A 142,384-nucleotide genomic window follows, 5' to 3' on the forward strand; every position below is an offset into this window, starting at 1 on the left:
AATAAAAAAGAACAATATTCACCTGGTCCCTTCAGAAAAAGCTGTGGAAATTTTCAAAAATTTTGCCTTTATTTCTTCCGTCCGTTTCACAAGGCTTTGCCATTTCTGAGGGAATAATAAGAAGAGATTAAGGAAAAGCCTATTAAACATTAAATTAGGTTATGATTTTACAAATTAAGCACCAAAACATCATGTTATACAACAAATTTGACAGAAAAAATAGTTCAATAGGCAGTAATACTATGTAGTAATTACTGTATTTAAGAATTTAGCACCAAAATATCACAATGCATTGAAAACATTGACTACAAAAATGCGTTGGATAATCCAGAACGTTGGATAAGCAAGTGTTGGATAAGTGAGACTCTACTGTATTTGTAAATATTTTTTCCGAATATTTTCCTTATTTTTGGCAAATATTTCCACAAATATTTCTATGATTTTTGGGTGAATATTTTGTGAATATTTTATTTCAATGTTTGTGAATGTTTTCATGATTGTTTTCTTCTGAATGTATTTGTGAATATTTTTATGAATATTTTTGTGAATATTTTTCCCCAAATACTTTGCTAATTTTTGGCAAATATTTCTGCAAATATTTTATTATTTCAATATTAATATTTTAATGATTTTGTAAATATTTCAGTGAACATTTTTTTCCCCTGAATATTTTACGGTACAGTAGAGTCTCGCTTATCCAAGTTTCTGGATTATCCAACCCATTTTTGTTTTCAATATATCGTGATATTTTGGTGCTAAATTCGTAAATACAGTAATTACAACATAACATTACTGCATATTGAACTACTTTTTCTGTCCAATTTGTTGTAAAACATGATGTTTTGGTGCTTAACTGGTAAAATCATAACCTAATTTGATATTTAATAGGCTTTTCCTTAATCCCTCCTTATTATCCAAGATATTCGATTATCCAAGCTTTAGCTTGGAGAAATGAGACTCTACTGTATTTTCTATTTCAAGGCTTTGTGACTTGAGGCGATTTGAGGAAAAAAATAATGAAATATTAATAAATGAAATAGTTTTCTTTCTTTCTGTTTCACAAAGCCTTTATGCAACCTTATCTTGTGCTATTTGAAGCCATTTTTGATAAAATTAAGATAAGACTAATATATAAAATAGGCATTTTCCTCTTTGTATTTCAATTTTGAGGAGATTCCTGAGGTAAAGAATCCCCAAAATAAAGCAACATAAAATGAAGTGGGATTGGAAGAGAAGCCTTTCCTGAGGTAAAAGTGATTCCCAAAAGGAAAGGCGTCTCTTTAAACTCCAGATTAATTTCAAATGAACCAGGTGAGCCTGTAAAAAGGGGCCCTTATTCACCTGCTTCAGAAACGGAGCCTGTCTCTTCGGGCCTTCTAGCCGCGGCTGCCCTTTCTTTCTTTCTTTCTTTCTTTCTTTCTTTCTTCCGACCCAGGCCTTCATAATGGCTCCCAGGCCAAGCTCCCTTCTCTCTCGGCGTCCCGAGATTGTCTGAGGCAAATTTTACAATTTACAGCCAAGAAGAAGACACGCCTCCAAAACGGCCGTTTTTTTTTAGCCTTGGTCCCACCCCTTTGCCATCTGTCGCCGCCCGATTGGACGATTCTCCTGCTCGCCAATTTGGGCGCGAAAACAGGGCGCTGCTTGACGCATGCGCACTCCGTTGTCATTTAAAATATGTTAGCCTCCCAGTCCGGCCGCCTTTTTGGCCTTGGTCCCACCCCTTCGCTATGTGTCGCCGCCCGATTGGACGATTCTCCAGCTCGCCAATTTGGGCGCGAAAACAGTGCGCTGCTCGACGCATGCGTACTCCGTTGTCATTTAAAATATATGTTAGCCTCCCAGTCCGGCCGCCTTTTTGGCCTTGGTCCCACCCCTTCGCCATATGTTGCCGCCCGATTGGACGATTTTCCTGCTCTGCAATTTGGGCGCGAAAACAGGGCGCTGCTTGACGCATGCGCACTCCGTTGTGATTTAAAATATATGTTAGCCTCCCAATCCGGCCGCCTTTTTTGGCCTTCGTCCCACCTCTTCGCCATGTGTCGCCGCCCGATTGGACAATTCTCCCGCACGTCACAGGCTGAGACAGGTCAAATTGGGCGGGAAAGAAATAATAATTGGTTTTCCAGAAGCATTCTCTCCTGACGTTTCGCCCACATCTCTTATGCAACTTATCATTTAGCACTGGTATGTGACAGAATACGAATAATATAACATGCTAGTGGTGTATTATAGATATTGTGGTATACGATTAACATAGTACAATCTAAGAAATAATAATGGGTTTTCCAGAAGCATTCTCTCCTGACGTTTCGCCCACATCTCTTACGCAACTTATCATTTAGCACTGGTATGTGACATAATACGAATAATATAACATGCTAGTGGTGTATTATAGATATTGTGGTATACGATTAACATAGTACAATCTAAGAAATAATAATTGGTTTTCCAGAAGCATTCTCTCCTGACGTTTCGCCCACATCTCTTACGCAACTTATCATTTAGCACTGGTATGTGACATAATACGAATAATATAACATGCTAGTGGTGTATTATACATATTGTGGTATATGATTAATATAGTACAATCTAAGAAATAATAATGGGTTTTCCAGAAGCATTCTCTCCTGACATTTCGCCCACATCTCTTACGCAACTTATCATTTAGCACTGGTATGTGACATAATACGAATAATATAACATGCTAGTGGTGTATTATACATATTGTGGTATATGATTAATATAGTACAATCTAAGAAATAATAATGGGTTTTCCAGAAGCATTCTCTCCTGACATTTCGCCCACATCTCTTACGCAACTTATCATTTAGCACTGGTATGTGACAGAATACGAATAATATAACATGCTAGTGGTGTATTATACATATTGTGGTATATGATTAACATAGTACAATCTAAGAAATAAAAATGGGTTTCCAGAAGCATTCTCTCCTGACATTTCGCCCACATCTCTTATGCAACTTATCATTTAGCACTGGTATGTGACATAATACGAATAATATAACATGCTAGTGGTGTATTATAGATATTGTGGTATATGATTAATATAGTACAATCTAAGAAATCATAATGGGTTTCCAGAAGCATTCTCTCCTGACATTTTGCCCACATCTCTTATGCAACTTATCATTTAGCACTGGTATGTGACATAATACGAATAATATAACATGCTAGTGGTGTATTATAGATATTGTGGTATATGATTAATATAGTACAATCTAAGAAATCATAATGGGTTTCCAGAAGCATTCTCTCCTGACATTTTGCCCACATCTCTTATGCAACTTATCATTTAGCACTGGTATGTGACATAATACGAATAATATAACATGCTAGTGGTGTATTATACATATTGTGGTATATGATTAATATAGTACAATCTAAGAAATAATAATTGGTTTTCCAGAAGCATTCTCTCCTGACATTTTGCCCACATCTCTTATGCAACTTATCATTTAGCACTGGTATGTGACATAATACGAATAATATAACATGCTAGTGGTGTATTATACATATTGTGGTATATGATTAATATAGTACAATCTAAGAAATAATAATGGGTTTTCCAGAAGCATTCTCTCCTGACGTTTCGCCCACATCTCTTACGCAACTTATCATTTAGCACTGGTATGTGACATAATACGAATAATATAACATGCTAGTGGTGTATTATAGATATTGTGGTATACGATTAACATAGTACAATCTAAGAAATAATAATTGGTTTTCCAGAAGCATTCTCTCCTGACGTTTCGCCCACATCTCTTACGCAACTTATCATTTAGCACTGGTATGTGACATAATACGAATAATATAACATGCTAGTGGTGTATTATACATATTGTGGTATACGATTAACATAGTACAATCTAAGAAATAATAATGGGTTTTCCAGAAGCATTCTCTCCTGACGTTTCGCCCACATCTCTTACGCAACTCATCATTTAGCACTGGTATGTGACATAATACGAATAATATAACATGCTAGTGGTGTATTACAGATATTGTGGTATATGATTAATATAGTACAATCTAAGAAATCATAATGGGTTTTCCAGAAGCATTCTCTCCTGACATTTCGCCCACATCTCTTATGCAACTTATCATTTAGCACCGGTATGTGACAGAATACGAATAATATAACAAGCTAGTGGTGTATTATAGACATTGTGGTATATGATTAACATAGTACAATCTAAGAAATAATAATGGGTTTCCAGAAGCATTCTCTCCTGACATTTCGCCCACATCTCTTATGCAACTCATCATTTAGCACTGGTATGTGACATAATACGAATAATATAACATGCTAGTGGTGTATTACAGATATTGTGGTATATGATTAATATAGTACAATCTAAGAAATCATAATGGGTTTCCAGAAGCATTCTCTCCTGACATTTTGCCCACATCTCTTATGCAACTTATCATTTAGCACTGGTATGTGACATAATACGAATAATATAACATGCTAGTGGTGTATTATACATATTGTGGTATATGATTAATATAGTACAATCTAAGAAATAATAATTAGTTTTCCAGAAGCATTCTCTCCTGACATTTTGCCCACATCTCTTATGCAACTTATCATTTAGCACTGGTATGTGACAGAATACGAATAATATAACATGCTAGTGGTGTATTATACATATTGTGGTATATGATTAATATAGTACAATCTAAGAAATAATAATTGGTTTTCCAGAAGCATTCTCTCCTGACGTTTCGCCCACATCTCTTATGCAACTTATCATTTAGCACTGGTATGTGACATAATACGAATAATATAACATGCTAGTGGTGTATTATACATATTGTGGTATATGATTAATATAGTACAATGTAAGAAATAATAATTGGTTTTCCAGAAGCATTCTCTCCTGACGTTTCGCCCACATCTCTTATGCAACTTATCATTTAGCACTGGTATGTGACATAATACGAATAATATAACATGCTAGTGGTGTATTATACATATTGTGGTATATGATTAATATAGTACAATGTAAGAAATAATAATGGGTTTTCCAGAAGCATTCTCTCCTGACATTTTGCCCACATCTCTTATGCAACTTATCATTTAGCACTGGTATGTGACATAATACGAATAATATAACATGCTAGTGGTGTATTATACATATTGTGGTATATGATTAATATAGTACAATGTAAGAAATAATAATTGGTTTTCCAGAAGCATTCTCTCCTGACGTTTCGCCCACATCTCTTATGCAACTTATCATTTAGCACTGGTATGTGACATAATACGAATAATATAACATGCTAGTGGTGTATTATACATATTGTGGTATATGATTAATATAGTACAATGTAAGAAATAATAATGGGTTTTCCAGAAGCATTCTCTCCTGACATTTTGCCCACATCTCTTATGCAACTTATCATTTAGCACTGGTATGTGACAGAATACGAATAATATAACATGCTAGTGGTGTATTATACATATTGTGGTATATGATTAATATAGTACAATGTAAGAAATAATAATTGGTTTTCCAGAAGCATTCTCTCCTGACGTTTCGCCCACATCTCTTATGCAACTTATCATTTAGCACTGGTATGTGACATAATACGAATAATATAACATGCTAGTGGTGTATTATACATATTGTGGTATATGATTAATATAGTACAATGTAAGAAATAATAATTGGTTTTCCAGAAGCATTCTCTCCTGACATTTTGCCCACATCTCTTATGCAACTTATCATTTAGCACTGGTATGTGACATAATACGAATAATATAACATGCTAGTGGTGTATTATACATATTGTGGTATATGATTAATATAGTACAATGTAAGAAATAATAATTGGTTTTCCAGAAGCATTCTCTCCTGACGTTTCGCCCACATCTCTTATGCAACTTATCATTTAGCACTAGTATGTGACATAATACGAATAATATAACATACTAGTGGTGCATTATAGATATTGTGGTATATGATTAATATAGTACAATCTAAGAAATAAAAATGGGTTTTCCAGAAGCATTCTCTCCTGACTTTTCGCCCACATCTCTTATGCAACTTATGATTTAGCACTAGTATGTGACATAATACTAATAATATAACATACTAGTGGTGTATTATAGATAGTGTGGTATATTATTAATATAGTACAATCTAAGAAATAATAATGTGTTTTCCAGAAGCATTCTCTCCTGACGTTTCGCCCACATCTCTTATGCAACTTATGATTTAGCACTCGTATGTTACATAATACTGATAATATAATATACTAGTGGTGTATTATAGATATTGTGGTATATGATTAATATAGTACAATGTTAGAAATAATAATTGGTTTCCAGAAGCATTCTCTCCTGACGTTTCGCCCACAATGTAATTTTATTGGTATCTATTTTTATTTCTGAAATTTCCCACTCTCAGCTTATACTGAAGTTAATGATTTCCCAGTTACTTGTGGTGAAATTAGGTGCCTCGGCTTATATTCGGGTCGGCTTATACTCGAGTGTATACGGTAATGTAATTTTATTGGTATCTATTTTTATTTTTGATATTACCCACCTTCTACTTATATTGGAGTCAATGATTTCCCAGTTTTTTTGTGGTAAAATTAGGTGCCTCGGTTCATATTCGGGTCGGCTTATATTCGAGTATATTGGGTATTTGAAGAATATTCCATGGAGAGGCCTTCCTCCTCCTCCTCCTCCTCCTCCTCCTCCTCCTCCTCCCTCTCCATTGAGCGCAATACGGGGAATTTTCCAGTCCGCCTGCAATGCGCGCCTTTCACCACTGGATGGAGACAAACACACACAGCGGCTTCTTCCCCATTCACTCTCTCTCTGCCTGCAATGCGCGCCTTTCACCACTGGATGGAGACAAACACACACAGCGGCTTCTTCCCCATTCACTCTCTCTCTGCCTGCAATGCGCGCCTTTCACCACTGGATGGAGACAAACACACACAGCGGCTTCTTCCCCATTCACTCTCTCTCTGCCTGCAATGCGCGCCTTTCACCACTGGATGGAGACAAACACACACAGCGGCTTCTTCCCCATTCACTCTCTCTCTGCCTGCAATGCGCGCCTTTCACCACTGGATGGAGACAAACACATACAGCTGCCTCCTGGCCATTCACTCTCTCTCCGCCCGCAATGCGCGCCTTTCACCACTGGATGGAGACAAACACACACAGCGGCTTCTTCCCCATTCACTCTCTCTGCCTGCAATGCGCGCCTTTCACCACTGGATGGAGACAAACACATACAGCTGCCTCCTGGCCATTCACTCTCTCTCCGCCCGCAATGCGCGCCTTTCACCACTGGATGGAGACAAACACACACAGCGGCTTCTTCCCCATTCACTTTCTCTCCGCCTGTAATGCGCTCATTTCACCACTGGATGGAGACAAACACACACAGCGGCCTCCTGGCTATTCACTCTCCCTCTGCCCGCAATGCGCGCCCTTCGCCACCGGAGGGAGACAAACGCATGGGCTGTGGCGCAGGCTGGAAAACAGCTGCTGCAATAAATCACTCTGACCATGAGGTCATGAGTTCGAGGCCAGCCCGTGGCGGGGTGAGCACCCGTCAATCTAATCTAATCTAATCTAATCTACATCTATCTAATCTAATCTAAATCTAAATCTAATCTAATCTAGTCTAATCTATATATATAAATGAGTGATGGCATCACGGCGACCAACAAAACAACAAAACTACAGGCCCCCCAACCTCAAAATTTGACAACACAACCCATCATCCACGCCTCTAGGTTGATTCAACAAAAAGAAAAGAAAAATAAAGTCCTACTTAGAGGGAGAGCAATAATTGTTTTTATCCAACTGCTGCCAGTTAGAGGACTAATCTCTGCCCACTTGGTCTCCTAGCAACCAACTCAGCTCAGGGGACAGGCAGATTTAGGCCTCGGCCTGTTCCACAGATTATCTAATTTGCACTGGATTATATGGCAGGGTAGACTCAAGGCCCTTCCACACAGCTATATAACCCAGTTTGGGGAGGATTCGGCCACGATTCTGGGAATTGTAGTCCACCCACTCCAAACAGAATGCATAACATTAAAAGACAAATCATACCATTATTCTCAAATGACCCAGGCATCGCTGGGTCCCCAAGCTAGTCAGACCTAAAAAGCAACTTCAGCCGTGGCAACTTATAATAATAATAATAATAATAATAATAATAATAATAATAATAAACTTTATTTATACCCCGCTACCATCTCCCCAACGGGGAGCATCATCACCACGTGGCCTTGGAGCTTTCCCCTTGGACACCACAGACCTCAGGAGAAGAAGAAATGTGAACAAATACCTTTATTTAGGAAAACATACAAAGTTAGCCCTAAACCTCTCCGGTTTGGCCTCAATGAACTCCAAGAAAGAAATGAAATATCATAAGCCCAAACCGTGGGTCCTCCTCCCTCTGTTCCGTGGCACAGAAGTCTATGTGGCAAAAATAAAATCTCAGTCTGTTCGGCAAACGAGAGGAAATGTCTCGCGTCTCCTTTTTTGCCCGCGGACGAGAACTCAAGGAACAGGAACAAAACGCCTCAGAACTGCAAAACAACGAGGAACCAGAGAGGACCGTGTGCTGCTGCTTCTTCTTCGGTCCTCAACGCTGACCTTCGCAGGAAGGAAAATGGGGCTGAACAATCTTCCCAAAGGGCACTGGCCACACTCACTCCACCGTCCTCCGTTAATCGATGCCGAGCTTCCTCATGGTCCGCCAGCGGTCCTTGATCTTCACCGGGGACCGGTCCGTGAAGGGGTAGCTGAGGAAGATGGCCTTCCACTTGCACTTGCCCTTCCCAAACTTCTTCACTCCCTCCCGGATCCACTGCGACTCCTCGTTCGTCCATTTCTGCCGGAAAAGGAAAAGAGAGGAGAGGAGGAGAGGCTTCCGTGAGTTGGGTTCTATAGCTGTGTGGAAGGGCCTTGAGTCTACACTGCCATATAATCCAGTGCAAATTAGATAATCTGTGGAACAGGCCGAGGCCTAAGTCTGCCTGTCCCCTGGGCTGAGTTGGTTGCTAGGAGACCAAGTGGGCGGAGCTTAGCCTTCTAACTGACAGCAATTGGATAAAAACAATTCTTCCTCTCCCTCTAATTAGGACTTTATTTTTCTTTTCTTTTTGTTGTACAAACGTAGAGGCATGGATGAGGGGTTGTGCTGCCAAGTTTAGTGTTTCTGGGACGTGTAGTTTTGTTGTTTTGTCCTAGGCCAAAACGTCACTACCCTTCTATATATATATACTAGCTGTGCCCAGCCATGCGTTGCTGTGGCAAAGTGGTGGTGGTATTGGTTAAAAGTTGATGTGGAATTTTTATTTGATGTTATTTGTATTTTTTTAAATTAATTTTATTGTAACTTATCTTTTTATTTATTATATTTTATTATTTTGTTGTATTATTTTTAGTTATATTGTTATAGTATTTTATTGTATTAATTTTTTTAGTGTTTTTAATTATTTTTATTGTATTATTTGTATTTATTTTATTTTTTATTCTTTTATTAACACTGGGCTGAGTGGGTTGCTAGGAGACCAAGTGGGCAGAGCTTAGCCTTCTAAGTGGCAGCAATTGGATAAAAACAATTATTGCTCTCCCTCTAAGTAGGACTTTATTTTTCTTTTCTTTTTGTTGTATCAACCTAGAGGCGTGGATGATGGGTTGTGTTGTCAAATTTCGAGGTTGGGGGGCCTGTAGTTTTGTTGTTTTGTGGGTCGCCGCGATGCCATCACTCATTTATATATATATAGATATACAGATTAACATTTCTGGATTGTTGTTTGCATTTCTAAAAAAATTAAGCCGCTGTGGGTCCCACGAGATATATATTAAAAAAAAGCAGGAAAAAATTAAGTTTTATTATTGTTCTTATTTTTATTAGGTCCAATTGAGAAAAGACAGGGAGAGTCCTGTTATTATTATTAATAATAATTATTAATAGTTATTATTATTATATTAATAAATATAATAAGTCATTATTATTAATGAATAAGCAACATTAATAACAGTAACAACTACGACTTGGAATTCTGTAACGATAACATTTAATAAATATGCCAAGTTTCTGTTGGGCCTCCCAGGGCGAAAAGCCTTACCTTCTTCTTGCTGGTGCCGGAAGCGTTGCCGTTGGCGCTGCTCCCGCCTTTCGGCCCTGAAAGAGAAGCCTGTCAATCAATCAATCATGCTTTGGGCATGAAGAAAGGGGCCGTGCCAAACCACGTGACCCAGCAGCCCTGGCGGCTGCTCTCTTGCGCCCCGAGCCCCCCTGGACCCCTGGACAGTTGACCGGCCATTGCCCTTGCGGTGGCTTCGCGGGGAGCCCACTCACCCGAGTCCACGGAGAGCTGCTCTTCCTCACGCCTGACCTCCTTCTCTCCCTCCTCTTCATTTGACCTGGACGCAGACAAAAAAAGATTCAAAGTCAGGGTGGATTACAATGAACACATACATGGCAAACATTCAATGCCAACAGACAAACAACATACAGTATAGACAGACACAGAGGCATTTTTAACATTTTCCCGGCTTCACGATTCCGGCCACAGGGGGAGCTGTTGCTTCACCATTCACTAGTCCCCCTGCTTCCTGATTATTATTATTATTATTATTATTATTATTATTATTATTACTGTAGAGTCTCATCACACAGTCCTAGACACTTGGGAAGTGTTCGACTTGTAATTTTGTGATACGAAATCCAGCCTATCTATCTTGTTTGCTGGGTCATAATATAATAATAATAATAATAATAATAATAATAATAATAATAATAATAAATCACACAGTCCTAGACACTTGGGAAGTGTTCGACTTGTGATTTTGTGATACGAAATCCAGCATATAGATCTTGTTTGCTGTGTCATAATAAAATAATAATAATAATAATAATAATAATAATAATAATAATAATAATAATAATAATAATAATAAATCACACAGTCCTAGACACTTGGGAAGTGTTCGACTTGTGATTTTGTGATACGAAATCCAGCATATAGATCTTGTTTGCTGTGTCATAATAAAATAATAATAATAATAATAATAATAATAATAATAATAATAAATCACACAGTCCTAGACACTTGGGAAGTGTTCGACTTGGGATTTTGTGATACGAAATCCAGCCTATCTATTTTGTTTGCTGTGTCATAATAATAATAATAATAATAATAATAATAATAAAACTTTATACCCCGTCTCCATCTCCCCGCAGGGACTTGGGCCGGCTTACAATGTTACAAAAGAACAACACAGATACATTAACACAATATGGTAATAAAAACAAAGTTAAAACAAAAGTTAATACAACAGTAATAGTATCAAACAGCCACCAATATAATTCAGTCAAATTCATAGGTAGGGGGGACTGTAGCAGCAATATAAATATAAAAATATAATCATTAGATTAAAATACCCAAATAAGAGGGACCTAGCAGAATTCCGAATAGAGTTATAGTGAGGTCTCTTCCAACTATGATTCTATGATTCTCTCATTGACTACAAAAATGTGTTGGATAATCCAGAACGTTGGATAAGTGAGACTCTACTGTAATAATAATAATAATAATAATAATAATAATAATAATTATTATTATTATTATTATTATTATTATTATTTTATTTTTATACCCCGCCTCCATCTCCCAGGGAGACTCAGGGCGGCTTCCAGATATAAAACAAGCACACAATGGTATCAAATACAGAAAAACACACAATAAAATTAAAAAGCATAAAATAAAATCACAATCATTATAAAACACAGGTTAAAACACAACGATGAACTGAGCAAAGTGCATTGAGTGAAACTTGTAAACATGAAGGAAGCTTAGGTGCGATATCACCTTAAACTGGGGTGATGGGTCGCGAGGCCACCTTTTTGACACGTCTCTCTCCCACATGACGTGACTCCACCAGACCACTGAATGTGGGGGCAGATAAAAAAAAAAAACCAGGACCCCTGACAACGCAAAGGCCAAAGACCCAACCGGCCACCGCCAGCCACCTACCTGGGAGGGGGCCTGGCATCTTCCCCGGGGGGTCCCTTCTGCTGCTGCCGGTCTTCTTCCGCCGGAAGGGCCACTGACGCAAGCTGCTGCTGGGCCGCCATGCGCTTGTCAGTCGCATCCGTCGCAGTGGGGTTTTCCTTCCCCATCAGGAAAGTGCTGAGAGTGACAGGGCGTTGGCCTGGCCTTGAGGGGGGCAGGGTCCCAGGGGGTGCCTCCCGGAGCCCCGGAGCCCCCTCCTCCTCCTCCTCTTCTTCTTCCTCTTCCTTCCTCTGGCGCTTGGCTCCGTCAGACGCCGGCCTCTGGGTCACCTGGGGACAAGTTATAATAATAATAATATAATCTATATATATAAAAGAGTGATGGCATCACGGCGACCCACAAAACAACAAAACTACAGGCCCCCCAACCTCGAAATTTGACAACACAACCCATCATCCACGCCTCTAGGTTGATACAACAAAAAGAAAAGAAAAATAAAGTCCTACTTAGAGGGAGAGGAATAATTGTTTTTATCCAATTGCTGCCAGTTAGAAGGCTAAGCTTCTCCAACTTGGTCTCCTAGCAACCCAATAATAAATAATAAAAAACACTAAAAAAAATTAAAAACACTAAAAGATTAATACAATAAAATACTATAATAACAAAAAATAACTAAAAATAATACAAGAAAATAATAAAATATAATAAATAAAAAAATAACTTACAACAAAATTAATTTAAAAATACAAATAACGTCAAATAAAAATTACACAACAATTTTTAACCAATGCCACCACCACTTTGCCACAGCAACGCGTGGCCGGGCACAGCTAGTAATAATAATAAAACTTTATTTATATACCGCCCTATCTCCCGGATGGGACTCAGGGCGGTTTACAGTCATAAAAGCAACACAAACATTACATAACAACATAATACGCATTATTAAACAAAGTGAAATAATACAATTATAACAATAAATCACACTTACATGACCAGATCAAGGGGACGGGAACCATAAACCCAACATATTAAAATGTATCATTTTAGGCTGGGGAAGTCTTGTGCAATGTATTCAGGCTCAGAAATCGGCAGTAGTCCAATGTAATTACTCAAAAACCTACCGACACCACCAGGTCTTCAGTTCTTTACGGAAATTGGATAATGTAGGGGATGGCCTGACCTCTTTTGGCAGGGCATTCCAGAGCCGGGATGGGGGCCACTGCGGAGGAGGCTCGTTCCCTCGTCCCCACCAGCCGCACTTGAGACGTGGTGGGAGCGCGAGAAGAGCCTCCCCGGAAGATCTCAAGGTCCGCACTGGCTCATTACAGGGAGCGGTCAACCCCCTATTCAAGCAGATCCACCGGCTGCCGATTATATTCCGGGCCCAATTCAAGGTGCAGGTTATCTATATCTATCTATATAAAAGAGTGATGGCATCAGGGCAGCGGACAAAACAACAAAACTACAGGCCCCCCAACCTCGAAATTTGACAACACAACCCATCCTCCACAGCTCTAGGTTGATACAACAAAAAGAAAAATAAAGTCCTAATTACAGGGAGAGGAATAATTGAATTTTTAACCCAATCACCCCATGTGATTATTGGTTTTATTGGTTTCTTGTCTTGTTTTTATTGTTCTATTTGGGCTTGGCCCCATGTAAGCCGCCCCGAGTCCCTTTGGGGAGATGGGGCGGGGTAGAAGAAAAAAATTATTATTATTATTATTATTATTATTATTATTATGGAATTCACTGCCCATTGAGATTAGGTGAGCTCCCACTCTATTAGCTTTTTAAAAAGATTTAAAAACATGGCTCTTCCGTTGTGCTTTTGGAGAGTAACTGCTATTTATTCCTTTTCTTGCTCCCCTCCAACATCTTTCCTCTAGACGCTTCCACTTTCGTATGTCCCTGCTCCCTGTGGTTTTTATTCCTTTATCTCTCTCACCCCGAGTTTTTTATCTTTGTATTCATGTGGCCTGCCCCTCTTTTTACTGTTTCTTTGACTTGTGCTGTAATGTATATTATTACTTATTGTATTGTTTAATTGCTCTATGATATGTTGTTTTTATATGCTGTTTATATTGTATTGTTCTGGGCATGGCCCCATGTAAGCCGCCCCGAGTCCCCGCTGGGGAGATGGTGGCGGGGTATAAATAAAGTTTTATTATTATTTTATTATGACACAGCAAACAAGATAGATATGCTGGATTTCGTATCACAAAATCACAAGTCGGACACTTCCCAAGTGTCTAGGACTGTGTGATGTATTATTATTATTATTATTATTATTATTATTATTATTATTATTATTATTATTATTATTGTATGACACAGCAAACAAGATAGACATGCTGGATTTCGTATCACAAAATCACAAGTCGGACACTTCCCAAGTGTCTAGGACTGTGTGATGTATTATTATTATTATTATTATTATTATTATTATTATTATTATGATTTTATTATGACACAGCAAACAAGATAGATATGCTGGATTTCGTTTCACAAAATCACAAGTCGAACACTTCCCAAGTGTCTAGGACTGTGTGATGTATTTTCGGATGATGCGTGCAGATCCCAGCAGGGTGGCCTTTTGCAGTTGGCAGATTGTAATTTTGTCAATGTCTATTGTTTCCAAATGCCGGCTGAGATCTTTTGGCACGGCACCCAGTGTGCCCATCACCAACGGACCACCTGCACTGGTTTCTGCCAGAGTCTTTGAAGTTCAATCTTGAGGTCGTGAGAGTGGCTGAGTTTTTCCTGTTGTTTTTCACCTGGGATGGCGACATCAATTATCCAAACCTTTCTCTTTTCCACAACTGTGATGTCTGGTGTGTTGTGTTCCAGAACTTTGTCAGTCTGGATTCGGAAGTCCCACAGTATCTTTGCGTGCTCATTTTCCAATACTTTTCCAGGTTTGTGATCCCACCAGTTCTTTGCTGCTGGGAGGTGGTACTTGAGGCATAAGTTCCAATGAATCACTTGGGCCACAGAGTTGTGCCTCTGTTTGTAGTCTGTGCGATTTTCTTACAGCAGCTGAGGATATGATCCATGGTTTCGTCGGTTTTCTTGTACAGTCTGCATTATTATTATTATTATTATTATTATTATTATTATTGTTGTCACAGGGCACTACTCCCTGCAAGTTTCGGGGGGGGAGGGGTTGCCCACCCGCTGATGCCAAAGTGAGGAGGCCCAGTGGGCTGGGGAGGGGGAGGCGGTGAGTGGGCAGCCGGCAGGCGTCTTGGCGAGCCAGGCAGCTGGCCACTCGTGTCCATGCCGCGGGGTCTGGGTCGAGGCCCTTGTGACTTGTCTTCTCCCCTTTCTTCCCTCCTTTCATCCCCACTTTCTCCCCTTCCTTCCTTTATTTATTTGCTACACTTATATCCTGCTCTTCTCACCCCGAAAGGGACTCAGAGCAGCTTACAAATCCAATTTACATACAATATATTATTAGGACAGCACGATATATGCATTAAACTACCATATTTTACTATTTATTATTTATTTATTTGTTTATTTGCTACACTTATATCCCGCTCTTCTCACCCCAAAAGGGACTCAGAGCAGCTTACAAATCCAATTTACATACAATATATTACTAGCATAGCACAATATAAGCATTAAATTACTATATTGTACTATATCATTATATGGTAATATTATTAGTAATATTGCATTTAATATATAATATATAATTAATATTCTAAAGAACCTGCTCCTGGTAGATGCTTTATGATACCTTTAATGCCAAATCCACCAGACTTTATAAACAGCATTGTTAATATGTTTCACTGTTGAACTTCTGTAACAATGAGAATAATATTTACGCTCTCTGCCAAGGCGCCTGTGGCTGACCGGTGGGAGAGGACGGAGCCTCCCGCCATTGCGCTTACCGCTTGAGCCGCCCCTGCCTGAGTCTCCTGGGGGCTGATGGGCAGGGAGATGAGCCCCGGGAGGGCGGCATCCGTGGAGGTCTCACGGGTGCCCTCCCGCCGGCCCGGTCCCTCTTCCGAAGCCTCGGTGGGAGTTTCCGGGCAGCCACAGAGCCACAGCCGACTCCAGCGGCGGGTGAAGTATTTGTGCGGCGGCGTCGTGGGCGGCGTGAGGTCCTCCGTGGGGTCCTCCTTCCTCTTCTTCCCCTTCCGCTCGGGAGGCCGGAAGCCCGGATCCCCCTGGACAAGGGTCAAGGGTCAGCATGTCAGGTTCGAATACTGGGAGCGGAGTGAGCACCCACTGTAAGCCCCAGCTTCTGCCAACCTAGCAGTTTGAAAACATGTCAATGTGTGAGTAGATCAATAGGTGCCGCTCCTCTGGGCGGGGAGGTAACATTGCCGCTCCATGCTCTTTGGTTTAGAAATGGAGATGAGCACCAACGCCCAGAGTCACGGGACGGGACGGGACTCCACGTCAGGAGAAACCTCGACCTCAGCCTCCTGCATTGAGGTCCCCACTTTCCACCTGAACTTGCTCTCAACAGGGTGTCCCAAAAAAGGTGTGCACACCTACACACCGATGCCTTAATTGAGGTCTGTTCCAAGCCTCCCTCCCTCCCTCCGCTCTGGTCCCAGGACTCTGCCTGCCTCAGTACCTCCTCCTGCGGGGCGCCTCCATGCAACAACAACAACGAGGACGATGACGGTCGCTCTCCAGCTCCCACGGCGGTGGCGACAGACATCCCTCCGGCACTCCTTCCTTCGGCCATCAATACTATTCTCAATCCTGTAATATATTAATATTTTAGTATTATTTTCAATATGGAATATCGTTATAATATATAATAATTTTGTACTATTACTGAATTGTATTTCTAATTTTGTTTTGACGCCCATTCAACAAGATCTCCAAGTTTATTTCCATTTTTATTAGAATTTATCATGTTTCAACAATATTCTTCCTCGTTTCCTGAGACAGGGAGTTCCTGGCCCCATGTAAGCCGCCCTGAGTCCCCTTGGGCCAATAGGAGCAGTACCTATTGATCTACTCACATTTGAATGTTCCCGAATTCCTAGCGCCACTGGGGCCTCTTATGTGCATATTTAGAAATATTGAGATTTAGAAATATACCTATATTATACCTATTATATATATAAGTGAGTCTCTACTGTACATCATGATACTATTAATATTGCATGTATATAAGTATATTATTTTATATATTATTATATATTATTATAAAATTATTTTATATTTTATAGTACAGTAGAGTCTCGCTTATCCAACATTCTGGATTATCCAACGCATTTTTGTAGTCAATGTTTTCGATACATCGTGATATTTTGGTGCTAAATTCGTTAATACAATAATTACTACATAGTATTACTGTGTAATGAGCTACTTTTTCTGTCAAATTTGTTGTCTAACATGATGTTTTGGTGCTTCATTTGTAAAATCATAACCTAATTTGATGTTTAATAGGCTTTTCCTTAATCCCTCCTTATTATCCAACATATTCGCTTATCCAACATTCTGCCAGCCTGTTTATGTTGGATAAGTGAGACTCTACTGTATATTGCAATATTATTAGTAATATTGCATGTAATATAAATATACAATTATAATAGTGAATTATTATAATTATTATTACATTGTATTACATCATAATATTATTAATATTGCATGTATATAAGTATATTATTTTATATATTATTATATATTATTATAAAATTATTTTATATTTTATAGTATATAATATTATTTATTTATTTATTTATTGCAATATTTATATCCCTCCCTTCTCACCCAATAGGGGACTCAGGGCGGCTTACAATAAAACATATATAAAATTGTACAATACATTGTGAATCAATTAAAAAATTATTAAACTACATCAGACATTCATAAAAACATGTATAAAATACAAATGGGCACGTTCCGAGTATTTATTTATATTATTATATCTTTAAATTGATACATTTGATTTGCAAGCCCTCCGGGGTGAGAAAGAAGAGCGGGATATAAATGTAATCAATAAAATACATATAAATAAGCTAAAGGAAAGCTGGTACAAATTTTTTTTCAGGTGGGACATCACACCGGAAAAATGGGCAAAAATCAATAAGAGTAAGAATGGGGATTGGGACAAATTAACTAAATATCTCAAGGAAAAAAAGAAATTTGGAAATACAGAGGAAGAAACTGTTTAAGTGAATAATAATAATAATAATAATAATTTTATTTTTGTACCCTGCCACCATCTCCCCAGAGGGACTCCGGGCGGCTTACAGATATAAAACCAGCATACAGTATACGGTTTTACAAAAACAATAGCTGCCCAATAGCAGGAACACCCCAGCAAGCAAGAGCCCAAAAGTGGCAGCCTACTAGGGAATCTAGTATCATGCGAAATTGTTGTTGTTGTTAAAAAAAACTTTGTGTTTTTAAATGCATCACAACTTGATAGCCCTCCGTTCGCTTCTGAGATGATAAATAAATAACAGGGTTCGATTTCTTATGTATATATAAATATATATATATTCTTTTCTTACTATTTTTCTTTATTATTATTATTATTATTATTATTATTATTATTATTATTCTTTTGTGATCACATGTGACTCCCTTTTTATTGTATCACTATAACCATAAATAAAAGTTATAAAAATAAAATAAAATACAGTGTGTATATATATATATATATATATACTTACTATTTTTATTATTATTTTCTTCTTGTGATCACATGTGACTCTCCCCTTTTATTGTATCACTAAGTTATAAAAATAAAATAATGCAGTATATATATATATATATATATATATTCTTTTCTTACTATTTTTCTTTATTATTATTATTATTTTCTTCTTTTGTGATCACATGTGACTCTCCCCTTTTATTGTAACACTATAACCATAAATAACAGTTATAAAAATAAAATAAAATACAGTATATATATATATATATTCTTTTCTTACTATTTTTCTTTATTATTATTATTATTTTCTTCTTTTGTGATCACATGTGACTCTCCCCTTTTATTGTATCACTATAACCATAAATAAAAGTTATAAAAATAAAATACAGTATATATATATATATATATATATATATATATCTTTTCTTACTATTTTTATTATTATTTTTCTTTTGTGATCACATGTGACTCTCCCCTTTTATTGTATCACTATAACCATAAATAAAAGTTATAAAAATAAAATAAAATACAGTATATATATATATATATATATATATATATCTTTTCTTACTATTTTTCTTTATTATTATTATTTTTCCTTCTTTTGTGATCACATGTGACTCTCCCCTTTTATAGTATCACTATAACCATAAATAAAAGCTATAAAAAAATAAAAATAAAATACATATAAATAAATAACAAAGCCCTAAGTGGAGGCGAAACGTCAGGGGAAAGTGCTGCAAGGGCCTACGCACTCCAGGGAAGCGGGAAACTCTCCCTCGGGCCTTGGGCCGGGACCCTCGCTCGCTCGCTCGCCCGCTCTTTCCGAGGCCGGCCGGCGTCCCCGGACTCACCTTCCGAGGAACTCCGTCCAGACACGGGCCTCGCCGCGGAACCACGTGGGTCGCGCGTGGAGGCGAGCGGACAAGATGGCGGAGTGGCGGCGAGGGGGCGTGGCCTGGCGAGGCGGGAAAGCGGCGCGCGCTCCCAGAAGCCCCGGGTGAAGGGGCGGGGCCGGCTGAGTTGAGTGGCAGCTTGGCTCCTCCCACCCCGGAAGAAGGGGCGGGGCCGGCTGGGTTGAGTGGCAGCTTGGCTCCTCCCACCCGGGGCCCCCAGAGGCCAGCCCGACCCACTTCTACCAGGAAGCAGGGAAGCCGCATTCAAAGCGTCCCAGACAGATGGCCGCCCAGCCTCCGCTTCAGAGCCTCCGCCTCACTATGCAGCAGGGAGTTCCACTGGTGAAGAGCTCTTTCTCACCACGGGGAAGTTTGAATGTTTATTAATATAATATAATATAATACAACAGTTGGCAATCCGCCCCACTCTGCAGCAGGGAGTTCCACTGGTGAACAGCTTTCTCACTGCGAGTAAGTTTGTTTGTTTATCTATAATATATACCCTAATATATATTACATGTAATATTACTAATAATATTACAATATAGTGGTACTGTATAGTAATATATAATGCTTATGTTGTGCTAGGCTGATGTACATGTAATTTGTAAGCCGCCCGGAGTCCCTTTTGGTTGCAAATAAATAGATATGTAATAAACTGTTACTTCAGTGATATTTCTCTTTATTATAATGTAGTGCAAATCCTATGTAAAATCATACGACGTGTATTTTTGACATTGATATTGAAATCTGAAATATATGCAGAAAGTCTTTTCCCCGGATTCTTCCGGCACCAATAAAATGTCAAGGGTCATTGGATAAAGATGGTTTGAGCGCAAGCCAAGCGTGTCCGTGTCCGTGGTGTGTGTGGCGTGTTTCCTATCGACCCACCGCAACAACACGAGTCGGGACCACGGAAGTCAGCAGGATAAAAATCTTTATTAGCCAACGGTTCCCTTCCGGCAACGGAGCCTCGCTGGGTGAGACCCGCTCGTCATCAACCCGGGTGGCGGCTACAGAGGCCGTGTGGATGGATCTGCCCCGGGACTGGGCCAACTACGGCCCTCCCTCCCTCCTCCCTCCCTCCCTCCCTTGTGGGTGTTCTGGACTGCAACTCCCACGGCCTCAGGCCCTTTCCCTTTCCCTCTCGGCCAACGGGAGGGCCTCACGGGCTCCTGGCAGGGCCTTGGCTGGCATTCATGGGACTGGAGAGGAAGCTCAGGTGGGAGTTGCAGTCCAGAACACAGGAAGGGAGGGAGGGAGGGAGTTGGGTGAGGGTCAGCTCCAGGCCACAAATGGTGGGAAAGGAGAGAGGAAGAGAAAGAGAGGGAAGGAAGGAAGGAAGGAAGGAAGGAAGGGAGGAAGGAAGGAAGGGAGGAAGGGAGGAAGAGAAGAAGGAAGGGAGGAAAAGAGAGGGAAGGAGGAAGAGAGGAATGAAGGAAAGAAGGGAGGGAGGGAGGAAGGAAAAGAGAGAGGGAGGAAGGAAGGAAGGAAGAAGGGAAAAAGGGAGGAAGGAAGGAAGGAAGGAAGGGAGGAAAAGAGAGAGGGAATGAGGAAGAGAAGAAGGAAGGAAAGAAGGGATGGATGGAAGGAAGGAAGGGAAGAAGGAAGGGAGGAAAAGAGAGGGAATGAGGAAGAGAAGAAGGAAGGAAAGAAGGGAGGGAGGGAGGGATGGATGGAAGGAAGGAAGGGAAGAAGGGAAGAAGATAGAGAGGAAGGAAGGAAAGAAGGGAGGGAGGGAGGGAGGAAAGGACGGATGGATGGAAGGAAGGGAAGAAGGAAGGAAGGAAATGCAATGGCACACAAAAGGAGAGGAAGGGGAAAGGCTACATCACCCACCCAGGTGGGAAGGAAATGCCTGGCGGAGGAGGAAGAGGAGGAGGAGAGGGAGACCCAGAGCGGCTCCCAAGGCGCAGAGGAGCCACTTGGCCTCAGTTTCCTTCCCTTCCTTCCTTCCTTCCTTCCTTCCTTCCTTCCTCCTTCCCTCCCGCCTTCCTTCCTTCCTTCCTTCCTCCCTCCCTTGAAGCACACCTTCCCTCTCCCTGAGATTTCCGAAACGCTCCCCTTCCCAACCAGCCCTTCTCATCATTATTCCACCAACGAAGCCCACGCCAGGAGGAGGAGGAGGAGGAGGAGGAGGGAGTCCCACTCGTGGTTCCCACACCCACACCCGCCCACCCAGAGTAAGGCAAGCCTCGGAGCGCAAGAGCCTCTCCCTCTCAGACAAACTCCAACGAGGCCATGTTTACAACGTGCAAAATAGTCGTGGTTTCGTTTCCAAACAAATAACACAAATATGGAACTGCTACAAAAAAAAAGTCATACAGAATTGCCAAGGACAGACGCAGGGACTACGATTCAAACAAGAACTATAAAAAAATAAGTTTCGAGCATCACACTCTTTTCCTCTCAAATAAATACAAAATAAATAGGCTTTAAGCAGTAAAAACAATGGAATGAATGAACAAACGCAGTCGGTCAAGAGAGTGGCTTCCCCACCACTCAGTTCCGCAGCTGACTCCCTATCCCATCCTTCATGCAAAGTCTAACATCCGTCTTAAAGATCAGAAGTGAAAGGCAGCGGCCAAGGCTTGGGGGTCCCAGGGGGCACCAGCTAGGATGCATTCAAAGCCCCATGCACACAGACCTCCCCAAAATGAGCGGCTTCCCCATCACTCAGTTCTGCAGCTGACTCCCTATCCCGTCCTTCTGCAAAGTCTAACATCCGTCTTAAAGATCAGAAGCGAAAGGCAGCGGCCAAGGCTCAGGGGTCCCAGGGGGCACCGGCTAGGATGCATTCAAAGCCCCATGCACACAGACCTCCCCAAAATGAGCGGCTTCCCCATCACTCAGTTCTGCAGCTGACTCCCTATCCCGTCCTTCTGCAAAGTCTAACATCCGTCTTAAAGATCAGAAGCGAAAGGCAGCGGCCAAGGCTCAGGGGTCCCAGGGGGTGCCGGCAAAGGATGCATTCGAAGCCCCGTGCACACAGACCTCCCCAAAATGCTACATGGGGAGCAATGCCGATGCAATTGTGGGCACAAAGAGGGCTGATGATAGTAAGTGCATCTTGTTAGCAGTTTTAGAAGGACGGACCCACACACACAACTCAGTCACACCTACAACAAACACCGAAAGGCCGTCAACAAGCCTCGGGTGGGCTTTGCCCTTCGAAACCTTGGCTCTGTCTTGCTTCGATAGCGTTACATTGCTGTGTCAGGATTGCAAATCCGAGCAAAGGAATGCATGTAAACAGAAACGTGGTTTTGGCCCCACGGGGGTCGGGAGCCAAGGATTTTCACGGCTCGGCCCGAGAGAGCAGCGTAGTGTCGATGCGCATATCCGCTCCGTCCGTCCATCCGTCCGTCCACCCGGTCACCGGGACTGGACGCCCAGAGTCATCTTGAGGTTCTCGTAGACCACGTAGCTGATGCTGACGGCCGGGATGACCTTCATGAAGTTGGGGGCCAGGCCGCGGTAGAGGCCGAAGGCGCCCTCGGTCCTCAGGATGTGCTTGAAGAGGCCCGTCATGCTCACCTCCGGGGCCCCCTCGATGGACGCTGCAAGGGACGACACGGCACATATGCTAGAGTCAGGCCTGGGCAAACTGCGGCCTTCCTCCCAGGTGTTTTGGACTCCAACTCCCACCATTCCGCTAAGCGGCGGAGGGGGAAAAGGAAGGGGCCTGAGGCCAGGAATGGTGGGAGTTGGAGTCCAAAACACCTGATAGGATGACGTTTGCACAGTCCTCGTACACTGCTGCTACAATCACCTGTTCTGCTAATTTAATAATTTTAGGCACTTTTAGGCATTATTTACTTACTTGTGTTCCTTCTACTTATAGCGGTTATTCCCTTACTGTTTTGATTTTGCTACTGTTGTGTTGTTTACACTGTTGCGAACCACCCCACCCACAACTAAAAACAGAGGCATTCCAGACACAAATTGATCGGGGGCAGCTAACACCTCCCAACAAAGGATTCCTCCAGGCAGGAATGAATCTGGCAAGGCCGTTAATGCTAACAAAGGTGATTAATCACTCTGCAGTTTGCCTGGGATCTACGACTTAATCTCCTGTTTTTAATACTGTATCCTGCTTGTTGATTTTAATGATTGTTTTTATTGATGCTGATGTTTTTTACTGGGATAATTGTTTTATTGCTTTGTTACTGTTATTTGTTTGTTTTATCGGGCCAGGCCCCATGTAAGATGCCCCGGGTCCCTTCGGGGAGATGGGGCGGGGTATAAAAATAAAGTTATTATTATTATTATTATTATTGATGTGATGTTTATTATTATCTATTGTATTACTTTTAATTATGCTATGATATGCTGTTTTTATATTTTATTATATTGTATTGCTCTGGGCATGGCCCCATGTTAGCCGCCCCGAGTCCCTTCGGGGTGATGGGGCGGGGTATAAAAATAAAGTTGTTGTTGTTGTTGTTGTTGTTGTTGTTATTATTATTATTATTATTATTATTTACAACATTCACACGGGCCTCTGACAGACAGGAGTCCTTTCTTTCTCCCACCCTGGACCTTCAAGAGATATATAAACCTTCCTTGCTTAGTTTTTGCAGTATACAGTAGAGTCTCACTTATCCAAGCTAAACGGGCCGGCAGAAACTTGGATAAGTGAATATCTTGGATAATAAGGAGAGATTAAGGAAAAGCCTATTAAACATCAAATTAGGTTATGGTTTTACAAATGAAGCACCAAAACATCATCTTATGCAACAAATTTGACATAAAAAGTAGTTAAATACATTCGAGTCTCACTTATCCAAGCCTCTGGATTATCCAAGCCATTTTTGTAGTCAATGTTTTCAATATATTGCGATATTTTGGCGCTAAATTCGTAAATACAGTAATTACAACATAACATTACTGCCTATTGAACTGCTTTTTCTGTCAAATTTGTTGTATAACATGACGTTTTGGTGCTTAATTTGTAAAATCATAATGTAATTTGATGTTTAATAGGCTTTCCCTTAATCCCTCCTTATTATCCAAGATATTCGCTTATCCAAGCTGCTGCCGGCCCGTTTAGCTTGGATAAGTGAGACTCTACTGTACTTGTAATTACTGTATTTACGAATCTAGCACCAAAATGTCATGATATATCGAAAACATTGACTACAAAAATGGCTTGGATAAGCGAGGCTTTGATAAGTGAGACTCTACTGTACCTCGCAACCTCTGAGGATACCTGCCACATATGTGGGAGAAACGTCAGGAGAGAGTGCTTCTGGGACCTGGCCAGACAGCCCGCCCAACAACCCAACCGCAACCCCATTCCCGCCTGCTACGAGGATTCAGGTGAATTATGGCTAAGAGGAGCTGCAACACGGCAGTGATCCACAGAAGCCATTGCACTTCTTGGTGTGCTCACCTTGGGCTTGCATCCGCGTCCGGACCAGGGCCAGGGGGTAGCTGGCCAGCTGACCGCAGGTGCTGGAGATGGTGCCGCAGGCCAGCAGGACAAAGACGCCCGGGTCGGCGCTGTTCACGGCGTAGCGCTGCAGCCAGCTGTTCTTCAAGGTCTGCGGAAAAGCCCAGAAACCCACCAAGGGTGAGTGGGAGGGATTCGCAGGCACCCCACCCGTGCCGGTGGACAGCGAGGCTGTCTGTCTGCGCAAGCAGCCCTCGGGCCCCTCACCTCGTAGACGGCCAGGTCGATCCCGGCGTAAGGAATGATTCCCAGCATGTTGGGGACGTAGCCCTTGTAGAAGGCGGCCATGCCTTCCTTGGCGAGGATGTTCCGGGCGCAGTCCAGCATCCCCTGGTACTGGCCCGTCTTGCGCAGCGCCATCCGCGTCTTCAGCACCTGGGGGGACGCCGGGAGGAAAGGCATCACGGATCCTCCGCCAGAGTTGACGTGGAGGGAGGGAGGGGGGGAGGCCCCAAGGAAACGGAGGGGGAGGGGAGAGCAGCCCCCTCCTCTTTGACTTGAAACATTATTTATTTATTTATTTGCAGTATTTATATCCCGCCCTTCTTTCTCACCCCGAAGGGGACTCAGGGCGGATTACAATGAACACATATATGGCAAACATTCAATGCCAACAGACAAACAACATACATTAGACCAGGGGTCTCCAAACTAAGGCCCGGGGGCCGGATGCGGCCCTCCAAGGTCATTGACCTGGCCCCCGCCCTCACTTTTAAACTTAGGCTCACCCAAAGTCCGAAATGACTTGAAGGCACACAACAACAACAATCTTACTTAACTTGACTATCTCATTGGGCAGAAGCAGGACCACACTTCCCATTGAAATCCTGATAGGTTTAGAGTATGATGGTTAAAATTGTTTTTATTTTTAAATATTGTATTGTTCTTTCATTTACCAATATTGTGCTATGGTAATAATATAATATATTGTGTATACATATTGATAATAATATTATAATGTAATACAACATAATATTTATTTATTTATTTATTTATTTATTACAGTATTCCTACCCCACCCTTCTCACCCAATAGGGGACTCAGGGTGGCTAATAATAATACAATATAATAATATTGTATAATATAATAATATTAATTATATGTTATATATTAAATGTAATATTACTAATAATATTATGAAATAGTGGTATAGTACAATATAGTAATATATAATGCTAATATTGTGCTATGCTAATAATATTATATTGTATGTACATACAACTTGTAAGTTGCTCTAAGTCCCCTTCGGGGTGAGAGAGGGTGGGGTATAAATGTAGCAAATAAATAAATAAATAAATAAATAATTGTTGTTGGGTTTTTTTTTCTGCACTACAAATAAGACATGTGCAGTGTGCATATGAATTTGTTCATGTATTTTTTTCAAATGATAATTCGGCCCCTCAACAATCTGAAGGACCATGAACCGGCCCTCCACTTAAAAAGTTTGAGGACCCCTGCATTAGACAGACTCAGAGGCATTTTTAAACATTTTTCCAGGTTCATGATTCCGGCCACAGGGGGAGCTGTTGCTTTACCGTCCAGTAGTGGCTGTACTTCCTCATTCCTTTCCTCGTGCTTTGCTGGCAGTTTTATGGTGTTGTAAATTAGCCTCCCCGCATAAAGCGTCCCTAAATTTCCCTAATTGACAGGTGCAACTGTCTTTCGGGGCTGCATAGGTCAACAGCAAGCCGGGGCTATTAATGGTCGGAGGCTTAACCCCACCCGGGCTTCGAACTCATGACCTCTCGGTCAGTAGTGATTTATAGCAGCTGGTTACTAGCCAGCTGCACCACAGCCCGGCCCCATTGCACTTTATTCCTCGGCCTCAAAGCATTTTAGAATATAACCTTGTATTTTAGTTCTAGCGGTCCCTCCAGGCCATAATAATAATAAAAATAATAATAATAATAAACTTTATTTATACCCCGCCACCATCTCCCCAATGGGGACTTGAGGCGGCTTACATGGGGCCATGCCCAGAGCAATACAATATAACAAAATATAATAGAACAACAAATCACAGGCCATCCTCTCCTCCATCCCAGTGGTCTTTTTTCTTTTCAGATTCATATGTTATTTGAGTGATTATATTCCTTCTGTTTATGTGATTGTTTTAGTCAATTGTTTTGTTTTTGTTTTTAATTCTTATATAGCGTTTTATAGTGTTTTCAAGTGTTTTATTGTACAATGTTTTATGCTGATTTTATATTGGAAACCGCCCTGAGTCCCTTTCGGGAGAGAGGGTGGTATACAAATAAACTTTTACTTACTTACTACTACTACTCCTCCCCCACCACCACCACCACCACCACCATCTCCCCCTCCCCCTCCACCACCACCACCACCTCCTCCTCCCCCCAAACCCACCTCCATGGGGTAGATGCTGCTCTGCGCGATGGCTCCCGCCAAGGACCCGGCCACCAGCCGCTCGTGGATCCTCAGCACCTCCTGGTCCGTCCCAATGAAGCGCTTGATCTGCCGGGAGAGGGGAGACGCCCGCCCTTAGACCCTCGTCCATCCGTCCACCCCCTCCCTCCCTCCCTCCCTCCCTTCGCCCCCGCCAAAGGCAAACACGACCGCCCCCCCCCCCCCACTCCGTGCATCTCATCCTACCTGCTCGTAGGCCATGAACTTGATGGCGGACTCGGGCGCGATCTTCAGGACGTTGATGCCGTTCCCGCGCCAGAGGGACCGCGGGCCGCCCTCGCGGATCATCTGCGTGAAGCCCCCCACGATGCACATGTTGTTACTGCGCGAAGCGTGGACCTGAGAGAGAGAGAGAGAGAAAGAAGGGCGCATGAGAATGGAGCTTTGGCTCAGACCAGGCCTGGGCCCACTTCACGTCAAAGTGTGTGCTGGGTGGGGTTTCTTCAAAACACCATCGATCATCTACTCCAGATCATCAGCACCCTGACGAATTGGTTGCAATCAACGGCCACACCAATGTCAGACTCAATGTCAGACTCAAATACATCCGTAGTCTGAAGTCCAAACATTTATTTCAAGATCTATCATACATATTTACAAAGCATAGCAAACGCCATTGCTCTGAGCTGGCATTTCTCTTATGCCTCTTTGCACGGCAAGCACAGCTCAACACACTGAGATAAGAAAGCACATTCCTCAGTCCGAAGGAAGTTCCCGACCTCCAAGGCCGGAAATCATGCCTGATAGGTCACAGCAGGCTGTCTGTCAAAACTAGCCTGCTGTTAACTGTTTCATTGCTGAAACACACACTCTTGCACAACAGCAGAAAACACTTGATTTACATTTCATACACATACAACCATAATCCAACACTTCAGTCCCCCATCCAGGTGTTTTGGACTCCCAACTATGAGGAAATTGTGGGGGTTGGAGTCCAAAACACCCAGAGGGAGGGACGAACTTTGCCCAGGCCTGGCTGACGTAACCCGATGATGCCACATGAAGATGGGCCAGGCCCTGACGACAGCTCTGCAAAGTCCAAATTCCCAAGGTCCAAACATCAGGCTCTCGGGACCTGCCAACTGGGCTCCACCGCCCTTTGACCCCTGAACAGGGAGAGCGGCCCGTAAGTCACAGGTGGCGTCATGCGCAGGGGAAACAAGCATGTTTTGCTCAGTGGACCTTCACTAAAGACATGTTGACATAACCTGATGTATTCGCTGGATTAATGTGAAGTTGAATACAGACTGGCTCTGACGTTTGGCCCAATGCTACTGGCCCTGTTGTAATGGTCACACAGTGGTTTACTGTCTTAATTGAGTGTGATATTGGTTTTTAAGTGTTGGTTTTAACTATATTTTGCATTATATGTGGCAGTAATCTTGCCATTATGTAAGACTGCTCTGGGTCCCCTTGGGGGAGAAATTAAGTAAATAAAATAAATAAATAAAATGTTCTACTCAATGGGCTCGTGGATCTTTCACTTTGAGTCTCCTTGTGGAGATAACTACACACAGTAACACAATAATATCATCTGCCAACTGCAAAGGGCTGCCCGACTGGGATCTGCACGCATCATCCGAAAATACATCACACAGTCCTAGACACTTGGGAAGTGTTCGACTTGTGGTTTTGTGATACAAAATCCAACATGTCTATCTTGTTTGCTGTGTCATACAATGTTGTTGTGTCAATAATAATAATACAGTAGAGTCTCACTTATCCAACATAAACAGGCCGGCAGGACGTTGGATAAGCGAATATGTTGGATAATAAGGAGGGATTAAGGAAAAGCCTATTAAATATCAAATTGGGTTATGATTTTACAAATTAATCACCAAAACATCATGTTATACAACAAATTTGACAGAAAAAGTAGTTCAATACGCAGTAATGCTATGTAGTAATTACTGTATTTACGAATTTAGCACCAAAATATCACAATGTATTGAAGATATTGACTACAAAAATGCGTTGGATAATCCAGAACGTTGGATAAGCGAGTGTTGGATAAGTGAGACTCTACTGTAATAATAATAATAATGATGGGATCTGCATGCTTCTTCTGAAAATACATCACACAGTCCTAAACGCTTGGGAAGTTATTATTATTAATAATAATAATAATTAATAATAATAATAATTTGACTTGTGATTTTGTGAAACGAAATCCAGCCTATCTATCTTGTTTGCTGTGTCATACAATGTTGTTGTGTCAATAATAATAATAATTTGACTTGTGATTTTGTGATACGAAATCCAGCCTATCTATCTTGTTTGCTGTGTCATACAATGTTGTTGTGTCAATAATAATAATAATAATTTGACTTGTGATTTTGTGATATGAAATCCAGCTTATCTATCTTGTTTGCTGTGTCATACAATGTTGTTGTGTCAATAATAATAATAATAATTTGACTTGTGATTTTGTGATATGAAATCCAGCTTATCTATCTTGTTTGCTGTGTCATACAACCTTGTATAATATTAATAACAATAATAACGGCAGCGCTACCTGCATGAGGACTTTGAGGCGGTCCAGGGGGGCGGTGCAGGTCCTGGAGACGGCCCCGGCGCCCCCTCCCGCCACCAGGTGGCGCCACCACATCCCCGTCTGCCGCTCTTCCACCGTGAACTCGTCGGGCACCGTCAGGTTCTCGCCCACGTCGAAGATCTGCAAGGCAACCAACCGGGCAAGGCATGGGCATTTCCCCCTCCGGCAGGTGTTTCCAGGGCTTCCTTATTAGTCTGGCAATGTTTACACTACATCAAGGAAGCAATTGGAGTTTTCTAAGAACTGAACTGGTGTTTGCAGGGCATAAATGGGTTCCGTTCCAGTACATTTGTGCCACGGGGAACACAACGAGTGGGCGTTTCGTGGCGGATCTCCGCATCAGCACAGGTGCTGCCCAGAAAGCGGGTCGCCTGCCAGTCCTGGCGTTCAAAATGACCGGCCAAGGGGAACAGAACAGGGAGAGAGGGAGGGAGCGCTGCTCATGTTCCCAGGCCGGCCTGGTCTCATTAATGTCAAAGAGATAACACACACTATAAAGGTTCAAAACATAAAAAGAGATGTGTATATTAGAGCAACTTGCAAAGGCCACAGAAATAGTCAGGCCTCTCTGAGTATAGAGCTATCTTCCTTCTATGTAAAAAGGATAAGCGAATACTATAAAGTTTCAAAACGTAAGTTGCATATGTAATTCAGAGCACCATATACATACAATACTACCTGAGAGTTAACAACAATAATAATAAGTACAGTCAACTGTTATATATATTTATTTATTACGGTCGATGACCAGCAACATAAAATGTACAAGCATCAGAATAGCATAGAAACATATGCAATTAGATATAAAGAAACACAGTGAAGAACAAGGTTAAAACACAGTATTGAATGTGGTAGTTAAAATGATATAAAACATTTATATGCTAAAATGGCAAAGGTAAATGCTGAAGTAAATATTAAAACCTACTAAAACCTTGGCAACATCTTGCACCGACAAGCTATAGCTGCTGCACAAAAGCTAGCAACTTTGGCAGTAATTTTGGGGTCTTGGTCTGCCAAAAGTCAACTGTTATTATTATTGTTGTTCACTCTCAGGTAATATTGTGTGTATATGGTGCTCTGAATTACACAGTAATTCGCTTATCCTTTTTACATAGAAGGAAGATAGCTCTATACTCAGAGAGGCCTGACTATTTCTGTGGCCTTTGCAAGTTGCTCTAATATACACATCTCTTTTTATGTTTTGAACCTTTATAGCAGGGGTCCTCAAACTTTTTAAGTGGAGGGCCGGTTCATGGTCCCTCAGATTGCTAAAGGGCCAAATTACCATTTGAAAAAAAATACGAACAAATCCTTATGCACATTGCACATGACTTATTTGTAATGCAAAAAACAAAACAAAAAACCCCAACATCATTTATTTATTTATTTACTACATTTATACCCCACCCTCTCTCACCCCAAAGGGGACTCAGAGCGGCTTACAAGTTGTATGTACATACAATATATTATGTTATTAACATAGCACAATATTAGCATTATATATTACTATCTGGTACTATACTATACATTTAATATATAATTAATATTATTATATTATACAATATTATTATATTGTATTATTATTATGAGCCGCCCTGAGTCCCCTATTGAGTGAGAAGGGCAGGATAGAAATACTGTAATAAATAAATAAATAAATATTCTATTGTATTATATTATAATATTATTATCAATATCATATGTATACACAATATATCATATTATTACCATAGCACAATGCTAGTAAATGAAAGAACACTATAATATTTTAAAATAAAAACAATTTTAACCAACATACTGTAAACCTATCAGGATTTCATTGGGAAGTGTGGGCCTGCTTCTGCCCAAAGAGATAGTCAAGTTAATTAGGATTGTTGGTATTTTGTGCCTTCAAGTCATTTCAGACTTTGGGTGAGCCTAAGTCTAAAACTGAGGGCGGGGGCCAGGTCAATGACCTTGGAGGGCCGCATCTGGCCCCCAGGCCTTAGTTTGGGGACCCCTGCTTTATAGTGTTTGTTATCTCTTTGACATTGTCTAGTATAGACATTTGTGTGTATTTATCATTATAACTGGTCTCATTAATGTCACACAAATTGGGTGCCGAGAGGACCCTCCTGGTCGCTCCCACGGCTGGCACGTGGCCTCCCGCGTGGACGGACGGACGGACGGACGGGCAGGGCGGGAGGGAGGGAGCGGGTCAGATCCAGTCGCTCAAGCGCACTGGGAACCTCGACTCTCTTTATCTCGATTCTCAGGTAACTTCTGCTGTGCCCGTTTTATGGGAGAGAGGAAAGGGACTGAAAACAAAGGCGGAGTGCCAGAAGCAGGAAGGAACCGGAGCCGGGCGGCAGGAGATTCCCGCCCCAGGATGTGGGGAGAAGGGCGCGCGCATGGTCTAGGACAGGGGTCCCCAAACTAAGGCCCGGGGGCCGGATGCGGCCCTCCAAGGTCATTTACCTGGCCCCCACCCTCATTTATAATATAATATTTTATATCAGTTTTAATAATACAATATATTGTATATACATATATTGATAATATTATCATTTTATACAATATAATATTAATAATAATACCATATAATAATATTAATTATATGTTATATATTACATATAATATTACAGTATAGTGGTATAGTTCAATATAGTAATATATAATGCTAATATTGTGCTATGCTAATAATATAATATATTGCATGCACATACAGCTGCTCTGAGTCCACTTCAGGGTGAGAAGGGTGGCATATAAATGTAGTAAATGAATAAATAAATAATTTTGGACTTAGGCTTGCCCAAAGTCTGAAATGACTTGAAGACACACAACAACAACAATCCTAATTAACCTGATCTCATTGGGCAGAAGCAGGCCCACACTTCCTATTGAAATCCTGATAGGTTTATGTTGGTTAAAATTATTTTCATTTTTAAATATTGTATTGGTCTTTCATTGTTATTGTTGTTGTTTTGCACTACAAATAAGATATATGCAGTGTGCATAGGAATGTTTTCGTTTTTTTTCCCAAATGATAATTTGGCCCCTCAACAGTCTGAAGGATGGTGGACTGGCCCTCTGCTTTAAAAGTTTGAGGACCCCTGGTCTAGGAAGCTGTGCCCAAGGAGGAGGCCTCCATGTCGCCATAGCCTGAATTACCGTGGAGTGCTTCCAGTAGAGGATAATCTCCGGAATGTTCTCCACCGGGTGCAGGAGGTGGTAGTCGCGCCACTCGTTCCAGTCTATGGTCATCGTGCCGTTCTTGTCCATGCTGCAGGAGGGGAGCCAACCGAGAAGGTGAGGTTGCCTGGAAAGAACGGCACCTGTGCATCCCACCCCCCCCCCCCCCACACACACACACACATAAATACACAACTGCAGAGCCCACTACACGCGTGTGACACGCTGACCCTCGTGGCCGGCGCATGGGAAGGACATGCACTTTGGTACTTACTGGGTGACGGGGCCCCAGAAGTGCCCCTTCCTGATCCTGACAGACAGGCAGGCAGAAGGGAAGAAAGAAAGAAGGGAAGAAAGGGGTGCAAAGAGGGAGAAAGGGACAAGTCAGTGCGGGTTGAGAGTCAGCAAAGGAAACCCTTTAGTGTGTTAAAGCGCACAAAGACATCAAAAGCATCACCATTATTTATTTACTTATTGTACAGTACAGTAGAGAGTCTCACTTATCCAACTCTCAGTTATCCAACGTTCTGGATTATCCAATGCATTTTTGTAGTCAAGGTTTTCAATACTTCGTGATATTTTGGTGCTAAATTCATATATACAGTAATTACAACATAGCATTAATGCACTTTGCCCAGCTCATTTTATGTTTTTATTGCTGTGTTTTTCATGTGTTTTATAATGATCGTGATTTTAATGCCTTTTAAATTTACTTGTGTGTTTTTGTAAAACCGTATGCTGGTTTTATATCTGTAAGCCGCCCCGAGTCCCTCTGGGGAGATGGTGGCGGGGTACAAAAATAAAATTATTATTATTATTAACTACTTTTTCTGTCAAATTTGTTGTATAACATGATGTTTTGGTGCTTAATTTGTAAAATGATAACCTATCTTGATGTTTAAGAGGCTTTTCCTTTATCCCTCCTTATTATCCAACATATTCGCTTATCCAACATTCTGTCAGCCCGTTTATGTTGGATAAGTGAGACTCTACTGTATTTATATTCTGCCCTCACCCCGAAGGGGACTCAGAGCAGATCACATTATATACATATAACGCAAACATTCAATGCCTTTAACATAGAACAAAGACAAGACAAACATAGGCTCAGAGCTGGCCTCGAACTCATGACCTCTTGGTCAGAGTGATTTGTTGCAGCTGGTTGCTCAACAGCCTGCGCCACAGCCCAGCCCATTACATTAAGGGGATTTCTATCAGCACTACTAGCAACAACTATAACCACCAACATCCCATGAACTACAAGACAGAGACAACCCAAGGCAAGTGGCATTGCGTCTTGGCTCACCTGCCCAACCCAGGTATAGGTTAGTTAGTAGCCAGCTGCAATAAATCACTATGAGTTTGAGGCCAACCATTGTCAGAGTGAGCACCCGACCATTAAAAAAAAAAGCCCTGCTCGTTGTTAACCTAAGCAACCGGAAAGATAGTTGCATCTTTACTCAGGCCTTTAGATAAAGATTGCTCATCCCCATAGCAATCTGTATCTGTGACCATTCTTGTACCGGTTTGCACTTCTTACCTTTGTCAACTTGATCTAGACACAGCAGGGTCTATTCCCATCCCAATTGGCACTTCCAAGAATTTGCAGCACTTTATCAGTCACCTCGTGTTTACAATATTTATAGGGTGCACCTTATCCAGTCTACTTTTACAACCTCTCCGTTTTAATCCATGTTTTTATTAGTTCTTGTCATTTGTTTTTATAATTGTGCATGTCTCTTGTCTATTGTTCTGTTTTATATTGCTATTGTTTTTATTCGGGCTTGGCCCCATGTAAGCCGCCCTGAGTCCCCTTTGGGGAGATAGAGGCGGGGTATAAAAATAAAGTTGTTTTTGTTGTTGTTATTATTATTATCTAATAAATAGGAAAATTTAGGTCCTGCTTATGCGGGGAGGCTAATTTAATTTATTTACAACACCATAAAAATGGTCCAGCAGTGTTTGGAATGAGGAAGTATTCCACCAAGGACTCGGGTGTCCCAGTGGATGATGAAGCCAAGAAGCCGCGAAGCAGGAAAGGAGCAAGAACAGAAACAGAGGGGAGAGCAGCATCACACTACTTCCCAGCCACGCTCACCTCTTGAGGATCTTCTCCGCCTGCTGTTCTGAGATCTTGACGCCCAGGTCGCGGAGGGACTGCATGATCTCCTGGGCATCGATGCAGCCTGCGAGAGAGGGCGAAACGTCAGCCACAGGCCTGACAAACTGAGGAAGGAAGGAAGCAAGGAAGAGGGGAGCGAGCACTCCCACTCCATCATCCCCTCCCGCTCACCGTCGTTCTTCTTGTCCAGGCTCTTGAACACCAGCCGCAGCTTCTTTTCATGGTCCTGGAGGTAGTGCACAAACTCCTCAAAGTCCAGCTGCCCGTCCAGGTCTTTGTCTCCGGCTTTCACAATTTTCTGCAGAAGAAGAAGAGGAGGAGAAAAACGACCACGTTAAGTGGGCACTGCACCTGCTTCTGCACCATCGCTGCCAAACAGGCTCCCAGGAATCTGACGACAGCATTCTCTTCTGACGTTTCGCCCACATCTGTAGCCGGCATCCTCAGAGCCTCGGGCCCTTTCCTTTTCCCCCTCAGCCGCTTAAGCGGCTGAGGGGGAAAAGGAAGGGGCCCGAGGCTCTGAGGATGCCGGCTACAGATGTGGGCGAAACGTCAGAAGAGAATGCTTCTGGAGCATGGCCATGCGGCCCGGAAACACACACAACGACCCTGCGATTCCAGCCATGAAATCCTTCAACAACAATTGCAATTATTATTATTAATAATAAACAACAACAATAATAGGAACAATAGCAAGTAGCAACATATGCCGAGAAGAGCCCAAGTGCAGCGATATAAGGATTTTTGGCCTGGAAAAAGAGATGTTCCAAAGGCCTCAGGGCCCAATTGCTCTTGGCCTTCACCTCAAGGGCACAACGGCTGTTTCTAAATTCAATTAGGAGGGAATATCAGCTTCTGGGGGGAAGAAGCAGGCATTCCTGAGAGATAACAGCGGCTTCAAGGCCAGCCTGAGCTGGTTTGGTCCCCATGCAAAATGCCGGGCCAAGCAGGTTTTTTAGCAGCGGAGCAGAGTGTATCTTTGCAAAATAGATTACCGGCAAGGTCAGGTTCTTAGCAAACAAGGAGGCCTCGCCCCCCACATTCCTCTCGGCACCTTCAGCCTCTGGCCGGGCTCAGGAGGGACTTGGCCGGCACCTGCTTTACCCGTTTTTAATGCATAAACATTAGGAAATGCGCCCCGGGAGATTCCGCGTTGCAAGCCACCCAGAAAAGGCCAAGTGGCTCTTGGTAGCCACTCAGCAGGGCGGCCCAGGGATCTCCACAGCAATAGCCTCAAAATAATAATAATAATAATTTAATTTATCACACAGTCCTAAAAACTTGGAAAGTGTTCAACTTGTGATTTTGTGATGTAAAATCCAGCATATAAATATACAGTAGAATCTCACTTATCCAAGCTAAACGGGCCGGCAGAAGCTTGGATAAGCGAATATGTTGGATAATAAGGAGGGATTAAGGAAAAGCCTATTAAACATCAAATTAGGTTATGACTTTACAAATTAAGCACCAAAATATCATCTTATACAACAAATTTGACAGAAAAAGTAGTTCAATACGCAGTAATGATATGTAGTAATTACTGTATTTACGAATTTAGCACCAAAATATCATGTTTTGAAAACATTGACTACAAAAATGCGTTGGATAATCCAGAACGTTGGATAAGCGAGACTCTACTGTATATCTCGTTTGCTGTGTCATACGCTGTCTTTGTGCCAATAATAATAACTTTATTTTTGCATCCCGCCTCCATCTCCCCAAAGGGACTCAGGGCGGCTCACATGGAGACAAGCACAACAACACAGAACAAACACAGAACAATCAATTAAAAACATTATAACTACACAAAACAACAACAACAACAACAACTTTATTCTTATATCCCGCCCCATCTCCCCAAGGGGACTCGGGGCGGCTTACATGGGGACCAGGCCCAACAATATACAATAAAATAACAATATTAAATACAATCCAATCACAACAAATTAATACATCAATATTATAAAAACACAACAACACATAAAAGCATAGCCAGTGGCCAAGGGCGACATGATAGCACTTCAATCTTTAGTCTTTGGGGAGAGGAATAAAATTATAGTTGTGCAAAATATTAGGAGTACTAATAACATGGGGCAGTGACAAAGTGCAGAAGGCTAGGATATAGGTGGAGGGGACTCAATCAACTATTCATCTTAATCAAAGGTGGCTTGAAAAAACCACATCACCAGAATTAAGACCAGGACAATGAAATAATAACTAAATGGGTGCAATCCCAGTTAATCTCCAAGGATGCCCAGCAAGAGAGCCCAAGGGCTGCCTGCGGAGTCACAGAATTGGCCCAAACCTGACTTTTCTTTCCAAACCGTTAAAGAAAAAGGCGCTCAAGGGAGTGGAATGAATACACTTGGCATTAAGAGCACCAAATACAGCACCGAGCATGGTTTGGAGCGTTCCTCCCTCCCTCCTGAAGCTAAACTTAGACCTGCCTTCATATAATTTAATACTTTGCCTAACTGAAGGTCTAAACCTTAATGAGGATGCCATTCCATTAAATGGAACGACCTTTCGTCCATCCAAGGAGGGTCTAATCCGGAGACAGTCATATGACAGGTCGTAAAAACCAGAGCATACTTTGGGGCTAAAGATAGAGAGAGACCTCTGGCCCATCTGCGGATTGAGCAAAGCCAGGGGTCGAGGGTTTCCCAACCGAGAGGGCCCTCTTGGGCAAGCGCCAATCATCTCTTTCTCCTCCAAAAACGAGTATGCGACGGCTATGCCGATTTAGCTGCTCCTGCCAAACTCACTTGGCTGGGGCGCAAACATAGCTTCTGAAATGATATGACATCCCACATGCCATGCGCGGCCCAGACATTCTTTTCTACACATGGCCGGCACATTCATCTTCCTGCAGCGAGGACATGACAGCGCAATCTCCAATGCAGATTTTAGGGTTAGTAAGTCAAGCGTGGCTTCATTACAATGAGACGCAAAAGGCCGTTTCCCTGGATCGGGGGCCGAGGAGGGGCACCCCATACATGACCCAAAACACGCAGCCGCCCGTTCCGACACCTAGATCAGAACCACGGGATATCACAATCCGCTTGCGTCATTCTGGGATGGTCAAATTCCGGGAAAAGAGTCAAGAAGACAACAAATAAACATTATTATAATATATATAATATATTACATTATATAATATCATATACAATATTATTTATAATATATAATATATATATAATATACAATAATTTATAAATATACAATATATTGTATGTACTTATTGATAATGATAGTATAATGTAATACAATATTATACTAATAATAAAATATAATATTAATTACATATTATATATTAAATGTAATATTACTAATAATATTACCATAAAATTATATAGTACAATATAGTAATTTAATTGCTTATATTGTGCTATGCTAGTAATATATTGTATGTACATTTGAATTGTAAGCCGCTCTGAGTCCCCTTCGGGGTGAGAAGAGCGGCATATAAATGTGGTAAATAAATAAATAAATAATTATTATTATTATTATTGTATGACACAGCAAACAAGATAGATATGCTGGATTTCGTTTCACAAAATCACAAGTCAAACACTTCCCAAGTGTCTAAGACTGTGTCATGTATTATTATTATTATTATTATTATATGACACAGCAAACAAGATAGTCATGCTGGATTTCGTATCACAAAATCAGAAGTCGAACACTTCCCAAGTGTCTAGGACTGTGTCATGTATTATTATTATTATTATTATTATTATTATTATTATTGTATGACACAGCAAAAAAGATAGATATGCTGGATTTCGTTTCACAAAATCACAAGTCAAACACTTCCCAAGTGTCTAGGACTGTGTGATGTATTATTATTATTATTATTATTATTATATGACACAGCAAACAAGATAGACATGCTGGATTTCGTATCACAAAATCACAAGTTGAACACTTCCCAAGTGTCTAGGACTGTGTGATGTAGTATTATTATTATTATCATTATTTTATTATGACACAGCAAACAAGATAGACATGCTGGATTTCGTATCACAAAATCACAAGTCGAACACTTCCCAAGCGTCTAATACTGTGTGATGTATATTATTATTATTATTATTATTATTATTATTATTATTATTATTTTATTATGACACAGCAAACAAGATAGATATGCTGGATTTCGTATCACAAAATCACAAGTCGAACACTTCCCAAGTGTCTAGGACTGTGTGATGTATTTTCGGATGATGCGTGCAGATCCCAGTAGGATTATTATTATAATTATTATTATTATTTCCACCGTTCAGAAAGGCCAAGAGCAGTGGCGAAAGGGAGAGGCTCCGAAGGAACTTTCCAAGAAAGTGGGGAAACTCCACGGCTAGCAACATCCTTCCTGGAATGAGGAAGGGCAGCATTGCACAACTACACACACACACACACACACACACACACACACACACAGGGCAGGGTAACATGGCCTGGTTCCATGGGAGTGAGACCGAAAGAAGGACAAAGCGGGTGGCCGGCCTTAGAAGGAAAGAGAAAGCTTAACAGTCCCGGCTATTTAGCCAACAGATCAGCTGTCCTTGTGCAAATCTGCCTGGAACCCCCTTCTCCTTCTTCTTAAATACAGTTTATATTTAATTCTACTTTAATGGTTGTATATTGTATGCTCCTGCTTTTATGCCAAGCCACTTAGAATCCCCTTTGGGGAGATAAAGCAGAATATAAACTAACATAATAATGTGTTGTCGAAGGCTTTCATGGCCGGGATCACAGGGTTGTTGTATGTCTTTCGAGCTGTGTGGCCATGTTCCAGAAGCATTCTCTCCTGACGTTTCGCCCACATCTATGGCAGGCATCCTCAGAGGTTGTGAGGTATCCATACCTCACAACCTCTGAGGATGCCTGCCATAGATGTGGGCGAAACGTCAGGAGAGAATGCTTCTGGAACATGGCCACACAGCCCGAAAGACATACAACAACCCTAACATAATAATAATAATAATTAAAAATACAATATATAGCAATATTAATAAAATACAATAATAACAATAATGTTTTAAATCAAATTCTGATGCTTTTATGGCAAGCTGCTTTGCATCCACTTTGGGAAGAGAAAGCAGAATATAAATCAACAAAATAATAATATCCGCCCTGAGTCCCCTCTTGGATGTAAGAGTGGGATACAAAAGCTGCAAGAAATAAATAAATAATATACAATATATATTAATATTAATAAAATAATACAATGATAAAATAATAATAATAATAATAATAATAATAATAATTTAAATTGTATGCTGATGCTTTTATGGCAAGCTGCTTTGTGTCCCCTTTGGGGGAAATAAGGCAGGATATAAATCAACATAATAATAATATATAATATATATTAATATTAATACAATAATAAAATGAGAAAATAAAAATATATTATTTTATTATAATATATTATTATTATTACTAATAATAATATTTTGGATTGTATGCTGATGCTTTTACGGTAAGCTGCTTTGTGTCCCCTTTGGGGAAGTAAGGCAGGATATAAATCAACATAAAAATAATATACAATATGTATTATTAATAATAAAATAATAATAATATTATTGTATTATATTCTAATATGATATTATTACTAATAATAATATTTTAAATTGTACGCGGATGCTTTTATGCCAAGTTGCTTTGAGTCCCCTTTGGGAAGATAAGGCAGAATATAAATCAAGGTAATAACAATAATATACTATATATATATATATTAAAATAATTATATAATAATAATAGTAATATTTTTAAATGGTATACAATATATATATATATATATATATATATATTAAAATAATTATATAATAATAATAATAATAATAGTAATATTTTTAAATGGTATACAATATATATATATATATATATATATATATATATATATTAATATTAAAATAATTATATAATAATAACAGTAATATTTTGAATGGTATGCGGATGTTTCCATGCCAAGCCCCATCCTCCTTCCCCGGCTACCTGCTTCCACTGTCGGTAGGTGGAGAACTCCCGGGAGGGGACGAGCAGGCTGAGGCGGAGGATGGGCCGCAGCTCGGCGGGGAGGCCCCGGGACTCGAAGTACTCGAACTCGGCCTGGGCCTCCCCGAAGGCCGGCACGTAGAGGCACAGGCACAGCATGGCCCAGGCAGGCGGCGGAGGAAATGCCGGCCGGCCCCGCGCCCGCGCGCCTATGAGGGCCGCCCGCCGCGCGCCCATTGGCCGCCCCGCCCCGCCGCCCCGCCCACCCGGCCGAGCCCCGCCTCGGATTGGCCGTCCCCGCGCGGGCCCCCGAGGGGAGGCCCCGCCCACCTTGGGCCCCGGCTCGGGGGAGCGCGTGACCCGGCCTCTCAGCCAGCGCCCGCCTACGTCACCAGGCGGCGCGCGCGCGTCACTCGCGGGTTAACCCTCGCGGGCCCGCGCCACTCTGCTTCCCCACAACGCAGCAAGCAAGAGCCCAAAAGTGGCAGGCCAAAACCCGGACGCCGGATGAGACACACAGAAGGCTGGGCGACAAGCAGCCGCAGGCTTTCAATGCCGGAAAGGGGCTAACCAGACAGAATGGATCAAATTTATTTATTTACTGTAGAGTCTCACTTATCCAAGCTAAACGTGCCGGCAGAAGCTTGGATAAGCGAATATCTTGGATAATAAAGCGGGATTAAGGAGAAGCCTATTAAACATCAAATTACATTATGATTTTACAAATTAAGCACCAAAACATCATCACCAAAACAACAAATTTGACAGAAAAAGTAGTTCAATGCGCAGTAATGCTATGTAGTAATTACCGTATTTACGAATTTAGCACCAAAATATCACGATATATTGAAAACATTGATTACAAAAATGCGTTGGATAATCCAGAACGTTGGATAAGCGAGGGTTGGATAAGTGAGACTCTACTGTATTATAAACACAACAAGATGAGTCCACAGCAGACATTCTGCTGGCTATTGATAATTTATTATTATTATTATTAAATTTATTATTATTGTTGTTGTTGTTTTTGCACCTAAACAGGGCAGCCAACAAATAATAATAATAATAATTATTATTATTATTATTATTATTTCTCCCTGCTCCCATCTCCCCGAAGGTACTCAGGGCAGCCAACAAATAATAATAATAATAATAATAATAATAATAATAATAATAATAATAATAATTTTTATTTCTCCCTGCTACCATCTCCCCGAAGGTACTCAGGGCAGCCAACAAATAATAATAATAATAATAATAATAATAATAATAATAATAATAATAATAATAATAATAATAATAATTTTTATTTCTCCCTGCTACCATCTCCCCGAAGGTACTCAGGGCAGCCAATAAATAATAATAATAATTATTATTATTATTTCTCCCTGCTACCATCTCCCTGAAGGTACTCAGGGCAGCCAACAAATAAATATAATAATAATAATAATAATAATAATAATAATAATAATAATAATGCAGGAAGGAAGCAGGGCTTGGGGAGTGGGGCAAGACGGGAGAGGCGGCGGCAGCGGCGTTTCAGATGGCACCGGGTTTTGCCAAGCCTGCAGAACAGAAAGCCAATGGCACCGGAAAGCACACACTCGCTAACTGATAGATTCACGCTTAATTACACCTCCACGGCGTGTGCACTCAGTCAGAAAGCGGTTTAATTGCAGGTGACAAATGGCAAGAAGGAAAGCCTTTCTGGCCCCCTGTGCGCAAAAGGAGGGAGAGACGCGGCCTTCAGAGATGCACGGACCCTGCTCAGAGCCCTCCCAAAGGGCAACGTAACACTTCACACCGACTCTCACATCCTCAATGAGAATAATAATAACAATAATACTTTATTTTTATATCCCGCCACCATCTCCCCAAAGGGACTCGGGGCGGCTTACATGGGGCCGAGCCCAAAGACAAAACATAAACAAGATTAAAAGCATATATAAGCAGTATCAACAAACAGATAAAATAAAGCAGATTAAAACACAATAAAGCAATATAACTCAGCCATAATAAAATAATATGATAAATTATTTTATCATATCGAGTCCCTTCGGGGAGATGGGGCAGGGTATAAGAATAAAGTTATTATTATTATTAAATGACACAAAGTACTGTTTAAGACAGACCAAACCAGATTATTATTATTATTATTATTATTATTATTATGACACAGCAAACAAGATAGATATGCTGGATTTCGTATCACAAAATCACAAGTCGAACACTTCCCAAGTGTCTGGGACTGTGTGATGTATTTTCGGATAATGCGTGCAGATCCCAGTAGGGTGGCCTTTTGCAGCTGGCAGATTATTATTATTATTATTTTATTGTACGACACAGTAAACAAGATAGTCATGCTGGATTTCATATCACAAAATCACAAGTCGAACACTTCCCAAGTGTCTAGGACTGTGTGATGTATTAGGGTGGCCTTTTGCAGCTGGCAGATTATTATTATTATTATTATTATTATTATCTGGTTTGGTACTTCACTGTATTTTGTTGGCCGTTGGTGGTGACGGTAAAAATGATGATGATGACGACGACGATTATTATTATTATTATTATTATTATTATTATTATTATTACCCCGCCACCATTTCCCCGAAGGGACTCGGGGCGGCCAACAAAATACAGCCAAGTCCCGCACATAGATAATACATAAATCTGAAATGATAAAAACCACACACATACATAATACAATGTATTATGGACCCCTGGAACCGGGTTCGCCATGTCTGCCTGCCTGTCGGCTTTTGTTGACAATACTTCTTCTACCTTCCAGAACCTTCCCAAACCGCCAGAGATTAAACCAGATCCCGGAATTTACTCCTGTGCCCGACTATAAGGCCTTAAGGGACTTGGCATCAATAGGAAATTGTATTTTTCCCCTAATCGTTTGCAGTGACAGCCAATGTGTTACACGGACCGGGGATACGCAACCTCCGGCTTTGGGGAAGGGTCACATGGCCACCAATGGAAGTGGCCAAGGAAGCTTTTGCGGATCCACCTTTGCCCCTTTTTCGTGGGGACAAAGGTCGACACAAACAAGTTATCACATGTTGAGACCTTGCTATGCAATGCCATGTCATGAGTGAGGGGATTTCGTCCATTGGAAATGTCACTTCCCTGGCACAAAGACACCTCATTTCGGCCATTCCAGAGCCCTCTTTAATTACCGTATATCGCCAGCCCTGCCCTATTATTCCTGTTACCTAACCAGGCTTAACCAGCCCCCAGCCCCGATGACGTCTGTCTCCGTAGAAAACAGGATCCTCTCTCAAAACCCAGATCCTCTTAGCGGCGGAGGCACCTGGGCTTTGGGCGCCTGCCCGGACCCTCCGGGGACGGAGGCGTCACTGTTCAGCCCACACGGCAGCCGGCTCAAGGTGTTTGTGGCAGCGATATAATCCTGGAAAAAGCCAGAAGAAGGAGCCTTTGCCCTTGCAACATCCCGTCAAGACTTCGCCCGGGAAAACATATTTGCAGCAGAGCCGTGGACTGGTGTCCAGCACATGAGTTGTGACCAACGGCCAGGCAGCAGCCTCACCCTTCGGGGAGATGGAGGCGGGTTATAAGAAATAAATTATTATTATATACATTGTTATATTATATAGTGTTGTTATTATTATATATTATCCATTATTATATTATAATATATTGTAGTATTATATATATTATTCATTATTATGTTATATATTATATTATTATATATTTTACTAGCTGTGCCCGGCCACGCGTTGCTGTGGCGAAGTATGGTGGTATGGGAAATAAAGTATTGAGGAATTGGTGGTAGTTAAGGTAAAGGTTTTACCCTGACATTAAGTCCATTATAAATGGATTATATAGCTGTGTGGAAGGGCCTTGAGTCTACACTGCCATATCATCCAGTTAAAATCAGATAATCTGTATTTTATAGGCAGTGTGGAAGAGGCCTAAGTGAAGCCTAACTCTGTCTGTGCCCTGGGCTGAGTGGGTTGCCAGGAGACCAAGGGGGTGGAGCTTAGCCTTCTAACTGGCAGCAATTGGATGAAAACAATTCTTCCTCTCCCTCTAATTAGGACTTTATTTTTCTTTTCTTTTTGTTGTATGAACGTAGAGGCATGGATGAGGGGTTGTGCTGCCAAGTTTAGTGTTTCTGGGATGTGTAGTTTGTTGTTTTGTCCTAGGCCAAAATTTCATTGCCCTTTTATATATATAGATTCATTATTATCTATATATATAAATGAGTGATGGCATCACGGCGACCCACAAAACAACAAAACTACAGGCCCCCCAACCTCGAAATTTGACAACACAACCCATCATCCACGCCTCTAGGTTGATACAACAAAAAGAAAAGAAAAATAAAGTCCTAATTAGAGGGAAAGGAATAATTGTTTTTATCCAATTACTGCCAGTTTAGAGGGCTAATGTCTGCCCACTTGGGCTCCTAGCAACCAACTCAGCCCAGGGACAGGCAGACTTAGGCCTCACTTAGGTCTCTTCCACAGATTATCTAATTTGCACTGGATTATATGGCAGTGTAGACTCAAGGCCCTTCCACACAGCTATATAACCCATTTATAATGGACTTAATGTCAGGGGAAAACCTTTACCCTTTACCTTAACTACCACCAATTCCTCAATACTTTATTTCCCATACCACCAGACTTCGCCACAGCAACGCGTGGCCGGGCACAGCTAGTATATATATATATATTATATTATTATTATATATTTTATTCATTATTATATTATATATTACATACCTTCTGGATGACCTTGAGCCATTTCTAGGAACCCGGCCTCAATGAATACCAGGTGCTGTGGGCTGCATTTCAGGGGAAGGGACCGGCAGAAACGCCTCTGCAGACTCCCGGACTAAGACAACCCTATGGCATTCATGGGGTCACCATGGGTGAACCCAAGATACAGACTACACACAGCGTTCTCCGGGCGCTGCTGAATCGCAAGTGCCAGCCTGCATAATAACAGCCGGTGAGGAAATGTCTCCTTTTTGTGTCCTCACGGGACATAGAAACACGCAAGAGAAGCACCAGGATGGCCGAAGTGGACACAAGGCATTCGATCACATCAAGCAATGGGGCTGGCTTGGCGGAGTCCCATTCCATCTCGGTCACATCAGGAGACCTTCCTTCCTTCCTTCCTTCGTTCCCAGGAATAGTCTGTTTCTAGCCTTCAACATTCAGCACTGCTAATCACTCCATGGCTCAAGTTATCTATATATATAAAAGAGCGATGGCATCACGGCGACCCACAAAACAACAAAACTACAGGCCCCCCAACCTCGAAATTGGACAACACAACCCATCATCCACGCCTCTAGGTTGATACAACAGAAAGAAAAGAAAAATAAAGTCCTAATTGGAGAGAGAGGAATAATTGCTTTTATCTAATTGCTGCCAGTTAGAAGGCTAAGCTCCTCCAACTTGGTCTTCTAGCAACCCAATAAAAAATAATTAAAAACACTAAAAAATTAATACAATAAAATACTATAATAACAGAAAATAACTAAAAAGAATACAAGAAAATAATAAAATATAATAAATAAAAAGATAACTTACAATAAAATTAATAAAAAAATACAAATGTCAAATAAAAATTACACAACAATTTTTAACCAATACCACCACCACTTTGCCACAGCAACGCGTGGCCAGGCACAGCTAGTCTATATATATAAAAGAGTGATGGCATCACGGCGACCCACGAAACAACAAAACTACAGGCCCCCCAACCTCGAAATTTGACAACACAACCCATCATCCACGCCTCTAGGTTAATACATCAAAAAGAAAAGAAAAATAAAGTCCTAATTGGAGAGAGAGGAATAATTGCTTTTATCCAATTGCTGCCAGTTAGAAGGCTAAGCTCCTCCAACTTGGTCTCCTAGCAACCCAATAAAAAATAATAATAAAAAACACTAAAAAATAATAAAAAACACAAAAAAATTAATACAATAAAATACTATAATAACAGAAATAACTAAAAATAATACAAGAAAATAATAAAATAAAATAAATAAAAAGATAACTTACAATAAAATTAATTAAAAAAATACAAATGTCAAATAAAAATTACACAACAATTTTTAACCAATACCACCACCACTTTGCCACAGCAGCGCGTGGCCGGGCACAGCTAGTTTAATTATTAAAGTAAGGAAGAGTACACAGTTATTAAATTTCAAAGCAGGCCCTGTCCATACCAGTTGCCTTCCTTCAGAAGGACTTGACCTTCTACCATCATAACGTTGATGCCTTTTCCAAAGATGTTTATCAGAAACACAAACAAATGTTGAAGTTGAGGGTGTTGACAGTCGCATTAACTACCCGTTCTGCTGCTTTTCCTTTTCCAGCCCAGTGCCGTGGAAGAAAACAGCGTGACTGCCGCCGGGTGCCTTCGTCCCAGCACAGGCTTCCAAGGCCATTCAGTCCACCCCCATTTCTGCCACACTGAAATACACAATCCAAGCCCTCCTAACAGATGGCCAACCCGCCTCTGCTCCAGAGAAGGAAGGAGACTCCACCACGTTCGGAAATACTGGGAAGACAGTGGAGGACAAACCAGAAATGGCCAAAGGTCCTTTTAAGAAAAGAAAAATCAACATTTTGGCCATAGCAAAAGGCTGCCTCTTTTGTCTGTGGAAGTGCCACTTTGTGTAAAGGGAGAGAAAGTAGCACATGGCTGGATGGCCATCTGTCAGGAGTGCTTTAATTGTTATATTTATAATTTTATTTATAATTTAAATGATATTATATTTATAATATTTCATTTTATATTGTACTAGCTGTGCTCGGCCACGCGTTGCTGTGGCGTTGTCTGGTGGTGTTGGTGAGAAATTGTTGAGGTAGTTAGTGGTGGTATTGAATGTCTGTTGTATGTTTAGTATGCACACTGAAGTGGATTATATGGCAGTGTGGAGTCAAAATAATCCAGTTCAAAGCAGATAATATAAGATTCTAAATGGGTTATATAGCTGTGTGGAAGGGCCTTGAGTCTACACTGTCATATAATCCAGTTAAAATCTGGTAATCTGTGGAAGAGGCCTAAGTGAGGCCTAACTGTGCCTGTCCCCTAGACTGAGTAGGTTGCTGTGAATGGTGTATTATGTTTTTGTCTATTATAATTGTGTTGTTGGGCTCAGCCCCATGTAAGCTGCCCCGAGTCCTCGCAGGGAGATGGTGGTGGGATACAAAAATGAAGTTATTATTATTATTATATTATTATTTCAGGCTGCAGCCAGCTCAATGCAGCATAAATCAAGGCTCCAGGTGGGGACAGAATGACCGCACGCATCAGCACGCAACACAAATGACGGGGACATCGGGACACTCTGAAGGCGAAGGCTATAGCGATACATCAGCAATTCCCCTCTTCCCAGAAGTCACCTCTACCGCGAAACCTGTCCAACCGAAAGGACAAACAAGACCGGCCTCTGGATCCAACCCTACTTAAAAACATTACCTGTGTTTGTTCTGGGCTCATCAAACGAAGGCTCTCCAAAGTATCCCAGCATGAGCCTCGCCATCCCATCCGGGTCAGTGATCGCACCTCGAGGAGAGCAAACAGAGGCAGACGCCGGAAGGGAACATGTGCTTGGGGATCGTACACAATCCCAGGACAGCACACGCTCTGTGCCCACGGCAAGCACACGTGACCCCTGGGCCTGGCAGGGTCAGGCATTTCTCGTGATTTGAGCAGAGAGAGTGGTTTCGAGGGCAAAGAGGCAGATGCTGGACTACGATCGTGGCCCAAGAGAGGAAGCCCAGTCACAACACAATGCTAAGCAAACCCAGGATGGAAGTTCTCTCAGCGGGAAGGGCCCACGGGAACTTATATCTGTAAGCCGCCCCGAGTCCCTCTGGGGAGATGGTGGCGGGGTACAAAAATAAAATTTATTATTATTATTATTATTATTATTATTATTATTATTATTATTATTAACAGGCTTCCTTCACAATGCACTGCCTTCCTTCCTTGTAATGATATATTCAGAAGAAACAGCACTGCCTTTCATGGACCCAGATTCGGTAGAAATGCCTCGAGTCCAACTCCTGCTTTGAAATAAGAACTTAGTAACACTGAAGACCCCGTTAGTGATCTATGTAATAATAATTATAATAACTTTATTTTTATACCCCGCCTCTATCTCCCCAAAGGAGACTCAGGGCGGCTGACATGGGGCCAAGCCCGAATAAAAACAATAGCAATATAATAATAATAATAATAATTATAATAACTTTATTTTTATACCCCGCCTCTATCTCCCCAAAGGGGACTCAGGGCGGATGACATGGGGCCAAGCCCGAATAAAAACAATAGCAATATAATAATAATAATAATAATAATGTTATTTTTATTCCCCGCCTCTATCTCCCCAAAGGAGACTCAGGGCGGCTGACATGGGGCCGAGCCCGAATAAAAACAATAGCAATATAATAATAATAATAATAATAATAATAATAATGTTATTTTTATTCCCCGCCTCTATCTCCCCAAAGGGGACTCAGGGCGGCTGACATGAGGCCGAGCCCGAATAAAAACAATCGCAATATAATAATAATAATAATAATAATAATGTTATTTTTATACCCCGCCTCTATCTCCCCAAAGGAGACTCAGGGCGGATGACATGGGGCCAAGCCCGAATAAAAACAATAGCAATATAATAATAATAATAATAATAATAATAATAATAATAATAATAATAATAATGTTATTTTTATACCCCGCCTCTATCTCCCCAAAGGGGACTCAGGGCGGCTGACATGAGGCCAAGCCTGAATAAAAACAATAGCAATATAATAATAATAATAATAACAATAATAATAATAACAATGTTATTTTTATACCCCGCCTCTATCTCCCCAAAGGGGACTCAGGGCGGCTGACATGAGGCCGAGCCCGAATAAAAACAATAGCAATATAATAATAATAATAATAATAATAATAACAATAATGTTATTTTTATACCCCGCCTCTATCTCCCCAAAGGGGACTCAGGGTGGCTGACATGGGGCCAAGCCCGAATAAAAACAATCGCAATATAAAACACAACAATAGACAAAAGACATGCACAATTATAAAAATTTAAACATTAGCCAGTAAAAACAAATGACAAGAGCTAATAAAAACATGGATTAAAATGGAGAGGTTATAAAAGTAGACTGGGTAAGGTGCACCCTATAAATATTGTAAACACGAGGTGACTGATAAAGTGCTGCAAATTCTTGGAAGTGCAAATTGGGATGGGAATAGACCCTGTGTCTTTATCAAGTTGACAAAGGTAAAAAGTGCAAACCGGTACAGGAATGGTCACAGATACAGATTGCTATGGGGATGAGCAATCTTTAACTAAAGGCCTGAGTAAAGAGCCAGGTTTTCAAGCTCTTTCTGAATGCTACCAGGGTGGTACTTTTATAGGAATTTAAGAAAGCCTTCTTTTATTTAGATACTATAATCATAAATGCCTGTTTGATATTCCAGCCATCAAACGGTTCACATGGTGGCAATGAACTGCCTTGCGGCACCATTTCATTGTGGCAAATTTGCTACGGCTAATTCATATCCACTTGCTGCTTGTGACTGCAAGCGAGGAGGCCAAAGCAGCCAAAGAGCATCGTGTATCCAAGGGAACCGGAGAAGCAGGCCTGGGCTTTTCAGCCCCGCTTGACACAGGATGCTTTCTTCCCTGCGCTCTTTAAATTTCCTCCAACACACCGATCTCCTTACACCCAGACAATCCAACACAGGCGGGGGTTAGGCGGCTTGAAACCCTTATTCTGTCTTTCTGCAAAAATATCATCCATCAACATGAATGTTAATGCAAATTAAATTGCACAATGCGTAAGAACAAGAACCTGATCGATCAGCCCAAAGCAAGCAACACAATAATTTGGTGCTCACTGGCTACAACGGTTACAGTAGAGTCTCACTTATCCAACATTCGCTTATCCAACGTTCTGGATTATCCAAGCTATTTTTGTAGTCAAGGTTTTCAATATATCGTGATATTTTGGTGCTAAATTCGTAAATACAGTAATTACTACATACCCTGTTTCCCCTAAAATAAGACATCCCCAGAAAATAAGACCTAGTAGAGGTTTTGCTGAATTGCTAAATATAAGGCCTCCCCTGAAAGTAAGACCTAGCAAAGTTTTTGTTTGGAAGCATGACCGCCAAACAGAACACCACAGCATGCAAGATCGGAAAATGTATGTACCAGAGTGTTGTAAATAGAAATAATGGTAGTAACAAGACATTCTTGATAGGATTCACAGTTTGTCTGGTTATGCTGGTTTGTGATGACAACTACTGTACAGTATATAATAAATGTTCATTTTTTTGTTCAACAATAAATGTGAATTCTTCTTCATGGAAAAATAAGACATCCCCTGAAAATAAGACCTAGAGCATCTTTGGGAGCAAAAATTAATATAAGACACTGTCTTATTTTCGGGGAAACACGGTAGCATTACTGCGTATTGAACTACTTTTTCTGTCAAATTTGTTGTATAACATGATGTTTTGGTGCTTAATTTGTAAAATCATAACCTAATTTGATGTTTAATAGGCTTCTCCTTAATCTCTCCTTATATTTGCTTATCCAATGTTCTGCCGGCCTGTTTATGTTGGATAAGTGAGACTCTTCTGTATTTCTTTTTTTCCCTTTCTGGAGACCCACCATGAACCGGCAGACTGTGGCTCAGGGGCCAGCAAGGGTCCAGGGACCGCACACTTTGAGATGCACTGCACCAAATAATAATAATAATAATAATAATAATAATAATAATAATAATAATAATAAAACTTTATTTATACCCCGCCACCATCTCCCCAACGGGGACTCAGGGCGGCTTACATGGGGCCATGCCCAGGACAATACAATGTAAACAGCATATAGAAGAACAGCACAACACAATACAATAAGCAATACAGTAAATAATATCCATTACAAAATAAAACAAGGAGACAATGAAAACAAGGGCAGACCACATGAACATTAAGTTAAAACTCGGGGTGAGAAAGACATAAAAATAAAAACCAAACCCCTCTCATAGCAAAAGCCACACACACACACACACACACACAACCTCGCTCTATGCAGACTGGAGCAAGGAGGAGGGGAGGTCACCTGTGTGAACTGGTCTGCCGGTCCCACGACCAGGAGGAGCGTCGGCCTCTTTTCGGAGGGAGCGGCCCCTTTGCTGGGCGGCTTCCCCGGCACGTGGGGGCCCCGGTCCGCAGAGCCGGTCCCCGGGGTGCCCTTGGCCTCATCCTCCTTTGCCTGGGCAGGGCCTTGGCACGCGGCCCTCGGGAACAACCAGGAGAAGAGACGCCAGGCCGACTGCGGCATCCCCTGTCCCTCCAGAGAGGAGCCTGGCGAGGGAGACGCGGGCGGTCGTGAGGACGCACAGGGTCAGCGCGACAGCAAGAACCTCAGGGCCCAGCCGTGCTCCACCGGCTCATGTTGTCGCAGCCCCCGCGCTGCCGTGTCCGGCCTGACAAGCGGATCACTCAAAGGAAGCCCCAGAGAGAGGCCAAGATGCTGGAGAGGAAGACAGGCACCCGGCTTGCAAGCAAGCGAGCGAGAGAGCGCATCCAAAGGAAGCACATCAAAGGCACGGGCGCCGGAGCATCCCGGCTGCGCTCTCACTGCAGCAGGGCCCAGCCAATCCCCACGCTCAACACTAGCAGGTTCATTATTCAAACCCAGCCATCTCGGGCCAATCAGGGGAGCCCGTGGCTGGACCACTTTGTGCATGCGGCCAGGCAGACAGGCCTGCAGACGAGGGCCGGCTGACACCCCTGCAAAGAGGTCGCACGGCCGGCTGGGTTGTCTGTCTATCCCTTGAGGGCAAGAAGAGCCCTTCAAACTAACAAAATGAAGTTCAACAGGGATAAATGCAAGATACTTCATTTCCGCAGAAAAAATGGAATGCAAAGATACAGAATGGGGGACGATGCCTGGCTAGACAGCAGTACGTGTGAAAAAGACCTTGGAGTCCTCGTGGGGAGGAAGATGAACATGAGCCAGCAATGTGATGCGGCTGCTAAGAAAGCCAATGGGATTCTGTCCTGCATCAATAGGGGATTAGCGTCTAGATCCAGGGAAGTCCTGCTCCCCCTTATTCTCTTCTGCCTTGGTCAGACCACGTTACCTGGAATCACACTGCGTCCAATTCTGGGCACCGCAGTTGAAGGGAGATGTTGACAAGTTGGAATGTGTCCACAGGAGGGCAACTAAAATGATTAAGGGTCTGGAGAACAAGCCCTATGAGGAGCGGCTTAAAGAGCTGGGCATGTTTAGCCTGCAGAAGAGAAGGCTGAGAGGAGACATGATAGCCATGTACAAATATGTGAGGGGAAGTCATAGGGAGGAGGGAGCAAGCTTCAAACTACACGGAAAAATGGCTTCAAACTACAGGAAAGGAAGGAGATTCCACCTGAACATCAGGAAGAACTTCCTCACTGTTCGGCAGTGGAACTCTCTCTCTCCCCCGGACTGTGGTGGAGGCTCCCTCCTTCCTTGGAGGCTTTTAAGCAGAGGCTGGGTGGCCATCTGTCGGGGGTGCTTTGAATGCGATTTCCTGCTTCTTGGCAGAATGGGGTTGACTGGATGGCCCATGAGGTCTCTTCCAACTCTACTGTTCTATGATCCGCCTAACTGAGCCCTGAGCCAGATCTGCGCCTTCACAAGAGAGTGCTGCTCTTTATTAAGACACAGATAACAGGCAGCCTTTGCAGGCTAAAATCTGGCAGGAATCTCGCAAAGCGACGCACTCCCATGGATATCCTAGCACAGGCATTAGCAAACTTAGACCTCTGGCAAGGGTCAACATGCCACGTTTGGACTACCATCAGGAAATGTATGCTTAACCAAGCCAAGGGAGAACGTATTTCGAAGATCTAAACCACTGTCAGAGTCAACGCAAGGCAGAAGGCTCCATACGGATGCTCACGAGAAATAGCAAGTTGCTCAGGCCACAAATATGCCAAGAATTTTCCCTTCCTGGGCATCACGTGGTGCTTATGGCAGAGCGCATTCCATCACCTTAGGGAAAAGTTCCATTTTTGGAGCGGAAGGGAAAGAGGCACAGATGGGCGGAATAAAGTAAACAGGAACACGCACCCCTTTCATGCGCTCCCACACACCGCACAATGGAACGAGTGAAAGGCAGGGCAAAGAGCGTCCGGTGTGGAACACGGTCCACGGTTCAGGGCCTGCCGATCTTTGTGACCGCATCTTCTCCTATGAACCGACAGGATCCCCAAGATCGGCTGGGGAGGCCCTCCTCTCGCTCCCGCCTCCGTCTCAGGCCCGGTTGGGGAGACAAGGGAGAGAGAGGGCCTTCTCGGTGGTGGACCCCCGGCTGTCTGTTGCCTATCTGTTATTATGAGGTTTTTTAAAATGAATTTTATGCTTTTATTTTAACTGTGTTGATGAGCCGCCCTTGGTCCCTTTGGAGGCAGGATACAAAAATAAATTATTATTACTAGCTGTGCCCAGCCACGCGTTGCTGTGGTGAAGTCTGGTGGTATGGGAAATAAAATATTGAGGAATTGGTGGTAGTTAAGGTCAGGGGTAAAGGTTTTCCCCTGACATTAAGTCCAGTCATGTCCGACTCTGGGAGTTGGTGCTCATCTCCATTTCTAAGCCGAAGAGCCGGCGTCATCCATAGACACCTCCAAGGTTATGTGGCCATTGGCATGACTGCATGGAGTGCCATTACCTTCCCGCCGGAGCCGTACCTATTGATCTACTCACACTGGCATGTTTTCGAACTGCTAGGTTGGCTAACAGTGAGCACTCACTCCACTCCCAGTATTTGAACCTGGGACCTTTCGGTCTGCAAGTTCAGCAGCTCAGTGCTTTAACACACTATGCCATCAGGGGCCCCTTTTATACTGCTATATAATCCAGTTCAAATCAGAGAATGTGTATTTTATAGGCAGTGTGGAAGAGGCCTAATTCTGCCTGTCCCCTGGGCTGAGTGGGTTGCTAGGAGACCAAGTGGGCGGAGCGTAGCCTTCTAACTGGCAGCAATTGGATAAAAACAGTTATTCCTCTCCCTCTAATTAGGATTTTATTTTTATTTTATTTTTGTTGCATGAACGTAGAGGCATGGATGAGGGGCTTTGCTGCCAAGTTTAGTGTGTCTGGGATGTGTAGTTTTGTTGTTTTGTCCTAGGCCGAAATTTTATTACCCTTTTATATATATAGATTATTATTAATGATAACATCTGTACAGACAAGATCCAAAACTCCTGCAGATCGTGCAGGTCTAGATGAGGCTCTTGTCTTCTGCTCCTCGACTCAGACAAGAGGGTGGTTCCTTTGTTGATGAGTGCTAAGGTGCCTTTCTGCACTGACCCAGGTTTTGCTAATATTTCTAAACTAATGCACGTATATATTCTGTGAGGATCTGACTGTGACTCAGAGGAAGAAAGGGTGACTCAGTGGAGGAAATTCCAACAACCAGAGCAGCATCTCCTCCTGCCTCTGCGGTGACTCATCAGGTTTCAATGCTCCTTCCAGAGACCCGGTCAAGGAGAGGAGATGTTCTATTGCCTGGCTCTGCATTACAGCCTCCTGGCTCAGTTTGCAAGAAGGCAGAGCTAGGGTAACCTTAAAATGCAAAGTGGCAGATGGATCTGAAGTGCTTTATAGGGGCTGAGAACACTGAGAGCGCTCCCTGCATTGCCACTGCATGTCCAATGCAAATTTACATGTGTGCGTGTCTTAATCTAGCCTGACGTAATGACAGGCAAAGAGGAGGCCAATTAATATAGGCGATCGCCATGCCACTCCTATCTATGCCCGTCTTCTAGAATGTCTCCTGCCCGGCCAGAGTGGGATCTCTGCTCAGATAACCCTCTTTCCACAGGTAACAGGAGACCCAAGGGACTCGTGCCCAAAAGAACTCGCTGGCCTTAATGCTCTAAATATAGCCGTCTAGTCACAGGGCAGAATGCCTGTCTTGTCAGATGGGCTCGACATGCCCTGACATGGGAAGATCATATGGTTCTAACGCTTATCTTGATGGGATGTTGAAATTCCATAGTTTCGGGATATTCAAAAAAAGTCAGAGTTCTAAACGAAGCATGCGCAAAGGCAAGGAGAGTGTTTTATTGCCATGGAAAGGGCAGTGCTACATTGCTAATGAATCTCTTCAGTGGTGATATTTACGTATTGACCTGGCAACAGGGAACCTTGAAGTGCAGGACGGCATTTGTTTGCATCTTATTATGTGCTTGGGCCAATGCAGGAAGTCCAAGAGGCTTCCACAGTAATATGCAAATATGCTTAGGTTGTTTGCGCAATGAAAATTAATTTGTGATTAGCCTCTGTACATATTGAACTTTACTTTAGAGCAGGGATGGGCACAAGGAAGCCCATCCCTTCAGGTGTTACTGGATAATAATAGTATATTCACCCAAAAATCACTCTTACTCTTTACATATAAAAGTTTACTCCATAAGCACGGCCTCAAGAAACTCACATAGAGACACAACAAAGAGACAAGTGTAAGGACTTGAAAGTGGAAAAATGCAAGGATAATTTAAAAGTCAATGGATATTAATATCCTCTAGAACAGGGGTCCCCAAACTAAGGCCCGGGGGCCAGATGCGGCCCTCCAAGGTCATTTACCTGGCCCCCGCCTTCAGTTTTATAATATAGTATTTTTATATCAGTTTTAATAATATAACATATTGTATATACATATAATATTGATAATAATCTTATGTTATACAATATAATACTAATAGTAATACCATATAATAATATTAATTATATGTTATATATTACATATTATATAATAGTATAGTGGTATAGTTCAATATAGTAATATATAATGCTAATATTGTGTTATGCTAATAATATAATATATTGTATGTACATACAGCTGCTCTGAGTCCCCTTCGGGGTGAGAAGGGTGGGATATAAATATAGTAAATAAATGCAGTAAATAAATACATAATTTTAGACTTAGGCTCGGCCAAAGTCTGACATGACTTGAAGGCACACAACAACAACAATCCTAATTAACTTGACTATCTCATTGGCCAGAAGCAGGCCCACACTTTCCATTGAAATCCTAATAGGTTTATGTTGGTTAAAATTGTTTTTTATTTTTAAATATTGTATTGTTCTTTCGTTGTTGTTGTTGCTGCACTACAAATAAGACATGTGCAGTATGCATAGGAATTTGTTTGTATTTTTTTTCCAAATGATAATTTGGCCCCTCAACAGTTTGAAGGATTGTGGTCCGGCCCTCTGCTTAAAAAGTTTGGGGACCCCTGCTCTAGAAGGCAGTTTACCGGCCCGAGAGCCATCGGCTGTTACAAACACACGTGTAATAAAACAGATAGTGTCCTTGTGGTGAACCGAAGACAATCACTGGGCATTTTTAACGCCGCTGAAAAGTTTCTGAACCGTCTTCCAAGAGACACCGATGGGAGTGAGTTGGTCGCACTCCTCTGAACCCGTGACACGTTGGGCAGCAGAGCTCGAGCGAAGGAATTTGGACAGCTGACACAGGAGAAGGGAAGGGAAAGAAGAGCGGCCAGACTCTGCGAGAGAAGAGATCAAAGTCCAGGTGAGAATTTTGCACAAGGGCAGGTGAAAGCGTGTCACACTGAAGAGGCGGGAAGGGGAAAAGGGGAGGCAAGCATGAAGCACAGAGACAGTTAACAGGCTCATAGCATGGTCACAGACAACAGAAGCACAGAGTGTTTCCACACACACACACACACACACACACACACACACACACACACACACAAGGCTGCTTTTGAACTGACATCAGTCTTGGATCGTTGTGAAAGAAAGGAAAACAACAGAAGTGTTTGTAATGCAAAGCACTAACCTGGCCAGTCTAAACACCATTCACGTTACAAATCAGCTGGAGCCTCATGTTTGGAAAGTATGGTTAAATGTCAAGTCGGTTTCACAATGTATTTGTCCAAATAGTCATACTTTTTTACAGTCCTACAAATCTTTGCATCCACCAATAAGCGCATTCAATGTCCAAGATGCAATTCCAAATTTATAGTGTACTTGAGACATAAAAAGAAACAACAGGCATGTCGGGCGAAGCGACAGAACCATCAGCAACCTCGATCAATTATTTACATTTCAACTTGAGGCAAATTTCTCAAAAAACTGAGCCGTTTGCAACCTGTCTAATAAATAATAATACAGTAGAGTCTCACTTATCCAACACTAGCTTATCCAACATTCTGGATTATCCAACGCATTTTTGTAGTCAATGTTTTCAATACATCGTGATATTTTGGTGCTAAATTCATAAATACAGTAATTACTACATAACATTACTGAGTATTGAACGACTTTTTCTGCCAAATTTGTTGTCTAACATGATGTTGTGGTGCTTCATTTGTAAAATCATAACCTAATTTGATGTTTAATAGGCTTTTCCTTAATGCCTACTTATTATCCAACATATTCGCTTATCCAACATTCTGCCAGCCCGTTTATGTTGGATAAGTGAGACTCTACTGTATTATATTTTTATACCCCGCCTCCATCTCCCCGAAGGGACTCGGGGTGGCTTACATAGGGCCAAGGTAATTACCATCGTCAGAAAAATAAAAATACATCATACAAAAACAATTAACATCACAGTTATACTCAGTAAACAATTTGGGCTGAAGTACCCTGTTTCCCCGAAAATAAGACAGTGTCTTATATTAATTTTTGCTCCCAAAGATGCACTAGGTCTTATTTTCAGGGGATGTTTTATTTTTCCACAAAGAAGAATTCACATTTATGGTTGGATTTTTTTTTAAAAAAATGAAAATTTATTATCTACTGTACAGACAAACCAACATTACCAAACTGTGAATCCTTTCAAGAATTTCTATATTATATTTTATTACTATACTGTTTTTAAATTACTGTTTTAAATTTCTGTTCGTATGTACATTTATGTTGTTGTTGGGCTTATCCCAGTGTAAGCTGCCCTGAGTCCCTTCTGGGAGATGGAGATGGAATACAAGAATAAAGTTATTATTATATTATTATTATTTCTTGTTACTACCTTTATTTCCCTGTACAACGATCTATGGTATGTACATTTACCGATCCTGCATGCTTCCAAAAAAAAACTTTGCTAGGTCTTACTTTCGGGGGAGGCCTTATATTTAGCAATTCAGCAAAACCTCTACTAGGTCTTATTTTCTGGGGATGTCTTATTTTCAGGGAAACAGGGTAGGTGTTGAAAATTGTTTCTAACTGATGGGATAGAATAAACCGGGAATAGCCCTCGCGGTGCAGTGTTAGCACCCACTGGTGTCCACAGCATAGCATGACAGCTAGCATTGCGGACACCCCAGTCCTCAAGTGAACAACATAATTGCTTTGCTATGAAATGTCCAAAGGCACTGCACTTACTTGACCGGAACCACAACCAAACATAAATATCAATTTTCTGTATTTTTCTTGCTTTCTATTGTTGTTATTTGCATCTTACTATTTTTATTCTACTATTTTTATTCACTACATATTGAACTTTAATTTTAGAGCAGGGATGGGCACAAGGAAGCCCCTTCCTCCAGATGTTGCTGGACTGCAATGCCCAGCCTCCCTCCTGATTGGGAACTCCTAAAAATTAACATGGGCTGACTCAGCTGCAAGGGGTCAGAGAGAGAAATTCCTTGTGACCATCAGGTGCTGCCGTGGTCATATGAGTCTACAGCCAAAAATAGAGCGCAGTGATAATATTGTCCTCCTATATGGAGTTCCTGAGAATACCTAAGATTAAGTATTCGTAACTTATGATATCGAGTCACTAAAAAGGCAGAAAGCCAAGTCTGATATTAATATTTACACACTACCACCGATGTGCGTGCATCTTCCAGCGAAATTACGTTATGAAAGACAATGGTCCCCGCCCAAGGAGCTCGCATTATTCTAACCACAAGGAAGGTAAGGCAAAAGGTGAGTTACGCGCACACAGGCACGTAATTCAGCTATGACAACTGGGAGGTGAGCACAAAGAGGTTCAAAACAACGCAGCGCTATATAAGCAGGTTCAATGTAAGATGTGTTATTATACTGTGATTTTATTGTGTTACTGTTTTTATTGATGTAATACTGTTTTGGGCTTGTCCCAGTGTAAACCGCTGTGAGCCCTTCAGCAGATGGAGAGGGGTATACATAAAGTATTATTATTATTATTATTATTATTATTATTATTATTATTATTATTATATTTTATGACACAGCAAACAAGATAGACCTGCTGGATTTCGTATCACAAAATCACAAGTCAAATTATTATTATTATTATTATTATTATTGACACAACAACATTGTATGACACAGCAAACAAGATAGATATGCTGGATTTCGTATCACAAAATCACAAGTCGAACACTTCCCAAGTGTCTAGGACTGTGTGATGTATTTTCGGATAATGCGTGCAGATCCCAGTAGGGTGGCCTTTTGCAGTTGGCAGATCATAATTTTGTCAATGCCTAATAATAATAATAATAATAATAATAATAATAATAATAATAATAACTTTATTTTTATACCCTGCCCCATCTCCCCGAAAGGGACTCAGGGCGGCTTACATGGGGCTTAGCCCGATAAAACAATCAAAAAGTCAATAACACAGCAATAAAACAATTAGAGTCTCACTTATCCAACACTCGCTTATCCAACGTTCTGGATTATCCAACACATTTTTGTAGTCAATGTTTTCAATACATCGTGATATTTTGGTGCTAAATTCGTAAATACAGAAATTACTACATAGCATTAATGCATATTGAACTACTTTCTGTCACATGTGTTGTATAACATGATGTTTTGGTGCTTAATTTGTGAAATCATAACCTAATTTGATGTTTAATAGGCTTTTCCTTAATCTCTCCTTATTATCCAACATATTCGCTTATCCAACTTTCTTCCGGCCCGTTTATGTTGGAGACTCTACTGTATACCAATAAAAACATCAATATCAGTAAAACAATCGTTAAAATCGACATGAAGCATACAAAATTAAAACAGGAGACTAATTCATAAAACCCATAAAATGCCTATTGTTTCCAAATGCCGGATGAGATCTTTTATTATTGTTGTTGTTGTTGTTGTCATTATTATAATTATTGTAGTGAAAAGCAGAAGACACTGAGAGATTTTTGGATGGCCAAAGATACAATGTTAATGCAGGCAGAATTTAGAACAAGCCGATGCAGAATTTAAAAATTGCAGATGCATTCTTAACAGGTGGAAAACGCATAGAAGCGCAGAAGGGGCATCAATGGGACTGAATGGTGACTGAGGCAGAAAAAATGAACAAGAGCCAATGTTGCAGCAATAAAAACCAGCCAGGACATGAACTGCTTAGTTAGAAAACTAAAAGGGCAGTGGGTGGTAGGGAGGACAGGGACATAATAAAATAATAATAATAACAACAACAACAACAACTTTATTTTTGTACCCCGCCTCCATCTCCCCGATGGGACTTGAGGTGGCTTACACAGGGCAGAGCCCAACAACACAGTTAAAATGTAATTACATAAAAATGCAATTCACAATTCATAAACAGAATAAAACAAAACATTATAACAGTAATAAAAGCATCCAACAAATTTCAGTTCCTATTGTCTTCATGGGTATATGGAGTAACTGGAGCAATAAAGGATAGACTGATAAATAAAGTGCATACAGGCATGTAATTCAGCTATGTCAGCTGGGCGGTAATTCATACACTGTATACATGATGTAATGATCTAGTAATACAGTAACACGGGAAGTTCCCAAGTGGAGAAAGAAGCCAAAAACTGAGGCAAGATGGATTGCTGGGTCACATGTGGGAGCCAGAAAGCTTCTAACAGATATAGAAAGGAAATGTGAAGTGAACAATGAGTTCTCTTAATCTCTCTCTCTCTCTCTCTATATATATATATATATATATAGCCACCTCTCTCTCTATATACGTATGTATGTGTATGTGTGTGTATATATGTATATTACACATACACACATACACACACATACTTAAAGTGAACATGTATATGTTAGGAATGGTGGGAGTTGCCGTCCAAAACACCTGGAGGGCAGAGGTGGGCCCAGGCCTGCTCTGGACACATCTTGTCTTTTATTATTATTATTATTATTATTATTATTATTATTATTATTATGCTATTATTATTATTATTATTATTATTATTATGTTGCTGTTGTTGTTGTTACTGGCTGTTAGATCTCTATCATACTCTTCACTGACTGTAAGGCAGGCCTGGGCCAACTTGGGCCCTCCAGGTGTTTTGGACTACAACTCCCACCATTCCTAACAGCCTACCGGCTCTGGAGACATCTTGTCTTTGGATTATTATTACTATTATTACTATTATTATGCTATTATTATTATTATGTCGCTGTTGCTGGGAGTTGTAGTCCAAAACACCTGGAGGGCCCAAGTTAGCCCAGGCCTGCTCTGGAGACATCTTGTCTTTGGATTATTATTATTATTATTATTACTATTATTATGCTACTATTATTATTATTATGTTGCTGTTGCTGTTGTTACCGGCTGGTAGCTCTCTCTGTTATAGTCTTCAGCGACTCTAAGGCAGGCCTGGGCCCACTCGGGCCCTCCCTCCATCCGGGTGTTTGAGTCCCAACTCCCACAACTGAGGGCGGGCGGGAGACCTGAGGCAGGCCCAGGCCGGGCTCACTCACCCGGAGGTCCCGCTCGGAGCGGTGCAGGCCGAGGCGCTGGAGGCCGACGGCGAGGTCGTGGACGCAGAGGGCTCCGTCGCGGTTGACGTCGAGCTGGAGGAAGAGGGCCCGGTGGCGCCGCTCGGGCTCCGGCGGAGGCGGGGACGAAGGAGGCGGGCCCTCGGAGGGCGCCGCGCCGCCGCAGTGGCAGAGGACGCCGCTGACCACCGGGGAAGCCAGGGACCGCCGCGCGCCGCCAGGCATGCCCGCGCCCAACGCAGCTCCTCGCCTCAGGCGCCGGCAAAGGCCGCCGGCCGCGTCACCACAGACGGACCCCGAGCGCTGATTGGCCCGCCTTCCGCCGCGCTCTGCGCCCATTGGCCGAGCCGCCTCCCCGTCCCGCCCCCGCGCCCAATGGGAAGACGGAATACTCGAGACTGGCGTCCGCTTCTAAACCAATCAGAAGGAAAAGGGGTGCACGTGCGCAAAAGTGATCCGGAAGGAGGGAGGCTCGTGGTGACGTCACAGCCTGACCCATTTATGTATGTATGTATTTATTTACTACATTTATTTACTATTTATTTATTGACTACATTTATATCCCGCTCTTCTCACCCCAGAGGGGACTCAGAGCGGCTTACAAATCAAATGCACATACAAAATATATTATTGGCATAGCACAATATAAGCATTAAATCACTATATTGTACTAAATCATTATATGGTAATATTATTAGTAATAAAGTAGAGTCTCACTCATCCAAGCTAAACGGGCCGGCAGAAGCTTGGATAAGGGAATATCTTGGATAACAAGGAGGGATTAAGGAAAAGCCTATTAAACATCAAATTAAGTTATGATTTTACAAATTAAGCACCAAAACATCATGTTATACAACAAATATGACAGAAAAAGTAGTTCAATATGTAGTAATGCTACATAGTAATTACTGTATTTACGAATTTAGCACCAAAATATCACGATATATTGAAAACATTGACTACAAAAATGGCTTGGATAAGCGAGGCTTGGATAAGTGAGACTCTACTGTATTTACGAATTTAGCACCAAAATATCACGATGTTTTGAAAACATTGACTACAAAAATGGCTTGGATAATCCAGAACGTTGGATAAGCGAGTGTTGGATAAGTGAGACTCTACTGTATTAATAATAATAATAATTGGGATCTGCACGCATCATCCGAAAATACATCACACAGTCCTAGACACTTGAGAAGTGTTCGACTTGTGATTTTGTGGTACGAAATCCAGCATATACATCTTGTTTGCTGCGTCATAATAATATAATAATTGTATTATATATTATTATAATTAATATGATTAATACTTTAGTAACAGTAAGAATAATAATAGGGTTATTGTGTGTTTTACAGGCCGCCCAGAACGGGCAGGACAGCAAGGATGGTTATGCCGCGAAATGAACCCCATGCGCTGACTAATTCCAGCCAAGCCAAGGAAGAAAATATTCTGTATTTTATTTTAACAAGTACAGAATTGTTGACATTATTTGGTATCGCCTCCGCCGGACACCTGTAACCAACTCGGAACCCAAACCGGGCTTTAATTACAAATAAAAGTAAACAAACCGCAAGGCAAGAGCACTCGCATCAAAGAAAATGTCATTTCCTTTTCTTAATTGGCCATTCCTTCTGAGAATGACATCCATAGGGTGGAAAGCATCTCAGATCATCCACTAAACAACGGTTCTAATGCTGCACGTCTAAAACCCTGCCCCTTGTTGTTGCCATGATCAGATCCATATTGCATTGCCAGACAATAGGGTGCTGGGCAAGCTCCCTTCCCAAACCCGAGCCCCCCAGACGTCATGTTCAGTTTCATCCCAGAGCAGCTGTAGGGCACGGAGATGCATGTCCCAGGTTCCATTGCAATGCAAGAATCTTCATTTCTTGACTGCAGATAGTGCTACTGATATATAATAATTATTATTATATTCACTTCTTGCCTGCAGGTTCTTTGGTGAGAACGCAAGCTGCCCAACCCAGCAAGGCTTTTGAGATTTTTGTAGCGCGCACTTGAGCGCAGAGTTCAGGTATCGGTGGGTCGTAGGCCACGTGAAAAGGGCGTCTTCCCACACGTTCCTGCAAGAAAGGAAGAGAAACAGATCAAGTTTGATCACTTATGATGTGGAACTGAAAAATATGGATTTTTAGACATATATTTTATGTCTTGTATTTTTATATGTATTTTTATCCTTTACAATTTTATCTTGTAAATTGCCTAGAGCATCATGGATGGAGGGCGATTAATAAGTAATTTAAATGATGATGATGATGATATTGTATGCACATAAGAAGCAGTGAAATGTAGAAAAATCAGACTCTCTCTGTGTTAGATTTTAGGGATGCACAAGCTGACAGGACAGGGGGGAGAAGGGGGGCCAGTTATCTAAACATTCCAGTGTGAATTGGTTCCTAGTACAGCTAAATGGAAGGAGAGCAGACAGGTCAAAGTAGGCCTCTTGATGGCTTTCTTTTGGTGTCTGTAGCTTGCTACACGCTTTTAAGAGTACTTAAGATAGGAAAATGCTGATTGTGCATATTTATGCCCATGTATGTAAGCATGTGAAGTGACGTACTAATGACGAGATGTATGTAAAAGCATGTTCTTTGTCTGAAAATGTATAAAAGGCGAGTCCACACCTTGATCTATCTGCCCATTTTATAATAGCCCCATTCTCAAGGTGTTGCCAATCTTATATTGCATTTTGTCCATTTCAACTGTGAAATTACCTTCCCCATTTCGGCACATTCTGCACTTTGCCTGGGTTCAATGAATTAGTCTCCTGTGTTAATATTGTATGTTTTATGTCGATTTTAACTATTGTTTTTACTGTAATTGATGTTTTTATTGGATAATTGTTTTATTGCTGTGTTTTGATATTTGATTGTTTTATCGGGCAAGGCCCCATGTAAGCCGCCCCGAGTCCCTTCGGGGAGATGGGGCGGGGTATAAAAATAAAGTTATTATTATTATTATTATTATTATTGATCGTCTCGCTGGAAAGCTTTTTAGAAGCGATTCCACTACCAGGGACTCAGCTGAAATAATAAACCGGACTCTTTGGCCTCTCAAAAGGATCTCTCTTTGCGTTATCTCTCCCTTCATCTACAACAGTTATACCTTACAAAGATTACTAGATATGGTGGAGAATGAGTAGCCCTTCCCATAGGTTATTATACTGAACTCCCACCGCAAATGGGGAGGAGCGATGGGAGCTTGAATCCGACTGAGCTGCAACACAGAGGCTTTGTGATCAAATGTCCTTCAGTTCATGTCACTTGTGGATCAAAGCACATGAGCGCATTCTGAAGCCATGGTTGGCAAAATGAAACCGGCCGAGGAGAGTCAGGGAAAAGATTAATCTTTCTGAAGCAGCTCTTGGAAACCTCTATGTTTACTATAAAGCTGCAAAAAGAAAAAAAATGCTGAAATTGACACTTCCATCCTGGGTTTGTTTATAATAAATAATAATAATAATTTTTGGACAAATGGATCTAATTTACATATGTTTTAAATGTTATAATGTACTAGCTGTGCCCGGCCACGCGTTGCTGTGGCTTAGTCTGGTGGTGTTGGTCAGTCTACATTAGGTTGTATTGATGTTGTGACCTCCACCCTTCTTTATACTCACATTAGTAGTAGTATTTGAAGTCTGTTACCTTCTTCAATTTTTGTGTTGATTGATAATTGCTTGAGATCCCTGTTGTCTTTGGTTTGTTGTTAATTGTAATGTCTGATTCTGCTGAGTGCGGTTTATATTTTTATTGTAGTACAATAGTCATTTTTTTTGTTTCGCCTGTGTAGGTGTTTATTGTTGTTGTTGTAGTGGTCATGAAGGTTGGATAAGTTAGAGGCTACTGTATTGTTTTTTGGAGGCCCAGTGTAGCACTGACTGGCCTCTCAGCCTCAGTGCCTGGCTGTTTCTTGCCTGTGATGGTGTTGATTCTTATTGTTGTTGTTTTTGTCATTGTTATTATTGTAATTGTTTTTTTTGGAGGCCAAGTGTGAATGTAGGGATTGGGGAGGAGGATGAGTTGTGTTGTCAAATTTTGTATTTGTTATAGTCACAATGCGTTGTTGTGAGTTTTGTGGGTCCGGATTGTGTTTTTGTGGTGTGGTTGTGTTGTTACAACTGAGAGGCAAGGCTTTTGTGTTGTGTTGCCAAGTTTTGTATTTCTGGGGCGTTTAGTTGTGTTGTTATAGTAACGATGCATTGTTGTGAGTTTTGTGGGTCCGGATTGTGGTTTTGTGGTGTGGTTGTGTTGTTACAATTGGGAGGGAATGCTTTTGTGTTGTGTTGCCAAGTTTCGTATTTCTGGGGCGTTTAGTTGTGTTGTTATAGTCATGATGCGTTGTTGTGAGTTTTGTGGGTCCGGATTGTGGTTTTGTGTTGTGGTTGTGTTCTTACAACTGGGAGGCAAGGCTTTTGCGTTGTGTTGTCAAATTTTGTATTTCTGGGGCGTTTAATTGTGTTATAGTCACGATGCATTGTTGTGAGTTTTGTGGGTCCGGATTGTGGTTTTGTGGTGTAGTTGTGTTGTTACAACCGGGAGAAAAGGCTTTTGTGTTGTGTTGTCAAGTTTTATATTTCTGGGGCGTTTAGTTGTGTGCCAAGTTTCGTATTTCTGGGGCGTTTAGTTGTGTTGTTATAGTCACAATGCGTTGTTGTAAGTTTTATGGGTCCGGATTGTGGTTTTGTGGTGTGGTTGTGTTGTTACAACCTGGAGGGAAGGCTTTTGCATTGTGTTGCCAAGTTTCGTATTTCTGGGGCGTTTAGTTGTGTTGTTATAGTCACGATGCGTTGTTGTGAGTTTTGTGGGTCCTGTGTGGTTTTGTGGTGTGGTTGTGTTGTTACAACTGGGAGGCAAGGCTTTTGCATTGTGTTGCCAAGTTTTGTATTTCTGGGGTGTTTAGTTGTGTTGTTATCGCATGATGCGTTGTTGTGAGTTTTGTGGGTCTGGATTGTGGTTTTGTGGTGTGGTTGTGTTGTTGTAACCTGGAGGCAAGCCTTTTGCATTGTGTTGCCAAATTTCGTATTTCTGGGATGTTTAGTTTTGTTGTTATAGTCACTGCGCAAACAACTTTATCATTTTATATATATAGATTTTAATGATGTATTTTATAGTTTTATTTATTATTATTTATTTAATACATTTATATCCCGCCCTTCTCACCCTGAAGGGGACTCAGAGCGGCTTACAAATTAAATTTACATATAATATTATATTATTAGCATAGCACAATGCTGGCAATAAATTACCATATTGTACTATATCTATATACTGGAATATTATTAATAATATTACATGTAATATATAATTTATAATTAATATTATTATATTATTAGGGTTATATTATTAATATTTTAATTGATGATATTTATTTATTTATTTATTTTATTATTCTGTTCTTGGAATTAAATGTTGCCAACTGTTGTAAGCCGCCCTGAGTCCCTCCGGGTGAGAAGGGCGGGGTATAAATGCTGGAAATAAATAAAAAAATAATACGAAAACTGAAGCTGAAATCCAGTCTCTGACTAACACTGTCCGAATTTTTAGCACTGATATCAGCATGGAGCTTGGTTTGGACAAATGTTCAACAGTGGCATTGAAGAAGGGAAAAATCATTGAAAGTGAGGGCATAAATATGCCTAATGGCCAAACAATCAAGTGTCACCAGCCAGAGGCCTATAAGTTTCTGGGCATATTACAGCTAGACAACATCAAGCATGAACATGTGAAAACTGTGGTCAGCAAATACACACAAAGGGTCAGAAAAATTCTCAAAAGCAAGCTCAATGGAGGCAACACCATCAAGGCCATAATTGATACAAAATCCAGCCTATACTGTATTTAGATTTAGATCAGATGTTTACCAGTATTTGAACTCCGGTCTGTTGCAGTGGACGTCCACGGGTGCCTTCTCCTGCCTCTTGAGCCCTCTCAGGTTCCCGTGGTCTCTCCGTGCAGAGAGGTTGTTCTCTGTTGGGCTCCGTCGCTGGAGGATGAGGTTGGACTTGCGTCTCCTCCATCCGGATCCTCTTGGGGGCTCTGATTAATTTCAGTGGAGGTTTCTGACACGGCACTTTATCTAACCAGTTTTGCAACGCTCCGGCAGAATTTTGCCTCGCAGCTTTTTCTGTGGCCTGCATTGATGTGGTGGACGTCTCAGGGTTATCTATATCAAGGACCAGATGTTTCTGCTTCCCGGCCACTTTCCCGCCTCCTTTCTTAGCCTCTGGCCCTTTGTTCTTGCTTAAGTCTTCTGTACTGTCCTCCACTGTATTTCCAGACAAGAGCCCGCGAGAGGTGACGTCCACCAAGGAAGGACGGCCTAGAGAGAGAGAGAGAGCACACAGCGGTGTCAGAATATGAATTTCCTAGCAAAGACCTAGCAAAGTTTTTGTTTGGACGCATGCCCACCGAACAGAACACCAGAGCATGCAGGATCGGTAAATGTACGTACCATAGATTGTTGTACATGGAAATAATGGTAGTAACAAGAAATTCTTGATAGGATTCAGTTTGTCTGGTTATGCTGGTTTGTAATGACAACCACTGTACAGTCTATATATATAAAAGAGTGATGGCATCACGGCGACCCACAAAACAACACAACTACAGGCCCCCCAACCTCAAAATTTGACAACACAACCCATCCTCCACGCCTCTAGGTTGATACAACAAAAAGAAAAGAAAAATAAAGTCCTAATTAGAGAGAGAGGAATAATTGCTTTTATCCAATTGCTGCCAGTTAGAAGGCTAAGCTCCTCCAACTTGGTCTCCTAGCAACCCAATAAAAAATAATAAAAAACACTAAAAAATTAATACAATAAAATACTATAATAACAGAAAATAACTAAAAAGAATACAAGAAAATAATAAAATATAATAAATAAAAATATAACTTACAATAAAATTAATAAAAAATGCAAATAACATCAAATAAAAATTACACAACAATTTTTAACCAATACCACCACCACTTTGCCACAGCAACGCGTGGCCGGGCACAGCTAGTATATAATAAATGTTCATTTTTTTTGTTCAACAAAAATGCCTTGCCGCCCTATATGAGAGCCATGCGTGAGTTAGGGCCTTTTACCCTAGCACTGAAGACCTGGCTCATTACTAGAGCTTTTAATTTATGTTAATTTTATCAATATTTGTATGTATTTTTATCGTTTACAATTTTATCTTGTAAATCGCCTAGAGCATCGTGGATGGAGGGCGATTAATAAGTAATTAAATGATGATGATGATGAACAATACATGTGAATTCTTCTTCATGGAGAAATAAGACATCCCCTTAAAACAAGACCTAGTGCATCTTTGGGAGCAAAAATTAATATAAGACACTGTCTTATTTTTGGGGAAACACGGTACCTAGTTGCTCCACGTTGTCCTCCTGCGCTGCCTTCTGAGGTGCAGGGCTGCTCCCCTGTTCTTCTTCACTACTTTCAAACTCCCGAGCAGCCTGCAGGAAGTAGCCTGGTCCCAGCTTGAATGTCAGCTTTCCTCTGCTGGGTGGCTCCACCACCTTCTTCACAGCTGCAGGCAAAATGCCAGGAGAGAGTGATGCGGGGGAGGGCATAAAAAATTCTCTTCCTCCCACTCTGGACCTCATTTCACAGAGAGAGATAGGGATATATATCCCAATTAATACCTAGTTGCTCCTCCGCATTGTGCTTCTGGGTTGGCACCTTTCCTCTGCTGGGTGCCTCCGTCCCCTTCCTCACAGGCGCAGGCGAAGCGCTGGGAGAGACTTCTGCGGCGGCAGCACAAAACATAAGATCTTCCTCCCGGTCTGGACATCAGAGAGAGAGAGAGAGAGAGATATCCCAATTAAGGCCTTGACCCCAACTGACTTCGCCAACCCTTAAATGCAGGAGAAACGGCAAGAGAGAGTGATGCCGAGTCATAGAAAACGCATTCTCTCTTCCTCCCAATTGGGACTCTATTCCACAGAGAGAGACAGGGATATATATCATCATCATCATCATTTAATTACAGTAGAGTCTCACTTATCCAAGCCTCGCTTATCCAAGCCTCTGGATAATCCAAGCCATTTTTATAGTCAATGTTTTCAATATATCATGATATTTTGGTGCTAAAGTCATAAATACAGTAATTACAACATAACATTACTGCGTATTGAACTACTTTTTCTGTCAAATTTGTTGTATAACATGATGTTTTGGTGCTTAATTTGTAAAATCATAACCTAATTTGATGTTTAATAGGCTTTTCCTTAATCCCTCCTTATTATCCAAGATATTTGCTTATCCAAGCTTCTGCTGGCCCGTTTAGCTTGGATAAGTGAGACTGTACTGTACTTATTAATCACCCTCCATCCATGATGCTCTAGGCGTTTTACAAGATAAAATTGTAAAGGATAAAAATACATACATAAAATTAACATAGATTAAAAACTCTAGTAAAGAGCCAGGGTTATTTATTTCATGTCAAAAGCATTGTACAACAAATACATTTCAAATAATGGAAATAAAAAAGTAAAAAAAGAAATCACAAGCAACTAAATAGTTTTGGACCAAAAGCGGGCAACAGCAACCGCATTGTCTGTAGCTTTAAACAACTCCTCCTCCGTACATGAGGCAGGGTATGGTGGGCAAGCATACATATGCTGAGTTGTTTGTTCAGCTCCACAGACAGGGTAAAAGGCCCTAACTCATGCTTGGCTCTCATATAGGGCAGCAATATCCCAATATCCCAATAAAGGCCTCATTTCCAGCTGTCCTCCGCCACCAGTGCCTATTTTGAGGTTGGAAGACAGAGTGGGAGTACACAGTGGCCTCAGAATGTGGATTTCTTAGGGGCCGGCCACAGAGAATGCTGTCATTACCTTCTGGCCATGTGCAGGTCTTGTGTGCAGTGTTCGGCCCAAGAGGAATGGGGTCTTGCTCAGAACTACACTGCAATGTATGAGCATAAGACGTCAGGATGTCTCGGGTGCGGCGGCTGGTCGACGGAGCCTCGCCCTCAGCCGCTCTGGCCAGCGGCACTTGCCGTGCGTGCGGAAGGCCAGGTGAGGCACCGGATGTATCGCTAGAAGCCAAAGTCATTCCTGGAAAAATAAATAATAATAATAATAATAATAACAATAAAACTTCAGCTTTCTATCCCGCCACCATCTCCCCGAAGGGACTCGGGGCAGCTTACATGGAGCAGAGCCCAACGACATAATTTCACAAAATAAACAACAACATAAACACAATTCATAGTATTAAAAGATAAAAACAGCAATACAATATAAAAAAATTTCAATTATAATTACAGTAGTCTCTTGCTTATCCAACTTTCGCTTATCCAACGTTCTGGATTATCCAACACAGTCTGCCTTTTAGTAGTCAATGTTTTTGTAGTCTATATTTTCAATACATTACAATGTTTTGGTGCTAAATTCATAAATACAGTAATTACTACATAACATTACATGTAACATTACTAATAATATTGCAATATAGTCATATAGTACAATATAATATATAATGCTTATATGGTGCTTATATTGTGCTATACTAATAACATAATATATTGTATGTAAATATAACTTGTAAGCTGCCCTGAGTCCCCTTCGGGGTGAGAAGGGCAGGATATAAATGTCGCAAATAAATAATTAAATAAATACAATATAAAATTATATATATAATATAATATAATCACTATATATATATAATGATGCGACTCTCTCACCACTGGAAGTCGAAGCCCTTGCTGGAAAAATGCTCTGAGAGTTTCCCAAAGAGCCCTTCGGACGTCCAAGTTCCACATGGAACGAGGCCGCAGAGCTCTTGCCACGACCTTGAGCGCAACGTAATAATATAAGAATAACAACACAATATTACAATTGTATATTTATATTACATGTAACAATGTAATAATATTGCAATATAGTCATATAGTACAATATAATATATAATGCTTAAAGTAAAGGGTAAAGGTTTTCCCCTGACATTAAGTCCAGTCGTGTCTGACTCTGTGGGTTGGTGCTCATCTCCATTTCTAAGCCGAAGAGCCGGCGTTGTCCATAGACACCTCCAAGGTCATGTGGCCATTGGCATGACTGCATGGAACGCCGTCACCTTCCCGCCGGAGCGGTACCTATCATATACCTATATAATGCTTATATGGTGCTATACTGATAACATAATATAGTGTATGTATATACAACTTGTAAGCTGCCCTGAGTCCCCTTCGGGGTGAGAAGGGCAGGATATAAATGTCGCTAATAAATAATTAAATAAATACAATATAAAATTATAATAAAACATATAGAGTCTCACTTATCCAACACTTGCTTATCCAACGCATTTTTATAGTCAATGTTTTCAATATATTGTGATATTTTGGTGCTAAATTCATAAATACAGTAATTACTACATAGCATTACTGAGTATTGAACTACTTTTTCTGTCAAATTTGTTGTCTAACATGATGTTTTGGTGCTTCATTTGTAAAATCATAACCTAATTTGATGTTTAATAGGCTTTAAGGATAATGCCTCCTTATTATCCAACATATTCGCTTATCCAACGTTCTGCCGGCCCGTTTACGTTGGATAAGTGAGACTCTACTGTAATGCTTATATGGTGCTTATATTGTGCTATGCTGATAACATAATATATTGTATGTAAATATAACTTGTAAGCTGCCCTGAGTCCCCTCCGAGGTGAGAAGGGCAGGATTATAAATGTCGCAAATAAATAATTAAATAAATACAATATAAAATTATAATAAAACTATATATATATATACATATATATATATACAGTAGAGTCTCGCTTATCCAACGTTCTGGATTATCCAACGCATTTTTGGTGCTTCATTTTTGGTGCTTCATTTGTAAAATCATAACCTAATTTGATGTTTAATAGGCTTTAAGGATAATGCCTCCTTATTATCCAACATATTCGCTTATCCAACGTTCTGCCGGCCCGTTTACGTTGGATAAGTGAGACTCTACTGTATATATATTTTATATATATATATATATATATATATATATATATATATATAATTTGTGATGAGACTCACTCACCACTGGACGTCGAAGGCCTTGCTGGAGAAATGCCCCGAGGGTTTTCCGAGGGTCCACGTTGCTCACGGACGGAGGCCGCGGAGCCCCTTCCGCCCCCCTGGGCACCACTGGTGGTCCCGGAAGCCCCTCGAGGGTTCTGTGGAGGACACGGCTTGTGGAATGGTCCTTTCTTGGGCGGGCCGCATGCCAGGAACTTCGCCGGCACCGTAAAACTGATCCCGGCCGCCTTGTCTTGTCTGCGTGCCGCCTGCCATTGGGTTTCATCAGGATTTATACCTGGCTTCTCGAAGGGCCCGGATAAATTGAGGCACTGCGCGATGGTTTGTCTCAAAATGTCGAAGCTATCGTCGTTCACGTCATCCGGCATTTCGGAAACCAGGGTCCAGGGTCGCGCTGGGGCTGCCCGGAGGAGCTCGACGGCGACAGAAGCCACGAAGGTTCTCCTCAGGTTTCCCGCCTTTTTTCCAGGACGAATGGCCGCCAAAATGGCCGCCTTCCCTTGGTACGCATGCGCGTCCCGCTTCGCTCCTCACAGCCAATGAGAGAAAGGGACGAGGGAGAGAAAAGTGGGCGGGTCTAACGTTTGGGGAAGGCAGGGCAGATTCGCCATTGGCTGGGGGGGAAGGCCAATCGGCACGAGGTACGCCAATTAGGAGGCGGGGCTCCATTGTGATAGGCGAGTGCCGAAGAGGAAGGCTTGCCAGACGTGAACTCCACCCAATCCGAAACGGGAAGACGGGGCGGGGGGAGGATGACAACGCTCGGCGTTTGCTCGGCTTAGCCAATCCCAGCGCGGGCTTCCTTCCGACGAAGGGCTAGGAAGCGACGAATCGAGCCAATAGCGGAGGAAGGCGGGCCCCGGGTCCGCTGACAGGCAAGAGGCTGGCCCAATAAGAGGGCCGGGCCCAAGCAGGCCGATTCTGGAAGCCATTACGCCAGTGCCGCAAAGTGGAGGCCCGCTGTGGTGCTGGCGTCGCCGGGGAGGCGCGGTACGCAGTTTGCGTATCTTTCTCGGTCTGGAGGGGAGCGGGGGAAGGGGAGGGGCGGGGAGGGGCTGCCGCGTCCACCCTCATCTTCACAACACATAGAATCCTCCTCATCAAGGCCGGTCAAATTAGCCGGCGTTGTCCATGGACACCTCCTGGTCGTGTGGCCGGCATGGCCGCTACCTTCCCGCCAATAGGAGCAGTACCTATTCATCTACTCACCCTTTGCATGTTGACGAACTGCTAGGTTGGCAAAAGCTGGGGCTAACAGCAGGAGCTCACCCCGCTCCCCGCACTGGAACCGCCGGCCTTTCGGTCAGGCAGCTCAGAGATATATACATAATAATAATTGAAATTCTGTGCTGATGCTTTTATGCCAAGCTGCTTTGAGTCCCCTTTGAGAGAAATAAAGCGGGTTGTAAGTAAATATTATACATACACATATATATAAAATACACTGTAATACTAATAATGGAAATGTAATAATGTTTATTATTATTATTAAATAAACATAATAGTAATAATACTTGAGTCCCCTTTGGGAGACATAAGGCTGGGTATAAATAATTATTATACACACACACACACATGCATACATATAAAGCTGGGGGAAATATATATTATAATAATAGCAATTATTAATAATAATATTTTAATAATTGTATTATATATTATTATAAGAATTAATATTAATAATAGGGTGGCTGTGTGCTTTCTGGGCTGTCTGGCCATGTTCCAGAAGCATTCTCTCCTGACGTTTTGCCCACATCTACTGCAGGCATCCTCAGAGGTTGTGATAATATTATTATTATTAATATAGTACTATAATTATGCTGTTATTTATATTATTATTGATTATTATTAATAATATATTTATTATTATTATATTAGTAACATTGATATATTAATTATATATTACATTATTATTATTATTATTTAAATTGTGTGTGGATGCTTTTATGTTAAGCTGCTTTGAGTCCCCTTCGGGAGAGATAAAGCGGGGTATAAATAAATATAATAGTAATAATAATAATAATATAATGTAATAATAATAAGAATAATGTAAATTGTGTGCAAATGCTTTTATGTCAAGCCGCTTTGAGTCCCCTTCAGGAGAGATAAAGCGGGGTATAAATAAATTTAATAATATTATAGTAATAATAATAATGATGATGATGATGATGTAAATTGTGTGTGGATGCTTTTATGTCAAGCCGCTTTGAGTCCCCTTTGGGAGAGATAAAGTGGGGTGTGAATAAATATAATAATAATGATAATAATAATAATAATATAATGTAATAATGGGGTAGTTGTATGTTTTCCGGGCTGTATGGCCATGTTCTAGAAGTATTCTCTCCTGACGTTTCGCCCACATCTATGGCAGGCATCCTCAGAGGTTGTGAGGTAATGTAATGTAATAATAATAAGAAGAAGAATAATGTAAATTGTGTGCGGATGATTTTATGTCAAGCCGCTTTGAGTCCCCTTCGGGAGAGATAAAGCGGGGTATAAAAAAATTTAATAATAATATAATAAAATTGTAATAATAATAATAATAATAATAAGAATAATGTAAATTGTGTGCTGATGATTTTATGTCTCCCTTTGGGAGAGATAAAGCGGGGTATAAATAAATTTAATAATAATATAATAATAATGTAATAATAATAATAAGAAGAAGAATGTAAATTGTGTGCGGATGATTTTATGTCTCCCTTCGGGAGAGATAAAGCGGGGTATAAATAAATTTAATAATAATATAATAACAATGTAATAATAATAATAAGAAGAAGAATGTAAATTGTGTGCGGATGATTTTATGTCTCCCTTCGGGACAGATAACGCGGGGTATAAATAAATTTAATAATAATATAATAATAATGTAATAATAATAAGAAGAAGAAGAATGTAAATTGTGTGCGGATGATTTTATGTCTCCCTTCGGGAGAGATAAAATGGGGTATAAATAAATTTAATAATAATATAATAATAATGTAATAATAATAATAAGAAGAAGAATGTAAATTGTGTGCGGATGATTTTATGTCTCCCTTCGGTAGAGATAAAGCGGGGTATAAATAAATTTAATAATAATATAATAACAATGTAATAATAATAATAAGAAGAAGAAGAATGTAAATTGTGTGCTGATGATTTTATGTCTCCCTTCGGGAGAGATAAAGTGGGGTATAAATAAATTTAATAATAATATAATAATAATGTAATAATAATAATAAGAAGAAGAATGTAAATTGTGTGCTGATGATTTTATGTCTCCCTTCGGTAGAGATAAAGCGGGGTATAAATAAATTTAATAATAATATAATAACAATGTAATAATAATAATAATAATAAGAAGAATGTAAATTGTGTGCTGATGATTTTATGTCTCCCTTCGGTAGAGATAAAGTGGGGTATAAATAAATTTAATAATAATATAATAGCAATGTAATATTAATAATAAGAAGAAGAAGAATGTAAATTGTGTGCTGATGATTTTATGTCTCCCTTCGGGAGAGATAACACGGGGTATAAATAAATTTAATAATAATAATGTAATAATAATAATAATGTAAATTGTGTGCGGATGCTTTTATGTCAAGCCGCTTTGAGTCCCCTTCGGGAGAGATAAAGCGGGGTATAAATAATTTTAATCATGATGTCAATTGTGTGTCCCTTTCCGCAGGCGCTGCCTGCCTGGTGCCCGTCCCATGGCGCTGCCGTGCCCCCCCCCGGGAGGGGCTCCTCCTCCGCCGCCGGCCAAGAAGCGGAAGATGAACTTCTCGGAGCGGGAGGTGGAGATCATCGTGGAGGAGCTGGAGCGCGGGAAGCACCTGCTGGTCAACCACTTCAACGCGGGCGTGCCCCTGGCCGCCAAGGCCGCCGCCTGGCACCACATCCTGCGCCGCGTCAACGCCGTGGCCACCTGCCGCCGGGAGCTGCCCGAGGTCAAGAAGAAGTGGTCCGACCTCAAGACCGAGGTGCGCCGCAAGGTGGCCCAGGTGCGCGCGGCCGTGGAGGGGGCCGGGGCCGAGGAGGGGCCCGGCACGGCGGAGGAGGAGGAGGAGGAGGGCGGCCCCGGAGGCGGCAACGCCGGCAGCGCCACCGCCCCCGTCATCCTCACCTCCATGCAGCAGCGCATCTGCAACCTCCTGGGAGAGGCCACCATCATCAGCCTCCCCGCCGCGGACTGCGCCGGCCCCGACGGGACCGAGATCCCCATCACGGCCGCCGCCACCACCGTCACCCTGACGCAGAGTAAGTCCACCGCCTTAACCCTGGGCACGGCAGCCTTCCTATAATAATAACAACAACAATACATAAAATACTACTACTAATAGTATACTAATAATAATAATAATAATATAATAAAATAGGGATTCAGGGTGGCTTACATGGGAATAATAATAATGTAATACAATACTACTACTACTAATAATAATATAATAATAATAAAATATAAGAATAATATAATAATAAAATAGGGACTCGGGGTGGCTTACATGGGAATAATAATAATAATGTAATACAATACTACTTCTACTAATAATAATATAATAATAATAAAATATAAGAATAATATAATAATAAAATAGGGACTCGGGGTGGCTTACATGGGAATAATAATAATAATGTAATACAATACTACTACTACTACTACTAATAATAATAATATAATAATAATAAAATATAATAATAATAATAATAATAATATACTAAAATAGGGATTCAGGGTGGTTTACATGGGAATAACAATAATGTAATACAATACTAATAATAATATAATAATAATAGTAATAAAATATAATAATATAATAATAAAATAGGGACTCGGGGTGGCTTACATGGGGATAATAATAGTAATATAATAATTATATAATAATAAAATAGGGACTCGGGGTGACTTACATAATAATAATAATAATAATAATAATAATATACTACTAATAATAACAATAATAATAATATAATACTACTAATAATAATAACTTCATTTTTATACTGCATCTCCATCTCCCTGAAGGGACTCGGGTGGTTTGCATAATAATAATAATAATAATAATAATAATAATAATAATAATAATAATAATAATAATGATAACTTAATGTTTCCATCCCACCTCCATTTCCCCAGAGGGACTTGGGGTGGTTTACATACTAATAATAATAACAATAACAACAACAACAACTTAATTTTTCCATCCCATCTCCATCTCCCCAGAGGGACTTGGGATGGTTTACATAATAATAATAATAATTATAATGATGATGATAACTTAATTTTTCTATCCCGCCTCCATTTCCCTGAAGGGACTCGGGTGTTTTGCATAATAATAATGATAACTTAATTTTTCCATCCCACCTCCATCTCCCCAGAGGGACTCGGGATGGTTTACATAATAATGATGATGATGATGATGATAACTTAATTTTTCCACCCCACCTCCATCTCCCCGAAGGGGGTGGTTTACATAATAATAATAATAATAATAATAATAATAATAATAATAATAATGATAACTTAATGTTTTCATCCCACCTCCATCTGCCCAGAGGGACTCGGGATGGTTTACATAATGATGATGATGATGATGATGATGATGGTGACTTAATTTTTCCACCCCGCCTGCATCTCCCCGGGGGCACTCGGGGTGCCCAGGCCAGGGAGTGCCCTTTGTGTCTGTTTCCCCCCCGCAGTCCCGGCGGAGACCACGTTCCACAGCCTGGAGGAGGGCGTGGTGGAGTTCTGCACGGCGGAGGCCCCGGCCACGGTGACGGTGGCGTCGGAGGCCCCGCTGGAGATGGCGTCCCCGCTGCCGGTGCCGCCGGGGGAGCCGTGCGCGAAGCCGCAGGAGCTGAAGAGCCGCATCGCCCTGAACTCGGCCAAGCTGCTGCAGGAGCAGCGCGTGACCAACCTGCACGTGCGGGAGATCGCGCAGCACCTGGAGCAGCAGAACGACCTGCTGCAGGTGATCCGGCGCTCGCAGGAGGTGCAGGCGTGCGCCCAGGAGCGCCAGGCCCAGGCCATGGAGGGCGCCCAGGCCGCACTGACCGCCCTCGTCCAGCTCCTGCGACCCGTCCTCAGGGACGTCCGGCGCTTCCTCCAGGGCCACTCGCCCGCCGGACAGGGACCCGGACCGGGACCGGCACAGAACGGGCAGGGCGCCGAGGACGGGTACGCCGCGAAATGAGCCAAGGAAGAAGATAATATTCTCTCTTTTATTTTAATTGTTGACCTTGTTTGGTATCGCCTCCACTGGACCCCTGTAACCCACTCGGAACCTAAACCGGGCTTTGAAAATAAAAGTAAACAAACTGCAGGGCCAGAGCGCTCACCTAGGAGAAAACACCTTTCCTTTTCTTAATTTGCTGTTCCTTAGGATGACATACATAGGATCGAAAGCATCTCAGACCATCCGCTAAACAACTGTCCAAATGCTGCACGTCTAAAACCCTGCCCCTTGTTGTTGCCATGATCAGATCTACATTGCATTGCCAGACCATAGGGTGCTGGGCAAGAACCCTCCCCAAACCCGAGCCCCCCAGACACCACACTCAGTTTCATCCTAGAGCAGCTGTAGGGTACGAGGATGCAAGCCCCAGGTTCCATCGCAATGCAAGCATCTTCACTTCTGGCACATCTGCAGATGGTGCTATTGATTTATTATTATTATTATTATTATTATTATTATTATTATTATTATTATATTCACTTCTTGCCTGCAGATGGTGCTATTGATTTATTATTATTATTATTATTATTATTATTATTATTATTATAATATTCACTTCTTGACTGCAGGTGGTGCTACTGATATATTATATTATATTATAATATTTACTTCTTGCCTGCAAGGGATGCTATTGATATATTATTATTATTATTATTATTATTATTATTATTATTATTATTATTATATTCACTTCTTGCCTTCAGGGGATGCTATAGATTTATGATTATTTTATTATGACACAGCAAACAAGATAGATATGCTGGATTTCATATCACAAAATCACAAGTCGAACACTTCCCAAGTGTCTAGGACTGTGTGATGTATTATTATTATTATTATTATTATTATTATTATTATTATTTTATTTTCACAAAATCACAAGTCGAACACTTCCCAAGTGTCTAGGACTGTGTGATGTATTATTATTATTATTATTATTATTATTATTATTATTTTATTTTCACAAAATCACAAGTCGAACACTTCCCAAGTGTCTAGGACTGTGTGATGTATTATTATTATTATTATTATTATTGACACAACGACGTTGTATGACACAGCAAACAAGATAGATATGCTGGATTTCGTATCACAAAATCACAAGTCGAACACTTCCCAAGTGTCTAGGACTGTGTGATGTATTTTCGGATGATGCGTGCAGATCCCAGCAGGGTGGCCTTTTGCAGTTGGCAGATCGTAATTTTGTCAATGTCTATTGTTTCCAAATGCCGGCTGAGATCTTTTGGCACGGCACCCAGTGTGCCCATCACCACTGGGACCACCTGCACTGGTTTCTGCCAGAGTCTGCAGGTGCCACCTTGACGTGGTGGGGGGGCTTAGCTGCTCCAATGATGACTGAGGGCTGTGCTGGCGGTAGTGTAACTACCGGTAGGTCCAACCAAGCCAGAGAGGCCTCAGCTGAGGAGCAGAACTAAGAGCACCTAACCCATTAGCATTATGGAGAAACAAACCCAAACGAAGTCTATACTGGCTCGGTCGTCGCCCAGGATAAAAAGGACCGCGGTGGATGCTGCTGATTCTGGACATCCTTCGACAAGTGGGCTATGGAATCATCAAAACCCAAATGAACAGTCACAGAAGCGGCAGAAATATACAATGCCAGAAAACCGCACTATTATTATTATTATTATTATTATTATTATTATTATTATTATTATTATTATATTATTATTATTATTCACTTCTTGCCTGCAGGAGGTGCTATTGATAAATTATTATAATATTATATTATATTCACTTCTTGACTTCAGGTGATGCTACTGATATATTATATTATATTATATTATTATATTCATTTCTTGCCTTCAGGGGATGCTATAGATTTATTATTATTATTATTATTATAGTCACTTCTTGCCTGCAGTTGGTGCTATTGAAATATTATTAATATTAATATTTTATTATTATATTCACTTCTTGTCTTCAGGGGATGCTATAGATTTATTATTATTATTATTATTATTATTATTATTATTATTATTATATTCACTTCTTGCCTGCAGGGGGTGCTATTGATATATTATTATTATTATTTTATTATTATATTCACTTCTTGCTCGCAGGGAATGCTGTTATATTATTATTATTATTTTATTATGACACAGGAAACAAGATAGATATGCTGGATTTCGTATCACAAAACCACAAGTCGAACACTTCCCAAGCGTCTAGGACTGTGTGATGTATTTTCGGATGATGCACGCAGATCCCAGTCGGGTGGCCTTTTGCAGTTGGCATTATTATTATTATTATTATTATTATTATTATTATTATTACTATTTTCACTTCTTGCCTGTAGATGGAGCTATATAAACAAACAACAACAATAATAATATTCACAGGGCATACTGGTTGACGTGGCTTGAAATCCAATATCGACAGAAGAAGGTTAGGGAAAGTTACTGCTCTGGCTCTCTGACCAAAACTGGTTGAACCAGTGTAATCTGATCTAACCCACCAGTTTGCACCAATCTGAGATGTCGCTCTGTTCTGGGGGACGTTGGTGTTTCAGTCACCATGACCAAAAAACAATAATAATAATAATAAAGGAGGAAGTTCTGCAAGTTTTCCAGGTGGGAAATCTGGTTTTTCTGCATTCCTGGAGAGAGAAGTTTGCACGGCAAGAGGCCGAGACCCACGAAGAGGCGCAGCCGCAAACAAGCGTGTTATGTAACGTGTTTCATAGGACACGGCACACGTGGTATGCGCACCAAAGGTGGTCCCCCTGAGGCACACCTGGCCGAAGGAACTTGCGCAGAGAGATTTTGAACCCAAGAAACAAGAATGCATTGCTCTCGCGCATTAAGTCGGGTGAGCTCCCGCCTGTCAGCTCCAGCTTCCCATGTCGGGACACGAGGGGAGCCTCCCAGCAGGGTGGAAGCACATCCAGGGAACGTCCCCTGGGCAACGTCTCTGTAGACGGCCACATACACACATATAATTTATATATAGACACATATGCATACATGTTATATATATAACTAGCTGTGCCCGGCCACGCGTTGCTGTGGCAAAGTGGTGGTGGTATTGGTTAAAAATTGTTGTGTAATTTTTATTTGATGTTATTTGTATTTTATTAATTTGATTGTAAGTTAACTTTTTATTTATTATATTTTATTATTTTCTTGTATTATTTTTAGTTATTTTCTGTTGTTATAGTATTTTATTGTATTAATTTTTTAGTGTTTTTTATTATTTTTTATTGGGTTGCTAGGAGACCAAGTTGGAGGAGCTTAGCCTTCTAACTGGCAGCCATTGGATAAAAGCAATTATTCCTCTCTCTCTAATTAGGACTTTATTTTTCTTTTCTTTTTGTTGTATCAACCTAGAGCCGTGGATGATGGGTTGTGTTGTCAAATTTCAAGGTTGGGGGGCCTGTCGTTTTGTTGTTTTGTGGGCCGCCGTGATGCCATCACTCTTTTATATATATAGATATGTATATACTTTATACATATATATTTATATATGCACACACATTCATTCATATATATATATATATATATATATATATATATATATAAAATTTTATATAGGTATATATACAGTAGAGTCTCACTTATCCAGCACTTGCTTATCCAACGTTCTGGATTATCCAACGCATTTTTGTAGTCAATGTTTTCAATACAACATGATATTTTGGTACTAAATTTGTAAATACAGTAATGACTACATAGCATTACTGCCTGTTGAACTACTTTTTTCTTTCAAATTTGTTGTTAAAGATGATGTTTTGGTGCTTAATTTGTAAAATCATAACCAAATTTGATGTTTAATAGGCTTTTCCTTAATCCCTCCTTATTATCCAAGATATTCGCTTATCCAACGTTCTGCCGGCCAGTTTATGTTGGATAAGTGAGACTGTACTGTATATATATATATACACACAACAATACATACTACATATATATATATACACACACACATATTATATATACCTGCATACATATTATATTTATATATTACATAGACACACACGTATTTATATATACACACCCACCCCACTTGCCTCACTTCCAACAGACACAGATGCAGGCGTAACGTCAGGAGAGAGTGCTGCTGGGACGCATCGGCCAGACAGCCCTGGGCCTTGATTCCTGGCTGCCTGGGTTTCAGCCCCTCCCCAGCAGAGGGTGCCTCCAGGCAACAACGGCCAGGCCGCCTCCCTGTTGGGCCCCTCCCTGACTGCCTCCCTGACTCCCTCACCCCGCCCAGCAACCGCGAGCGAAGGCGCTCTCCTCCAATCGCCGGCCGCCGCGAGCCAAGGGCGCCCAATGGCGTCGAGGGACGTTGCCCCGCCCGCCTGGGCTGCCGCCCAATGGCAGGGGGGGAATGGCTCTCCAAGGGAGCAAGCCCCGCCTTCCCTCGCTCCGCCGCTCTTCCTCTCTCTCTTTAACGCTGTTGGCGTAGCGGGCGCAGTTGGCGTAGCGGGGGGCGCGAGGGCGACGGCGTCGGAAGGTAAGAAAAGAGAGAGAGAGAGAAAAAGAGAGAGAGAGAGAGATTTGGGCGGGAAAGGGAGCGCGGAGGGCGAGGGAGGGGACCCGGAAGTGGGGGGGGGGGAGGAAGGAAGGAAGGAAGCGGAGGAGGAAGAGAGCGGAGGGGGAGGGGGCCCGGAAGGGGGGCTGTTGTTGTTGTTGTTGTTGTTGTTGTTGTTGTTTGGGGAGAGGGAGAGGGAGGCGAACAGCGCCCGTGCTGCCAAGGGCCTCGAGGTGGGTAGAAGCCCCTCCCTCCGCTGAGGAGAATGTCTGAGGAAAACGCCGCCCAAAAATCTCATAATTGCCATGATTGGGAAGGACGTCCCCAGGAAGGGCCTGGGCCTCGGTGGAGACGTGGCTTCCAATGGCAGGAAGGGAAGGAGGCGGCCTTGGGCTCCACGAGGAAAACCCTCCTGCCTGTCAGGAGAGCTGTTCACCAGGGGAACGCGCTGCCTCGGGAGGCTGGTGGAAGGCTGGGTGGCCACCTGTCGGGGCTGCTTGGATGGTGCCTTCCCTGCCTGGCAGAAAGAACGGGGTTGGACTGGGTGGCCCATGGAGTTGCTCTTATTGTTAGTATTATTGTTATAAAAGTAAAATTATTATTATTAATATTAATAATATTCCGGGAGCTGGATGGCCATCTGTCAGGGGTGCTTTGGTGGTGCCTTCCCTCCCTGGCAGAAAGAAAGGGGTTGGACTGGATGGCCCATGGAGTTGCTCTTATTCTTATTATAAAATATGATTATTTCTAAAATAAAAAATATAAAAATAAAATTATTATTATTAATTATTACTATTCCGGGGGCTGGGTGGTCATCTGTCGGGGGTGGTTTGATGGTGCCTTCCCTGCCTGGCAGAAAGAAGGGGGTTGGACTGGATGGCCCATGGGGTTGCTCTTATTATTAATGTTATTGTTATAAAATTATTATTATTGCTGGGGTTAGGTTCCAAGATTTCCCGCAATAAGTGAAATCCTCAAAGTGGTGATTTATTTTAATAGTTATACATTATTATTTTTTATTTTAATATTTATACATTATTTTTATTTTAGTAGTTATACATTATTTTAAGTCTTTATCAACCAATCGTGTGTTGATAAATAATAATAATAATAATAACAATAATAATAATAATAATAATTTTATTTTTGTACCCCTGCCTGGGTTTCAGCCCCTCCCCAGCAGAGGGTGCCTCCAGGCAACAACGGCCAGGCCGCCGTCGCCCTCGCGCCCCCCGCTACGCCAACTGCGGGGGGACTTGGGGCGGCTTACAGATATACAACCAGCATGCAGTTAAATAAATCACCTCCTTCTCCTCTTGTTGCCGCTTGGGCTCCTTTTCTCTTCCTTTGGCTTCACCTTCCTTCCTTCCTTAGACTGTAATTTGAAATTTTTTATTATTTATAATAGTCTTTTAGAGTTTATTGAAAAACTGCAAAACAGTTATTATCATCAACACAACGACGTTGTATGGCACAGCAAACAAGACAGATATGCTGGATTTCATTTTGCAAAATCACAAGTCGAACACTTCCCAAGTGTCTAGCACTGTGTGATGTATTTTCGGATGATGCGTGCAGATGCCAGTCGGGTGGCCTTTTGCAGTTGGCAGATGGTGATTTTGTCAATGTCTATTGTTTCCAAATGCCAGTGGCTGAGATCTTTTGGCACGGCACCCAGTGTGCCCATCACCACCGGGACCACCTGCACTGGTTTCTGCCAGAGTCTTTGCAGTTCAATCTTGAGGTCCTGAGAGCGGCTGAGTTTTTCCTGTTGTTTTATTGAAAAAACTGCAAAACAGTTGTTATTATTATTAATAATAATAATAATATTCTGGGGGCTGGATGGCCACCTGTCGGGGGTGCTTTGATGGTGCCTTCCCTGCCTGGCAGCAAGAAGGGGGTTGGACTGGATGTCCCTTAGCGCACGAGTGGGCAGACGTGGGAAAGGTTGTGCTGCAGGAGTGAGGCCGGCAGCCTGAGTTTCCTCTGGGCGAACCGCCCTTCGTTAGTTAGTTTGTGAGTTCGTTGTCTGGCCCGGGTGCAGCTGGGAGGGGCGGGCCCAGGCGTGGACTAACCTCCGCTCTGCTCTGCTCTGCTTGTCCCAGGCCGGCCAGAGACCTGTCGGAGCCTCTCACACGGCGCACGAGCGCGTCCACACCGCAAGCGAAGGGCAGGTGACGTGGTGATGATGATGATGATGATGGCCTGGTGAAGGGACCCGTCTCCGGCTGGCCTGGAGCTGCCCCTCGGAGATGACCCAGAGGCCCGTCCTGCCCACCGCCTCCTCCTCGCCCGGGACCCCCTCCGGCCATGCCGCGCTAGCCCGGTCCGACCACCAAAGAGAGCGGGGGCCCCGCTCGCGCCAGGCCCGGCACCCATTCCACCTGGACTCGGATTCCGCTTCGTTTTTGTATTGACCGGAGAAGTTGTTTTTCCCTCCTTTCTTTTCTAGCCTGCGATTGATCATTATAATTCTCCTTGGTTGATTGTGAGTCCGCCCCATGGCTTTTTTGATGAAGAAGAAGAAGTTCAAGTTCCAGACCAGCTTCACTTTGGAGGAACTGACGGCCGTGCCCTTCGTCAACGGGGTCCTCTTCTGCAAGGTCCGGCTCCTGGATGGAGGAGACTTCGCCACTCTGTCTTCCCGGTAAGAAGACTCACGCGCGCCCGTTGGCCTTTAGATTCGTGGAGTTTAAGACATGCAATCGAGACAGAAGCCTCGATTCCACACAAGGGTGTGGTTTTCTCTCGTTGTTGTTGCTTGAAAGTTGGATCTGCAATCCCATTTTCTCCAGCTTGAGAAAGTGAGCTGCTCCATTCCACAGTCACTGATTATCAAGCATATTTATTTTTTATTTATCTATATTTATTTACTACATTTCATTTCATATTTATTTTTTATTTTTATTTATTTACTACATTTCATATTTATTTTCTATTATATTTATATTTACTACATTTCATTTCATATTTATTTTCTATTTTATTTATTTCTATTTATTTAATACATTTAGTTTCATATTTATTTTTTATTTATTTATATATACTACACTTCATTTCATATTTATTTTTTATTTATTTTTATTTATTTACTACATTTCATTTCATATTTATTTTCTATTTTTTTATTTATATTTATTTACTACATTTCATTTCATATTTTCTATTTTTATATTTATTTAATACATTTCATTTCATATTTATTTTCTATTTTTTTTTAATTTATGTTCATTTACTACATTTCGTTTCATATTTATTTTTATTTATTTATTTATATTTACTACAAAGGGGACTAAAGGGTAATGGAATCACGGCACCGGACAAAACAACTAAACTAAACACCCCAACAACCTTGAAAATTGACAGCACAACCTTTCATCCATGCCCCTACGTTCATACAACAAAAAGAAAAGTAAAATTAAGTCCTAGCCACAGCAACGCGTGGCCGGGCACAGCTAGTAATATTATATAACATTATATAATAATACAAATATATAGTTAATATTATTAGCATAGCAGAATATTAGCATGATATATTACTATATTGTACCATACCACTATAATGTAGTATTATTAGTAATATTATATGTAATATCTATATATATAAAAGAGTGATGGCATCACGGCGACCCACAAAACAACAAAACTACAGGCCCCCCAACCTCGAAATTTGACAGCACAACCTTTCATCCACGCCCCTACGTTCATACAACAAAAAGAAAAGTAAAATTAAGTCCTAGCCACAGCAACGCGTGGCCGGGCACAGCTAGTAATATTATATAACATTATATAATAATACAAATATATAGTTAATATTATTAGCATAGCACAATATTAGCATGATATATTACTATATTGTACCATACCACTATAATGTAGTATTATTAGTAATATTATATGTAATATCTATATATATAAAAGAGTGATGGCATCACGGCGACCCACAAAACAACAAAACTACAGGCCCCCTAACCTCGAAATTTGACAACACAACACAACATCCACGCCTCTAGGTTGATACAACAAAAAGAAAAGAAAAATAAAGTCCTAATTAGAGGGAGAGAAATAATTGTTTTTATCCAATTGCTGCCACTTAGAAGGCTCTAAGCTCTGCCCACTTGGTCTCCTAGCAACCCACTCAGCCCAGTGTTAATAAAAGAATAAAAAATAAAATAAATACAAATAATACAATAAAAACACTAAAATAATTAATACAATAAAATACTATAACTAAATAATTAAAAATAATACAACAAAATAATAAAATATAATAAATAAAAAAAGATAAGTTACAATAAAATTAATTAAAAAAATACAAATAACATCAAATAAAAATTCCACAACAACTTTTAACCAATACCACCACCACTTTGCCACAGCAACGTGTGGCCGGGCACAGCTAGTATAATATATAAGTAATTTTATTATATTGTATTATTAGTAGTATTATATTGCATAACATTATAATATTATTATAAATATTATATGTATATGCAATATATTATATTATTAGCATAGCACAATATTTGCATGATATATCATATTGGACCAGACCACTATAATTTCCAAGGGTTTTTTTATTTCCCTTTGACTCCGCTTTGAGTGAAAGCCGCTTATCTCTGGAATTTGTGGAGAGGAAAGGGACTAATCCCCTCCGTACCTGGAAGGATTGTGTGTTTGCTTGCAAAGCAAGGCTCCGTCTTCCTCCTTCCTCCTCCTTTCCCTCTTCTCATAAGCCAGCAAAGTAGGAAACTGATAGTCATAGGTTATGGACAAACTTGGGCCAGAAGCACTCTCTCCTGACATTTCGCCCACATCTATGGCAGGCATCCTCAGAGGCTGTGGGGATTATTATTGTTGTTATTATTGTGTCGTCGAAGGCTTTCATGGCCAGAATTGCTGGGTTGCTGTGAGTTTTCCAGGGCTGCCTGGCCATGTCCCAGAAGCATTCTCTCCTGACACTTCGCCCACATCTATGGCAGGCATCCTCAGAGGTTGTAGGGATTATTATTATTATTGTGTCGTCGAAGGCTTTCATGGCCAGAATCGCTGGGTTGCTGTGAGTTTTCCAGGGCTGCCTGGCCATGTCCCAGAAGCATTCTCTCCTGATTCTTCGCCCACATCTATGGCAGGCATCCTCAGAGGTTGTGGGGATTATTATTATTATTGTTATTATTGTGTCGTTGAAGGCTTTCATGGCCAGAATCACTGGGTTGCTGTGAGTTTTCCGGGCTGCCTGGCCATGTCCCAGAAGCATTTTCTCCTGACGTTTTTCCTGCATCTATGGCAGGCATCCTCAGAGGTTGTGGGGATTATTATTATTATTATTGTTATTATTGTGTCGTCGAAGGCTTTCATGGCCAGAATCGCTGGGTTGCTGTGAGTTTTCCAGGCTGCCTGGTCATGTCCCAGAAGCATTCTCTCCTGACTTTTTTCCTGCATCTATGGCAGGCATCCTCAGAGGTTGTGAGGTCCTGTTGGAAACTAGGCAAGTGGGGTTTATATATCTCCAGGGTGGGAGAAAGAAAGAACTCTTGACTGTTTTTTTGCCATTGGCCGCCTTGATTAGCTCTGAATAGCCTTGCAGCTTCGAGGCCTGTCTGCTTCCCGCCTGGGGGAACCCTTTGGGAGGTGTCCGCTGGCCCTGGTTGATGCCTCTGCCTCCTGAGTGGTGTCACCCACTTTTTTGGCCTCGAACCTTCCTTCCTCCTCTCTTGGCTGCAGCTTCTCGGCTCTCAACTGGGCGGAACTGGCCACCTTTCGCCCCGTTCTGTGGCCGGCTCGTGTGACGCAGGCCTTGGCTGCCTTCCCGGTTTGGAACTGGGTTCAGGTTCAACCTGTTGCTGGCAGAGCTGGCCTGAATACTTTTCATTTCATGCGCTTCGTCAATTTGGACAGAAGGACGGGGTGTAGCCTCAGTTGTGGGTTGTGTTGGGATGCTGGGTGTTGATGCCGGTCCCGTCAATCGCTGGAGTGCGTGGCTGCGCTCTGCACGCTCTCCGTGGAAAGAGAGGCTGCTGCTCTTTGCGAGAGAGGTGACAAGGGCTTCCGCCCTGCGAGAGGTCTGCATCCTGTTGTGTCAGGACGTCGGCCCTTTTTCCTGCGGGGTTGGCCAATGTGGGGAGAGCCATACGTATGGGGGAATAGAATAGAGTAGATTTATTGTCATGGTGCCGTTGCAACACGAAATAAAATACCTTCCGCCGCACAAACAACGCACACATCCTTCCACATCCGAATCCCTATGGCACGCCCCCAATGCCACGTCAATGCGAAGCCATGGCATTCAGCATAAGGACAGACCTAGTCTGTTTGTCCTTCCCTTTGCCACCCTGTATTATTATTATTATTATTATTATTATTATTATTATTATTATTATTATTTATTATGACACAGCAAACAAGATAGATATGCTGGATTTCGTATCACAGAATCACAAGTCGAACACTTCCAAGTGTCTAGGACTGTGTGATGTATTTTCGGATGATGTGCGCAGATCCCAGTAGGGTGGCCTTTTGCAGTTGGCAGATCGTGATTTTGTCAATGTCTATTGTTTCCAAATGCCGGCTGAGATCTTTTGGCACGGCACCCAGTGTGCCCATCACCACCGGGACCACCTGCACTGGTTTCTGCCAGAGTCTTTGAAGTTCAATCATTATTCTATTATTATTATTATTATTATTATTATTATTATTATTATTATTATTATTATTATTATTGGTGTGGGGACCTGGCAGTGCCTGGGTTTTTGCAAGAAGGCATTGTTTGTTTTGGGATGTTAAGTACCGTAGTATCACTGAAGTTTGGTCCAGATCTGCCATTGGCCGGCTACAGTGCGTTCTGGATGCAGGTGAACTACAACTCCCAAAACCAAGGTCCATTCCCATGACCCTTGCCTTATGTTCAATGGGTCATGGGGCTTCTCTGTGCCAAGTTTGTGGTCTCATCCATTGTTGCTGGGTGTCACTGTTTCTCTGGCTGCAGGTGAACTACATCTCCCAAAACCGAGCTCCATTCCCACTAACCCCTGCATTATGTTGAGTGCGTTATGGGGCTTCTTTTTACCAAGTTTGGTCCCAGTCCATTGTCGGTGGGGGTCACAGTATGGCTGGATGCAGGTGAACTACAACTCCCAGAATGAAGGTCTTCTCCTCCTGTTCTGCAAACCAGTCCTTTGCCATAGTGCATATATTAGTGTGTGTATATACATATCTATATATATAAAAGAGTGACAAAACAACAAAACTACAGGCCCCCCAACCTCGAAATTTGACAACACAACACAACATCCACGCCTCTAGGTTGATACAACAAAAAGAAAAGAAAAATAAAGTCCTAATTAGAGGAAGAGAAATAATTGTTTTTATCCAATTGCCGCCAGTTAGAGGGCTAAGCTCCGTACATAGACCCCCTCTACCCTCACCACTTTCACAGTACACAAACAACCAAATGCATACTAAACATAAAGACCATACAACACACATTCAATACCACCACTACCTCAACAAGTTCTCACCAACACCACCAGACAATGCCACAGCAACGCGTGGCCGGGCACAGCTAGTCTATATATATAAAAGAGTGATGGCATCACGGCAATTCACAAAACAACAAAAGTACAGGCCCCCCAACCTCAAAATTTGACAACACAACCCATCATCCACGCCTCAAGGTTGATACAACAAAAAGAAAAGAAAAATAAAGTCCTAATTAGAGGGAGAGCAATATATTTTTTTATCCAATTGCTGCCAGTTTAGAGGGCTAATCTCTGCCCACTTGGTTGCCTAGCAACCAAGGGACAGCCAGGTTTCAGTTAGGGGACAGGCCGATTTAGGCCTCACTTAGACTTCTTCCACAGATTATCTAATTTGCACTGGATTATATGGCAGTGTAGACTCAAGGCCCTTCCACACAGCTATATAACCCATTTAGAATCTTATATTATCTGCTTTGCACTGGATTATCTGGACTCCGCACTACCATATAATCCACTTCAGTGTGCATTTTATACAGCTGTGAAGAAGGGGCCTCATATAATCCAGTTCTAAGCAGATAATATAAGATTATCAATATACAGTAGAGTCTCACTTATCCAACGTAAACAGGCCGGCAGGATAAGTGAATATGTTGGATAATAAGAAGGGATTCAGGAAAAGCCAATTAAACATCAAATTAGGTAATCGTTATACAAATTAAGCACCAAAACATCATATTATACAACAAATTTGACAGAAAAAGTAGTTCCAAGCGCAGTAATGCTATGTAGTATTTACAGTAGAGTCTCACTTATCCAACACTCGCTTATCCAATGTTCTGGATTATCCAACGCATTTTTGTAGTCAATGCTTTCAATATATCGTGATATTTTGGTGCTAAATTCATAAATACAGTAATTACTATATAGCATTACTGTGTACTGAACTACTTTTCTGACAAATTTGTTGTCTAACATGATGTTTTGGTGCTTAATTTGTAAAATCATAACTTAATTTGATGTTTAATAATTTGATGTAATAATAATGTTTATTATCCAACATATTGGCTTATCCAACGTTCTGCCGGCCCGTTTATGTTGGATAAGTGAGACTCTACTGTACTGTATTTACAAATTCACCACTAAAATATCACAATGGATTTAAAACACTGACTACAAAAACATTGATTATGAAAAGGCAGACTGCGTTGGATAATCCAGAACATTGTATAAGCGAATGTTGGATAAGTGAGATTCTTCTTTAATATGAAATAATTACTGGGATAGAATAATGCAGAACAATATAATCTCTAAAACCAGGACAGTAAATAAACAGGGGAATTCCACACAGGAAACAATCAGGGCCAACTAACACCTCCCAACAAAGTATTCCCATCATCAAAGTCTGGCAAATCCTGTTTTCTCAGGGCCACAGACAGTAGAAGCACATAAAATATTGCAAACAACACCACTCTGAAAACAAGGGAATTCCAGACAGGAAACAATCAGGGCCAGCTAACACCTCCCAACAAAGTATTCCCATCATCAAAGTCTGGAAAATCCTGTTTTCTCAGGGCCACAAACAGTAGAAGCACATAAAATATCGCAAACAACACCACTCTGAAAACAAGGGAATTCCAGACAGGAAACAATCAGGGCCAGCTAACACCTCCCAACAAAAAATTCACTCAGGGAGGAAACAGCCAGGCTTTAAAGCTGCAAGGCCATTACATCCTAATCATTTTTCCTAATTGCAGCATTCATACTTGCCTCCAATAGACAAAAAAAACCCAATCAGAAATATTGTATATTCACAACCTTTAGGAAATAATATCCCCTGATGGTGCAGCGTGTTAAAGCGCTGAGCTGCTGAACTTCTGGACCGAAAGGCCACAGGTTTGAATTGGGGGAGTGGAGAGAGCCCCCACTGTTAGCCCCAGCTTCTGCCAACCCAGAAGTTCAAAAACATGCAAATGTGAGTTCATCAATAGGTACTGCTCCGGCGGGAAGGTAACGCCGCTCCATGAAGTCATCCCACATGACCTTGGAGGAGTCTACGGACAACGCCGGCTCTTCGGCTTAGAAATGGAGATGAGCACCAACCTCCAGAGTCAGACAAGACTGGACTTAATGTCAGGGGAAAACCTTTACCCTTGACCTTAACTACCACCAATTCCTCAATACTTTATTTCCCATACCACCAGACTTCGCCACAGCAACGCGTGGCCGGGCACAGCTAGTAATATTATAATAATCTAATAATACTGCTAATATCTGAGGCACTTGGACCTGATGTGCATGTGAGCTATGTTGTTATGTACATGTAAATAATAATAATAATAACAACAATAACAACTGCCATTACCTTCAGGATGGAGTTTAGAGGGCTAATCTCTGCCCACTTGGTCTCCTAGCAACCAACTCAGCCAAGGGACATCCAGGGTTCAGTTAGGGGACAGGCAGATTTAGGCCTCACTTAGGCTTCTTCCACAGATTATCTAATTAGCACTGGATTATATGGCAGTGTAGACTCGAGGCCCTTCCACCATACTTTGCCACAGCAACGCGTGGCCGGGCACAGCTAGTATATATATATATATATCCCTGCCTGGGCATCCGCTCGCTCTCGGTGTGGCGCCCTTGAGCGTGACCCTGACTCATGGCCAGGCCCGGGGTTGTGAGTTGTTGTTTCCACCGGCGAGACACAGTTGTGTGGATGTTTGTGCCCGGAGGGAAGGACTCTGCGGAGGAGTCACGGGGGACAGCGCGGCTGTTTCTCTTTCCACTGACCTCTCCCTCCTGCGCCAGACCAGGGAGGCAAAACGGAGCGGACACTCACATTTCCCGGAGGTTACTCCAGTTCATTAAACTCAGGATTGCGCTAGTGCACACGAAGCAGGCGGAGACACTTTGTTTTCCTGAATTGAACTGAATTGTTAATAATACTGATGATGTTTAATACCGTTTTAATATAGAGTCTCACTTATCCAACATAAACGGGCCGGCAGAATGTTGGATAAGCGAATAACTTGGATAATAAGGAGGGATTAAGGAAAAGCCTATTAAACATCCAATTAGGTTATGATTTTACAAATTAAGCACCAAAACATCCTGTTATACAACAAATTAGACAGAAAAAGTAGTTCAATACGCAGAAATGCCATGTAGTAATTACTGTACAGTACAGTAGAGTCTCAGTTATCCAACGTAAATTTGAAAGAGAAAGTGGTTCAGTATGCAGTAATGCTATGTAGTACAGTAGAATCTCACTTATCCAACACTCGCTTATCCAACGTTCTGGATTATCCAACGCATTTTTGTAGTCAACGTTTTCAATACATCATGATATTTTGGTGCTAAACTCATAAATACAGTAATTACTACATATCATTACTGTGTATTGAACTACTTTTACTGTCAAATTTGTTGTGTAACATGATGTTTTGGTGCTAAATTTGTAAAATCATAACCTATTTTGATGTTTAATAGGCTTTTTCTTAATCTCTCCCTATTATCCAACATATTCACTTATCCAACATTGTGCCGGCCCGTTTATGTTGGATAAGTGAGACTCTACTGTATCCTAAACAGCGTGTTCTTTCCCTCTGACAACACTGATGTTGTCACGAATTCGATGCATCCGTGTCTTGACTAAGCCGCATGTTGTTGTCCCGTGTTTTTATGCACACGCCAGCCGTCCCTTGCTCAACGTGTGCTCACACAGACACGCTTGAAAACCTTATCCCATGTTTGGGATCCCACGTAGCCTCATAGTTCTCTCACGAAGGCGTTTGGACCCGATTTGGCCCTGGATTGGCTGGTCGGAGCCTGTTGCGGAGGCGGCTCCGTTGCAGCGCGGGATGGGAACGCGAGGGTGCGCAGGCGGACGAGGCTCGCTGGAACGTCTTTGCGTTGGCGCAACACAACTCAAACCTGACTGGATAGCGTTTGCCTCATCCGCGCCCGAGCGCTCAAAACGCCTTTCTTCTTGGCTGCGCCGTTCTGGGAAACAGCCAGCGGGGTCGAGAACCAAACAGCGGAGCGTTCGTTCATCTGTCGAGTCGGGCCGATTTGTCTCGGGTGACGTGAGCAGAGTCACGAAAGAGAGAGAGAGAGAGAGGGGGGGGGTGGCTGTTTGTGTTGCGATCCACGGCCTGTTGTGTCTTGGGATTTTTTGTGGTTGTGGCTTGAAACAGAGGTGTTTGGTGACCCTCGTGACGGAAGAGAATGCAAATAAGAGAAGCCAAGGTCCAGTCCTGAAGCACAGAAACATCACAAAACCGTTCCACAACACCACAACAGGATTATATTTTTGTCAGGCTTCTCTCCAGACTGCAACTCCCACCATTCCTTGCAGCCTTGGGCCCCTTCCTTTAGTCATATTAATTTAAGCTAAGGCCCTAAAGGTAAAGGTTTCCCCTGATGTTAAGTCCAGTTGTGACCGACTCTGGGGGTTGGGGCTCATCTCATTTTCTAAGCCAAAGAGCCAGCGTTGTCCGTAGACACCTCCAGGTCTTGTGGCCGGCATGACTGCATGGAGCGCCGTTACCTTCCCGCCGGAGCAGTACCTATTGATCTACTTACATTTGCATGTTTTCGAACTGCTAGGTTGGCAGGAGCTGGGGCTAACAGTGGCTGCTCACGCTGCTCTTGGCTCTTTGACTTGAAACATTGCACTATATTCCTCTGCCCCAAAGCATCTTGGAATATAACATTGTATTTTAGTTCTAGTGGTCCCTCCAGGCCATCCTCTCCTCCATCCCAGTGGTCTTTTTTCTTTTTTCTTTGCAGATTCATGTTATTTGAGTGATTATATTCCTTCTGTTTATGTGATTATTTTAGTCAATTGTTATGTTTTGTTTTTTGTTTTTAATTCTTATAGTATTTTATAGTGTTTTCAGTGTTTTATTGTACAATGTTTTATGCTGATTTTATATTGGAAACCGCCCTGAGTTCCTCTCGGGAGAGAGGGCGGTATACAAATAAACTTTTACTTACTTACTTACTTACTTACTTACTGCTCCCGGGGTTTGAACCTGGGACCTTTCGGTCTGCAAGTTCAGCAGCTCAGCGCTTTAACCCACTTCTCCACTGGGGCTAAGGCCCTACCAAGACCCATAACGTCGTCCCTTTGGCACTTGGGGGGAAAGGGAGGGGCCTGGGGCTGTGAGGAATGGTGGGAGTCGCAGTCCAAAACACCTTCAGGGCCCAAGTTGGCCCGTGCCTGCTCTGGAAGGCGGAGGAAAACACCTGCGTGCGAACACTATTTACCCGGGGTGTCGACCACTGATAAGCGCTTGGCTACAAGTCAGCACGCTGCGAGGTGTTTGTTCTCTTTCACCTTTGACCATTGAAAAAGGGCATTCCAGTTTGCCATAACAAGGCCCTTGTTCTTCCTGGCAACACGGGCGCTGTGCGCTTGCATAATGCCAGCAGGAAAAGAGAGAGAGAGAACGAGCGGCTTTTAATTATTGAATCCCTGCCGGCCTTATCTCGCGCCTTCCCTCCTGCCTGGCTTTTAAGAAACCCTCGCTTGCGGCGGCAAAGGCCGTAGGGTTTCCCGGAGCCGTGATTGTGGGAGTTGTAGTTCACCTGCATCCAGAGAAACAGTGACCCCCTCCGACAACGGACTGGGACCAAACTGGGCACAGAGAATCCCCATGACCCGCTGAACATAATGCAAGGGTCTGGGGGAATTGGCCTTGGTTTTGGGAGTTGTATCCAGAGAAACAGTGGTCCCCATTGACAATGGACTGGGACCAAACTGGGCACAGAGAAGCCTCAGGACCAACTGAAGATACCACAGGGGTTTAGGGGAATTGACCTTGGTTTTGGGAGTTGTAGTTTATTTATTTATTTATATCCCGCCCTTCTTTCTCACCCCGAAGGGGACTCAGGGCGGATCACATTACACACATATAAGGCAAACAGTCAATGCCTTTTAACATAGAACAAAGACAAGACAAACATAGGCTCCGAGCGGGCCTCAAACTCATGACCTCCTGGCCAGAGTGATTCATTGCAGCTAGTTGCAGCTGGCTTGCTCTCCCGCCTGCGCCACAGCCCAGGGGTTTAGGGGAATTGACCTTGGTTTTGGGAGTTGTAGTTCACCTGCACCCAGACAGCACTGAACCCAGCTCTGGTCAGATGTCCTGTGACCGACTGACCGGGGCCCTCATCCCGCTGTATCTCCCGTCCCGTCCCTTTCAATCCAACTCATTATTATTATTATTATTATTATTATTATTATTATTACTAGCTGTGCCCGGCCATGCGTTGCTGTGGCATTGTCTGGTGGTGTTGGTGAGAAATTGTTGAGGTAGTGGTGGTATTGAATGTCTGTTGTATGGTTGTCTTTATGTTTAGTATGCACACTGAAGTGGATTATCTGGCAGTGTGGAGTCAAAATAATCCAGTTCAAAGCAGACAATATAAGATTCTAAATGGGTTCTATAGCTGTCTGGAAGGGCCTTGAGTCTACACTGCCGTATAATCCAGTTAAAATCTGATAATCTGTGGAAGAGGCCTAAGTGAGGCCAAACTGTGCCTGTCCCCTGGGCTGAGTAGGTTGCTAGGAGACCAAGTGGGTAGAGCTTAGCCTTCAAACTGGCAGCAATTGGATAAAAACTATTATTCCTTATTTTTCTTTTCTTTTTGTTGTATCAACCTAGAGGCGTGGATGATGGGTTGTTTTGTCAGATTTCGAGGTTGGGGGGCCTGTAGTTTTGTTGTTTTGTGGGTCGCCGTGATGCCATCACTCTTTTATATATATAGATGATGATGATGATGATGATGATTGTTATTATTTCCGCAGGGAGGAGGTGCAGGAGAACTGTGTCCGCTGGAAGAAGAAGTTTGCCTTTGTCTGCAAGATGAGCGCCAACCCGGCCACGGGCCTCCTGGACCCCTGCGTCTGCCGCGTCTCCGTCCGCAAGGTGAGTGCCCGGTGACCCTTGGGCCGCCCTTGACCGCCTGTCTGGTCTGGCCTTGCTCTGATTGACGCCTCCTTTCTCTTCCCGTTCACAGGAGCTGAAAGGAGGGAAAACCTATTCCAAGGTAAGAAGAATGCGAGAGAAATGCAAAGCCAGACCCGTCCTTCATTTGTGTGTTTGTTTGTTTATTTACAGAATTTATATTCCACACTTCCTTCTCAGGGCGGATCACAATACACACATATATTCAGCCCGGAAAACATACAACAACTATATATATATATATATATATATATATATATACACACACACACACACACACACACACACACACACACACACACGGCAAACATCAGGTGCCGTCATTAGACGTACGACACATAGAGACAGACACAGAGGCAACTCAACACTTTCCAGCTTCATGAGGCTCTGCTCGATTCCGGCCACCGGGGGCACTGCCGCTTCACCATCCACTTGTGACACCGAGCTCACAATGGAGTACTTCCTCATTCTTTCCGCACGCTGCTAGTTTTTTTTTTTTACAGCGTTGTAAATTAGTTAAATTAGCCTCCCCGCATAGAGCGGTACCTAAATTTCCTACTTGACGGACACACCTGTCTTTTGAGCTGCTTAAGTCAACAGGGAGCTAGGCTATTAAATGGTCGGGAGCTCAATCCAACCCGGTGTCATAAATTAAGTTAAATTAGCCTCCCCGTATAGAGCAGTACCTAAATTTCCTACTTGATGGACGCACCTGTCTTTCGGGCTGCTTAAGTCAACAGGGAGCTAGGCTATTAAATGGTTGAGGGCTCAATCCAACCTGGTGTCGTAAATTAAGTTAAATTAGCCTCCCCGCATAAAACAGTACCTAAATTTCCTGCTTGACAGATACAACTTTCTTTCGGGCTGCTTAGGTCAACAGTGAGCTAGGCTATTAAATGGTCGGGAGCTCAATCCGACCCGGTGTCGTAAATTAAGAGTTAAATTAGCCTCCCCGCATAAAGTGGTACCTAAATTTCCTACTTCACAGACACAACTGTCTTTGGGGCTGCTTAGGTCAACAGCGAGCTAGGCCATTAAATGGTTGGGAGCTCAATCCGTAAATTAGTTAAATTAGCCTCCCCACATAAAGCGGTACCTAAAAGCGGGATAGATGTTTCTTTGGGGGACAGGTGTGCGAGGAGTGTGGCCTCTCCCTCCCTGACGTTTCTGCGCTGCCAGTTTCACTTGGTGCCCTTATTTTGTTGCTGCAAGACACTGAGATTTCTCCCGGTTGTGTTGGCTTCGCAGCTGGGCTTTGCTGACCTGAACCTGGCGGAGTTTGCCGGCTCCGGGTTCACCGTCCGTTGCTGCTTGCTGGAGGGATACGACACCAAGAACACCCGGCAGGACAACTCCATCCTGAAGGTAAGGGCAGTTGTTGTTGTTGTTGTTGTTGTTGTTATTATTATTTACGTGTACATAACAACATAGCTCACATGCACATCAGGTCCAAGTGCCTCAGATATTAGCAGTATTATTAGATTATTATCTATATATATAAATGAGTGATGGCATCACGGCGACGCACAAAACAACAAAACTACAGGCCCCCCAACCTCGAAATTTGACAGCACAACCCATCATCCACGCCTCTAGGTTGATACAACAAAAAGAAAAGAAAAATAAAGTCCTAATTAGAGAGAGAGGAATAATTGTTTTTATCCAATTGCTGCCAGTTAGAAGGCTAAGCTCCTCCTAGCAACCCACTCAGCCCAGGGACAGGCAGACTTAGGCCTCACTTAGGTCTCTTCCACAGATTATCAAATTTGCACTGGATTATATGGCAGTGTAGACTCAAGGCCCTTCCACACAGCTATATAACCCATTTATAATGGACTTAATGTCAGGGAAAAACCTTTACCCTTTACCATAACTACCACCAATTCCTCAATACTTTACTTCCCATACCACCAGACTTCGCCACAGCAACACGTGGCTGGGCACAGCTAGTAATATTATATTATTGTTATTTATTATTATTATTTATTGCATGTAGATAATAACAGAGCGCACACCCACATGAGGTCCAAGTGCCTGGGCTTCGTCTCTGAATCTCAGTCTCTTCCCAAGGGCCTCGGGTATTAGAGATATTACTAGATTATTATTATTCTGTTATATATTATTATTATTGTTTGTGGCATGTATGTAACCACACAGCGCACATGCACATTAGGTCCAAGTGTCTAGGGTTCATGTCTGAATACTCTTCCCAAGGGCCTCGGATACTAGAGATTTCATTACATACAATTATTGTATATTACAGTAGAGTCTCACTTATCCAAAGTTCTGGATTATCCAACACATTTTTGTAGTCAATGTTTTCAATACATCATGATATTTTGGTGCTAAATTTGTAAATACAGTAATTACTACATAGCATTACTGCGTATTGAACTACTTCTTCTGTCAAATTTGTTGTATAACATGATGTTTTGGTGCTTCATTTGTAAAATCATAACCTAATTTGGTGTTTAATAGGCTTTTCCTTAATCTTTCCTTATTATCCAACACATTCGCTTATCTAACGTTCTGCTGGCCCGTTTACGTTGGATAAGCGAGACTCTATGGTATATGGATGCAGATATACAGGTACATGGATCTATATGTACAGTAGAGTCTCACTTATCCAAGCTAAAAGGGCCGGCAAAATGTTGGATAAGCGAATATCTTGGATAATAAGGAGGGATTAAGGAAAAGCCTATTAAACATCAAATTAGGTTATGATTTTACAAATTAAGCACCAAAACATCATGTTTTACAACAAATTTGACAGAAAAAGTAGTTCAATACGCAGTAATGTTATGTTATAATTACTGTATTTACGAATTTAGCACCAAAATATCACGATGTATTGAAAACATTGACTTCAAAAATGGCTTGGATAATCCAGAAACTTCAATAAGTGAGGCTTGGATAAGTGAGACTCTACTGTATATAGGATTTGCAAGGATCTGCAAACATATGAGGGGAAAATTCATATAGTGTATAAGATTAATGTAGATATAGATAGATAGATATAAGTACATAGGGATTGCAAATGCTTAATTTGTAAAATCATAACCTAATTTGATGTTTCATAGGCTTTTCCTTAATCCCTCCTTATTATCCAACATATTCGCCGGCCCGTTTATGTTGGATAAGTGAGACTCTACTGTATTGTTATTTTATTTACATGTACATAACAACACAGCTCCACAGCGGAGCCCCCGGTGGCGCAGTGGGTTAAACCACTGAGCTGCTGGACTTGCTGACCCAAAGGTGGGTGGTTCGGATGTGGGGAGTGGGGTGAGCTCCTGCTGATAGCCCCAGCTTCTGCCAACCTAGCAGTTCAGAAATAAGCAAATGTGAGTAGATCAATAGGTACTGCTCCTGCTCGCAGGAAGGTAATATTGGTCCGCCATGCAGTCATGCCTGTGGCCACATGACCTAGTATGAGATTGGTGTTCTCGTGTTCTCTCCTGTATATTGCAACGTATAACCCGACCTTTCCGTCTTCCCCAGGTGACCATCGGCATGTCCCTGCTGTCGGGAGACCCCTGCTTCAAAACGTGAGTGGGTCGCTTGGAAATCAAGGGAGGGGGGCTTTTGCGGCGCCATTGCGTAGGGAGCAGTAACCATCCCGTACGAACCGTAGCAAGTGTCATACTTGAATTGGCTTACGTGTTTGTCCCTCCCAGGCCTCCGTCCACGGCCAAGTCCATCGCCGTCCCCGGGCAGGACTCCACGCTCCAGCTGACCTGCAAAGGCGAAGGGACCTCCGCCGGCAGCGCCCCCGTCCCCGCCGGCGCCTCGTCCGCCGTGGGATCCGTGCGCCAGAGCAAGGCCCGGCCCTCCGTCCTCGGATCAGGTATGACAGGCAGGTGGGCAGGCGGGGGTCCCATGACAATGGCACAGCTCCTGCTAACCTCTCGACGGGCAAAAGCAACACCTGCCTGCCTCGAGCTCTCTCTCGGAAACTAGGCCTCGCTTCTCTCCGCAGGGCTGCCGGAGGAGCCGGACCAGAACCTGTCCAGCCCGGAGGAGGTCTTCCACTCGGGACACTCGCGCAACTCCAGCTACGCCAGCCAGCAGTCCAAGATCTCTGGTAACGGCTCGTCGCAAGAACCCAAAGTACACCGTGCAAATTGCAGACCTCGAGTTGTTTTGGACTCCAACTCCCACCATTCCTGACAGCCTCAGGCCCTTTCCTTTTCCCCCTCAGCCGCTTAAGCGGCTGAGGGGGGAAAGGAAGGGGCCTGAGGCTGTCAGGAATGGTGGGAGTTGGAGTCCAAAACAACTCGAGGTCCGCAATTTGCCCATGCCTGGTCTAAACAACCCGAGGTCTAAAATGGAGTCTGTCGTCTGAGCAGTCTCAGCACGAGGTCTAAAATGGAGTCTGTCGTCTGAGCAGTCTCAGCCCGAGGTTTAAAATGGAGTCTGTTGTCTGAGCAGTCTCAGCACAAAGTCTAAAATGGAGTCTGTCGTCTGAGCAGTCTAAGTCCAGATTACTAGAAGAGGCTCGAAGAAGGTTGTAATTTCCGACACGCTCCTCTTCCCGCCTGCAGGCTACAGCACCGAGCACTCGCGCTCCTCCAGCACCTCGGATCTGACGCACCGGCGCAACACGTCGACCAGCAGCAGCGCCTCGGGCGGCCTGGGCACGGCGGTGGAGGGACCCGAGGGCGAGCGCGAGCCCCGTCCGGAGAAGCCCCCGCGCCCGCCCCGGCCCCCGCTCCTCGTAGAGAGGCCCTCCAGGTCAGGAAAAGGGTTTCGCTACTTTGGGGAGGGGGTGTAGTTTTTATACGGGGGGAAATAGCCATATTAATAATAATAATAATAATAATAATAATAATAATAATAATAATAATAATAATAATAATATAATTTTAGCTTCTTATATAAGTACACTAGCTGTGCCTGGCCACGCGTTGCTGTGGCAAAGTGGTGGTGGTATTGGTTAAAAATTGTTGTGTAATTTTTATTTGACGTTATTTGTATTTCTTAATTAATTTTATTGTAAGTTATCTTTTTATTTATTATATGTTATTATTTTCTTGTATAATTTTTAGTTATTTTTTGTTATTACAGTATTTTATTGTATTAATTTTTTAGTGTTTTTAATTTTTTTTTAGTGTTTTTTATTATTTTTTATTGGGTTGCTAGGAGACCAGTTGGAGGAGCTTAGCCTTCTAACTGGCAACAATTGGATAAAAGCAATTATTGCTCTCTCTCTCTCATTAGGGCTTTATTTTTCTTTTCTTTTTGTTGTATCAACCTAGAGCCGTGGATGATGGGTTGTGTTGTCAAATTTCAAGGTTGGGGGGCCTGTAGTTTTGTTGTTTTGTCCGCTGCCCTGATGCCATCACTCTTTTATATATATATATAGATTAGAGGGAAAGGAATAATTGTTTTTATCCAATTGCTGCCAGTTACAGCCCTAATCTCTGCCCAGTTGGTCTCCTAGCAACCAACTCAGCCGAGGGGACAGGCAGACTTAGGCCTCTCTTAGTCCTCTTCCACAGATTATCTAATTTGTTTTTATCCAATTGCTGCCGCTCCATGCAGTCATCCCACATGACCTTGGAGGTGTCTACGGACAACGCCGGCTCTTCGGCTTAGAAATGGAGATGAGCACCGACCCACAGAGTCAGGGGAAAACCTTGACCCTTGACCTTGACTACCACCAGTTCCTCAATACTTTATTTCCCAGACCACCAGACTTCGCCACAGCAATGCGTGGCCGGGCACAGCTAGTAATATACATAATACTAATAATGATCTCCCTGCTTCTGCGGCGCGTGCCTTCGTCCTGTCCATCCTCTGCGTTTCCCGCCAGGCGGAAGAAGGACTCGGTGGAGAGCCACCCCACCTGGGTGGACGACACCCGGATCGACGCGGGCGACATCGTGGAGAAGATCATGCAGAGCCAGGACTTCACGGACGTCAGCAACACCGAAGGTCAGGCCGCCACCGGGCTCCGCTCTGCCTCAGTTTCCTCCGCGTGGGTCCCGGGGATTTCGCGGTCCTGCCTTGCTCATGCCTCGCTTTGCTTGTGTTTCCCGCCACAGATAGCAACCTGAGGCTGTTTGTGAGCCGAGACGGCAGGACGACCCTCAGCGGGATTCAGCTCGCAAACAGGTACGGTCCCCCCCCAACGCACGGGCCAAGATATTGCGCTGCTGAGGTTTGTCTCTGGACTGTGAGGGACAACGATACGCCAACGCACAAAAACATACATAAACAATACAGTTGGTTTACTCACAAACTTCATGTACTCAACCTATAGGTAGTTTCCATATCAGTCCAGTTATAGATAGAATTTGAAGTAGTTTCTCTGTTCAGGAAACACGGGGAACCAACAGTCCATAGCAGGGGTCCTCAAACTTTTAAAGCAGAGAGCCAGTCAGACTGTTGAGGGGCCAAATTATCATTTGAAAAAAAACGAACAAATTCCTATGCACACTGCATATGCCTTATTTGTAGTACAAAAACCCTAAACAACGACCCAAAACAACGAAAGAAAAATACAATATTTAAAAATAAAAACAATTGTAACCAACTCAAACCGAACAGGATTTCAATGGGAAGTGTGGGCCTGCTTCTGGCCAATGAGATAGTCAAGTTAATTAGGATTATTGTTGTGTGCCTTCAAGTAATTTCAGATTTTGGGCGAGCCTAAGTCAAAAATTTATTTATTCATTATTTATTTATTTACTACATTTATATCCTGTCCTTCTCACCCTGAAGGGGACTCAGAGCGGCTTACAATTTATATGTATATACAATATATTTTATTATTAGCAAAGAACAATATTAGCATTATATATTACTATATTGAATTATACCACTGTACTGTAGTATTATTAGTAATATTACATGTAATATATAATATATAATTAATATTATTATATGATATTATTATTAGCATTACATTGTATTACATCATAATATTACTATCAATACTATATGTATTATATTATTAAATCTGATATAAAAATATTATATTATAAAACTGAGGGCAGGGGCCAGGTAAATGACCTTGGAGGGCCGCATCTGGCCCCTGGGCCTTAGTTTGGGGACCCCTGGTCCATAGTCTAATCCAGGCCTGGGCCAACTTTGGCCGCCCTCCAGGTGTTTTGGACTCCAACTCCCACAATTCCTAGCAGCAGGCTTGTGGTATTAATGCGCTGTCTTGTCTGTCTCTCTTTTTCTCCATCCCTAACCCCCAAAAAGCTTTCTGACGTTTGATTTCAGGCCAGGTCAGTCCCCTTCAATCTCTTCTTTTGGTGTCTCGTTGCTCCATTCCGGCCCCTCGCATGCCGGTCCCTGCCTGCGCGCAATCACGTTATTTCCTTCTCTCTCTTCTTCTTCTTCTTCTCCCGCACAGAGTCTCATCTGGAGTTTACGAGCCAGTGGTCATCGAAACCCACTAAAATGTGAACGGCGGGGCGGAAACAGATGACGGGCGGATGCCGTCCGTTCCCGGGGCCTCTCCTGCCCTCCTTTCGTTCCTCCCTTCTTCCCTCTCAACTCACCCTCTGAGCCTTTTCTTCACGCAACATTCCAGGCAGGACTTCCTTCCCTCACTCCGACGAGCAACACTCCGGACTTCGGCACTTTCGGCTTGGAGAGGCTCGGAGGCGGAGCCGGGACGTCGGGACACCTCTCGTCGAACAACCGTCTCCGACGCGGGCGGAGAAACGTCCGCCTGCCGTTCCGGTTTCGCCTGGCCCTCTGTGCTGTTGGGTTAGACCACTGTGAACACTCCCCTTCCTCCACTGTTTTGAAGAACTGTTGCCAATGGAAACAGAGCCGCTGGGTGTGATAGTAGCCCACCTGGCTCTGGGCTTTCACCACTTCGGGCTGCAAAAGAACCGCACTTTGGATTGCACTTCGCCGTGACGTGGACGGAGCACCCTGTCAACTTGGGCCCTTCCTCCAGGTGTTTTGGACTTCAACTCCCACAATTCCTGGCCTCAGATTCATCAGCATGAGAGCTGATCTCAAGAACTCGATTCTACTCGGGAGACTCCAAGAAAACATCACTTAATTTAATCTCGGGCCCGACCAAGACCCATGAAGTCATCCCTTGGACACCTGGGTCTGGAAGACAAGATACATAAGAGCTGATCCAGGAACTTGGTTCTCTGGCAATGTTGTCTGCTCGGGAAACTCCAAGAAAACATCACTTAGTTTAACCTCGGGCCCGACCAAGAACCCATGAAGTCATCCATCGGACACCTGGGTCTGGAAGACAAGATTCATGAGCATGAGAGCTGATCCAGGAACTTGGTTCTATGACAGTGTCTGCTCTGGAGACTCCGAGAAAAATCACTTAATTTAATCTCGGGCCCGACCAAGAACCCATGAAGTCATCCCTCGGACACCTGGGTCTGGAAGACAAGATTCATGAGCATGAGAGCTGATCCAGGAACTTGGTTCTATGACAGTGTCTGCTCTGGAGACTCCGAGAAAAATCACTTAATTTAATCTCGGGCCCGACCAAGAACCCATGAAGTCATCCCTCGGACACCTGGGTCTGGAAGACAAGATTCATGAGCATGAGAGCTGATCCAGGAACTTGGTTCTATGACAGTGTCTGCTCTGGAGACTCCGAGAAAAATCAGTTTAACCTCGGGCCCGACCAAGAACCCATGAAGTCATCCCTCGGACACCTGGGTCTGGAAGACAAGATTCATGAGCATGAGAGCTGATCCAGGAACTTGGTTCTATGACAGTGTCTGCTCTGGAGACTCCGAGAAAAATCACTTAATTTAATCTCGGGCCCGACCAAGAACCCATGAAGTCATCCCTTGGACACCTGGGTCTGGAAGACAAGATTCATGAGCATGAGAGCTGATCCAGGAACTTGGTTCTATGACAGTGTCTGCTCTGGAGACTCCGAGAAAAATCACTTAATTTAATCTCGGGCCCGACCAAGAACCCATGAAGTCATCCCTTGGACACCTGGGTCTGGAAGACAAGATTCATGAGCATGAGAGCTGATCCAGGAACTTGGTTCTATGACAGTGTCTGCTCTGGAGACTCCGAGAAAAATCACTTAATTTAATCTCGGGCCCGACCAAGAACCCATGAAGTCATCCCTTGGACACCTGGGCACACTCGGGGGCCCCGCCGGGTGTTTTGTCCCTCCGGCCCCTTCCTTGTCCCCTCGGCCTCTTTTACAGAACTGAAAGGCTTAGCCATCCCATCTTCTTCGTTCTGCCCGTCTTGTCGAGGGATGTGCTTCGGACTGTGCGCAATCTCCTTTCTTAATGTCGCTCCCTTCACTGTCACGGTTTTGTGGATCGCACACCCAGCCGTTCACTCGCACCCGGGGCTCACCACTGGCCGCCTTCACAAGAGCTTGTGGGAAAGCGTGTAGCGTGTTGCACTCCTTCTTGTACACAGGACGGCGCTGAGCCTTCCGCACGCAGCAACATCGGACGGGAGTCTCGGGTCCGTCCTCACCCCTTTGCGTCCCTCTTCACGCTGGGCGTTGGGCACTCCAGGGGACGACGTGGAGGACAAAGGGCCCACGTTTGTATCCCCACCGACATTGCTGCCTCCTGGAACGAGCTTCACCTGAAATAACAGATGTTGAGGACCCTGCGGTTGTGCTCAGGCCGATCTCCCAGCCGTTGTCGTTCTTGTCGTTCTGTTGTCAGGACAATAGGGCGGAGGGGGTGCACAGCCCTCCAGGTGTTTGGACTTCAAGTCTGTTGGACTTGCCGTCAATCAGTTGGGGCTTTGGGGAGTCTGAGTTCCAAACGCCGGGAGGGCCCCACGTTGGGCGCCACTAAGAGAGAGGCCCTCTCGGCGTTTGGGCTTCCACGGGAGGCTTCCCTCGTACAACAGCCCAGATTTCTCCATGCGCTGTTGGAGTCTCCGCATGGAGCGTGACTTTACGTGGGAGGCCGAGACACAACACGGGCCTCTATTTCATATTCTCCAGCATCCGTCGGATGAATGGCTAGTGTCCTCCGTTGCGCGTCCAGACCAAACAAAGGGGAGAAGTCGGCTTTGAGATCCCGCTCTTTTCTCGTTCTTTTCTCAACCACTGTGGTTCCACCTGGAAACCTTCGCTTTTGTGCTTGAAATGTCTCGAATCCCGTTTAACCTCCCAGCGGGCTGGGGTTTTGCGTTGTTTTTAACGTCCTTGTTCCACCGCTGTCGTGGTTTCCTCGGCCCAAGGAAGCCTTTCTCTTGTGCTTTTGAGCCCGGGATTGGTTTCGCCAGCGACCGATTCCGCGATCGGAAACGCGCATCTCTTGATCGTGGACAAAGCTTTTGCCGGGGCCAAAAGCTTGAGTCTGAGTCGAGGGGAAAGAAGGAGCAGAGCTGGACTCGCCTCCCTCGCAATCCCGTGCCAAACCAGAGCCTGGGAACGGATCACGTCCGACCAAATTGTTTTGTTGTTGTTGTTGTTGTTGTTGATTTCTCGAAGGTTTGGGGATGTATCACCAACCTCCTCTGGCGCGACTCAGCTTGGGAGCGGTGGCATTGAAGTGGAAGAGGGAGCTTGTTCCGCATGTGAACAGCTCCGAGTCCCTTCGCGGAGATAAAGTTTTATTGTTATTATTAACTCCATTCAAACAGGCAAAAATTCCTTTCCCGCGTCGCCATTATAGTGCTATGATTCCATAATTAACCATCTGCGGCATCCCGGCGTTTTGTTGTTCATTGCTCGATAATTCAGAATACTCCTAATTTTCCAATGCCGAGATTCCGTAGGACGTTGATGTGAAACCGTATCGCTATAAATGCCGCGCGGAAAGCCGAAACTCCCTCTTCAATGTTTGCCCGAAGAATATATAGATTTCCTTTCTGGGTTATTTGCATTGATTTGCGGATGGTTAAGACTCCGAATGATTGCGTTACGTGTTGTCGAAGGCCATAATCAGTGGTCTGCTGTGTGTCTTCCAGGCTGCGTGGCCAGTGTGTTCTCGCAGCAAAGCACAGAGCAGGCATGAGCCGACTTTGGCCCTCCCGCCAGGGTGTTTTGGACTTCGACTCCCACAATTCCTGGCCTGAGGCCCTTTCCGTGAGAAGTCCTCTCGATCCAGGTGTCAAGGCGATGACATCATGGGTTCTTGGTCGGACCTGAGCTTAAATTAATAAAATTAAAGGAAGGGGCCTGAGGCCAGGAATTGTGGGAGTTGGAGTCCAAAACGCCCGGAGAGAGGACCAAAGCTTGCCCATAAATTTAAATAAATAGATAAATAAATTTAAATGGCGGGAGTGCCAGCCGGTCTGAGCACAAGTGTTGAGCCGCCGGGAGGCTCGCCGTTCCCGCTGCCCGTTTCCCGAGCCAGGCGGAGATCCCGTGTCCCGTGTCCGCCCGCATTGTACACGCCTCCCTTCCGGGCGAAGGGGGGAACCGAGGGAGAGCGGATCTCTCTCTCTCGCTTGATCTCAGGAGCTGCCCGGTTGCAGCGTCGGTGGGCTGGCCGTGCCCTCTCCCTCCGAAGGGGCTTCTTGTGGGCGGCCGGGCGGGCGGGGTTATCGCAAAAGAAGGCAAAAAAAATCACGGTAAACGTTTTGGTGAACGCACACGTATGAAACCTAGGGAATCTTTTTTTTCCCCATGCTCAAAGATGTTCAGTCGCGACACGTGTGACGCATTCCAGTACGATAATTGCACGGTAATTGCGGACTTTGAAACCGTAGGACGCAGAACGCCTTCTCCTGCTGGGTTGGGTGATATAAATATCAGTCGTCCATGTTTACTAAGTTCAATAGTCCATAAAGGCAAGACACATGGAATCCAGGAAATCGAGATCATGGGCATAAATCAATTAGCATGAAAACAGTAGCTTTTCCAAGGCAAAGGTCTTCCAGGAACCTGGGCAAACACAGGAGACAAGATTCATGAGTGTGAGAGCTGATCCAGGAACTCGAATCGAGAATCTATGGCAACGTTGTCTACTCTGGAGACTCTAGGAAAACATCACTTAATTTAAACTCGGGCCCGACCAAGAACCCATGAAGTTATCCCTTGGACACCTGGATCTAGAAGACAAGATTCATGAGCGTAAGAGCTGATCCAGGAACTTGGTTCTATGGCAATGTCTGCCCTGGAGACTCCGAGAAAACATCAGTTTAAATTCGGGCCCGACCAAGAACCCATGACGGCATCCCTTGGACACCTGGGTCTGGAAGACAAGATTCATAAGAGCTGATCCAGGAACTTGGTTCTATGGCAATGTCTGCTCTGGAGACTCCGAGAAAACATCAATTTAAATTCGGGCCCGACCAAGAACCCACTGTCAGAGTAATTCGCAGCGTAGCAGCAGTTGTATGTTGTCAATGGAGCGCAGAACGAAGAGACGTCAGAAACAATGTTAAAAATATATACAAAGCTTTACTATACAAGACAAAACGGACTTGCAGACGAACACAGGCTTGGCTTTCACTCTAGACAGACACAAACTCAGAACAGAGCAAGATCTCAACTGACACAATCAGTAATGTACAAACACACTTGAGTGTGGACACTCCCAAGGTTCCAGCCACTCATCAAGGTCAACACAGCTTCTCAGTCATTAACTCTTTACAGACTATAGCATACTTTGGATGATGCAACCTGTATGCAACACATGCCAGACACAAATTTCATTTAAACACTACCAATACGCAAATCCCACATTAACATTGACGTCATTCCTTGGACACCTGGATCTAGAAGACAAGATTCATAAGAGCTGATCCAGGAACTTGGTTCTATGGCAATGTCTGCTCTGGAGACTCTGAGAAAACATCAATTTAAATTCGGGCCCGACCAAGAACCCATGAAGTTGTCCCTTGGACACCTGGATCTAGAAGACAAGATTCATGAGCATAAGAGCTGATCCAGGAACTTGGTTCTATGGCAATGTCTGCTCTGGAGACTCCGAGAAAATATCAATTTAAATTCGGGCCTGACCAAGAACCCATGAAGTCATCCCTTGGACACCTGGGTCTGGAAGTCTTCTCTTTCAAGGACTCCTCACAGAGTCTTTCTGACCGTCAAATTAATCTCGCCTCCACTCCATGCTAACATCGCAGGTAAACTCCTCATCCGAAGGCCGATTCCTGCGAGAAACGGAATCCCAAACATCCTCCGTAACTGTTGGCCCTTCTCTCTGACCTAAGGCCTGCAATTCATTCTCGTCACACTCAGATTCGGTGAAAAAACCGCACGAGCGACACATACGTGTGTGGAAATAAACTTGATTTTTGTATGTTTTTGTATGTGTGCGTTGACCAAAACGTTTGACCACGAGGCGGGCCGATCTGCAGCGGTCGCCCGCATTTCCTTGGACTCGCCTTGCCTCTTTCGCTTCGATAAATGATGTTTGCTAGTGTTTATTTTGCTCTCGAAGGCCCATATTTTTGAGCGGGTTCCGATGAAAGAGAGAAAGAAAGAGATAAATCACATTTATTTTCTTGGGAGGAGAGGGGAAAAAATTTTAAAAATTTATCGAGATTCAGGCGACGAGAAGCCGCGCTCAGTTTATTATATTCAGATACTTGTATATCGAGATGATGATGATGATGATGATGATGACGGTTATTTTTGGAAAGGGAGACGTAAATGAATAAATACGGGACTATGCAAACTTCCGAAATCGCTTGAAGGGAGAGAGAGAAATAGTTTTAACACTTTCTAATCTTTTTTCGGGGGGGAAATGGGGGTCTTGATAAAAAAGCAGATTATAAATAAACGCCCTTGCGGTTAAAAGAAAGCCTAGAAGGGCATTTTAGTTTGACTGCTGGGTTTTTGATTATTGTTATCCTTCCTTTGAACGGTTTGTGAGGCTCCTCCGGAGTTTCTGTTCTTCTAACCACTTCCGCCCGGTGTTTTGGACTCTGACTCCCACCATCCCCAACGGCCTCGGGACCTTTCCTTTCATGGCATTGATTTGAGATCGGGCCCTGCCAAGAACCCATAACCCTTCTTGCGGAGTCTTTCGGTCAGGAATGCTGGGAGTCGGAGTCCCAAACGCCGGGAGGGAGGGGGAGGGAGGGAGGGAGGGGGGGTGGAGTGGCCGGTCGGTCCCTGTCCTGACGGGATGCCGAGCCGCCTTTTGACTCGACCGATGATCCGTGTTTGTCCACTGTAGAGAAGCCACAAATATAAAGAGGAAAATCACTATGATGATGATGATGATGATGATGATGATGATGTCAAATGTCGTTACCGTTATTTTTTGATGGGGAGAAATAAATAAATACATAAATAAAGGTGGTTTTTTGTCTTTCTTTTTGGTGCATCACACCTGTGACACCCGTCCGGCCTGGTTTGTGTGCGTGCGGTTTCCTTTCTTGATCTTGCGTAACAAAGGCGCTGCCTGCCGACTCCCCAAAGCAGAGCGTCCAGAAACATAGGAAAGCAGGGTACTTATAGTTGACGCCGTAGAGGGCCACTTCACCCAGCGACAGTGTGGAGGGTCACTTCACCCAGCGACAGCCAGCCCAGCGGCACCATGGAGGGCCAATTCACCCAGTGACTCCACTGAGGGCCACTTCACCCAGCGACAGTGTGGAGGGTCACTTCACCCAGCGACAGCCAGCCCAGCGGCACCATGGAGGGCCAATTCACCCAGTGACTCCACTGAGGGCCACTTCACCCAGCGACAGGCAGCCCAGCGATACCATGGAGGGCCACTTCACCCAGTGACTCAGTGGAGGGCCGCTTCACCCAGCGACAGTGTGGAGGGCCACTTCACCCAGCGACTCAGTGGAGGGCCACTTTGTAGCGGAAACCAGACTTCCCCTCTTCTCGGCTTGTGTGTCTGTGCGGACGCAGTGGAAGTAGGAGACAGACAACTGGAGGTTTTTTCCAAAGAAAGCAGTTTACTAAAAGTTTCCTGCAGCTGCAGAGGTTCATCCCACGCACAACTAGATGCTGAAAAGGGAGAACCCCGCAGACAGGGTCGAGTGTCTATTTATACAATTCAGTGGGTTCAGTTTACGACCGCCCACATATCAAACCATTGGTGCATATTTGTGGTGCAGTATTACATTTCATTACTTTCGTTTCTCTCAAAACACATGATTTCAGGGAAACCATGTGTTAACCCATCGGCTGTGTTCCTGGCCTGCTCGTACCTCCTTATATGGCCATTTCCTCCTACCCCTTCATTCCTGCCTTAACTTCACCCAGCGACAGCCAGCCCAGTGACACCATAGAGGGCCACTTCACCCAGTGACTCAGTGGAGGGCCACTTCACCCGCGACAGCCCACGCAGGTGACGCAACGGAGGGCCACTTCACCCGGCGGCAGCCAGCCCAGTGACGTGGCGGAGGGCCCCTTCGCCCTGTATTCTGTATTTGCCAGGCCAACAGACATTATTTATTATTATTTATTTGCATCCTTTCTGTCTCGCCCGAAGGGACTCGGGGCGCCTTACACAACTGGCAGAATTCGATGCCAATGCACAACAGTAAAAAAGAATAAAACATAAGCAGTTAAATCCAGATTAAAAATAATACAAAATGCTTGAGCCATCCATCCACACAACCTTGCACATAAACCTTGGTCCAGACCGAGTGACCGGACACACGAGCCTCAGCTTGGCAGGGCGGAGGAGTCTAGGGTCACAATGTGCTGCTACGCGCATGCGTGGAAGCCTGCGAGCGCGTCTTTATTTTAAGGAGTCTATGGCCCAAGCCTGGCCGCTGTGCGCACGCGCGGAGGCCTGCGGCTGAGAGGCTGAGCGGCCAGGCGTTAGTGGCGGCTGTGCGCATGCGCGGAAGCTCAACTCCCGCCTCTCCCTGTGGCACCGGAAGGAAATCTTCCCGAGCAGGAAGCCGAACTTCAGAATGGTGAGTTTACTTTTATAATATCAGGAGGTTCCTTTCTGGAGTGGGAACAGGAGCCCGTGGGAGAGGCTGCGTGGGATGGAATGCGCTTGCGTTCCCAAAAGACAACAGAGACATGTGCGTTAAGTACATATACTGGTTGCTGTGAGTTTTCCGGGCTGCCCGGATTCCCCCAGGCAGGGAGCAGCCAGGCCTTGGAGCTGCAAGGCCATTCAGGGCTAGTCAAGCTGGCCAACCAACAACCTTCCAACCCAGGATCCCCCCAGGCAGGGAGCAGCCAGGCCTTGGAGCTGCAAGGCCATTCAGGGCTACTCAAGCTGGCCAACCAACAACCTTCCAACCCAGGATCCCCCCAGGCAGGGAGCAGCCAGGCCTTGGAGCTGCAAGGCCATTCAGGGCTACTCAAGCTGGCCAACCAACAACCTCCCAACCCAGGATCCCCCCAGGCAGGGAGCAGCCAGGCCTTGGAGCTGCAAGGCCATTCAGGGCTAATCAAGCTGGCCAACCAACAACCTTCCAACCCAGGATCCCCCCAGGCAGGGAGCAGCCAGGCCTTGGAGCTGCAAGGCCATTCAGGGCTAATCAAGCTGGCCAACCAACAACCTTCCAACCCAGGATCCCCCCAGGCAGGGAGCAGCCAGGCCTTGGAGCTGCAAGGCCATTCAGGGCTACTCAAGCTGGCCAACCAACAACCTTCCAACCCAGGATCCCCCCAGGCAGGGAGCAGCCAGGCCTTGGAGCTGCAAGGCCATTCAGTGCTACTCAAGCTGGCCAACCAACAACCTCCCAACCCAGGATCCCCCCAGGCAGGGAGCAGCCAGGCCTTGGAGCTGCAAGGCCATTCAGGGCTAGTCAAGCTGGCCAACCAACAACCTTCCAACCCAGGATCCCCCCAGGCAGGGAGCAGCCAGGCCTTGGAGCTGCAAGGCCATTCAGGGCTAATCAAGCTGGCCAACCAACAACCTTCCAACCCAGGATCCCCCCAGGCAGGGAGCAGCCAGGCCTTGGAGCTGCAAGGCCATTCAGGGCTAATCAAGCTGGCCAACCAACAACCTTCCAACCCAGGATCCCCCCAGGCAGGGAGCAGCCAGGCCTTGGAGCTGCAAGGCCATTCAGGGCTACTCAAGCTGGCCAACCAACAACCTTCCAACCCAGGATCCCCCCAGGCAGGGAGCAGCCAGGCCTTGGAGCTGCAAGGCCATTCAGTGCTACTCAAGCTGGCCAACCAACAACCTCCCAACCCAGGATCCCCCCAGGCAGGGAGCAGCCAGGCCTTGGAGCTGCAAGGCCATTCAGGGCTAATCAAGCTGGCCAACCAACAACCTTCCAACCCAGGATCCCCCCAGGCAGGGAGCAGCCAGGCCTTGGAGCTGCAAGGCCATTCAGGGCTAATCAAGCTGGCCAACCAACAACCTCCCAACCCAGGATCCCCCCAGGCAGGGAGCAGCCAGGCCTTGGAGCTGCAAGGCCATTCAGGGCTAGTCAAGCTGGCCAACCAACAACCTTCCAACCCAGGATCCCCCCAGGCAGGGAGCAGCCAGGCCTTGGAGCTGCAAGGCCATTCAGGGCTAATCAAGCTGGCCAACCAACAAGCTTCCAACCCAGGATCCCCCCAGGCAGGGAGCAGCCAGGCCTTGGAGCTGCAAGGCCATTCAGGGCTAGTCAAGCTGGCCAACCAACAACCTTCCAACCCAGGATCCCCCCAGGCAGGGAGCAGCCAGGCCTTGGAGCTGCAAGGCCATTCAGGGCTAATCAAGCTGGCCAACCAACAAGCTTCCAACCCAGGATCCCCCCAGGCAGGGAGCAGCCAGGCCTTGGAGCTGCAAGGCCATTCAGGGCTAACGAAGGCGGCTAACAATCAGTGCCAGCTAACTCCTCCCAACCAAGGAATCCACCAGGCAGGAATGGTGAAGCTTTGCTGTGTTTTATTTCCGGTGTGTTTTTGTTTTCCTGGGTGGTTTTATCCCTGTTGTTCCAGTTATTCTGGGCCCTCTCTCCCCTCCAGGCCACGGCCACGGACCGGCTGGTGGGCTTCGGCCTGGTCGCCTTCAGCCTCCTCCTCTTCGCCTACTACACCGTCTGGATCGTCGTCCTGGTAGGGCCTGCCCGGCCGGTTCCCGCCCCCCCACCTCCCGCCTTTTGCATTATAGAATGCACTTATTATAGATATTATGCCCTATATAAATATTCAGAACCCCTCCAGTTCTAATAATAATAATATCATATATATAATTAGCCTCGTGACTTGAAGGTTGGGTTGCTGACCTGAAGGCTGCCAGATTCGAATCCCACCCGGGGAGAGCGCGGATGAGCTCCCTCTCTCAGCTCCAGCTCCATGCGGGGACATGAGAGAAGCCTCCCACAAGCATGGTAAATACATCAAGACATCCAGGCAATGTCCCCTGGGCAACATCCTTGCAGACGGCCAATTCTCTCCAGAAGGAATTCCGGTTGCTTCTGACATGAAAAAAAATGCATTTATTAAATGTAATACATTAGGTCATATATACCGTAAATATATCCAGAACCTCTCCAATTCTTTTATTTTTATATATATATATATATATATATATATATATATATAATGCATTTATTATATATAATATATTATGCCATATATAAATATTCAGAACCCTTCCAGTTCTAATAATAATCTATATATATAAAGGAGTAATGGTGTCCGTTCATCCCACTAAACAACAAAAGTACAATCCCCAGAACCTAGAAATTTAGCAACACAACCCACCATCCTTGCCCCTAGGTTCCGACAACAAAAAGAAAAGAAAAATAAAGTCCTAATTAGAGGGAGAGAAATAGTTGTTTTTATCCAATTGCTGCCAGTTAGAAGGCTAAGCTCTGCCCACTTGGTCTCCTAGCGACCCACTCAGCCCAGTGTTAATAAAAGAATAAAAAATAAAATAAATACAAATAATACAATAAAAAACACTAAAATAATTAAAAACACTAAAAATAATACAGTAAAATACTATAATAACAAAATAACTAAAATAATACAACAAAATAATAAAATATAATAATTAAAAAAATAAGTTACAATAAAATTAATTAAAAATACAAATAACGTCAAATAAAAATTCCACAACAATTTTAAAGCAATACCACCCCCACTTTGCCACAGCAACGCGTGGCCGGGCACAGCTAGTAATAATATAATATATATAGTAAAGGTAAAGGTTTTCGTGACCGACTCAGTGGTAAATACAGTGGGTTGGTGCTCATCTCCATTTCTAAGCCGGCGTTGTCCGTAGACACCTCCAAGGTCATGTGGCCACTGGCATGACTGTATGGAGCGCCGTTACCTTCCCGCTGGAGCGGTACCTATTGATCTACTCACATTGGCATGTTTTCGAACTGCTAGGTTGGCAGGGGATGGGGCTAACAGGAGATGGGTGCTCATTCCGCTCCCGGGATTTGAACCTGGGAACTTTCGGTCTGCAAGTTCAGCAGCTCAGCGCTTTAACACACTGCGCCACCGGGGCTCCTAAAAGATATATAGCGACATATATATACGGATAGACAGAACTGTTTGGGGCCTCCTTGCCATGCGTGCCTCTCCCTGCAGCCCTTTGTGGAGCGCGACCACCTGATCCAGGCCTTCTTCCTTCCGAGAGAGTTCTCCGTCCTGATCCCCGTGGCGGCCGGGCTGCTCTTGCTCCTCTTCGTGGGTGAGTCCAAGCCCAGCCTCCTCCGCCGTCTCTCCCAAACGCCTCCCTTCCCACCGTCACGGCTCTGTCTCTCCTCCGCAGGGACCTTTATCGCCGTCATCACGTGGAAGAGCCGGGCGGCGGCAAAGAAGGCGGCCTGACGGGACCTTGACCGCCCTGTTGACGTTTTGCTCTTCACGGACCGAGGGGACGGAGCGCTCGCTGGGCATTCTCCCGTCCCTTTTGCACGTGTGTCCCTTTGCACCCTGCGGCAACAACAACAACAACAACAACATGCAGGCCGTGCTGAGTGTTGCTGCAGTCTTGTGACAACCCATGACTTGAACTAAAGGCTTTTGGATCGCAGTCCAGCAGAGTCGGCTTCCAAAGTCAATCCGGGGGAATCCGTGTCAAAAGTGGTTGCGATGACAATAAATAGTATATATATTTTTAGGTTTCTTCTTCCTCCTCTTTTTGTTTTGTAGAAATGCTGCGTACCATCTCAGAAAGTAAAGCTGGAATTCCTAGTCGTGAGACATGCACAAGTCTTATTATTACTGTTTGATTGGGATCGTGGTCCAATAATATATGCAAATTATTATTATTATTATTACTATTATTATTATTATTGAAGAGATGAGCAATGGCCCAATAATAAATTATTTTATTATGACACAGCAATATATGCTGTATTTCGTATCACAAAATCACAAGTCGGACACTTCCCAAGTGTCTAGGACTGTGTGATGTATTATTATTGTTATTGTTATTGTTATTGTTATTATTATTATGACACAGCAAACAAGATAGACATGCTGGATTTCATATCACAAAATCACAAGTCGAACACTCCCCAAGTGTCTAGGACTGTGTGATGTATTTTCGGGTGATGAGTGCAGATCCCAGTCGGGTGGCCTTTTGCAGTTGGCAGATCGTAATTTTCTCAATGTCTATTGTTTCCAAATGCCGGCTGAGATCTTTTGGCACGGCACCCAATGTGCCGATCACCACCGGGACCAATATAATAATAATTATTATTATTATTACTATTTAATTGGGTCACAGCCCAATTACAAATATGATTATTATTATTTAATTGGGTCATAGCCCAATAATAAATTTATTACTATTGTTAATATTTAGAACAATAGCCCAAAAATTATTATTATTATTACTATTATTATTATTTAATTGGGGTCATAGCCCAATAATAAATGTATTACTATTGTTAATATTTAGGACCATAGCCCAAAAATTATTATTATTATTATTATTTAATTGGGGTCATAGCCCAATAACAAATGTATTACTATTATTATTAGGACCATAGCCCAAAATAATAATATTTTTATTATTATTGTTGTTGTTATTATTATTATTATTATTTAGTTGGGGTCATAACCCAATAACAAATACAATTATTATTATTATTATTATTATTATTATTATTATTATTATTATTATTATTATACTTATATCCTCCTTTTTCTTTCTAAAAGGAGACCCAACATTTCCATAGGGCACATGCAAAAATATTATTATTATTATTATTACTACTACTACTACTACTAAAGGGATGCGCAATGGCACGGATCGCTTCCACTTGACACAGAACACTTTTGGGGCGGAATTTTCCCAAAGGCCGATAGGGCCGTCGAATTGGAAGGGGACCCCAGAGGTCATCCAGTTCAGACCCCGATTCGGCCACCATCAAAGCCCCCCCAAGAGATGGCCAGGCAGCCCCTGCTTCTGCGATTTAGAGCATGACGCGGCGGCATTCCACGGTTTCCCGGGAGACCGGAATGCTCCGTTGACCGCCCTGTGGCTTCTCCGGACGCGAGAGCGGTCAGGCCCAGCCATGTCTTCCCTGCAAGTAGGTCCCCAAAGGGTCGGGAGGGCGGATTTGGGTTTGGATCACGGAACATACATGTGTGGCGAACCCTCTGCCGTGTATACACTCGCAAGACGGCCAATTGTACACAGAGGTATATATAGGCTTTACCCATCTTTGGCATTTCCTTTTATGGGTGCCTTAAAAGACCTCCCTGCCTTTGAGCAGTATCTATTTACCTACTCACATTTTGCTTTTGAACCCGCTAGCTAGGCAGAAGCTGGGCTGAAGGCCAGGATTTCCAGAATCCTCCAATTCCGCCATATGTCATCCCATCACCCATTTCCTTTTTACAGATGCCTTAAAATACCTCTTTGCCTTTAAAGCAGTACCTATTTACCTACTTGCATTTTGCTTTTGAACCCGCTAGCTAGGCAGAAGCTGGGCTGAAGGCCAGGCGCTTATATATGTTCTTATAGACACTTGCATGAGGCAATGTTCCATTTGTGCATTTGTTATCAGATGCACACATGGCACACGGACCCGCCGCCACCCAACCGGGTCCCTGCTCGTTGTCCCCCTCCAGAGCGAGAGCCGGGAGCCCATGCGGAGGAGCCACCGGCGGGCCCCGCTCATGCACCGCATCATGTGGCGCATCCACGAGCAGTGGCAGCTCCTGGGCTTCTTCGAGATCAACCGCGACCACGAGTTCTACCCGCTGACCTGCATGCTCAAGCAAGGCCTCCGGGCCTCCCTCCAGCACGCCATGGACAACTGGTCATACCTGGTGAGGGTTGCGCCTGGCCTGGAAGCGTCATGGCCTTTTTAGCTGCCGCGTCACACGTGTTCAGAGAGGATTTGATGTTGGTGTGTAGGCATGTCTGTATGCAGGGCTCGGATGCCACCACAAGAGGGCAGCATAGAGATCGGAAAGATTGGATTTGGCCTCTGTTTGTATGTATGCAGGACTCGGATGCAACCACAAGAGGGCAGCATGTAGATAGAGATTTTGGCCCCTAGGTATGTATGTATGTATGTATGTATGTATGCATGCTGGGCGCGGATGCCACCAGAAGAGGGCAGCATGTAGATAGAGATTTTGGCCTCTAGGTATGTATGTATGTATGTACGTATGCATGTATGCAGGGCGCTGATGCCACCACAAGAGGGCAGCATGTAGATAGAGATTTTGGCCCCTAGGTATGTATGTATGTATGTATGTATGTATGCATGCAGGGCGCGGATGCCACCAGAAGAGGGCAGCATGTAGATAGAGATTTTGGCCTCTAGGTATGTATGTATATATGTATGTATGTATGTATGCATGCTGGGCGCGGATGCCACCAGAAGAGGGCAGCATGTAGATAGAGATTTTGGCCCCTAGGTATGTATGTATGTATGTATGTATGTATGTATGCAGGACTCAGATGCAATCACAAGGGGGCAGCATGTAGATAGAGATTTTGGCCTCTAGGTATGTATGTATGTATGTACGTATGCATGTATGCAGGGCGCTGATGCCACCACAAGAGGGCAGCATGTAGATAGAGATTTTGGCCCCTAGGTATGTATGTATGTATGTATGTATGTATGTATGCAGGACTCAGATGCAACCACAAGGGGGCAGCATGTAGATAGAGATTTTGGCCTCTAGGTATGTATGTATGTATGTATGTATGTATGTATGTGTGCAAGTATGCAGGACTCAGATGCAACCACAAGAGGGCAGCATGTAGATAGAGATTTTGGCCTCTATGTATGTATGTATGTATGTATGTATGCATGTATGCAGGGCGCTGATGCAACCATAAGAGGGAAGCATATCAATTAAGAGGATTGGCTTATGACTTCGAGGAGGGCAGTGCAGTGCATAGATAGGATTAGCTGCAGGCCTCTAGGTATCTGTGCCTGCAGCGCTCAGGCGCCACCACAAGAGGGCAGCAGATAGAAAGGTGTATCTTCTGGCGCATAGGTACATACGTGCACACAGTGCATGTGACTACTAAGACTTCTAGATCCGGGGCCATGCTTCTGCCCTTTCTGGGAAGCCTTTCTCCCATAGGGAGGAACCCCGAGAGTGTTTTGGGCGCTTTGTGCTCGGAAGGGGCCTCAAAGGGTGCAGGAATCCCCCGAAGTCCCAGCCGTGTGGCCCTTGGGGGGGGGGCTCTTGCCGCGCACATCTCCTCCTGAGCCGCCGTCCTTCCGTTCTCTTTCCCAGGACATCAACAGGGAGTCGGACTTTTCGCAAGTGCTGAAGCAGGCCCACGAGGTAGGAAGAGCTGGTCCTAACATTAATTAATGGCGGAGACGGGGTGAGACCCGGGGCCTTTGTGGCCTCTGAGCCGAACGGCATCTCCCTGCAGGGCTACGAGATGCGGACGTACGCGGGGCCCGTCTTCGCCTACTTCCGGCACTTCCTCGGCACGATGGACCTGGACTACCAGCAGTCCCTGTGCTCCGAGCACTCCTACCTGCAGTTCATCAGCAACTCCAAGAGCTCCGCTAACTTCTTCCTCAGGTGAGAGATGGCAAAAGGGGGGAAACGTAGAGATAGAAAGGATTAGCCATGCGTGCAGGGCTCGGGCGTAACCACAAGGGGGCAGCGTGTACATAGGACTAACTCCAGGCATATATTTACGCCTGTAGGCTGCACTCGGACACAACCACAAGAGGGCAGTATAGAGATAGAAAGGATTCGCTACCGGGTATCTATGTCTGCAGGGCTCAGGTGCTTCCACAAGGGGGCAGCATATAGAAAGGATTAGTTACTGGCCTCTATGTATGTATGTGTGCAGGACTTGGATGCAACCACAAGAGGGCAGCAAAGAGATTGAAGGGATTAGCTACTGGCCTCGATTTGTATCTGTATACAATACTCAGATGCTTCCACAAGAGGGCAGTATACAGATAGAAAGGACTAGCTCCTAGCCTCTATTTATGCCTGTGTACAATACTCTGATCCAACCACAAGGGGGCAGCATAGAAAGTAGGTAGACAGGATAGGTGCGTATGTAATGTATACAGAGGCTTAGATGCGGCCCCCCTTCCCGGGGTCCGCAACCTCCCTCTCCCGTTGCTCCCCCAGCCACGACAAGCACTTCTTCCTGAAGACCCAGAAGCGGCGGGAGATCCGCTTCATCCTGACCAACCTGCCCAAGTACCTTGCGCACATGGAGAGATACCCGCACTCCCTCCTGGTCAAGTTCCTGGGTAAGGTTTGCCTGGACGGGAAGCCAGCCGGACGGGCAGCAAGGCCTCCCTCTCCACGCTCACCCACCTCCTGCTCTCTTCCTCCTCACAGGCATCCACAGTATCATCATCCCTCAGCAAAAGAAGGTGAGTCCCCAACCCCCTGCCAAGAAGCAGGAAATCACATTCAAAGCACCCCGACAGATGGCCATCCAGCCGTTGAAAGGACAGGGAAGGAAACCAGCACCTTCTGGCTGCCCAGTCCATCCAGACGGGCCCTTTGTCCGTGTGATGGGGGACATTATCACCCTGGGAAGTGCTTCCATGCGGAGTCCATCTTCCAGATATGGTCAACGGGGTCTTTAGAGCGGTTCCGATCTGCCTAGACATACAGTATGCGTGTCATTTCCCTCTCCAGAAGTACTTCATCATCATGCAAAGCATCTTCTACCCTCACGAGAGGATCTTGGAGAGGTGAGTGCCATCCACGTCGTTGCCCTTTTGATGATTAATATAAGTTGGAAGCAACTGCACATCCCTAAGGATTGCTTTAGTCAGTAAATGTCCATTGATCATTAGACTCCTGAGCATGCCTGTAAAATTCTATAATTGGAAGCCACCCCATTAGGGGGGTGGCTGTTCCTTACTCAGGGTGCAGGACCAATTCTAGGTAATTTTCAAGTGTAAGCAAACAGTATTTTCGGCGCTGAACCGGTGCTCCAGGCCCCGGCGTCTAACAGCGCTCCGAGCGGATTTTGCGCCACCTGCCGTTGCTCTCCCAGCTTACAGCTTCAGCCGCCCCTGAGTGTGAGCTGACGTGGTCACCACTATTTTGGAAATTGTAAAGTGCTGAAATTCAGATCTGCTGTCCTTCGGTTGTGCCCAAAGCAGACTTCCCCACATGTTAAAGACATGTCCTGAAGAGCTGCTCCTTGCAGCGGCCCTGTCCTTGCTCTCCTTCCCTTCCAGGTACGACATCAAGGGCTGCCAGGTCAACCGCTGGACAGACGCGGCCCCCGAAGGCAGCGAGGTCATCATGGTCTTCAAGGACCTCAACTTCGGGGACAAGACCATCTGGCTCGGTAGGCTGCCCGTCGCCCCGTGTGTTGTTCTTTCTCTTCCCCTTGAATCCCATGCCTTGAAAGCACACGCATGCGCAGCCGGGCACTCGGCGCACGGCTTCCCTCTTCTCCTCTGTTGCAGATGAGCAGCGGTCCTGGTTTCTGCGCCAGGTGGAGCTGGACACCCAGTTCCTGAAGCGCCTGCACGTGATAGACTACAGCATCCTGGTGGGGATCCAGCCGCTCCGCGAGGACGAGCGCATCCTGAACAAGGCGCTGGTCAACATCATCGCCAGGACCACGATGTAAGCGTGAGTGTGTGCGGGTGGACAGGGTCCGCTTCTAGACCTCTGTCTCCAAACCTTTGCTCACCTTGGAGTTCCTTTAGAGCAGGGCATTTTGGACTCCAACTCCCACCATTCCCAACAGCCTTTTCCCCCTCAGCCGCTTAAGCATAGACAGGAACTTGGAAACGTGAACAGGAGACCGATCCTCATTAGCAACGTTGTCTCCTCTGAGATGCCTGAAGCCAAACCACTTAATTTATGCCCGTCCAGGCTCCCATGAGATCATGCCCAACACACCTGGACTTCAAGGTCTTATCTCGAATCCGCTGGGAAGACCTAGTTTGCTTGCTTTTCTTGCCCTGCATTCTCAAGTCTAATCTGCACTCCCTTGAAACCTCCTTGACGTTTTCGAGGAGGAAAAGGAAAGGGTCTGGGACTGTTAGGAATAGTGGGAGTTGGAAGGCCCAAGTTGGCCCATGCCTTTTCCCCCTTGGAACTGGACACTTCAGTCAATCAAGGGATCATCTACATACCCACGTTGTGGAAGTCCAAAACACCCACCCATGCCTGCTTTAGAGAATGAACACCAACACTTGATCACGCCATACGTACGAATCAGGTCCGACGTACGAATCAGGTCCGACGTACGAATCAGATCCAACGTACGAATCGGGTCCGACGTACGAATCGGGTCCGACGTACGAATCAGATCTGACGTACGAATCTGGTCCGACGTACGAATCTGGTCCGACGTACGAATCAGGTCCGACGTACGAATCAGGTCCGACGTACAAATCAGGTCCGACGTACGAATCAGGTCCGACGTACGAATCAGGTCCGACTTGCGAATCAGATCCGACGTGCGAGGCGCAAGTGAACCATTGCACAGCCCTCTCCCGTATCTTCTTCCCACAGGTCGATCAACCAGAGTCTGCGCAACCCCTCCATAATGACCCTGGACGGTGAAGGGACGGGCTCCATGACGTCCTTCATCCACCGGACCATCTCCAGCCTTGACCAGTTCTACAAGCTGTCCCCGGAGAGCAAGACCACCCTGCACACCCTGCTGGGGCTCTACCTGAAGCACCGGCCCAGCGTGGAGGTCGACCTGGACCAGTCGCTAAAGAGCGAGACGCTGACACGCGACATCCTGACACCCTGCATCCACTACGATGCCAGCAGCGCCTCCGATGCGGAGGCCAGCAGCTCCACCCAACCCTTCGGTGCCACGGCGCCCAGCCGCATCACATGGGGCAACATCAGCCTCACCGACGCCCCTTTTGAGACGGACAGGAACCTGCGCCTGCTGCCCAACTCCCGCAACCCGCTCCACGTGGTGGACGGGCCCGAGGACCGCTACTTCCTGGGCATCATTGACTTCTTCACGGAGTATGGCTGCCGCAAGAAGCTGGAGAACATCTGGAAGAAGATCCGTTACGGGAGACAAAGCTTCTCCACGGTGCCACCGCGTACCTACGCCCGGCGGCTGTGCAAGTGGGTGGAAGAGCACACCGAGTGAAGGCCGGTCAGTCGGCCGGAGGGGAAGAGGCCCTGGGCGGGTGGGCAAGCGGGCGGTGGAGGGAGCCAGCCTCCATTGGCGCTGCCCCGTGCAACTTACAGGCCGGCAATCGATGCAGACAATGAACTGAAAGACTGGCAAAGGGAATGAACAAGGGGCGGACAGTTGCCGTGTCTGCGGTGGAAGCCCGCCGTTGCCCCCGACTCCGCCACAAGGTGGGAGACCCATAGGACAGTCTATGGGCAAATGGGGGGCGGATGAAGCCGAGCCATCCTGGGCTTTGGACCCAGCGGCACTGTATGTATTCGGAGACTCGCAAATATCCCAGGGTCGTGATCCTCAATACAAAAACGTTGGGTGTGTTTTGTACAGTGGAATCCAAGATCACGGATCAGGAGGCATCCGAGAGCCCTCATGCCACGCAGTTCCAATGCACGGGCGGGGAATTGGGGGTGGAGAGAGGGATGTATGTTCTTCACCGAAGGAATTAAAATGGCTTGCTATTATTGTTTTTAAAAAATACGGTTTGTTTGCACACGGTATGTTTTCGATTCTGAGAAACCCCCCAAAAGGCCTCCATCGGTCCCATGACATCATTCCTCGCACACCTGCTTTTTCTCTCCTCTGAGAAAACCCAGTCTGTCTTGGCTTTACGTTCTGCCTCCTGATCTCAAGGCGACTGGATCTGGAGAAACGGTGGTCTCCCAATTCTCCTCCAAAGGCCGATTCCCATGGGAACTGAGACCACCCTGTTACCTGGGAACAGCCTGGAGAGTCCAAAACATTTCCCTCCCTGCTGTCTTTCACAGACTCCTTGGAAATTACAGGTTGCAACCCATCATCTATCCCTGTCCAGGGTGAAAGAAAGAAAGACAGAACCCTTGTCTGTTGGCGGCAAGTGTGGACGGTGCAGTCGGCCACCTTGATGAGCACTGCAGGAGTCTCCAGTGGCCTAGGGCAGAGGTCCCCAAACTTTTTAAACAGGGGGCCAGTCCACGATCCTTCGGACCGTTGGAGGGCTGGACTATAGTTGGCCACCAAGCAATATAATAATAATAATAATAATAATAATAATAATAATAATAATAATAATAATAAATAATAATACATCACACGGTCCTAGACACTTGGGAAGTGTTCGACTTGTGATTTTGTGATACAAAATCCAGCATATCTATCTTGTTTCCTGTGTCATACAATAAACTAATAATAATAATAATAAAATTAACAATAATAATAATAATAATAATAATAATAATAATAATAATAATAATAATAAAGAGGGTTGGAAGAGAGCCTTTGGGCCATTTAGTCCAACCCCCTTCTGCTTTTGTGCACTGAAAGCACAAGCAAAGCACCCCTGACAGATGGCCACCCAGCCTCAATGTTAATAATAATCATAATAATAAATACATCACACAGTCCTAGACACTTGGGAACGGTTTGACTTGTGATTTTGTGATACGAAATCCAGCATATCTATCTTGTTTGCTGTTTCATACAATAAAATAATAATAATAATAATAATAATAATAATAATAATAATAATGGTTGTAAGAGAAGAAGAGGCCCCATGGGTCATTTAGTCCAACCCCCTTCTGCCCTTGTGCCATGGGGGCCGGATAAATAGCTTTGATGGGCCGCATCCGGCCCCCGGGCCTTAGTTTGGGGACCCTTGGCCTAGGGGATAAAAGCCTCCTGACTTGAAGGTTGGGTTGCTGACCTGAAGGCTGCCAGGTTCCAATCCCACCCGGGGAGAGTGTGGGTGAGCTCCCTCTCTCAGCTCCAGCTCCATGCAGGGACATGAGAGAAGCCTCCCACAGTTATTTACATCCATCTATATATATAAATGAGTGATGGCATCACGGCAACCGGCAAAACAACAAAACTACAGGCCCCTCCAACCTCGAAATTTGACAACACAACCCATCATCCATGCCTCTAGGTTGATAAAACAAAAAGAAAAGAAAAATAAAGTCCTAATTAAAGGGAAAGGAATAATTGTTTTTATCCAATTGCTGCCAGTTAGAGGGCTAATCTCTGCCCACTTGGTCTCCTAGCAACCAACTCAGCCCAGGGGACAGGCAGACTTAGGCCTCAATTAGGCCTCTTCCACAGATTATCTAATTTGCACTGGATTATATGGCAGTGTAGACTCAAGGCCCTTCCACACAGCTATATAACCCATTTGTAATCTTATATTATCTGCTTTGCACTGGATTATCTTTACCTTAACTACCACCAATTTCTCAATACTTTATTTCGCCACAGCAACGCGTGGCCGGGCACAGCTAGTTGCTATCTAATTTTAGGTCTCCCAACAGAAACGATCTTCTGACAGTCCTCTTGCAAGGACAAGAAAGATCCACCATAATCAGAGTCAGCCTTTTTATCCTGAAAGCTATCAAGAAAAGAGCACATTTCCTGAAAGAAGAATCGGGAAAATAAGATTTTGTCGGCAAACAGATGGTCAGCTGCCTGTCCTCCCATCCTTTTTGCCTTGTTTTTATTTAGAATGGCCATATGACTGGTCAAACAAATAAATTATTATTATTATTAAAACATCCGGGCAATGTCCCCTGGGCAACGTCCTTGCAGACGGCCAATTCTCTCACACCAGAAGCAACTCGGGTTGCTCCTGACACGAAAAAAAAAAGCGCACTGCAGCTTCAGCGCCTGGCTGCTTCCTCCCTGGACATCATTCCATGGATATAGATAGAGTCCAGTGATGCGGCTTCTGTTGGAAGTCATGGAGAGCGCCTGACTCCCAATGGCAGCCCAGTGCCCCCTCCTTCCCTCCCTCCCTCCCTCCCCCAAAAGGGAAGGCCCGGACCCGCCCCTTCCCTTCCTCCCACGAGGCCTGGGGCCCCGCGTGGGCGGAGGAGGAGGAGGAGGGGGAGGAGGAGGAGGAGGGGGAGGAGGAGGAGGAGCCCGGCCGGAACGAAGGGGGAGGGAGGGAGGGAGGGAGGGAGGCCAGGCTGGAGGAGGAGGAGGAGGAGGAGGCCGGCAGGTAGGCATCTACCGCTCTACACATCCCGCCATCCAGGCACCCCTCCCTCAGTGACATCTCTCTCTCTCTCTCTCTCTCTCTCTCTCTCGCTATCCCTGCTTGGTGGGAGGGAGGGAGGGGGGGGGGGAAGAAGGAAGGAAAGAAGGAGGGAGGGAGGATGGAAGGAAGGAAAGAAAAAAGGAAGGAAGGGAGGGAGGGAGAGAGAGAAGGAAAAAGGAAGGAAAGAGAAGGAAGGAGATAAAGAAGGAGGGATGGAGGGAGGGAGGAAAAAGAAGGAAGAAGAGGGAAGGAGAAGGAAGGAAGGAAGGAAGGAGAGAAGGAAGGAAGGTGGGAGGGAGGGAGGGAGGGAGGGAGAGAAGGAAGAAGGGAAAGAGAAGGAAGGAGATAAAGAAGGAGGGAGGGAAGGAAGGAAGGAAGGGAAAGAAGGAGGGAGAGAAGGAAGGAAGAAGGGAGGGAGGGAGGAAGAGAAAGAAGGAGGGAGGACGGAAGGAAGGTGGGAGAGAGGGAAGGAGAGAGAGAAGGAAGAAGGAAAGAAGAAGGAAGGAGATAAAGATGGAGGGAGGGAGGGAGGAAAAAGAAGGAAGAAGAGAGGGAAGGAGAAGGAAGGAAGGAGAGAAGGAAGGAAGGAAGGAAAGAGAAGGAAGGAGATAAAGATGGAGGGAGGAAGGGAGGAGGGAGGGGAGGATAGAAGGAAAGAAAAAAGAAGGGAGGGAAGGAGAAGGAAGGAAGGAAGGTGGGAGGGAGGGAGAGAAGGAAAGAAAGAGAAGGAAGGAGATAAAGATGGAGGGCTGTTCAGCAGTGGAACTCTCTTCCCCGGACTGTGGTGGAGGCTCTTTCCTTCTTTGGAGGCTTTTAAGCAGAGGCTGGGTGGCCATCTGTCGGGGGTGCTTTGAATGTAATTTCCTGCTTCTTGGCAGAATGGGGTTGGACTGGATGGCCCATGAGGTCTCTTCCAACTCTACTATTCTATGATTCTATGAGGGAGGGAGGGAGGAAAAAGAAGGAAGAAGAGAGGGAAGGAAGGAAGGAAGGAAGGAAGGAAGGAAGGAAGGAAGGAAGGAAGGAGGGAGGGAGGGAGGGAGGGAGGGAGGATGGAAGGAAGGAAGGTGGGAGGGAGGGAGGGAGGGAGGAAAGAAAGAGAGAAAGAAGGAGGGAGAGAAGGGAGGAAGGAAGGAAGGAGGCAGGCAAGAAAGTAAACATGAAAGAAGGCAGTCAAGCAAGTATCCAAACACAAAGATACACCGCTATGCAAGCTTCCAAAGCATCACCGACATCTTCGTCAAGCATTAAGTAATTAAAAGAGGGAACGTGGGGAGGCTGTTAGGGCCACAGACCTGAGACAGTTGAAACAACACAGGCTGCAGGGGGAGCGAGGAGGGCCAAGGGCGGCAACACAACTGCATATCTAGTAACAACAGCAACAAAATAAACATTCCTACTGAGACCTGATGGGCCCCGCCCTGTGCAAAGGGCACGGTTTCTGGATTTTGGACTCCATGTGCTGGAGGTGCGGTTTCTGGGGCCTCACTGAGGACTAGCTGCTTGAGCCGGCCTCCCTCTTGCTTCTCCTCCTCTGCAGGGTGTTGCTCCCCAAGGCGGATACATGGCTGAGAAGACCCCAAAAGGATGCCGGTGCTTGTAAGTATTGTAAGTACGCCAGGCCTCAATCAGATGGGTTCTGGGTTGCTGCGAGAAGGCCATTGATTTAGAGAGACAGACTTTGTTTTGATTTCTTGTTAGTGTGGTGCTGCTCCGTGGGGTTTGTGAGACCCCCAAGGGCCACCCAGTCCAACCCAGCAGCGGGATTGTGTGGTTATGAGGCAGGCATGGGCGCAAACGTGGAGTGTTTTGGACTCCAACTCCCACCATCCCTAACAGCCGATCTATGCAACTCCAATGAATGTTATCAAAAGCCTTCTCTGCATCCAAGAACATCAACACTCCTTGCTGTTCTTTATACCGCTGCAGATATTTGTATGTATATATTTTATCCTTTACAATTTTATCTTGTAAATTGCCTAGAGCATCATGGATGAAGGGCGATTAATAAGTAATTAAATGATGATGATGATGATGATGATGATGATGATGATGAGATATTATCTGGCGGGCACGGGCAAACTTCGGCCCTCCCTCCCTCCAGTTGTTTTGGACATCAACTCCCACCATTCAGGCCAGGAATTGTGGGAGTTGGAGTCCAAAAACACCTGGCGGGAAGGCCAAAGTTTGCCCATGCCCAAGCTGCATTCTTGTACATGCTGGAAACCGCCCTGAGTCTTCTCGAGGAGATGGAGCAGTATATAAACAAAAGATTATTATTATTCTATAATTAATATTATTCTCCTCACAGGGTTGTTGTTGCAACGTGTAAACATTCCCCCCTCTCTCTCTCCATGAAGTTTCTTTGCCCGCTATGAGTGGCGACAGGCCTTAAACCAATTACGCTGCCGGTGGGAAGCCTCTTAAAAGCACACCGCGCTAAATCCATATCCACTTAGACCGCGCAGGGGTGTTTTGCAAACTAATTGGGCAGGAAGAGGATGGGTGTGGGCCGCTGGCGGGTCTGCCGAGCATTGTTTTGGGAGAGGAATGGCTGGAAAATAGATCAAGTGTCGTCCGCAGGTTTGCACATATACTCCAGAACCCATCGGCAGCCATGCGCGTCCCTCCCTCACTATGCGCTGCTGGGATGCTTTGGAACAAACCTACACCTGGTTTAAAACAAGGCGGGCACGTAGAAGTAAAAGAGAGTTTCACCTATGCTGACGATTGTGCCATCACCGCCCAAGCAGAGAGCTGTGAAATGGTTGAACAGAAGCTTGAGGTGCTCTTACTGCCTATTACAGAGTTTCACCTATGCAGACGATCTTGCCAAGCAGAGAGCTGTGAAATGGTTGAACAGAAGCTTGAGGTGCTCTTACTGCCTATTACAGAGTTTCACCTATGCAGACGATCTTGCCAAGCAGGGAGCTGTGAAATGGTTGAACAGAAGCTTGAGGTGCTCTTACTGCCTATTACAGAGTTTCACCTATGCAGACGATCTTGCCAAGCAGAGAGCTGTGAAATGGTTGAACAGAAGCTTGAGGTGCTCTTACTGCCTATTACAGAGTTTCACCTATGCAGACGATCTTGCCAAGCAGAGAGCTGTGAAATGGTTGAACAGAAGCTTGAGGTGCTCTTACTGCCTATTACAGAGTTTCACCTATGCAGACGATCTTGCCAAGCAGGGAGCTGTGAAATGGTTGAACAGAAGCTTGAGGTGCTCTTACTGCCTATTACAGAGTTTCACCTATGCAGACGATCTTGCCAAGCAGAGAGCTGTGAAATGGTTGAACAGAAGCTTGAGGTGCTCTTACTGCCTATTACAGAGTTTCACCTATGCAGACGATCTTGCCAAGCAGGGAGCTGTGAAATGGTTGAACAGAAGCTTGAGGTGCTCTTACTGCCTATTACAGAGTTTCACCTATGCAGACGATCTTGCCAAGCAGAGAGCTGTGAAATGGTTGAACAGAAGCTTGAGGTGCTCTTACTGCCTATTACAGAGTTTCACCTATGCAGACGATCTTGCCAAGCAGGGAGCTGTGAAATGGTTGAACAGAAGCTTGAGGTGCTCTTACTGCCTATTACAGAGTTTCACCTATGCAGATGATCTTGCCAAGCAGGGAGCTGTGAAATGGTTGAACAGAAGCTCTCCGAAGCTTGAGGTGCTCTTACTGTTTGTTGGGATGAGAGAATAGTCTGCCTCTTGTCTCTCCCAACACAAAGTCCCATTAGACTTGTCCTCCTGGGTGGTCCATCTCCCTTCCTTCTTTTCTCTCTTTCAGCCTCGTGTCTTCTTCACCCTGGTTGCGTTGTCAGCCGGCTCCTTCCTCTACGTCCTGCTCTGCCCGCGCTTCTGCGTCCCCTTGTGTTGGCTCAGCTGCCGGCGCCTGGAAGAGGAAGGACGGGAGGGACGGTTGCTGCCGGAGGCGCCTTCGGATGCCCAGTTTGCGGGTTACATCAGCGTTCCAGAAGGGAAGGTGAGTCTGCCGCAGCGGCAGGAATGTTGGCCACTCGATCCACAGACACGGCATGGCCCGGTCCTGGGGTGTCCTTCATGGCTTAGTCACATCCCATCCAGGTGACTGTCAGGCTGCCTCTGAAGAGTGGGCAGAAACTCCATCTGGTCTAAAGAGGTTGCTCACTGGGGTGAAGAATGAGCTGGGCTTCATGGTCGGGTGCTCACCCCAACCGGGCTTCGAACTAGGTAGATCTTATTACATCTCCCGTTCTCTCCGTCCAGCCCTTGGCCCGCGCGCCATGCCGCCACTGCGCAGTGGTCTCCAGCTCCGGGCAGATGCTGGGCTCCCGCTCGGGGAAGGAGATTGACGCCAAGGAGTGCGTCCTGCGCATGAACCAGGCCCCGACGCAGGGCTTCGAGGAGGACGTGGGCGGGCGCAGCACCGTCCGGGTGGTCTCCCACACCAGCATCCCCCTCCTGCTGAGGAACCAGTCCTACTTCTTCGCCCGCTCGCGGGACACCCTCTACGTGGTCTGGGGCCCCCCCAGGCTGATGAGCCGGGAGAAGACCGGCCTGGTCTACAGGGCCCTCCTGAAGGTCAAGGAGATGTACCCCAGCCTCCGCCTCTACACGCTGACCGAGGAGATGATGGCACACTGCGATGCGCTCTTCCAGATGGAAACCGGGAAGGACAGGTGAGGGAACGGCTAGAGAAGACACAGGATAGAGGTTGGGCTGGACTCCCCTCTCGCTTTCCCCCTGAGAATGCTGCTGCCGTAATAACTCCACGCTCGTATGGAATGAATGACGTGGTAGGGGGACAAGTTCTCTTTGCTGCAGGAGTCAGATTATGGAAGCCAAGTACTCGTTCCTGTTTCTCTACTCGCATTTGTTTTCGAACCGCTAGGTAGGCAGAAGCTGGGCTAAAGGTCAGGAGCTCACCCCGACCTGGGCTTTTGGTTGGCAAGTCCCATCCCTGCAGTGGGAATGTGGCTCTTCTCCCGCACGCACGGCTGACGCTTGTCTCGTCTCTCAAATTGGCAGGATGAAGTCCGGCTCGTTCCTCAGCACCGGCTGGTTCACCATGGTCCTGGCCATGGAGTTGTGCGAGCAGATCTTCGTCTTCGGCATGGTCAGCGAAAGCTACTGCAGGTACGTCCGGGACAGGGAGGGAGGAGCTGTGGGATAGATTCGTGAAATGGTGACGAAGCGCACGCCTTTGAAAAGGAAGTGTCTTCTTTGATTGGCAGGAACCAGAGCCAACCTCCCGTGCCTTACCACTATTTCGAGAAGGGGCGGCTGGACGAGTGCAGGATGTACCTGGCGCACGAACGGGCCCCGCGGGGCGGGCACCGCTTCATCACGGAGAAGGCGGTCTTTTCCCGCTGGGCAAAGAAGAGGAACATCGTCTTCACGCATCCCTCGTGGCCAGAGGGGTAGCAAGGTCCACTCCTGCAGAATATTCTGCCACTTGACGACTTTGGCTGTGTCCCGGACCTGGAAGTTTTGGCAGAACGGAACATTCTGCCTTTTGACGACTGCCTTGCTTGAAGACACCTCCGGCTGTGTCCCGGACCTGGAAGTTTTGGCAGAACGGAACATTCTGCCTTTTGATGACTGCCTTGCTTGAAGACACCTCCGGCTGTGTCCCAGACCTGGAAGTTTTGAGAGAACAGAACAGTCCACCTCTTAACAACTGCCTTGCTTGAAGACACCTCTGGCTGTGTCCCGGACCTGGAAGTTTTGAGAGAACGGAAGAGTCCGCCTCTTGATGACTGCCTTGCTTGAAGACCCCTCCGGCTGTGATCCAGACCTGGAAGTTTTGAGAGAATGGAAGAGTCCGCCTCTTGATGACTGCCTTGCTTGAAGACCCCTCCGGCTGTGATCCAGACCTGGAAGTTTTGAGAGAACGGAAGAGTCCGCCTCTTGATGACTGCCTTGCTTGAAGACCCCTCCGGCTGTGATCCAGACCTGGAAGTTTTGAGAGAACGGAAGAGTCCGCCTCTTGATGACTGCCTTGCTTGAAGACCCCTCCAGCTGTGATCCAGACCTGGAAGTTTTGAGAGAACGGAAGAGTCCGCCTCTTGATGACTGCCTTGCTTGAAGACCCCTCCGGCTGTGATCCAGACCTGGAAGTTTTGAGAGAACGGAAGAGTCCGCCTCTTGATGACTGCCTTGCTTGAAGACCCCCGGCTGTCTCCCGGACCTGGAAGTTTTGGCGGAATGGAACAGTCTTCCTCTTGACGACTGTCCTGCTTGAAGACCTCTCCGGCTGTGATCCAGACCTGGAAGTTTTGAGAGAACGGAACAGTCCACCTCTTGACGACTGCCTTGCTTGAAGACCCCTCCAGCTGTGTCCCGGACCTCTAAGTTTTGGCAGAACGGAACATTCTGCCTTTTGACGACTGCCTTGCTTGAAGACCCCTCCGGGTGTGTCCCGGACCTGGAAATTTTGAGAGAACAGAACAGTCCCCCTCTTGACGACTGCCTTGCTTGAAGACACCTCTGGCTGTGTCCCAGACCTGGAAGTTTTGACGGAATTGAACATTCCGCCTCTTGACGACTGTCTTGCTTGAAGACACCTCTGGCTGTGTCCCGGACCTGGAAGTTTTGGCGCAGGATTAATTTGGGGAGGCAACTCTCTGAACGGCCCTTTCTTAGACTGTATGAAGTCTTTCCAGACCCCACAAGTCAAGAACGTGGGTCTTTTATTTATTTCTTCCAAGGACGGGCCTGATCTTCCCGAGAAAGGAGGCCGGTCCTCAACCCACTTTTGGTGACGACGCTGGCTTCAAATACTTAAATGTTGTTAGAACACAAGCTACATTGTGCAGACATTCGGTTGCCGAGCAAAAGAAATCCCTTTCTCCTTTGTTCCCGGGGGGAAAGTGCAGGGTTCGAGCATTAATCCCGGGACAACGTGGGCGAGCAGAACATAGCTGTGAGGTTTTCCACCAACATGGATGTCTTTGTTCTTCACATTGTCTCCTTTCTTTGGTCTCGTATTTGTGTGTGTGTATGTGGGTGTGTGGTTTCAAACAAGCCATCAGATGAATGTCCCACATTTGGGTACAAAGCAGGCTTATTGATGTGGTGTGCGAGCAGCACTTCCTGTCCCTTCCCCTTCCGGTGCTCTCAGTAGCGTGTTGCCGCATAGGAGAAGCATCGTATTGAAAGGAGAAGTAAATGTCATTTTAATCACTTTGGAAGGGGATTTTGTGTTTCTAAAACTCCCCGAGAGGCCAAAATAGTGAGTGATTTATTCATTAATTTATTACTTATTTCGGGGCGGATCGCAGAACATATACATGGCAAACATTCAATGCTGTTAGACATTCAGGACAGGCAACACAGCGAGGTATTATGTTGGCATTTTTCCAACTTCGGCGTCCTGGAGGTTGTGCTCTATTCTGGCCACACGAGGGCGCTGTCGCTCCATCCGCTACGTTGACGAGCCCTTGATCACAGACTTCCTCCTTGTTCTTTGATCGCCGGCATTTTCTGGTATTTCCTTTTTTATGGCAACGTTAAATACCTCCCCACTTAAGTGGTGCCCAATTTCTCTACTCACCGCTGTTTTTGAACTGCTTAGGTGGATACTGAGCTGGGCCGAAGGTCGGGTGCTCGCCCCAACCTGGGCTTCGAACTGCCTGGGTTGCTTCACCCTGGACATCATTCCACACACACACACATACACACATATATATATGCCCCCACTTGCCTAGTTTCCAACTGACCTCTGTGCAAAGACCCTCATGGATTGACTTTGCAGCTGCGAGGCCATTCATTGCTAATCAACATGGCCAAGAGAAGGGTTCTTTCTTTATCCCACCCTGGACATCATTCCACAGGCAGATCTACACTCACTTCCGACAGACGTCTATGCAGAGACCCTCCCTGATTGACTTTGCAGCTGCAAGGCTACTCAATGCTAATCAAGCTTGATAATTGCAACATTGACACTTGCTTCAAACAGACAAGAGTTTTTCTTTCTCCCACCCTGGACATTATTCCACAGGGATATATACACTCCACTTCCTTCATTACCTCTATGCAGGTACCCTTCCTGATTGACTTTGCAGCTGCAAAGCCATTCAATGATAATCAAGATTGCTATAGTCTCACTTGATTCAAACAGACAAGGCTTGTTTCTCCCACTTTGGACATTATTCCACAAGGATATATACACTCCACTTGCTTCATTACCTCTATGCAGAGACCCTTACTGATTGACTTTGCAGCTACAAGGCTACTCAGTGCTAATCAAGCTTCTTAATTGCAACATTCCTATTTGCCTCCAACAGACGAGAGCTCTTTCTCCACCAGGAACATCATTCCACAGATATACAAACCCCACTTGCTTTGTTTCCAACAGACCTCACAACTTCAGAGGATGCCTGCCATAGATGCGGGCGAATGTCAGGAGAGAATGCTTCTGGAACATGGCCATAGAGCCCAAAACACTCACAGCAGCCCAGTGATTCTGGCCATGAATTGGGCTGTGGCGCAGGCGGGAAAGCAAGCCAGCTGCAATTAACTGCAATGAATCACTCTGACCAGGAGGTCATGAGTTCGAGGCCCGCTCAGAGCCTATGTTTGTCTTGTCTTTGTTCTATGTTAAAAGGCATTGAATGTTTGCCGATATGTGTCATGTGATCCGCCCTGAGTCCCCTTCGGGGTGAGAAAGAAGGGCGGGATAGAAATGCTGTAAATCTATATATATAAAAGAGTGATGGCATCAGGGCAGCGGACAAAACAACAAAACTACAGGCCCCCCAACCTCGAAATTTGACAATACAACCCATCATCCATGGCTCTAGGTAGATACAACAAAAAGAAAAGAAAAATAAAGTCCTAATTAGAGGTAGAGGAATAATTGTTTTTATCCAATTGCTGCCAGTTACAAGGCTAAGTTCCGCCCACTTGGTCTCCTAGCAACCCACTCAGCCCAGGGGACAGGCACAAGAGTTTGGAGAGACCCCTAAGGGCCATCCAGCCCAACCCTTTCTACTATGCAGCAGGACACAATCCAAGCATTCACAACACATGGACAACGTATAAATACTATACAATACTACACAGGGACATTGACCCCCTCTACCCTCACCACTTTCACAGTACACAAACAACCAAATGCATACTAAACATAAAGACAACCATACAACAGACATTCAATACCACCACTACCTCAACAAGTTCTCACCAACACCACCAGACAACGCCACAGCAACGCGTGGCCGGGCACAGCTAGTAAATAAATAAAATAAAGAAATGAAGGCCTTTGACAACACATTAAATCAGGTCAATGCTTTCCCCCCTTTTGTGCCTGAGGATCATTTGACCAAGCAGACATTTAATTTAGCTGAACGTTTTTGTTGCTGGACATCCAGTCCGGGCGGGCCTTGGCTTGTGGACGGATCAGGATAATCCGTTGCTGCCGCCGCTCTTGGCCCGGAGCCATGCAGGCTGGCCGAGGAGGGATTTTGGGATTTGGAGTGCCCCCGCCCTCTGCTTCCCAATGTTCTAGAGTGCTTTAAAAGGGAAAGCCAAGGCTCTGGCCTCCTTGCTTCCTTCCTTCCTTCCTTCCTTCCGCTGACGCACGGCTGCATCACCAGCGGCAGCACATCCAGCCAAGGCCTCCCTCCTCCTCCTCCTCCTCCTCCTCCTCCTCCTCCTGCCAGAGATGTTTGGTAACAGCTGAGGCCTGGCCTGGGCCGGGAGAGCGCGGCTAGGACCCGGGATCCGCTTGGCCTGCATCCCAGAGGTGCCCCCCATCCCCATCCAGAGCCAAAGGGGAGGAAGGATCAGAGCCGAGCCGAGCTGCAAAGCAACACCTCCCTGGCCGGGGCATCCCATCACGAGTGGCCTGACTGCCTGCGCCGGGGCTGCCCATGCGCGCACACCCTCTCCCCCACTGAGCCCCCATCACAAGGTGAGCCCCTTCCTCAACAAAAAGGCCTCGCCCTTCTCCACATGCTGCTCCTCTCTGTGTTTAGACACTTGTGCAAGGTGGATCCGGACAGCTCCCGGACACAGATTCCCACTTGGTGATGTATTGGGGGGATGCGTGGATTGATTGGGGGTGTATTTATTTATATGTATTGATGTACGTATTGATTGGGAGATATATTTATTAATTGTGGGTATATACGTATTGATTGGGGGATGTACATATTGATGGGGGTGTATGCATTGATTGGGGATATATGTATTGATTGGGGGTGTATTTATTTATTCAGGGGTATATGTATTCATTTGGGGGTGTATTTATTTATTCAGGGGTATATGTATTGATTTGGGGGATGTATGTATTGATTAGGGTTGTATTTATTTATTCAGGGGTATATGTATTGATTTGGGGGATGAACGTATTGATTGGGGGTGTATTTATTTATTCAGGGGTATATGTATTGATTTGGGGGATGTATGTATTGATTGGGGGTGTATTTATTTATTCAGGGGTATATGTATTGATTTGGGGGATGTATGTATTGATTGGGGGTGTATTTATTTATTCAGGGGTATATGTATTGATTTGGGGGATGTATGTATTGATTGGGGGTGTATTTATTTATTCAGGGGTATATGTATTGATTTGGGGGATGTACGTATTGATTGGGGGTGTATTTATTTATTCAGGGGTATATGTATTGATTTGGGGGATGTATGTATTGATTGGGGGTGTATTTATTTATTCAGGGGTATATGTATTGATTTGGGGGATGTACGTATTGATTGGGGGTGTATTTATTTATTCAGGGGTATATGTATTGATTTGGGGGATGTATGTATTGATTGGGGGTGTATTTATTTATTCAGGGGTATATGTATTGATTTGGGGGATGTATGTATTGATTGGGGGTGTATTTATTTATTCAGGGGTATATGTATTGATTTGGGGGATGTACGTATTGATTGGGGGTGTATTTATTTATTCAGGGGTATATGTATTGATTTGGGGGATGTATGTATTGATTAGGGTTGTATTTATTTATTCAGGGGTATATGTATTGATTTGGGGGATGTACGTATTGATTGGGGATGTATTTATTTATTCAGGGGTATATGTATTGATTCGGGGGATGTATCCATTGATTGGGAGATATACATATGGATGGGAGTGTATGTATTGATTGGGGTTATGTTTGTATTGATTGGGGGTGTATGTGGTGATTGGCGGAATGTATGTATTGATTGAGGGATGTATGTATAGATTGTGGGTATGTACGTATTGTGGGTATGTACGTATTGATTGGGGGGATGTACGTATTGATTGTGGTAGTGTATGTATTGATTGGGGGATGTATGTATTGATTGTGAGTATGTATATATTGATTGGGGGTGTATTTATTTATTTATTCAGGGGTGTATGTATTGATTGGGATGATGTTTGTATTGACTGGGGTGGTGTACGTATTGATTGGGGGGATGTATGTATTGATTGTGGGGATGCATGTATTGATTGAGGGGGTGTATGTATTTTTTGCAGATGGGAGTTTTGTCAGCACCAATTGTGTTTAAGTGCAGGCCAAGGCCTTTGCGCATTGCGCCCAGTGTGCCAATCACCTCTGGAACCACTTTCCCTGGCTTGTGCCAGAGTCTTTGCACTCCAATCTTCAGATCCTCGTATCGCGCCAGCTTTTCCCAGCTGCTTCTCTCCATTCCTGCTGGGATTGCAACATGGACGATGCATACTTATGATGATGATGATGATGATGAGTATCATCTCCTCCTTCAGCAAGACTCGTCCCTCCGCCGGTCCTTCTGCAGCGATGGTGTGACCGGAAGGGCCTTGCGTCCGGGCGGGATCATGGCGGAAGAAGGGGGGTCCTGCAGCCGGGACTGGCGACGCCTCATGGCACCCCACGAAGGAGAAGACCCCCCCAACCACGCGCCTGGCTTCGCTCATGTGAGTATGGCCCCCGCCCTCAGATTTAGACTTAGGCTCACCCAAAGTCCGAAATGACTTGAAGGCACAACAACAACAACAATCCTACTTAACTTGACAATCTCATTGGCCAGAAGCAGGCCCACACTTCCCATTGGAATCCTGATAGGTTTATGTTGGTTAAAATCATTTTTATTTTTAAGTATTGTTCATTCATTTACTAATATTGTGCTACGGTAATAATATAATATATTGTGTATGCATATAATATTGATACATTAGTCTCACTTATCCAACATAAACGGGCCGGCAGAATGTTGGATAAGCGAATATGTTGGATAATAAGGAGGGATTAAGGAAAAGCCTATTAAAACATCAAATTAGGTTATGATTTTACAAATTAAGCACCAAAACATCATGTTAGACAACAAATTTGACAGAAAAAGGAGTTCAATCCAACATTCTGGATTATCCAATGCATTTTTGTAGTCAATGTTTTCGATACATTGTGATACTTTGGTGCTAAATTCGTAAATACAGTAATTACTACGTAGCATTACTGTGTATTGAACTACTTTTTCTGTCAAGTTTGTTGTATAAACATGATGTTTTGGTGCTTAACTTGTAACCTAATTTGATGTTTAATAGGCTTTTCCTTAATCCAACATATTCGCTTATCCAATGTTCTGCCAGCCTGTTTATGTTGGATAAGAGAGATTCTACTGTATTACTAATAATAATATGGTATAGTGGTATAGTACAATATATTAATATATAATGCTAATACAGTAGAGTCTCACTTATCCAACATAAACGGGCCGGCAGAACGTTGGATAAGCGAATATGTTGGATAATAAGGAGGGTTTAAGGAAAAGCCTATTAAACATCAA

General features: G+C 44.1%; 9 protein-coding genes and 2 long non-coding RNA genes across 31 annotated transcripts in view; 7 read left to right on the forward strand and 4 right to left on the reverse strand.

The window, feature by feature from the left end:
• Positions 1-1,500, reverse strand: part of LOC134293036 (uncharacterized) — a 9,380-nt gene extending 7,880 nt beyond the window's left edge. The window contains exons 1-2 of the long non-coding RNA XR_010000104.1: positions 1,342-1,500; positions 23-105 (exon numbers count right to left, since the gene is read on the reverse strand). This is a non-coding gene — a long non-coding RNA (uncharacterized LOC134293036). The remainder of the gene's footprint in view (positions 1-22; positions 106-1,341) is intronic.
• A 6,835-nt stretch (positions 1,501-8,335) lies between these two features.
• On the reverse strand, positions 8,336-20,348 carry LOC134293224 (telomeric repeat-binding factor 2-like). 2 transcript variants are annotated; one of them, XM_062960181.1, is made up of 7 exons: positions 19,525-20,348; positions 16,628-16,758; positions 15,933-16,211; positions 12,052-12,359; positions 10,374-10,438; positions 10,141-10,196; positions 8,336-8,897 (listed from the first exon to the last, which is right to left on the reverse strand). In XM_062960181.1, exons 2-7 carry the CDS (start codon positions 16,739-16,741, stop codon positions 8,733-8,735), a joined length of 987 nt encoding a protein of 328 aa, XP_062816251.1. In that variant the 5' UTR covers positions 16,742-16,758; positions 19,525-20,348; the 3' UTR covers positions 8,336-8,732. The 2 variants fall into 2 exon arrangements, with proteins under 2 accessions (XP_062816251.1, XP_062816252.1); XM_062960182.1 differs by having other exon boundaries at positions 19,426-20,348.
• Positions 20,349-20,486: 138 nt separating this feature from the next.
• Positions 20,487-63,373, reverse strand: slc25a25 (solute carrier family 25 member 25). 6 transcript variants are annotated; one of them, XM_062960166.1, is made up of 11 exons: positions 63,017-63,373; positions 35,464-35,590; positions 35,269-35,356; positions 33,445-33,480; positions 33,150-33,261; positions 29,964-30,122; positions 27,635-27,787; positions 27,389-27,496; positions 25,229-25,396; positions 24,962-25,112; positions 20,487-23,126 (listed from the first exon to the last, which is right to left on the reverse strand). In XM_062960166.1, exons 1-11 carry the CDS (start codon positions 63,371-63,373, stop codon positions 22,942-22,944), a joined length of 1,644 nt encoding a protein of 547 aa, XP_062816236.1. In that variant the 3' UTR covers positions 20,487-22,941. The 6 variants fall into 6 exon arrangements, with proteins under 6 accessions (XP_062816236.1, XP_062816239.1, XP_062816238.1 ...); XM_062960169.1 differs by lacking the exon at positions 63,017-63,373 and adding an exon at positions 52,433-52,984; XM_062960168.1 differs by lacking the exon at positions 63,017-63,373 and adding an exon at positions 41,287-41,482.
• A 24-nt stretch (positions 63,374-63,397) lies between these two features.
• On the forward strand, positions 63,398-66,015 carry LOC134293225 (uncharacterized). Its single transcript, XR_010000241.1, has 2 exons — positions 63,398-63,541; positions 64,390-66,015. It is a non-coding gene; the product is annotated as an uncharacterized LOC134293225 (long non-coding RNA).
• LOC103282592 (uncharacterized) lies at positions 64,475-74,648 on the reverse strand. Of its 3 annotated transcripts, XM_008125318.2 has the most exons (7): positions 74,096-74,645; positions 72,751-72,858; positions 71,900-72,121; positions 70,703-70,843; positions 70,423-70,587; positions 68,913-69,370; positions 64,475-65,115 (listed from the first exon to the last, which is right to left on the reverse strand). In XM_008125318.2, the coding sequence occupies exons 1-7, from the start codon at positions 74,460-74,462 to the stop codon at positions 64,969-64,971; spliced, it is 1,608 nt and encodes a 535-aa protein (XP_008123525.2). In that variant the 5' UTR covers positions 74,463-74,645; the 3' UTR covers positions 64,475-64,968. The 3 variants fall into 3 exon arrangements, with proteins under 3 accessions (XP_008123525.2, XP_016854819.2, XP_016854820.2); XM_016999330.2 differs by lacking the exon at positions 72,751-72,858 and having other exon boundaries at positions 74,096-74,644; XM_016999331.2 differs by lacking the exons at positions 70,423-70,587; positions 70,703-70,843 and having other exon boundaries at positions 74,096-74,648.
• Positions 74,649-74,920: 272 nt separating this feature from the next.
• Positions 74,921-80,402, forward strand: naif1 (nuclear apoptosis inducing factor 1). Of its 3 annotated transcripts, none has more exons than XM_062960178.1 (3): positions 74,921-75,084; positions 77,768-78,339; positions 79,780-80,402. In XM_062960178.1, the coding sequence occupies exons 2-3, from the start codon at positions 77,793-77,795 to the stop codon at positions 80,271-80,273; spliced, it is 1,041 nt and encodes a 346-aa protein (XP_062816248.1). In that variant the 5' UTR covers positions 74,921-75,084; positions 77,768-77,792; the 3' UTR covers positions 80,274-80,402. The 3 variants fall into 3 exon arrangements, with proteins under 3 accessions (XP_062816248.1, XP_062816250.1, XP_062816249.1); XM_062960180.1 differs by lacking the exon at positions 74,921-75,084 and adding an exon at positions 75,162-75,283; XM_062960179.1 differs by lacking the exon at positions 74,921-75,084 and adding an exon at positions 75,293-75,499.
• Positions 80,403-84,640: 4,238 nt separating this feature from the next.
• Positions 84,641-113,463, forward strand: eeig1 (estrogen-induced osteoclastogenesis regulator 1). Of its 4 annotated transcripts, none has more exons than XM_062960173.1 (13): positions 84,641-84,791; positions 86,915-87,456; positions 99,099-99,219; positions 99,311-99,340; positions 100,507-100,623; positions 102,760-102,806; positions 102,936-103,105; positions 103,238-103,342; positions 103,803-103,992; positions 105,074-105,195; positions 105,306-105,375; positions 106,471-106,496; positions 106,625-113,463. In XM_062960173.1, exons 2-13 carry the CDS (start codon positions 87,311-87,313, stop codon positions 106,675-106,677), a joined length of 1,197 nt encoding a protein of 398 aa, XP_062816243.1. In that variant the 5' UTR covers positions 84,641-84,791; positions 86,915-87,310; the 3' UTR covers positions 106,678-113,463. The 4 variants fall into 4 exon arrangements, with proteins under 4 accessions (XP_062816243.1, XP_062816247.1, XP_062816245.1 ...); XM_062960175.1 differs by lacking the exon at positions 84,641-84,791 and adding an exon at positions 84,919-85,042; XM_062960176.1 differs by lacking the exon at positions 84,641-84,791 and adding an exon at positions 85,067-85,377.
• Positions 113,464-114,909: 1,446 nt separating this feature from the next.
• dpm2 (dolichyl-phosphate mannosyltransferase subunit 2, regulatory) lies at positions 114,910-119,162 on the forward strand. 2 transcript variants are annotated; one of them, XM_062960185.1, is made up of 4 exons: positions 114,910-115,047; positions 117,050-117,139; positions 118,628-118,730; positions 118,812-119,162. In XM_062960185.1, the coding sequence occupies exons 1-4, from the start codon at positions 115,045-115,047 to the stop codon at positions 118,868-118,870; spliced, it is 255 nt and encodes an 84-aa protein (XP_062816255.1). In that variant the 5' UTR covers positions 114,910-115,044; the 3' UTR covers positions 118,871-119,162. The 2 variants fall into 2 exon arrangements, with proteins under 2 accessions (XP_062816255.1, XP_062816254.1); XM_062960184.1 differs by having other exon boundaries at positions 115,034-115,161.
• A 1,003-nt stretch (positions 119,163-120,165) lies between these two features.
• Positions 120,166-127,451, forward strand: pip5kl1 (phosphatidylinositol-4-phosphate 5-kinase like 1). The gene is made up of 9 exons (XM_062960172.1): positions 120,166-121,327; positions 122,759-122,809; positions 122,904-123,058; positions 123,626-123,750; positions 123,842-123,876; positions 124,148-124,203; positions 124,699-124,811; positions 124,933-125,095; positions 125,993-127,451. Exons 1-9 carry the CDS (start codon positions 121,028-121,030, stop codon positions 126,594-126,596), a joined length of 1,602 nt encoding a protein of 533 aa, XP_062816242.1. The 5' UTR covers positions 120,166-121,027; the 3' UTR covers positions 126,597-127,451.
• Positions 127,452-129,585: 2,134 nt separating this feature from the next.
• st6galnac4 (ST6 N-acetylgalactosaminide alpha-2,6-sialyltransferase 4) lies at positions 129,586-136,585 on the forward strand. Of its 5 annotated transcripts, none has more exons than XM_062960566.1 (6): positions 129,586-129,606; positions 131,186-131,253; positions 133,431-133,625; positions 133,889-134,301; positions 134,651-134,758; positions 134,857-136,585. In XM_062960566.1, the coding sequence occupies exons 2-6, from the start codon at positions 131,233-131,235 to the stop codon at positions 135,044-135,046; spliced, it is 927 nt and encodes a 308-aa protein (XP_062816636.1). In that variant the 5' UTR covers positions 129,586-129,606; positions 131,186-131,232; the 3' UTR covers positions 135,047-136,585. The 5 variants fall into 5 exon arrangements, with proteins under 5 accessions (XP_062816636.1, XP_062816638.1, XP_062816635.1 ...); XM_062960568.1 differs by having other exon boundaries at positions 131,186-131,244; XM_062960565.1 differs by lacking the exon at positions 129,586-129,606 and adding an exon at positions 130,726-130,896.
• Positions 136,586-139,006: 2,421 nt separating this feature from the next.
• st6galnac6 (ST6 N-acetylgalactosaminide alpha-2,6-sialyltransferase 6) overlaps positions 139,007-142,384 on the forward strand; it is a 16,323-nt gene continuing 12,945 nt past the window's right edge. The window contains exons 1-2 of one of the 3 annotated variants that reach the window (XM_062960571.1): positions 139,007-139,538; positions 141,345-141,515. The gene's annotated coding sequence lies outside the window, so the exon portion shown is untranslated. The remainder of the gene's footprint in view (positions 139,539-141,344; positions 141,516-142,384) is intronic. The other 2 variants (XM_062960570.1, XM_062960569.1) reach the window with 2 other exon arrangements.

The sequence above is a fragment of the Anolis carolinensis genome, unplaced genomic scaffold, assembly GCF_035594765.1.
Source record: "Anolis carolinensis isolate JA03-04 unplaced genomic scaffold, rAnoCar3.1.pri scaffold_7, whole genome shotgun sequence".
In the NCBI taxonomy this organism is placed as follows: Eukaryota; Metazoa; Chordata; class Lepidosauria; order Squamata; family Dactyloidae; genus Anolis; species Anolis carolinensis.

Excerpts from the sequence above, each read along its gene's own strand:
- eeig1 (XM_062960173.1), top strand. The coding sequence starts at position 87,311 with ATGGCTTTTTTGATGAAGAAGAAGAAGTTCAAGTTCCAGACCAGCTTC. Across the intron at positions 99,341-100,506 it reads GAGGGAAAACCTATTCCAAG|CTGGGCTTTGCTGACCTGAA; the intron begins GTAAGAAGAATG and ends TTGGCTTCGCAG. Across the intron at positions 103,343-103,802 it reads CCAGCAGTCCAAGATCTCTG|GCTACAGCACCGAGCACTCG; the intron begins GTAACGGCTCGT and ends TCCCGCCTGCAG.
- pip5kl1 (XM_062960172.1), top strand. The coding sequence starts at position 121,028 with ATGAGGCAATGTTCCATTTGTGCATTTGTTATCAGATGCACACATGGC. Across the intron at positions 122,810-122,903 it reads TGCTGAAGCAGGCCCACGAG|GGCTACGAGATGCGGACGTA; the intron begins GTAGGAAGAGCT and ends ATCTCCCTGCAG. Across the intron at positions 123,877-124,147 it reads TCATCCCTCAGCAAAAGAAG|AAGTACTTCATCATCATGCA; the intron begins GTGAGTCCCCAA and ends TTCCCTCTCCAG.
- LOC134293224 (XM_062960181.1), bottom strand. The coding sequence starts at position 16,741 with ATGGCCGAAGGAAGGAGTGCCGGAGGGATGTCTGTCGCCACCGCCGTG. Across the intron at positions 10,439-12,051 it reads GATGCCAGGCCCCCTCCCAG|GTCAAATGAAGAGGAGGGAG; the intron begins GTAGGTGGCTGG and ends GTCTGCGTCCAG. Across the intron at positions 10,197-10,373 it reads GCAGCTCTCCGTGGACTCGG|GGCCGAAAGGCGGGAGCAGC; the intron begins GTGAGTGGGCTC and ends CTTCTCTTTCAG.
- slc25a25 (XM_062960166.1), bottom strand. The coding sequence starts at position 63,373 with ATGGGCGCAGAGCGCGGCGGAAGGCGGGCCAATCAGCGCTCGGGGTCC. Across the intron at positions 33,481-35,268 it reads GCGGAGAAGATCCTCAAGAG|GATCAGGAAGGGGCACTTCT; the intron begins GTGAGCGTGGCT and ends CCTGTCTGTCAG. Across the intron at positions 25,397-27,388 it reads GCAGCATCTACCCCATGGAG|GTGCTGAAGACGCGGATGGC; the intron begins GTGGGTTTGGGG and ends GCGTCCCCCCAG.
- st6galnac4 (XM_062960566.1), top strand. The coding sequence starts at position 131,233 with ATGCCGGTGCTTGTAAGTATT. Across the intron at positions 133,626-133,888 it reads TCAGCGTTCCAGAAGGGAAG|CCCTTGGCCCGCGCGCCATG; the intron begins GTGAGTCTGCCG and ends CTCTCCGTCCAG. Across the intron at positions 134,759-134,856 it reads GTCAGCGAAAGCTACTGCAG|GAACCAGAGCCAACCTCCCG; the intron begins GTACGTCCGGGA and ends TTTGATTGGCAG.
- dpm2 (XM_062960184.1), top strand. The coding sequence starts at position 115,123 with ATGGAATGCGCTTGCGTTCCCAAAAGACAACAGAGACAT. Across the intron at positions 115,162-117,049 it reads CCAAAAGACAACAGAGACAT|GCCACGGCCACGGACCGGCT; the intron begins GTGCGTTAAGTA and ends TCTCCCCTCCAG. Across the intron at positions 118,731-118,811 it reads GCTCTTGCTCCTCTTCGTGG|GGACCTTTATCGCCGTCATC; the intron begins GTGAGTCCAAGC and ends TCTCCTCCGCAG.
- LOC103282592 (XM_008125318.2), bottom strand. The coding sequence starts at position 74,462 with ATGCCGGATGACGTGAACGACGATAGCTTCGACATTTTGAGACAAACC. Across the intron at positions 72,859-74,095 it reads AAGGCCTTCGACGTCCAGTG|GTCGTGGCAAGAGCTCTGCG; the intron begins GTGAGTGAGTCT and ends GTTGCGCTCAAG. Across the intron at positions 70,844-71,899 it reads GACCTGCACATGGCCAGAAG|ACCGGGAGGAAGATCTTATG; the intron begins GTAATGACAGCA and ends TCTGATGTCCAG.
- naif1 (XM_062960178.1), top strand. The coding sequence starts at position 77,793 with ATGGCGCTGCCGTGCCCCCCCCCGGGAGGGGCTCCTCCTCCGCCGCCG. Across the intron at positions 78,340-79,779 it reads CACCGTCACCCTGACGCAGA|TCCCGGCGGAGACCACGTTC; the intron begins GTAAGTCCACCG and ends TCCCCCCCGCAG.